Source organism: Rhopalosiphum maidis, chromosome 2 (assembly GCF_003676215.2).
Source record: "Rhopalosiphum maidis isolate BTI-1 chromosome 2, ASM367621v3, whole genome shotgun sequence".
Lineage (NCBI taxonomy): Eukaryota > Metazoa > Arthropoda > Insecta > Hemiptera > Aphididae > Rhopalosiphum > Rhopalosiphum maidis.
This window is the reverse complement of record NC_040878.1, coordinates 4424951-4569129: the sequence shown is the minus strand read 5'-3', so window position 1 is coordinate 4569129 and position 144179 is coordinate 4424951. Positions and strand designations below refer to the sequence as shown.

Here is a 144179-nt window from a genome sequence, read left to right as displayed (position 1 = left end):
TCCCGACAACAATAATATCGAGTTGATTTCGTATGCTATATAAGCGGTTTTATTACTCGCATTTACGCGTGTACCTCATAAGATGAGGTGTTTATTAATATCGTACATTTATTATGTATAGTTTCACCTTATTTTTTTCTATATTATTATATAGGTATAGTACCTGAGCCTGATACAAAAGACGCGCTAGCGTTCTATATATTATTACGTTGGTTATTACTGTCTTATGTTACACGACTATATTATTATATCTATAGGTACTATTGGTATTATATATGCTCATTGCTCCGTCGTTGTTTTTATACACTCGTTAAAATATTATATCATTTAATACACCACAATAATAATGGTTTGAAAGAATTTTTTTTTCATATAGTGTATAATGCAGCCGATGCAGGTGTATTTACAATACATATTAAATGTATAATAATAATATATTGTATATAGTATGTGATATGTGGTTTCTTCATTTGTCACCTATTACTTAGACGACAGAAGTTGAATAATCATAGGTTGTTTTGTACAAAAGTTACAGAAACTTTAACGAGAGACTTGGAATACTGAATAATATTGTGAAACATGTAATAATATATATCTAGTTATTAATATTATTGAGTATGTTTAAACTTATATATAAACGTTCGTTATTATATTTTATTATCATTATATTGATAAGTAGAGAAGATGAGCGAGCATAGATCATTCACACAATATTATATTGTAGTTCATAAGCTGTACAATACGTATTATTTATTATAGGTTTATTTGTATAATATTTTGTAATAATTTATAATTTAGTACAAGTTTGGTGCTTAATTCTAAAGCCGAACGTAAGATCTTATACGATATAGCAGTTATGTGTTAACTCAATAATTTGGTAAAATTGAAATTATACTAGTACATCTAGTCGGTGGGAAAAATGAGTTATGTATGTTGATTCTTACATAGTGATAACATTTAAATGTTGCGTAGTAAAAATATATTATTCAGTCTTAGGACTAGCGACATGTGTAGTTTATGTGGTTAAAATCATCCGTTTGTTTTTGTAATAAGTATTCGATTTTTATTTTATATTAGTATCTTTAAATTAAAAAATATATTCATATATATATTAATCTATACGGTATTTATACTTATGTATGTTATTAAAAATAAAATACCCAATAAGTTTACATATTATACATATTATATAAAAATGAATTATGATTAGAATACAATTTGAAAAAAAATTTTGTGGTTTATTTCTAAAGCTTATAAATGTTGTTTTCTTTTGATTTTTTGTGGTTGGTTACAATTTTACGTTCTCATTTTTATGTAGTAATAATCACAATTAACTCGTAGTGTGAAGAAATAAACATATCTCATTTTTGTCACCATGTAGGAACTTATAGGTACTTAAATATATATATATTTTGACATGTACTAAACTCATCATAAAACTCATAATAACTTCATAATTATTCTAAGATATAGTTAAGATAATATCATAATTACTGATGTTATTGGAATGCAATAAATTGCATGTGCTTATAAATCTAAAGATCCTTAATCTTATAAATATTCTTTATAGACAATATTATAATTCAGTATATTATATTATTATCGTAGTTCAATTACAATATACATATAGGATTCTAAACAGCATAATACAATACATAAAAAATTATAATGTACATTAATATTTTAATGAGCTTGAAAACGAGTTAATTAGATTAATATGGTATATTATTAAATATAAGTAAGTATTCAGATTTTCAGATTTAACTAGCATAATGTTAAGTAAATATTTAAAGTTGCGTTTTAAAATTATGTAAAAGGATATAATTATCAATATTTTTTTCTTTTAAACATAGTTTTAGATAATAGTAATGTAATTATTAATGAGATTTGATTATACTGTAAATAACGACCACCAAGTCTTATTACATTACAAATAATGTGTACCTATTATTATAATTTTTTTTAAAGTTTTAAAATAATATGTTACGTTACATAATAAAAATAATTTTAAAACAATACATTACTAATAATGAAATATTAGGGTAAATAATCATTATAATCTAAAAATAGAATACAATTGATGCTTTAGGCTCTCACATTTATACATTGTCAATTGATATCATTGTAGCTTGTAGAATATACTTTTAGTTATAGTTATTTATATTCTATTATATTATTATTCTATTTATTTGGAAATGTCTGAAGTTCTTAAACTAAGTATATTAAAAATTTTAATGTGGAGTTTATCATAAATTATGTTATTTTATAGTCAGTTTTTGTTCATGTTAATTTATAATATTTTAAATATATAACTGTAGCATGCATTTTTTTGGTGATTATTATTAAATTAAATATTTTATTTTTACTTCAATTATAATTGTACCATAAATGTTAAGAAATATAAATTGAATGTAAAATACATTAGTATATTATATTATTTAAGAAACTTTTGGATTTTGGATAGTTTGCTTTCAATAATTTTAATCAAGTTTAGTTATGTTTTCATATCAATAATATAATTCTTAAAATTATTTAAACACTAATATTTAAAACAACAGTTTCGAACATAATAGAATATCTTTAAACTATCCTTTATTTATTTATTTAAGAATTAGAAAATGTTGTAATTTTTATTAATTTATATATATATTATATATAAATAAAATATACTCACTTTTGATTTAGTTTTATAAATAAAATACACAATATAGATAATTGCATTTTGAGGAATTTAGGGATCACATATTTTCGCTAAAAATCTTTTCGTATTCAATGATTTATTATTAAGTTAAAATTTAACACGTACATTTTAGTGTGATTTACTATTCAATAGGTTCATTCGACACCTCTTACTTTACAACAGAGTGGTTACCTAATTGATAATTCCTCCCTTTTTGCTTTTTATTAATACATTTTAGTTAAAAATTAAAATACATTTATAATTTATAATATGGTCATTGTTCATATTATATTGTTCACTTAAATTTAGTTTAACTGCCAATTATCTCAATTAATAAAATTTAGTTACATATGTTTTGCGTCTAATCAGTAATTACTGTTGACACTGTTGACATATTAACTCATCTAAGCACAGTAATAATAATTTATTATAATAACAAATATTATAGAGTATGATTATTACCCAACGAATATGATTATTACCCCGGAGTTGACCTGCCGAATGACTATTAACACCAATATAATAAGGTTTTGTCTGTAGACTGATCACAACCGACAAATTGTTCTGTATATTTGTATATCTGTCGATATTATCGGTAAATCATTTTAGACCTTCACTATGTTGATCGTCTTATATTGTACGGTATTGAGCTTTGAGAGTTTGAAAACTTGTAACAAGAAACGTTTACAGCAGTGGAAGGCTGCCCGACATTGGATACACAAAACCAGTTAATTACAAAACGAGAAAAACGTATTTTTATTTTTTTAATTCCGATTTTGATCTCGCCTGAATGCCTTTTAGGCTTATTGCTGTCGAGTAGATGCTATATATTTTTATTTTTTTTTATCGGTAGCGTATCGAGATTTTATAAATAAGCTTAAAAACCCATCGATTCAACCACCCTTATTACAACATTTTTTACTTGACAATTTTAAACTGAAAATAGGACCACAAATCTGTGACACGTTATTTAGGTATAATAATGTTAAGTGGTGACAAACAAATGAAATTACCGAAAAAATAGAACTAAAATATAGCTTGGCGATAATTTTATTGGAAATCACAACAAAGTCAATGGACATAAAACTATTCAAACTTAACACGGTATCACTAAATAAAAATAACATCAACACGCCACTTATTTCAATTGGGTATTGATTTTTAAATACTTATAGATTGTATCATATAATGATTTATAGACTAAAATGCACCAGATTTTATCCAAACGAATTTATACACCATTAATTAATATCGCTATTTGTTTGTTGCTAAGACTATAATTATGTAATTACAAACACAATAAATTATAAAAACACAAGTTTTAATGCCTGCCAAGAAGATACATGTAGATTATTGATGTATAACTATATATAGTAGGTGTATATATAAACCACACCTGTGTCTAGTGTACCTTGTAGTTAAATATTTGAATTAAAAGTACCTATGAAATTTAAATGACCTCAATAATTATAATTTTTAATAGTAAAATATGTGAGTATTTAAAAATTATTAAATTAATATTATTTATTTGTTATTTATATAGGTATATATTGCTATTAATAAACTTGTAAAATTGTAAACATGTACTGCATTTTTAATTATATTATCAATATAAATAATATAATATAATAAATAAAGGAGCATTAATGAAATTCAAAAAAAAAAAAATTAATAATTTATAACGTTATACTAAGGAATTTATTGTTAATAATTTAATATTACAATTTACTGTGAGAAATAATATGCGATAGTTGAATTTAAAAAATATCTTTTAAATATCACAACTAAAATATACCTAATTAAAAGATTAAATATAAGTTCTGATTGTTTTTATACGTTAATATGAATCCTTATGCAATAATACTTCTGACTTCAACAGGTAGTTTAAAATTGTTGTATTTTTTTATTTAGGAAATAAAACAGCAAAAAAATTTATATTTTTTTTGTTCGATTCAGAGAAAATTGGTTTAAATATAAACTGTTTAAGTTTTAAATGAATTTAAACAGTTTAGAATAACGCTTAATTCAGATTTTTAGTAGAGTGGTAATTATCTTGTAATGATGGGTGGCTTATTTTTTGTTTGACGTCATTTTTAGGAGCAAAAATGAAAATTCAATTTTCAACTTTGTGGGTGGTTTTTGATAAAAAAAAATTGGATCTAGTTGGTATTTTGAAAAGTTTTCAGTATTTACCAGTTATCAAAATAATAATGAAAATCAACAATTTTTTTTAAGCCAAAAAGTTAGAAATTCGCTATGTGGTATACCTACCGTTATAAGTTCATAACAATAATTTGGTAGGTAGTAGTGTTACCTACAGAATAAATAATAAGATATATTTATAATAATCATTATATAATATAAGCACGTATTTAATATTATAGTATTACTATTAATTAATTATATTATTATTAGATATTAAAATATTGGTTTTACTTCGTCCTAAGTAAAAATCGTGAAAATTATATGAATAATGTACATACGAATACCTGTCATACCTATATTAAATTAAAAACGTAACATATGAAATTAAAACAAATATAATAAATAATAACTATATAATAAGTACACTATATTTTTTCATCACATAATTAAATTAAAGTTGTATATTTCTATAAATATAAACCTTTTAACCATAGATAAAAAAAACAAACAATTATCATTAATTTAATTGTAATTTAAAATAGTTTTTTTTTACATATCTATCATATATATTTGGGTTGAAGTCAATTTAAGTTAATTTTTTTCCACAACAAAATTATCTATGAATTTTTTTCTAATGAATATTTATAGTTTTAGATCATTATTTCCAATATTATCGGTCATTGACGTGTGTGACTAACCTTAAAGAGTGCGACATTTGGGAAATAAATACATAGTATCGGTACATCAAGTATATAGTAGTGTTCTAGTCTTTCTGCAGGACCGTAGAAAATAGCTTTCCAATATGCGTCAATATAAACTTTGATAACCTTTATGTCGACAAGTTTATGTGCGTATCACGACGAACAGCAGGCTTTAAATGAAAATCGCGATTACGTTTAAATAACCTTTTAAACCTTTCTGTAGTTCATGTAATTCACGTAATATACATCCAATGTCGTTTATATTTTGATAACGTAACAGGTCTTTTATCTATATATCGCTCTCCTACTCCTTGACAAAGTTTGTCTTATTGCATGCGACTACAAAATATGAATAAAAAATTGTCATTTGTTTTTATTTTTACTGGATAGTATAACGTGTGCACACGTATGTGTTTTTTGTAATTTTTAAAATCGTTCTGCTTTTCCGGCATGGATACGTTTTTTGATGACTGGACTAACGTGAGTAATATATCATTACTGTTTAATATATTATAAGTAAACCATATTTAATGCATGATCAACGATGAATAAATGCCTTAATGGAAAAAAAATTCTATAAAAAACACTGAAATAAAATTAGTAACTGAATCATTTTTATAACTTTATAAGTCCTCTCTACGGGTCGATAACACAATGTAGGTAAATTATTTCTTCTATGTATTTTTGGCACGCGAAAAAGATACCTCCTAGTATGTTCTACTCTAATGTTTTACATTATATACTACTAAACTGTACTTGTTTATTTATTAATTTTTTCTTGTAATAAAACCTAATGTAATTTTAAAAGGAGCAAGAACAATTTCTCAATTATTTAATATATTTAAGTCCAAGTTATTGGAAAGGAAATTGCAATAAATCGACGAGTTTGCGCATGATTAGACACAAATAAGTGAATTTATTCTCAGTTTTTTATAATTTATTAAAAATCGTATAAATCTGTAAAATGATTATAATATATCAATAATTTTAAATTGTGTGTTTTTATTTTTATCACAAGTAGTTTCATTTTTTGTAAAATAATTTTATAATTATATAAATCAGACCTAAGTACAAATTACAAATACTTAAATAAATTCAAATTTAAAAATGAAAAAAATCCACAAGGTACCTTCTATTTGTATACAACATAACCGAAGCTTTTATACTATTTAAAAACATTATTTCCATTTATGTTTTATGATATTCTTATAAAATATCATATTGGAAATACGAAAATCTTGTTATTCTACAAAGTTATAAAACCATTTTAATAAAAATGTTTAAAATTATTTGATGTTTGTTGATTTCAAAAATACTTGATTGAGGACAAATTACATTTTTTTTAAATTGTAAATTGATATAGGTACCTTTGGGTACATAATTGTATTATTAATTAACACATTTAACAATCATTATTAGTGAGAATCGAGTACACTGAAATAATAATTAATAAATTATTTAGTTAATCATCGTAGGGATGTATTATTACACACAATAATCTGAATAATGATTATTGTATTGTAACGTTGTATATGTATGATTAAAATAAGTAATTTATATTTATAATATATGCACTTAAGTATTTCTTTGTTTTGTCAATAAATGTAAAAACAATTAAAATATTTGTACACTATATTCTTGTAATTTATTTTTTCGATTGTTGCAATAAAATATTTATTATGTTTTTGATTTTAATTAAGCTCTTTGAGACATTTAATTATTTATAAACAACTTGAATACGAATAAATAGAATACCAATATACAATTTGCTACAATTATACATTTATTTTATTTGGTTTGATGATAATCACAAATCATAATTTGTTCAATAGTGTATAATTTTAAATATAACTTTTTATTCCTTAACGTTTAAATAAAATAAAATGTCGAAATACCATTATAATAATTAATTTTTGTAAATTATGTAAATTTTAATCTCTGGTTCATAGTTCATAAATCTAACATAGTAAAATCTGCATTCAAATCTACTCCATCGATCATCATTTTTACCCATAACGCCGTTAAGCATTGGAATTAATTATTTTTATATTACGTTTTATTTATTACTCGTAATCTTCATAATATAATATAAATAATACGAATTTACTTGTTTTTTTTCTTGTAATGTAAATTATTGTCCTTAATATGAACGACTTGTAGTTATATATTTAATAATGATATAAAATCTGACGTTTGTAATTATATCAGTTGTTTTCAAATTTTTTGTAATTATAATACGCTCTACTTTCCATAAAATATTCACCGAATAAATATTTTTCCACAAATATAATTTTTTTAATTTTATTTAATTATATATTTTACTGTGGATTTTAGCTGTTTTTTTTACTAATTAATTTGACTTTACTATTAGCTAGGTAGCATTTTAATTTTGGTGATAAAGTCATCAATAGAAATAGATATGCTTTAAAGATTCATCGTACCATTACTCAGTCATCAGATTTTAAAGCCATAATAGTTATTATTTGGATAATATTTATTCATTTTAACTTCAAAGTTCAAACATTGTGTAGAATTGATTATTAAAAGAACAAAATAATGTTATTAGGGCTGGATCAAGTGTTTAAACACACACCTAGGTAAACTAAAGATTTGCTACTTCTTACATGTAAATACTATATCAAATCTATAATACAACAATTTTAAATGTTGCCACTGAAAAATGCCGCCCTAGGCGTGGGTCTATGTATGTATATGAGCCGGGTCTAAATGTTATTCATAGTTGTAAATTCAGTAGTACGTGGAAGTATTGTTGTAGGTGAATTCTACTTCTACATAGATTAAATTTTTGATAAAAGCCATAATTTTGTCTAATGGCATTAGGATATACTATATATAGCATACTTGAATTTTATTATTTAAGATGTCTTAACAAAACAATTATTATGAAGTTTAATATGGTCCATCAGACCTTATTCTAAAGAAAAATTTCAGGATTCAAATTCAGATTCTTTTACGGATAAAAATACAAGACAAAACTTTTCTTTTAAATTGTAAGATATAGAGTTATTGGATATGCTCCATCAATAGATATTTCAAAAACCTTCTTCTGTATTAATTTGTTTAATTTTAAATGTTTGTTTAACAACTTAAAACTATCTTCGCTTTTCTTTGTTTCGGCTATTTATTCACTACAAAGAAACTTTTTGCCAAAATGTAGGACCATAATAATAATATGTAATATATGTATACATTTCGGTAAATCATGAACATTGAGTAAATAGTGATTATCCCTATGGATATTAAATATCGCTGTAAATTACTTGAATAGTTTATTGTACATATTGATAATCTCTAGTAATTGTTATCATCGATATACCCAATAAAATTAATAATATATTATAATAAATAAAATAATTTCACCTAATATTTTATAAAACGACCAGTATACCAGTAGATTCGTCCACTTTTAAACCAAGCTTGAATGAATCATGATTTGTGTAATTTGTTTAATATGTGCTGTTATGGATATCGTAAGATGTGTGGACTATGCATCATTAATATGTTTGATCATTGATCAAGTTACGAGGAATTTTTGATTCTATTATTTTTCACGATTTCACGGAAAGTAAGTAAAATCAATTGTTTTTCTATTGTGTGTAGTCTCTTTCATAGTAACTATAGGCGGTTATTCACTTGATTGATAATAGCTGTGAAGGGAAGAAGGGGAATTATTGTGATTAAAATCATACGCGAGAAGATTCAAGATGCACCTATTTATGCTTATGTAATAATATAATATTGTATTAATTTATTAGATTTTATATTGTATATTTTTGATATTTATATACAAATAAATAATTCTATCTTATTTTTTTTTTACAAAAGCATCAAACTTATTGATTAAATTGAATGTAAAAAAATCGATACAAATATGACTGCTTAATTTTAGGTGATTATTTGTGATGATTAGTGTTGAATATCGTGTGTCATGCATTTTCGAAAAACGAAAACGAAAGATATATACATTTCATAACTCATTGCAATCAATATGTTTATAGTCATAAGATATTATTTAGACTATTGTCGGATAATAATTTTTAAATTAATAACATTTTTTTAATAATTTAAATACTTATTAGTTATTATTGTTATTACTTTTTAGTTTTTACGTTTTTTCGAGTGTATATGAAATTTATCTAGTATTAGTATGATGAGTATAATTTATTATACATTCTAGAGTTATAAATACATATATAAACAATAAACGTAAATATTAGCCATCAGCCCTAATAATATTATAAGTTATAACTAATTTAAAAGTGAAAAAAAAATTATGAAATTATAATCGCTGTAGCTAAATTACTGCGCGTTCTCTCAGTCGTTTCCGAAGCGATGTGCATATAATATATTATACAAAACGCTTATTCTTTTCTGTCGATTGGGTTAGTGACCCCCTGACGGTGACATAACACAAATAACACCCGCGACTGCGTGCATATAGCGGCTCACCCGGCGGCGGCGGTTCCGGATTAAACCATGGGCACGTTATAGGCGTACTGGGCGTGGGTGCCCGACCGCGGACGACGGATATAAAGTTAGAAAATACGGAACTCGTGTACACATATATATGTATAGTAAAACAGTATCGGCGGCAATCAAATTGGAGGTAAAAAAAAAAAGAAATCAGAGCGTGCGAGTTATGTGGCGATGAATAAAACGAGTGACCGGGTAGGATAGGAACCGTTTGTCTTCGTCGTCAAAGTCGCCCTGCGCCGGTGTTCAATGGCCCGTGGCGAGCTGGAACTCGTACGGGAGAATAAGGAGAGACAGCTAGAGAAAATATAAAGAAATAAGATCAAACAAATTATATTATGGCAAAATACGTAACAAATATATATTGTATGATACCTTAATATATATTATATTTGATATTTGTATTGGCCGATAGAATGTGGCTAATAAAGTCGGGGAGACTTTACTAACTGCCAATTATCGATCAGATTTTAAACTTATTTAATTTACACATTTTTTTTATTATTAATTTTCTCGAGGGATACTAAATTATATTTTTCATTTACGTATAATAAGCGTATAATCATTGAAATATTTTATTTATCATCACAAGCTCCATTTATTTTCTAAAATATTTTAACAAAATTTCAAATATTTATTATACATTTAAATGCTTCAATAATTATAAATTCATATGATTAAGTTATGACGTTTTTAGACACTTGATTGTGTCTTATGATTTATCATAATATATAGACAATAACTCATTGAAAAAATAAAACCATATTAATAAAAGATTTTAATTCTAACTCTCTATATAACATCATATATAAAAAATAAATATTAATTATAATATTGACTGTTGGAAAATTATTGTTTAGGCGTTTCCGATCATTTTGTATAGCACCAACCATTTTGTTATATTATACCTATTAAATGTACATGATGTTATTGTACTTATAACATATTAATGTTTATCCGTTAATTTGATGCGGTCCTGTTAAACAATTTAAATTTCGTTTATATTTGGAACTAATAGGTCATACTTACTGAAGTTTTGCGTGTTGCAGCTATCAATCTTTGAATGCATCGCATGTTAAACACAAATGTAGATACATAATATTATTCTAAATTTTAGTCATGGTTTAATAGCGTCAACGTGTAATTATGATAGAACAGTATACCTACCCTTGAAAGCAAAATATTTGAGTATTAGGTAGTTCAACACTATCCTGCAATCCTGCATAGGTACCATACAAGTGAATTAATAATAATGTTAACGCTTCATCATCAGTACTAATGATGTTGAAATCAAACGTTACACTTCAACGAGTCTACTCTCAATGATGCATTTAAATCGCGATATAATTAGTTAATTACTATATTATTTAGTTTTAAATAAAAAACAATAAACGTTATGTGCGTAAAACGTAACTATATATATATATATGTAATATTATAATGTATTTTTTATTATTATTTTATTATTTATTATTTCAAACTTTAATACATAGGTATGTATATTTTACAAACAAGAAACAAAATTAAATTTTGGTTTGCGTTTGTACAACAGTTCTAAAATTTGTATTGTTAAAATATGATTGAAGGCGGTTTTTCAGTAGTTCGGTAGATGAGTGGACGCAATTTTAATTGATTCTGGTGTTATTACTTGTTATGATTAGTGTTTTCCAACCTATGGGGGGGGAGAGTTGTACACATTGCTGGAACAATCTATCATCACGAAGTCAAATTTGTATATATTTAACAACATATTATATATATTTTATATATTATATTCAAATTTTTCAATTTATAACTTCAAGGGCGCGCGGGTCTTTTAAATATTGTCCAAAAGGGTAGAATAGAAAATGTTAGGACCCATTAATTTAAGTAGTTGATTTTGCGTTAGCTAGTTTTGTTTATTTATTACTTAGAGTAGGTATAAGATAATTAGATTTAACATCTATGTTAGTTTTCTAACTCCTATTTCAATTTTTAAACCAACGTATTTCAATATGTTATGGTGACATTTTCATTTTACATGAACGATTTTCATAGGATTAAGAAATTATAGGCACCTACCTATAATTGTTAATTTGTGAATAAAGATCGAGATTGTTTTTATTTTTAAATAATGCGTGATGTATCCAAGACTATATTCAAATTCTAAAATAATATGAGGTAATTTCAATTTTTAAATAATTATTATACTGAATAAAATTAAGTTTTACTTTATAGATAAAAATGAAAAAGAAGAAATAAGAGTACACATTATGTCGATTAAATTGAATATTTTCGTCGATCTCTTTGTATAAATGGAAAACGCTACTGCAAGTTTACGTATGTCGAATACGCTATAATATTATTATCTATTATTATCTCAATAATGGGCACGAGGGGATTCAATTTATCAGAGATCACCCTCAATGCGATTGGTAGATGAACATGTAGGTATTAGTAGCAGATTAAAGAAAAAATTATTTGTCCTCAAACATTACAAAGGGCCCAATAAAATAATTACCCGGGGCTATGACAATATTTTCGTTTTTTTTGGAAATGTTTTGAGTTATATTAACTTAATTATAATTGAATTATATAAAAATGAATTTCCTATAAATTAATAAGGTATTTACGAAAAATCAAAATTAAAATTATAACTATATGACGTTTTATTTTAACCAAAGAGTGTTCATATTGAAGAGCACTTTTGGAAAATAATCTTCAAAGATAATCAAAAATATGTTCAAATATTTGGTAGTTGGTTAAGCTGGTAAAACTTTTCTGTTTGATTTGTGTTCTTGTTATAAATTATTTTTCATTTGTAATATTTACAACCATAGACAATATATTATTTTATTATACATTACATAATACATTACGCATAATAAATAGATAGTCAATACAAGCGTGTGTGCATTTGTAAAGTTATTAGTTATTTACCACAGTCCGCATTCGATGCATCATGCACAGTGCACACATGCATACATTACATATTATTCCTGGAATAATTAAATCGAACAATTTTATTCCGTTCTGTTTTTGACGTAGATAAAAAAAAATTGAGAGACCGAACCTGAGGGCTTACGTGGCATAGTCAGCGAATGTATATACTTGCTCCATTAAATCCGTCACTAATATATAGTTACAAGTGTTACAACACATATATGTACAGTTTTTCTGTTTTGAAATTCCGCGTGTAAGATCACACGATATAATAATAGGTAATATAAACGTCTAATATTTTCACGTGCTTCCGCAACGTCAACTCTACCGTAGCAATTTCATACAATACTTACAATATGCATTCATTGACCATCTCGTGACGTAGTTTTCAAAAATTGCGCCGCGTACGATACGACTATACGCTGGACCGTGACGGTCGTGGCGGTAAAACGCGTGTATGATTAATTTTTTATACTTACTCCTCCGCCGTTACCGTCGTTGTCGTCGCGCGCGCATGGGCATCATCGATACGATGATAATATTTTATAATGGTACTTTAGTGAAGTTATATGGTCATAATAATAATAATAACAACAACAACGACAATAATAACTGTTGGTGGAACGACGGTGTGTAGATGACGCGATGACCAAAAAGCAAACAACAGTATTTTATATTATAATGCGCGTATATATAAAATAATAATAATATGTATATATAGTGAGGTAATTGACTAAAACACACAAACATAGACAAGAATTTGATCATCCATGACTTATTGTCGATGTCCGGTCGCCGCCGCAAGATAATCGGAAGGAAACAATAAAAAATAAAAAACCATAAGTATCATATTGAATAAAATAACCACTCGGAAAAATAACTTAATGTAGCATCGTTTATCGTATACGTAAGCTACGTAGTGCATTTATTTCGATAAATATCATATTATAATTCTCATATAACGCTATTCATTATACCTACGACGGCATGATCTGTCTAATCTTATATAATATAACATAATATAGTAGTTCGGTATTTTTACGTAGACTCTACTCTTATATATTATTCTATTTTGTTATACCAAATAATAACACGATTTATGTGATTGACATAGTTTGTTTTAAAATTAAATTTTCCAGTATAATTTTCAAATTATTTATGTATAAAAAAATGTAGATCAAATTATTCTAGAGCTGATACCATTTTTAATTATATAATCGTCAGTGGCGATGGATTACTATAGTAATATACCTAATATAGTTATTTTCCGTGACTTTTTTCATTTCAAATGTTTATTTGTTAGTCGATAGTATAAGTAAAACACATGCAGAGATAATATTACGTGCATTGATATATTATACATTTTACTGTAAAATACTAATTTAAATATATCTAGATATTCTATTCTTATGGAATTTCCAGACTTATAGACAACAGCCCACTACATTAAATTAACTCTTATTACTATTAATTCATTATTAAACACATATTTATAAATGAAGAATACTTCTATTACATATTTGGCGTTAGTTTCTGGTTTTCACTTTACCAACAAGTAATAATGATATGCGTTATATTATGATTATACCTAGTTAAAATAAATTTATAATAGATACTCTATTTACTCATCTTTATTGGTTATCGTCAATGAAAATTGTGTTGTTATTTTTATTTTTTTATTTTATTTATTAATTGTACCTATGGGCTTTTAATGATATTTTTTTTATCTACATATCTCTCATACCTGTTTATTTATATTTTTGAATTTTCGTCTAATTACTATAACGAAAATATATGATAACCTTATCATTAGGTTTCGTCCTTCGATTAGGCAATGACAGACGGCCGAAATTGATTATGATATCAAATAATACAATAACAACGGCCAACGATATATGATTTGATAGTATTTGGTGAAAATCTATAATATATTATAAAAAATATATACATTCGAACATGTTTATATATGTATATATTTGTGTAAAGAATGAGAAATACAAATAGTATATTGTTTGGTATTGCCAAGAATATCGGAAACGTCCTTGTTGGGCAAAAGTTTTTGGCTCCGGCCAGACGACCTCGGTGTCAACGACGACGGTATAGTCTTATGACGGGCGCGAAAACATTTTATTGAACTATATTATTTTTACCTCCGTGTAATATTATTTTATTATTATTCGACACAATTAAATCATTCTCCTTGTTCGTGCTACACATTCGGCAAGGTTTACACAGTTGTTTCTTGAAACATTAGTCTCGGCCGCCGGCATAGCGATTGAGACGTATACTACGTGTTCGTAAGGTATTAAAAATTCCGTAACATAATAACATTATATTATATTGTTTTCAAAAATATTATATTGAATGTAGAAAAAAAATTATAAATGTTAACTAAGGAATACGATATGCGTGAGTTGTGAAATTCACTTATTGTCGCCATCGTCACCTATATGACCATATCACAACATTCACAACCTTGGCCCAAAATAATTGAATCGAAACTACATCCATCTTACATGTCTATAAATTACTGTATGTTAAGATATTTTTCAAATAATTTATTGATCGAGTTTTGGTAGTGCTATTAAACTAAATATTATACTATACTTTTTGTAATGATTTAGATAATAAATAGTTTGATGTATAAATACATATCATATTGTATATTATGTGCCTAAATAAGTACTTTTCAGTTGTTTTATTATATTATATTTTATTTCTGCAAACATTTAAAAGACGCGTCTTATAAGGTATATTTGTAAATCTTAAGTTAAATGAACGACACGTCGTTAAATTTCACCCTTGGGCTCCGATTATATAGATATTAACCTGATATAAATCTAAGTCAGCCATTGGTTGCTAGTCGTGGTATAGTTTTAGCAACGCCTACTCTTTTATGCGTATTTCATATAATAGTCTATTGACTGGGATGTCGTGGCGAACGCTCGCACACATACACATTTATACGTTATACCACGGTCACTGGTTAGCCAGCCAGGTGTGATGACAGCTTGGTCAGGACGTGACCGGCCATACCTATATATTCGTATTCTTTTCTTTTTCTTTTCTTTTTGCAATTTTCATCTGCACCTGAAAAGTGTTGTAAGGAAAAAAATAGGTATTCGGAGAAAAACAATATCAGTAGACGATTCGACGGCTGCAAAGTGGAGAGATTTTTAGAAAAAAAAGCTAGGAAAAACACAAGTGGTTTCATAATTCCATATTGCCATTTATGTGACAACTCTTATACATTTATGATGATAATGTGTTATTAAATAATCTTTGTAATTTTTTTATAATCTTCTTTTATTCTATGTCACACATTACATTGCGTGTGTTATAATAGGAGGTGTTCAATCCTTGTTTGACGAACAGAATATAATTTTAAGTACCAGATGTTAATGATCATATGTTTACAATAAATTATATAGATGCAGTTTTTTAATTACCACGTCTTACGCATATTTAATTTGCATTTATATTTTTATGAAAACAAATGTATTTTTTTTTATAAATGTATAACCTCATTCATTAATACTTTATGCAAGTAAAAGTATTAATATTTTTATTTTTTATGTTAATATAATATTTACTCATATTGTATGAAATTAATTTTTTTTAATTGCATATATTTTGTATCTTATAATTATCAGTATATTTTTATATTATTATGAAAATTGAATGATTTTATTAAACAATTAAAGATTTTTATCATTGAGCAGTAAAAAAATATTATCAATGATCATATTATTCATTTTCATAGCACGAAATAATGTCTTTAATAATTGCATATTTATGTATGATATAATATATGATAATAAATCAAAATAATTTAAGTTTTTTCCTTTTTTTGTGGTATAGAAATGAATGTTTATATAAAGTAATGATTTATAAATATGTAATACCTAATTGTTTTAAATTAAATCATTGGTATTCTATTTAAAGGTATCTATTAAATTCAAAAAATATACTAATACACTATATTGAATATATTAAAATGTTAAGCTTTATACGTTTGCTTGGGAATAAAACAAATATTTGTGGTTAGGAAGTTAGGACATTAGCTAGATAGGGTTCAACCCATGTCTATCAATCAAAACAATAAATTACCTAATGTACCTAATGCTATGTATATTAAATATAACTAAATTATATAATATTTAATTTTTATAACTATTCATTTAATTATATTACACAAACTTAAATTATTATGACATTATATTATAAATTAAAGTATTCAAATTTAGATTGAAATTAATTGTATGTAATTTTTTAGATTGTATACTAATTATGTTTATTTTTCAGGTGAGTTATTGTTTATGTATTATTTGTGTTACAAATTCCATATTATGGTAAGTCTATTTAAATATTTATATGTCACGGGGAAAGGCCATTCATCAATAAAAATAAAAATAAAATCATTTAAATCAATTAATTATTTATCACAAAGCAAATAAAAAATTATATATTTTATATTCGGATGAAATATAATATTTTTAATATTAAATATATTTTATTTATTGGTCGGCGTTCATCAAAGCTTTAGCCGATTAAGTCTGCGTGAAAACATAGTGTGAAATTAAATATATTTTATTCTTCCTCTGTGTTGTGTGCGTGTCCTTCACTAACTATTAAGTGTGTAACATATAATATAATCATAACGAAAACAGAAGCTGTATACGAGTAGCTACCGATACGATCTGTCAATCTACATTAGGTCTGGTCATGACGTCTCTGCAAATCTGAAGATATGTGTTTTATTAATAAGTAATATTTTACTATTGGAACAAATTGAGTAAGACCTCCATTATATTATATAAACTCAAAGGTATTTTATTTAGTTGAAAAACTTAACCTAATGTTTTAATAATTTAAATAATTCGAGGTAAATTGATTGGTAAACGATCAATTATTCGTTTACGAGTATAACAAAAGATTTTATAATATAGGTAATTTTATTAATTTATATTTGAAACCTCCATATTAATCTCTTATTTCATATATTATGTAGTAATTAGTAAACTAGTACTATATATCATATTTGTTTCAAAATTGTCTTAGTTAACATAATAAATTCTTAAGAAAAAATAAATAGAAACACACGATTTCATCGAAAGTATAGTACGTAGATATGCACTATAATTTATCCATCTCGATGTACAATATTTAAATATAATTAATAGTTATGAATAAAAAATACTAAATACTCTTATACTGCGCTTATGATACATTATAAATACCTTTTTTTTAAATCAAAAGTAAAGGATTTTTCTCCCGTCTTTTAAACTCCACTTAAATTAATACACCTGTATTAAACTGACGAAGTTAACTTATAATTAGGGTTGATTTTAATTTTTAAATATATATATATATTTGTTTTTAGTACATAAAATATTCACGCAAAATGTACAACATATCAATTAGAGTAACTATAATTATAGTTATACTTAATAATACCGTAAAGACATTTTTATTATTTTTTATTTTGATATAATACCTACTATAAATAGTATATACATATTTCTATAAAAACTTGGTATCTATAGCAAGGAAAAATATAATACTAATTCATAGCATTAAGAGTTAATGATAATGCCTGTACTATTATAATAGCTATACCGTTGATAATGATAATTACGTTTTCAAATTTCAATATAATTTAGTCGCGCATTTCATATTTTCGATGTAGATACCTACACGTGAATTCGAAATTCGGCACACTTGCATTATAATAAGGGTCTCTAATATACTGTGCTACACAGTACACACCTGTGTGCTACGTGTGATTTCTTACTATTTTCTTGATCGATCTCTATCGTAGTGCTTAACTGCTAAGTATGTATAGATATCTATAAAATTTAGATCCGCGCGGAAATCGATGAAAATCTCTATGAATAATAATCACCTATTATATTATAAAATGTATAATACTCGCTGCTCTATAATGTTTTTATAACTACTAGTGCAACACACTCGTTAAATATGTGTGCACACGATGGATAAAATGCATTGTATGACCAAGGCCGGGTGCACGTGGATCCGTACGCGAATCGATTTTTACACGCCGCGCCGGTGGCGGAAGACGTCCCCGACCAACCTCCATCGTTGCACTTCGACACGGCGCGCTTATATACGTTGGTTAAGTCGTGTTTCCTACCTATACAATTTATTACCGTGTGTGTGTGTGTGTGTGTGATAGGTACAATGGAACATTTACATATACATATTTATATATACATAATAATATATGTATAATATTATACGCGTTTACGACAATGAAAATATTATTATATGTAAAGTCATCGAGGTTGATGGATATAAGTGGTTTCGTACGCCGCCGTTTCGGTAATCATAGTAATTTGACGGCTGATGCTGCGCCGGACCGGTCAAAGAAGACGGTGACGGCGGCGGAAATGGTAACCAAGACGAACGGACATTCCATTCATAAAAATCTGCAGTGCTGCAGTGGCGACGAAGTGTGCGTGTTATATATATGTGGTGTGTGTGTACGATTATAATAATAATAGTAATAATATTATTATGTAGGTGCACCACTCGTAGGTTGTACAACACGACAAGAGGAAGACGCGTACGGGTCGGTCGGTGCGCTCTCCGATCACGTTATATCATATTCTTAACCGTCAGCTGATTCTCGTGTAACTTCCGAACGATTTTTTTCATGTAAACGATTTAACTAAAAACATATTTTATTCGACATGATATTATCATTATTAAAAAAACGTATCGTTAATGTGAGACTTTTTTATAGGTAGGTAATTTTAGCAAGCATTAGTTGTGATCTTTTATAATATTTTATATTGAATATTCAAGTACGGATATAAATTAAATTAGTAATTAACAGGTGGCCAGCATATTATACGCGTATGTAGGTTGTTTTGCAATTAAGCAATCATACAGAATATGTATTGAAACATGTTGACATAGATTTAGAATGTGGTGGATAAAATATTATTTAAGTAAACAGAGCTAGAACACGTATTAGAAAAAAATATTAACAACATTTTTAAACATATATCGGTTTTTCACAAGTTAGGTAAATATTTCTTTTTATTTAATTTACTAAATTAATAGATGAGAATATACAAATTAAAATAATAATATATATCTATAATTGTATTTTATTGTTTAAATAATATTTAAAAAATAAAAATTGAATTTATAATAATTTAAAAATATTATGAGATTCCTTCCAAAATGTTATTATCTTTAATTTTCAAAGTAAGTGTATTATCTTTATAATTGTCACAAACACAGTTTATTAGTCTATTTACGTCAACGTGTTTATCTACCAACAGTACCAACAATAACTGTCGATGAATCGTCCTCTTAAAAACCTACAACAATAAATTAGAATATTAACGATCCAATCCGATGTGGTAGTGATTAAATTTTGGTTCTGATTTTCATGGTCACACATTGGTTAACCTTCTAAATATTATAAGAACATTCATATATATTATAATACATTAATATTTTACACTATTTATAAAGTGTCTATCATCATCGATTAATTATTATATTGACATAATATATTATATCAAAAATATTTACCTTAGATATCTTAAAACCAAATAAGTACTGAGTAGGTATATAATAACTTAACATTTTAAATTAAAATACATATTAGAGAAATCATAAATAAATTATTTTTAAATTCATAAACTAATGATAACATTTTGAATTTATTATATTTTTGATACAAAGTGAATCAAGTCGAATGGTTTATATGTAACGTGTAAAAGAAAAACTGTATATGTGTAGGCCCACTATAAACAAAGTATTAACTCCCTAAGGACAGGTCTCGTTTTCGAGGCAGCAATGATGATGATGATGAGTCTCGTACTTGACCTCCTCGCCTCGTCTACGTCTAACATTCGCTCTATCTTTCCCTCCTTTACCCTTGTTTCGTCCTCGGCTCCGGATGATTAATCGTCTTGCACCACCATTGTTTCAGGGCTAATCACTCGGACTTTTAACTTTGGCAGTAGATACGATTAGCTGGTTTTTGTGCTTGTGTTTTACCCCGATGAAGATGTATGAACTTGTCAAACCATTGTCCATCCACCCTCTATACATATACTTTTCTAAGTCGACACTTTAACAGGATTATATTTCCTGTTTCGAATCGGCCATGACCATTTTGTATTATAGTCAATAACGTTTTTTGTTTTGCTAATTGTATTAGGCAAATTAGGAATATCATACTAGCTATATTTAGTTTTTAATGAAGCACAAATAACAGAAATTATTAAACATTGTATTCAACCTTGAATTTATTATAATATAGTGTTTAAGCTGTACTCTATTAGTACTTTATTATACTTTAACAAATAATTTAAAATATTTATTGCAAATTTAATATGTTTTTGGTTTTGTGTAATACACTGATACTGTATATCATGGGTACCTACTACATTAAATATTAAATTTTACTATAGTAAATGTATTGAAAATAACGATTTAACAATACATTTAACATTGAGCTTACCAATTTTCCAACTGGTTATAGATACATATTATATTATTGTAATATTTGATTTAACGATCGAATTGATATTATTTTTTTATTTGATTATGATCACAATAAACTTGCAAAGTTGACATAATATTATAAGATTACAATTTATTAACATATCATAAATAATAATTGCGAAAGATACCTATTAAATTTTAGCAGTTATTTTACACAAGATTATAATTATTATGTGTAGTTTTGTTATTTATCTTCTATAAGTCTTTTATTAACATTATAATCGTCAATACATCATTATATTACATTGTATAATGTTAATAAGTAAAGTATAAATTAATATATTATCACTGTGACTTTGAAGTGCACAAGATTATTATAATTGTTATCTATTTTTTGATTATATAACACAGTTTATTAATCTACTCGATAATATTATACAGGACATACGTAATGTATGAAGAATACATTTATACAAATCATATTATTATATTTTTGATTATAACGTGAAATTTCTTAGTTGATAGTCTACATTTACACAAAATAAATGGATAAGGATATAATATCCAATATCCAAATGAAACATTCTTATTTTTGTAAATATTTTTTTACAAATACTAATAATATTTTATAGTTTGAACTAACATGATCAATAATATCAATATATTTATTATTATAAATCATTGTTATCCATTTTCAATGATAAATTGTATTAAACCGTATTTTCTTCGATATCGTGTTTATGTTCAAAATGTTCAAATAACGTTTGTGTGTGTAAAACCGTATACATTGTGTATTATGTAAAGTATCTCGCCTTATGCGAAAATCAATTATCTAATTCTAAAATAATATATATTAAAAAATAGTTAATTCCTTTTATTTGAAAAATCTTATTTATACTGACGTATAATATGCATCAAAATATGAATGTATCAACATATTTTACAATTTCCAATATAATATTATTATTGTACAGCGCACTCGTTTTGACCTCTAACGTATTATAATCCAAATTCTAGTGTATGATTCTGCTACGAGATGGCGCAATACATCTATAGAACCATCACTTTACTAGTGGTCGGGTCTGTCATTTCATAAATAATTCTATTTGAATTAATTATTACTTTGATTCTAAACTTGTTATAATTATATTATGCAAAATTAAATTAAGAATTATTACTAAAACAATTAAAACATTGATTTTTTTCTTTTATGTATCTACATTCTACATACATAAAATCTGAATAATAATGGGATTTATTTTGTAACATGAGTTATTTAAAATAATAAAAACGATTCATTGAACACGTAATATTTTAAAAAAAAAACTAGAAAATACTATTCTATCATAATATGAATTGATTAAATTAAATATATTGCACAATTATATAGTAATAGGCGTTCGTAGTATTATATTTTTTATGTTATTGTTATTTTTTATTTCCGACATTTTATAGTTTTAGTGATTTTAGCTTCAATTTATTTAATGATTGAGATAATACATATACTTTAACGTAAAAAAAATTGTATTTAAGTAATGATATATAATTATATGTATTTAATTTTTTTTTATAAATTGTAATAATAGATATGAGAATGGAAATTTTTAGAAATTAGTCTACAATGGTTAATTATATGTATTGTTTTCGTAAAATAAATGCAATGAAATCGTTTTAAATATTGAATACTTTTATATTCTCACAGATTGGAAATTGATGAACTCATACATCTTTACATGTATAAAAGTTAAGTTTTTATAAATATAGTAACAATTTTTTGGTGAATAGAATAACAAGATTTATATCATTTTTTGAATGTAATGCAATTTTAAGACAACTTTCCACGCACATCATTTACCTTGCTTTTATTTATAAAAAAAATTAAACTATGTTTTCACTTTTGCTTTTATTTATTGACAATATTTACAAGATATTTGAATTCATATTTGTGAACTTATATATTTATAAGTGAGCTCTTTGAAATACGTCATATTTTCTATGACTGTAAATACAAACAAATGTTCGTATTCTAAAATATAAATTGTTTTTATAATGTAACAATAATACAATATCAAAGTTTATTGTTAAAATAACATTTCTCTACACAAATATAAAATCGGTTGTAAGCTTATAAATTATTTACAAAGTTTTAGAAAAATATAATTTACTAAGATTTATTTGTTGGGATGTTTAAAATAAATTTATCAAGTTTATAAAAGTTGACACATTAAAAAGTAATTTAATATACTTATAACAAATTTGGGACACTTATGCCTTGTAATTTACAAGTTTCATGAGGCGCATTAATAAATAAATAGTTCGTTCTAAAATCTTGATGATAGTTTTAAAGGTCAATTTTATGATTTCCTCTGCAGTTTCTTTAAAAGTATGGTATACTACAAACGCAATCCTTTAACAATGTTTAACAAATTTTCATTAAGCGATGTCTTTCTTTGACTCAAAATTTTTTTTTGAATTTAGAACCATTTATTTTTGTTTTAAAGTTTAAAATCTCCACCACTACTGTTTCACATCTAGTTGAGTGAGGAAATCTGTATCCTATCCTACTTTATTTTAACTTTTAGTTTGGTTTAACTAATCATTTGTTGGATTTTTTTTTTCTTTAGAATTGTAGTGGTCTGAAATTTTATTCGATTGTGTAATTTAAACAAAGTTTTAATGTCGATAAAATGATTGGATCCCATTTTCTTTGAGAAAAATAACACCGATAACAGTTAATAATAATATAACTATTTGACACTTACAATCATATAATTGTACTTATATATTTTGTGAATGTTATGTAATAATAAATGCATTAGTATTGTTTTTTCATTGTATAATATTAGTATATACTTTGCTAAGTGAATGTTTTATATACTTATTGGATTTATTTTTTTATTTCAAACCAATGAATTCTGTTTGTTTAATTTTTTTAAAAATCGTGTGAAAATATTTATACTATAAATTAAATAAATAAAAATAATAATATATATTTTTTTTAAGTTTTGACTAATATTAGTCCCACATAACTAATTAAATTAATATTAACTATCAATAAATATACATGATTTTTTAATTTTTTTACATAGGTACCTATTAGGAAACTGGTTATATAAAATGAGTAGAGTTATATATTTACTTAATCAAATAACTTTCTACATACTTTTCCCACGAAAATAAATATATTTAAATGGATATTATTGAACAAACTCATATAACATTTTATTAGTATTGAATTTACTTATTAAAATAAGATAGAAAATCAATGTTGTCGAATCTAAGTACATACTACACATACCTAATAATAACAAAATATTTAGTATCTATAATTGTAATTGTATATAATATCATATTTTTCCTTAAACGTTTATATATGCCTACTATAACAATGATGATGGATCATTCGTCATAAAAAATATGAGGTGAATGCCACACCGAGAATGAAAAGACATCTGTAAGACAGTAAAATATTATTATACCTATATTCTATACATAAACTTTATCCCTTTTAGTAGATTGTATAAACGTTATAATATAATATTTTTTTACCGTCCAAACAAAAAATTATTCTACGTGAGACATGTATTACTACACTATTGCATTACACACACATTTTGTAATACATAAAAATAAATCGATATCCACGTATAAATTGTTTGTATTGTAATACGATACATAACAATTTGTGTAATATACATTATATTACCGTTTAATAATCTGTGATTCGTATAACTATTGTTTGGAAAATCATATAGGCAATAATCATCACCTTTTCGTTGCGGACATGTTTGTTATTTTAGATTATTATATTTTAATAGAAACTGCATACTAAATATACAATTTTCAAGTATTGTTTACCGTGGGTTTAAAATATGTATATGTGATAACCATCCACTTACTGCAAACCTCGGTGCTTTGTGCTATCATTATAGGATACTAGCAACTGAAGTCCGGGCACTTAACGGCATCCCGTACTGCTGCAGTTCTGTGAGTATGGGTATACCTATGTGTGGAATGTTTCAGGACGATGCGATCGTGATGCTGCTGCAGAACCGTCGCCGTGCTGCAGCAGTGGTGGCGGTGATGCATGGTCGGGGTAAGGTGAGAGGCAGGTTGCATTTAAACCACTGCTGCCGTCCGTGGCAACCTATAGTGCCGGGGGGTAGCACGCGGGGGTGTTTCGAATTAACTGGTACCCACCCGGTGCCCTCCCCCATACAATCCGCCGCCGTGACGATATACCCATCCACGCGCTATGTATATATACGTGCGCGACCCTCCTCTAGTTCTGTCGGGCTTTCTGCCACCACCACCAGTCCTTACCGTCCACCCCATTTGGATTTGGTGAAAAAAACGCGCAGGAATTTTTTTATCGATTCCACCGGGAAGCTTATTTTTCACTTTTTTTAACCCCCCCTCCCATCACCGCCGCAGACCCGACGCTTCCCACAACCACCCGATCCGGCGGCGGATGGGTTTTTTCTCTACCCCTAACCACTCTTCGTCCACCATATCGTGTCCAGACACCGCGATTTTTTTCCACACGGGACAGTCGGCCGCGTTGGCTCGTGGAGGGGCGGGACCAGGGTAAAAAGCCGGCGAGTAGAGCGCGCCCCGGCGGCCAGTCGGCCAATCACCTATCAAAACAAGACCGGCTTTTTTAGTTTATTTTTATTTTGTTTTATTTTATATATTTTTTTTTTTGTATTGCCCAAGTCAGTGAGCTTTTTTTTATTAGTATTTTGACGGCCACATTTTTCGTCTGTTTACCGTTCGTAACGCGCTTATAAGCGTCAAGTATTTTTAAATATAATTTTTATTAATTTGTACCTATTATGTTTCACTAAAGCAAAGGTCCATTTTCCAATGGTTTTCTCGTAAAGTTTATAGATTAGATACATTGTGATCGGAATAAAATGTGTTTTAATATACCAACAGTGATAATGGTCTGTTGTGTTTTATTTTTAAATGTTCTTGTTTACAATTTTAATATTTAAACGAACCAGTTATAATATTTGCAATTGCAAACCATTCATTGAGAAATATTGTAAGTATCTTATGATAAAAATGTAAAAATAATCAAATGGCACCTATCAAATTGTATGATCTTTAAAAATATATAGGCATACGAACACGTGTACCTATATTATACTGTTATACACTTACGACTTACTTTAAGTTAATAGTATTAATTTTATGAACACAAAGCAACTTTTATAGTATATTATAATATTATATTAATAATAGGCTTTATTGAATAATTATTGTAAAATAATATCGATAATGTTCATATATATTTAAAATATTATTCTTAAATTTGTTTTAATTTTAAATACTACATGGTTTAACAAATTCTACTTTAAAAATAATTTTCATATAATGGAATTTAACTTGTATGCGTTAATAATATAAATAAATTAATGCTGGTTAGATAGTCTGTTTCTATATTTGACTAAATGCAATATCAACATTTAAAATGTATTTTGTAAAAAATATAACAACGACAATAATAATATTGGTACAAAATTTTTGTCATTTTGTATAGTAGGTAAGGATAACAAAAATCCTGTATAGCTCAGATTCATGTACTAACTAGGACTGCTAGTTGAGATTTTTTTAACGACAAATCTATAAAAATATATATAAAAAATATAAAAAAAAATAATTAATAAAATAGCTCAGAAACGTGAAAAATTTAAATTGTCATTTTATTTTTATAGATATTATCTTACAAAATATCAATGTAGTTATAACGACTTTAAATTTAATTGCATACACAATCATAAATTATAGTTGATTAAAAATTCTGTTCTGACGATTTTGTCTGACAATTTTTAAATTCACAAGCATGTAAAATGTGCATCCTTTTGTATAGATAGTACTATCTAATTATTTTCTAAATAAAATGTTACTAGATATGTTGATTTTAACGTGCTTTTTACAAAATGATTTAAACTGTAAATACATATTTTATTAAATAATTAAAATTAAAATATTATTTGTATTAAACTAACCAGTCTTATGTTAAAAATTGGTTTAAAATAAATATTTTGTTTTGCTTATCTTCATATACCTCATAAACCTTTTGAAATGTTTGTTTGATTTTTGTTTTTTAAGTGATTGAACACATTTATTGATTATTTCAGTATACTCAAAAAAATAATACATTATCAACAGAATATAAAACGCTAATACTCTCATTAGAACTCATAATATGTGTCTATGTTTACTGACATTTTACCAAATTGGGAATTGATGTCTGCACAATTTAAATAGTCATCAAGATAATGACTGATTTTAAAAACAACGTAATTGTTTACATTAAAAGAAAATGTAATTATTAAGAACGAAAATGAATAATTATATACAATTGAAAATATTTACGTAAACAAATTCGAATTTTGTAAAGATATAGGTATAGTTATTTTAGCTATACTTATATTATTTCTTAATATTTTATTTTCTATGATTTTTTCATAGAATACAACAATGACTACAATAGTTTTTTTTTTTACTTTATTGTTTATTTAAAAAAAAAAAAAAATTACAATTCTTTATATGTAACTATACTTACTCCGCAATAATCACTATATGATTATTATTTTGGTTGGTTGAAATTACGTAGGTACCTATATTATATACTCATAGGTCTAAATATTATATTATTTTATATTTTTTTAGGTTTAAGTGTTTACAATTATTAATATGAAGTTTATTTTTTTTTTTTACATAATTTAATGCCATTACAAGTTATATTTATTTTGAAAAACTATATTTTTTTATCATAATCATGTTTTCAGTTTTTTTTCTTTTAAATTCATATTAATATAATATATTAGCATACATATTAATTTAATATTCCGAAGCTAAGTATTTTTCCAATTATTTTGGTACATAAGAATTTAACTTTGAACAAATAACAATTAGTTATAAGTTTTAACCTATATAAAGCTTAAATGAGTAAAATAGAGTGCTGAGTGACACACCAAAAGTATCTTACAATACGATAGTCCACTACTCCAATAATCAAAAATATTAATTACCTACTTTTAAGTTATAATTTATAACTAATTGAGTTTGTAATTATTTTTTTATGTATCCGTGTGTCAAATACTATGAAAAAAATATTCTACTTTGAATTATGATGTTTAAAATGTACATACTACATTACAATTATAGAAATTATTTGTAGGAAATATATTTTTTTTTTCAAAAATGTTATTTTTAATGATATAAATTTATGTAAAGATAATATTTTATAAAAGTAAAAACAATTCGAAATGTACTGAGTATAGATAATTTAAATTAATCACTTAGTATACCTATACACTAATTGTACTCGTAATAATATTTTATACAAAAAATTGTTTTATGGATAAAGATGTTTACGAATATGTTAAATGTTTAAAACTTATAACTTACGTAAATAAACTGGGATAGATTATACTGTGAAGATTTTAAATACAACACATAATTTGTTACCTAGTTAAATTTATTGGTCATAATGATTAATAAGTAAGACAATTCCACTTTACAAACAGTCTTATTTTCGACTGGTTTCATATATATTTTATAACACGTCTAAAATTAAAGAAATATTAATTTATATTATTTTGCGTTAATTCTAGTGCAATATAAATAATAAATTAAAATTATTTTAAATAAATTGTGATAAATACTATGAACGATTAGATAATTATTATAATATTATACCTGAATAGTATCAATATGATAATTTCCTAATGATATGTTAAATAAATTAAGTTTCATGTATAGTTAAAAAATGTAGCGTTGAACACATTTCATAAACTTTAATATGTTATTAAAGTAATAAAATAAAATATGAATAACTATAGTTAAGTGTCTGTTAGTGATTATTTCTCTAGAATATATATAATATTAACTGAATAATGAATAATTTATTTTTTCTTTCATTAAAATTATTTTTACATTATCAGTTTGGTTTTTATTTTTAAAAGTATATATTTGTTCTAAATATACTTTTATAGATATTATATTTTGTACGATGTTTTAAATTTTCCACCAAAATACAATTTATATTATTTCATAAGAAAATTCGACCAAATCTTTTGGACAATTCAAATGTACGTTGTGTGTATAAACTAGAATTGACATAAACTCTGGGTACATACATGTATACATATACACATTTATAAAAATACAGCAATTCTTGTTCAATGCGATTTCTATGCAATAAAAGTAAACAGAGAGGAAACTGAACTGGCGCCTTTCTGGTGCATTCGAGACACCGACGGGCGTCTTCTAGGAATGCATGTGAAAAAGGGTGGTGGTCGTTAAAACACGCCCTTGCAACCGGACGCTGCAAGTGACCTAGATCTCATTGAAGCCAAGTGCATCAATATATTAGTTTAATGGGCATGAAAAAAATGAAATAATTTAATGTTAATTAGTTTTCAAATAGAACTTTTTAAAAATGCATCAAATCACCTTCATTCACTTATAATAAGGCTATTAAACTCTACACATTATAAATAACTTTTATTATATTTTTTTCTATTCCAATATAGCATGAACATTATAAATTAAATGATAATTTATTGTACTGCTAAACTTTTAAATCATATTTTAGAATATCATACATTTTTTTTTTTTAAAGGGGGCTAAATAGTAAATATATTGAAACAAATATTTCGTATAATTTTCAGAAAATTATTGTGAAAAGAGGACTTTAATTTTCTCAAAAAATTGGGGTATTTGTATTCAGTAAGCATATACTTAGTCTATAGCAATAAGACATGCCACATCTCGATATAAATCAGTTCTTTTGTGCATATTTGTGCGCAAATGAAACGAGCTGACAAATTATACGGTACTAGTATTGCGTATTTAAAATTATAAATTTTACAAGTTGCAATCGCGAACAAATTATCATATATAATTCTTTATTAAAAATATTAAACATAAGTACTTTTGAGGATATTTTAAAGATGATGTAATATTAAATCCAAAGTAACTCCTCGTTTTTGTTTAAATCCTAACTTTATGGTATATTAGGTCTTTTTTCTATGATTTCACCTGTGAATAGTATATATTATCTATTATAAAATCGTAAAGCTAAAACGTTCAAGATAAAAACTTAGGGAATTTTACTGTAAACACCTGCTGCTCGAGAACGTTATTCCATTTCTGTTTAAAGTACTTTAAGATTGAAAGTCGGAGGAGAGGGTACACGCAGTTTCAATTTTTCTTTTTTCATGCCACCGACATAACACGTATGTTATGTTGTTCTTAAATTTCGTATAGTTCACCATTTGTAATATGCCACAGCGTGGCTTTTGTTTTGTTTTTGTGCTTGGTGCTGGGAAATACTGGTGGCATTACCGTTTGGGGTAAAATGAAAACAATTCCACTACCACTACCAACGAGTGTTTTGTTTTCTGTTTTCCTCGACGACTTCCAATCGTGTTCCAAAGCATTCACAATATGACGAAATAAAATGAAAAAACAATATTTTTCCGAATACAAAATAATAATATTCTGATAAAAAAAAATAAAGAAAATGGAACGAACTTCACTTTTTTCAGGAAAAAACACCTCACAGAGTGAACAATTTATGTACGTAAATAACATTTCTATAAGTACATGAATGAGGTTGTTTTATACAATACAATATAATATCTAGTTTACTCCTTCAAAATGTATTCCAAGTTCAAACAATTTATTTATACTTCATACTCATATAATTACAATAGAATAAAGTAACTTATATAATTTAGGTTTAACATGTATTTGTTACGGATCAGTCATTATTTGAGTAATGCTTTTTGAAAAATCAAATACAACGAGTAGGTAATAAACTAATAACTGCACCTGTCTTTATATTATTTTTTCATATTTAGAATGGAATGATGTATGCATTGGTTTTATAGTTATTTGTGTGTAATTAATGGTTTTTTTTTTTTAAAAAAAAGTTCCGTTTTATGACAGAACGTTTGATAATTTACATAGAACGTCATTGAAAATTGAACACTATTTATTTTTTACTGGTGATTTTTAGAATTGTATTATATTTTTAGAGTATACTTCAAATTAATTTGTAATTATGAAAATGTTTTTTGAAAAATCTCGGGCGTTTACAATCTAAATGAAACTCAATTCAAAATTGTTTTTCGAATATTATGATTTATTAATGAGAGCATATAGATATATAATATAAAACAAAGTTCCACTATGCCACTCAACGTTAGAATCTTGATATCTTTGTAAATAACTATTATTGAATGTTTTTGTAGGCATGAGAAAAAGGTGAAATTAAAATTTTTGATTTTTAGTTTTATTGACGTTAAATTGCCATCGAAAAGACTTAACTTATTGATAAATTAGTATTTAAGAAATAATAATTGAATGCATACAATTTGAATAAATTCTGGCCAATTTGACGAAATGCATTTCAGGAAACTACAGATGTAATATCAGAGAATGAATATTTGAGCACCTATATTATCTGCTAGCTGGTTTATACTGTATAATTATTACTAATTTTATAAAATATTTATATTAATTAATACAAACTAATTTTTTCATTAATATTATACGCTTTTAAATATTTAATACATTTTTAATTACAGGTTGTTACATTAAGTCGTATTTTTAACATTCGATAATGATTAAATATTTAAGATTTATTCTTTATTTAAAAAAAAATATATTACAGTATCTTATAAAATATAAATAAACTATGTTTTAATGTTTATTATTTTTGCATCTTAAAACCTAACCAGTCAAAGTAATACATAACAGTTTATAAATATATATAATATTATAAATTATTGTATATTGTATCAATTAAAATAATTTCTGAGTGATTATTTTAAATATTGTATTTATCAACTTAACAAAATTTTACTTAAATATTTAACAATTTAAAAAAAAAGATTATCTTTTTACGGTGACTGTTCAAGGAAAATTATTTTCTATTTTTATTTTGCTAATAGGACCCTTCATAAAAAGTGAAATGACATATTTATGTGTTTTTTTTAACTTCCTGCTATGACCCGTTTTTATACCTTCTTTTTAAATGAATTCCACGACAGGAATCTACTGCGACACCTTTGCGTGTGATTTGGGCGGAATAAATTGGCACCTCAGGCCCCAAATTAGCATAGCCCGCCTTCAATGTTTGTTTGTGTTATTGGAAACCCCCGGTATTTTTCGTACAAACAAGCCGTTTATATTTATGATTAGGCGTATGTTTTTTGTTTGTAATTTAAAATCATTTATTATTATTATGATAATCCCAAAAAGGGGTAACATAAAAAAACCGTCTGTAAAAAAACTCTCTCTCCAAGATACTTAATGTGTTTAGGAAAATGAAATAAAATTGAGAGGGGATCTGTGAGCGACGGATAGAATGGGAAAAAAAACTGAAGAGTTTTTCTTACACGCCTTCAGAAAAAAAAAGATGAAATAACAAGGCGGATGTGTTGGTCCCAAAGGGTGAATATTATACGAGTCAAACGATATTAAAATTTAAAGCTCTTTTTTTACCGTCACAAATCTAAAAAATACATGATCATACTTATAAATGTGAGCTCTTGTATTTTTATTATTATTATTTTACTTTTCACCGGCTCTTGCGGTTGGGTTTATACTACCTACTTAAGTTTGTTAACAATAGTTGAATACATGCAATATGTTTTCCACTAGCTCGTAAACCAATGAGTGACGGTACTTGGCCGATATTTAAAAGGTGATATTCTATTCAGTAATTCTTATTATATGCACATTTTTTTATATTCTACTTATTAGATGTTCTCGACTTAACTACACTTTTAGTTAATTTCTTTCTTTTTTTTATTTAATTAAATTAGTATACATCTGGGTAATTATTTATGGATACATGCATATCCATTATGCGTACATGATTATATAAAATCAGTAATTAACCAAAAAATGCTTGTATATTTTACTAATAATATATTTTTAAATAACATGTTTAATGATAATTAATTAAATTCATTATCAAAGATTAAATTATTTATTTATTTTTACCATTTTAATATCGATTGTAGTTTTTAGCTACAAATGCACAACAACATACTTAATGCAAATTTGATACAAAATATTTTTAGACTTGATTACTTTATCATAATTAATAAGATAATATCTTTACGATATATATAAATATACATTTTTTTTTATATATAAAATGCAGGTTATTAGGTTTTAATTAGTTGTTAGACATAACCATAATAATTATAATAATATAAGCTTATATTATATTTTCACAACATGCTATTTTTTTCACTATATTTAACTATATTATATTATGTAATACACTAATACTTATAGAGCGTCTTGTTTTTTATATTAATTGATAATTATTAAATATATATAATTTATTATTTTATTATACAGGTAATATAAAAATTATCTACTTAATGTACAATTTATATTAAATTTAAATGTATTATATAACATTATAAATTTAATTTAATTGACTTTAAATGTTCTTCAAGTATTAAATAAAATATTATTTTAATTATTAAATTATCTATATTTTTAGAATATTTAAAAAAATTGTAAATTTTAATATTATAAATGTAATTTAAATGAAACACGTAACCAATGTTATCAGAATAATGTTAATATTACTTTTAGTTAAAATATAATTATCACATTTTAATTTGGTAAAAACTTTAATATTATTAAACAAATTAAATTTAAACATCGAGAAAATATTTTGATTTTTATATTACATTTTAAACTTTGTAAAATGATAAGCCAACTTTATAATTCTAATGCTTAAATTGTAATTTTGTTTTAAAGTTATTTTAGTATTGATATTAACTAATAAATTGCTATCTATAGGTATTAGATCACCAAAAAGTATTTGTAACAATATACCTATTTAATCTCTTACAAAAATATCATATCTATGGTTTTCTTTTAGTTGGTACTTATGTTGGTAATTCAATGATTTTTCATAATTTATTGGTAATTTATATACAGCTGGTGTTAAACCAGGCAATAAATAATTTAATAATACATGAAATATTGTCAATTAAAATCTTATTTTGTATTTATGTACCTATATGGAAAATGTAGCATAATAAATAAATGTTAGGCATTAAATAGATATCAGTGCATTATTGGTTTTCTTTCTCTGACCCAAGAGTGACATAGTAAATTTGCGTTCAGTAAAACCAGTCGTATGTTGTTAGCTTTAATATTTGAATGAATTGACAAGATCAGACTTACAGTTAAGAACATTAATTATGTCTGTACGTTTATATTTCTTCTGAAATTTCAAATTTATAAACACAGATAATGTTATTAACTTGAACTTTATTAATAAGTCAATTCACTCGGATATTAAAGCTAATAACACAAGATTGATTCTGCTGAACGCGCAAATTTGCTACGTCTCGCGTGGTTCCAAGAGAGAAAACAAATAAAACGCCAAGTGATCCTTTTAAGTCGATATATTTCCCAAATTAAAATATTATCTATTTTGAAAGAATTTAGCATAAACTATTTTAACCCTAGTTTATAAATTATAGTTTAGACTTTTTAAAAATGTTAAATATTACCGATATTTGCCAATAAGTGAAAACTAAAATAAATTATATAAATTAAATATACTACTTCCTTTATCTATTATTATATATAAGAACTTACATAAATTTATTATTTTAATAAATGTTTTCTAAAAATAAATTATTTTTCAGTGATTTTAATAATTTGTAGAGTTGGTTTGGGCTCTTTAGTTTTAATAATTACTTGTGTAAATTGTACTTGAGATAATAAATCTAAATGCAATCTTGAGCTATTATGATGCGGAGAATTCAGAGGGTGTTATTAAGTATTATATAAATAGTGATTTAATATGCATTAAAGTTTAAGTTGTTGGATTTTATACTTTTTTTTAAATTTATTTATTCAAGAAGTAATAAAACGGTTTTTTCAAAAATAATCTTATGACCACTTCAATTAGAAACGTGCTCATTACCACCTCTCCCGCCTCTATCACTACGTCCTACTCACCGACCGTCATCGTCAACGACTGAAGCGGTAAAACGGTTCGGCATCGGTTCATTGCGTGCTTGACTTTGCGCGTTCTTTTGTGTCTACCCTGACTCTTTAGTTGTATTTGTTTTTTTCGTGTCTGTATATGTCGTTTAATATTCATAGTCAAATTATTATTGCGTATACATAATATATATTATATATATCTCCCACACATACACGGAGCTGGTGGGATGCACAACCCGAAAAAGGAAAAAAATACACCCCTGACAAAAATAAAAAATAAAAACAAAATAAAAATGGGATAAAAAAATAAAAATAAAAAGGAAACGAGAAAAAAGAACAGAAAGAACGCGTCCTCGGAAAAAAGGGAAAATACAATAAGTGTACAAGGGCGAAAAAAAAAATATATATAATAAAAAGTTGAGGGGGTACGATGGGGTGTGCGTGCGAGGGTGGGTGGATGGCGGGTAGACGTTATGTACCCCTTCCACTGCGTCCTAAACTCGTACGATGTTTCCATTTTCCTTTGCCTTCCCCTCTCTCCACGACCCACCTTTATTCAATACTCCCCCTCTCTCTCACACACCCTCTCACTCGCTCTCTCTCTGTCCCTCTGGCTCACTCTGTTTTCCTCTTATTCACTCACTCTGCCGTCTAGCGCTCGCTCTCATATTGCACCTCCCCGACGTCGTCGCGACGATGCCCACCCTGTTCCTTTTCTTCGTCCCGAGGTTTTTTTTTCTTTTTGTCTTGCATGTATCTCATGTGTGTGTGTGTGCGCTCGCCGCGGACGATTTTTTTCCCCTTCTCAGTTTTCCGGCATCGTTCGTTCTGTACGGTTTTCCCGAGCGCGAGACATTTTCCACACATATAAAAAAACTCAACACACACAAAAAAACGTTCACAACTTCAAACAATATACGAACAATCGCTGTGATTGTACTGTTCGTGCACGCGCCGATACGTCGTTGTGGCTCGCAAGCCACCGCCGTCACATCAGCACACACACACACACATATACATAATATACATTGTTTCCGTGGTCACCACGCTGACAGCAACTGCAATGACGACACGGCAGCGAAACGAACAGCGACCGGACGACGACGACGACGGCGGCGGCGGTGACGGTGACGATGACGATGCGGTTTCGCGGTCGCCGCCGCCGCCGCCACCACCGCCGCCGCCGCCGCCACTGTCACCAGATCCACCGCCACCACCGCTGCCACCACCGTTACTACAACCACCACCACCGCCACCGCCGCCGCGATCTCCACCTTCGCCGACTACACCGTCTCCGCCACCGACCGTACGTCCGGCACCCGAAGATGTGGCCGGCGGATCGGTCGCATCCGCAGCTGTGGCCGCCGCTGCAGCCAAGCTACGGCCGGCCGAATCGCTGATGTTAAGCCCGTCGCTGTACTACAAACGGCTATTGGCCGCAAACGTGGCCGCCACTTTCGGCAAAGCCGTCAAAGCGCACCACCAACAGCAGCAGCAGCACCACCAACAGCTGCACCAGCAACAGCTACAACTGCACCCCCATCACCACGGCGTCGTCGGCGGTCATCACCACGTGGCCGCGCTGCACAACGCGCACGGCTTGCATTTGCAGGCGGCCGGTCACCATCATCAAAACCAACTCATGGGTCATCACCAGCAGCAGCAACAACCGTCCATCGCGGGCAACAGATCAGCGGCGGGTGCTTGCACGTCCGGCGACGACGACGAAGATGACGGTGACGACGACGACGACGACGACGATGACGACGACGATTGCGACGACGAAGACGACGACGCGGACAGCGGAGGACACCATCACAAGATCGGCGGCGTGGAGGTGACGAGCGCGCGCGACGTGCAGTTCCGCGACAGGGCGCATGTGGGTGACCAGTCGTAATTACTTGCGCGCGGGCCGCGGGAAGGCGGCTGTTTTGGCGCGATTCTCAAACCACCACCACCGCCGCCGCCGCAGACAGCGCGCACGTGTTATTTAACTTTTCATTACCAACGGCGCCGCCACCCCCGCACGTCCTGCACTACCACGGACGACGTTAGGGCGAAACGCTGATGCTTGTATACGTCTGTACAGCCGAGACCTCCGGCCGCGTGCGCGTAATCATTACACGGTTATCTTCATCATCCCTTATTTTAAGTCTCGCAACACCCTCTCACCACTAATACGTAACTACTTAATAAAAAAACCGCTGCACTTATCGCAGTTCGTACATCGGCGATCCTTCCTCTCACCATCGCTCCCTCAAAACTTTTTCCCTCCAATTTTAAAGGTATACATCGCAATACACCATTTTAAGTAGGTTTTATATTTATACACCGTTGAATTCCACAAGTATCGTCTCTCTCGATATTGGACATGTGCAACAGAAACGACTTATGGCGTTCCGATAAATAATATTATATAATAAGCGTACCGATTGCATCTCCTTGCATAGTTTTATAAAATAACGTGGCTTATAATATATTATTATCATTATTATTATTTTACACATTAATACACGGAATAAACGGGTATCGATTTTTAAATCATATAGGTCAGTCTTAGAAAATATTAGCAATTTCGGTCGACCGCAAATTTTTTATAATGGCGTACCTATAATAATAATTGTATTTTATAGTGATATCGCTCTCGATAGTTTTGAAAAGTTAAAAACGCATTTTTATGGAACAATATTTTGTTAGTTTTGTTAGACTTGTTTATGTTTTAAAAGATACCAACCTTCAGCTACTGCGCCACAGCCACGTCCCGCACTAGTTTTTAATCTTGTAGTTCATCTGCTTTTCTATCTTAAGCTCGGACAAGATTGCAACATTCGTCCATTGGCACCGAATAATCGCTAGCTCGTGTGAATGCGCTATATTATATTTATGTAAACATTCGTAAGACGAAATTAAGATATTTATTATTTATATTAAGTTTTAATAAGAGTATTTTATACGTATTACTTTTTAAAATAAAAAAAGGTCACTTTGGGCCTCGTTGGACCTAACCGTCAGCCTCAATAAAAAATATGTCATTCATCATAATCTATAAACGATATTGAAACGTTATCGTTTTTTTTTTTTTTTTTAATTGTCATTCGTGTTCATCTGGAGTCCTAGAGAGCGAAATAAATTAAATATTATTCAAATATTCAAACGTCAACAAGGGACAAATGTTGCTTCTAACGTACACAAAATGATGGTTTTTTTTTTTAATTAGGATCATTTTAAAATCACGAGTTAAATGTTTTTTTTTTAATATTATAAACCGCAAAACTCGTTCTCGATCTCGATCGATACCTACAACATGTAAGGCATATATTACACATGTAGTACCCTGTCTGGCTTATTTTCAATTATTTTCTACGCTAGTGAGAAACAAATTTTTGTTTTTCACAGTGATTAAAAAAAAAAATCCCCATTTACCAAACATAACTTTACAATAAATATTTCAGATTGCTTTATTAAATCGATTATATTAGACACATTATTTAATAGATATCTAATATTATTTCAACTGATAGGTACATTTTTTAATTTAAAAATTACTAAAACTTAATATAGTAACAACTTTATTATTTTATATATCAAATAAAAATTTTAACCAACATTTTTGAAGAATAGATTTTGGGTCAATATATTTGGTTTTTATTTTTTTATGTTTATTTAAATTGTATCCTTAAAACGCATGGAAACTAATCGTGACATCATTTAAATAATAGCGATGAGTATTACACCGAAATTATAACAACATAAAAAATGTATAACCGTGCAACTACGCAGTAAATATACTAGAAAATGCATTTTGAAAATGTAATCACTAATAATTAATAATAAAAACAAAAAACAGTCTATATTACTAATTATATTGCATTTTATTTAACCATACAAATTATCGATTTTCATTAAATATAATTTAGGTATTATTTTAAACTGTTTATTTATATTTTAACTGGTATCATATTATTTATTTAATAAAGTATTGAATGTTTAAAAATATTAATAAATCATAAAGTTGTTTGATTTTAGTGTCAGTTTTTCCTCGAATTTCATTTCATATACATTGCAAACTAATAAAAAAAAATCACGAACTATTTATATCAATATATATATATATATATATACTGAAAATTTAAAAATATTGGTCTTTATTACAATAATATGATATTTATCAATAATTTATGATAAGCTCCACAAAAGAAATATATTTTGATAATTTACTATTTAAATTTTGATGTCTTTTTAATTTTTTTTGGAACTTTTATAGTAAATATTTATTCAAATTGTATAACTAAACTGTAACTATAACAAAATATCTAAACCTTTGTTAGAAAAAAAAACCATCAAACAAAATTACGAAATGCATCAAATAACATTTTAATAAAATAATTTTTTTTTTGTTATGTTTATTGTACGCTATGTATTTCTATATACTCATAAATATCTCTTACGCATAATAAATAATAATTTAATATATATAAAACATTATAATTTATTTATACAAGTCTAAGCTAAAATTACTGATTACAAAACCTAACAGGTTAATGGTTTTTTTTTATAATTTATGGTAACAAACATATATATATATATATAAACAGACTAAATCGTATAGATTTTTTGAGTGGTTATATTTACTCGAGATTCTTAATAATAATAATAATACTTAAAAAATTGTTTTCAAGTGTAACGATTTGACATTATTTGGCAGATCCAAAAATTCACTATTACCTATTGGACACTAAATTCCTGTATCACAATAATTTTGATTTTAATCGAAACAATGTAAGAACCTAACACGTTCCGTGATTATACGTTGTACCTACGTCATTTAAAGGGACGAAACGTGAGAACTATACATCCTACTTCATATTACTCGTAAGTCAATTTTGTCAGCCCTTTTACCCCCCTAATTTTATCAAACAATGTTTCGTTCGGCCTCGTTTCTCTGTTTCAACGAATTTCCATTGTCCTCGTTTGACAAATAATAATTAGTCCCTACTGTTTGTTTATATATTCATCATCATAATAATATAATAATTATCACGCGAGTTCTAAGGTTCAACCTAGTTTTAATGTCAGCTACAAATGTCTGTTCTGGTACAATGTCGTTAATTGATTTCTAAAGTAGGTGGAAAAAAAATTATTATAAAATAAAAATTAACCGTGAAACTGGTTGATATGTGCTCCACGTGCAGCTCTTACGCGTATAATATTATGTGTTCGCACTGTGCACAACGTATTATAGTTTTCATTTCCAAGGTCGGTAATATTATAACATTATCGTGGAAAAAAAATGATAAGAAGAGCACACGAGCGTCTGTTCGGTACGCGTGTGGATCGTCGCGTTTGTTCCCATAATCGCAGTGTGGCTCCTTTTTTTGACGGGATCACCACATATTATTATTATGTCGTACCATATTAAACGATATTATTAAGACAGTCGGCTCTTTATTTACATATATCATTTCACTCTCAGAAAGTCATTGACCCGTGCATATATACAAGATCGTGTTCAAAATAATATTATATCTTTCGTATAATTCTGTCGCGTATGAAAATTCTTTGATCGTGTGACATCTATTAAGAAATTCGTTTGACCGACGTTTTGTTTTTATTATTCAAATATCCAGTCGAAAACTTGATCGATGTTAGAAACACAATAAAATACACAGTTTATTATAACATATTAATATAATTAATGTCTAGAATAGTGGTATTATGTTGATTTTAATTCACTATTATTCATTAATAACAGTATATAACAAAGATAAATTCAAACAATCGTAGGCTATTCACAAAACGATCACGAGATAATATTTATTTACGTAATAGATTATATTATATATGTAATGTAGAGAACTCGATAACTTAGTTACATTTTTTTTTTTTTTAATATTTTTAATATTGCTATTGTGATAAACAAAATAAAACACAATTTAAATATACGTAAGATATGGACCTCTAAAAAATTCGCAACTTCATATAAATTATATACGACAATAGTAAATATTATAATGATCTGTATACGTATGTAGCACTTTACACAGTAAAATTTAACGTAGGTATCACTAGTTATTAATAAATTACTCAATTCGACACATATAATTATATATTTAATTCGTATTATTATTTTTGGGTTTTTGAGGGTTAGGCACAATAATTTTGAACATTCGATCGTGTAATAGATACGATTTAAAAATACTTTTTATGCTAGAGACTTTTTTTTAAAAAATGTTTTCATTTTGCTTACTATACTTACACTACCAAATGTTTGTACTATATTGTACCTATCTGATTACAACAACATATTATGTCATTATTTCTTTGAAAATGAATTCCTAATCAACTGCATAGTCAATTCACGTCATATAAGTCGGTACCTCCTACTCCTATAATATTAAACATATTTATAAAGTTATAAAAAATTATATACAATTCAAAGATATATAATAATATATTATGTATCCGTTATGCGTGCACACTAAATTACTACTATCTTCATTCAAAAGAATTGGTGCAGTGTTATTAGATGATCAGATGAAAACTTTGTCCGACCCTTTATAGAAGTTTTGTGTCGACTGGTTACAGAAACAACCAAAAGTCATAACTTACAAACTAGGTCAAAGTCCTTAACGCTAAACCCGTTTTATTCGAAACTTTTGTAGGAAATGGCCATGTGTCGCTTATTATTTTTAAGAAATACGAAAATCAAACCTTCAGCCAATATATTCGGATAACATTTTTATATTATATTATTTATTATAGGTATTAGGTGTATAATATAAGTACGAATTATATAAAAATTCAGACAATCAAAAGAATGATTATAAAGTATTTTGAGGAAAAAATTATTACATATTACTTAAAATATAGGCGTTTAAATACAATTTTACGATCAATTTTATTTTTTACCCTATACTTATATAATATTACTATGTTTACCTTTAAAATTTACACAATCACAATATTAAGTGCGGGACCCGTATATTATGTGATAACAATATTAAATAATTGTTTTTTACGATCAACTTTTACCTTTTTTTCTTTGACATAATAATATGTATTGTATAGTACTTATAATTTAATACGGCTGCGTTTTAATTTTCATAATCCTCTTTAAGAAACTGAAATTTCACAAAATGCAGTTATTACGCAATGTTATCAATTGTGTTATTGTATTGTATTGTGTTAAGTATTTAGTATTATTCAAAACCGAGACAGATGATATATTTAAGTATACAAGAATATAAATTTGCTTCGAAAGTAAAATTATTGTATTAAACGATGCTAACTCGACGTTTCAGCATCTACACGTGTTGAACAACATAAATAAGCTGTTTTTTTTCCAAACATAAGCTTATATATATATATTTAACTAGACATACGCGCGTGTCCATTTGACATGAGAAATAAATATTCAATAATAATGTTGTGTCAAGTAATCAACGAATTCCTTAAATGAATGTGAATACAATTTTAAGAACATTAGAATCTAATTGTTCCAACTATTGAAACATTAAACTACAATATATATATAATTATTATACAAAAGATTAAAGTATTTATATTTTTAAATATGTAACACATAATATGCCTTCATTATAAAGAAGATTTGTTATTAGTTTTATAAAATGTCAAAATATTTATGTAGTGTTATTTGAAAAATAACGATTGAAAGTTTAAATTGTAAAATACGCTGTTGTTCCAATACACTCTTTGTGTTTACAAAATAAAATAATATAAGTAAAAAGTTTTAAAAGTTGTATAGTGTTTATCGTATTAACGTATTTATTGATATTATATTATTCAAATTATTTCGATTAGTGTATATTTCGAAATCAATTCGTACTACGTATTTAAATACTTAAGTACTGAGATATATTTATAACTAACAATAAAGCTGTACATTTAGGGCTTCACTATTTGCTTAATTTAAACAGCCAATGAATTTATGTATACCTTTATTTATAAATTGAATATTATTTATTAGTCATCGGAGATCGTAACTATATTATTAAAATATATGTATATATACATTTATTTTTTATTAATTGCTGAAATTTATCTTTAATATTAATTAAACTATTACGCATATTGTGTATTATTTTTAATTATTTCTCTTATTATACGTGTACCACATATGGTAATGACGTGATACTTGCCAATAAATTAATGATTTCTGTCACAAGTAAAATGTTTTTTTTTGTTCGGTAAAAAAATCATTTTAATTAATATTATAAATACCATAATAATTTTAGTTTATATAAATTAATTTACACAGGTTCTGCAAAACTCAACACCCGTAGGTATATTTAACTAAACAATAACAATAAATCTTATTATAATAACGAATCGATTTTATACTTATTTCAGTTAGCTAATTACAGGTAAAGGTACTCGTTTTTCCACACTTTATTGACGTTGACGAAAATACTAGTATGTATAAACCGTACGTGGATGATAGATATTTATTATTTTTTTATCACAAATAAGCAATACCATTATTTGCTAATGTAGGAATAAATTATAAACGAAAAACGGACGACTTATTGGTCAAGTACGAAAGCAGCATTTCACTTATCTATTATCTATACATATTATATTAAATCTATTACAATACAAAGTTAAAGTGGCTCATAAACTGTAATATTATATATAGGTAGTTGCATTTAAAATAATAACATTGTGCTTGTGAGAAGCAAAAGGTCGGGGTGTATATATCGAAAATGAAAAACGTCAACGTTGTAACGCGCGATTTATATAGTGAAACAGGTAAATGGTATGCGCGCCGGAGCAAAAATAACTCGTCTACGTTATTGTATATATTTTTTATAAATTTTTCCACAAAGGACATCGTAGGAAGAAAAAGTAACCTTACGATATTAGAAATGTAATAGCGGCGGCGTTTATGTGCGATTTAAAGCACCTATACCCTTGCAAAGTGCACTTGAACACACGCGCACACACACAAAATAGGTAACGCGAATGGAATTCACATTTGTTTCAAAAATGAAAGTTTGCCGTCAACGGCTAAAAAATATCTCATTCGTCTTGAACTCTGTTCACTCTGCGTTTTTGGCGATTAGAATATAGCGCACAACGATCGCCAAGCCGACTACTTGTATATACTATGATGATAATATTCTTGCCGCTCACGTTGTTATTATGAACTGTGTTCTTGATGGATTTTTTCCGTTTTTTGTTTGGTTTCCGACAGAAGGCGGCTTTCCTGTGGCCGTCACCGGAGCAACAGGCACAGCAGCAACAGCAGCAGCAGCAGCAGCAGCAACAACAGCAACAGCAGCAACAACAGCAACAGCAGCAACAACAGCAACAGCAGCAGCAACAGCAGCAGCAGCAACAACAGCAGCAGCAAAATAACCTTGCCGTGGCCGGTGGTCAGACGTTGGGCCCCGGAGCCGGTAGCCTAAACAACAACAACAACAACAGTAGCAGCAACAACAACAACAGCAGCAGCCACCTGAACGGCAACAAGTGTGGCGTCGGCGGTATCGGGTCGGCCGTCCACCCGCAACACCTACAGCAGCAAGGTGGCGCGGCCACCGGGGCGGGCGGCACCGGACTGGTGCACTGGATGTCCATGATGGCCGAGCACATGAACAACGCCGCGGCCACACATCACCATCACCATCACCCACATCACCATCATCACCCTGCCGATCCGGCCAACGCCATGCACTACATGTGGAATACGCCGGCCGTAGACGTGGTGAGTACCTTATTTGCTTTGACGGTGGTTAATATTATATTACACGTTATTATTCTTAAGCACTAGTGGGCATATACTATATTGATATACTCATAAACAAGTTCATTTTCATACAACTTTTTTTTTACCCGACTGCGGTTGGTTTCCTAAAAAATAATAATAAATACTTAATGGCTTAAAAGCAGCTGTCTCGAGTTACGATATAAATCGCAACGAGTTATTAGAATTCGACTTTAACGGGAGGTTATTTATTTAAGTCTAATTATGATATTGTTTTGTCTAAAAAATAATTATCTACAATACGCGCAAAGGGTGTTGGGTTGATCGGTGAAGAGGTTTTTCGCTAATTCGAAAGCACTTTGGCGGATATTTCCGGTTAATTTGAAAAATAACTCGTCGAGTTAAAAGCAAATCGTTAATAAAAACAGATGTATAGGCGTATAGCTAGGTACAGTGTGAATGTTCTTTAATAAACGGTTTATGAACATTTAAAAAAAGTTAAAGTTGCACAATCGCCACAGAGTTCTGATAAGGTAATTAAAAAGAATTATATTACATTTTTATGACTTGGTATTTTTTCTCCGTTTCAAAGTTTACGCTTTCAGTTGAATGTATATTGTTCATTATCTATTTACTTGAAACCCATCGTTGTAAACGATAAAATCCAAATACGATACCCGAATAACCATAATACAATATATTATGATGTATACATAAATTATATGTAAAGTCGTTATTATCGATATATCTATTGTAAATGTTATACGAATTATACACGAGTCGACTTAAATGTTATAAGTTTTATTTAAATCGACTACACAATTCGTTTCATTACACACTTAATTGTGAATCATCGTAGAGACTTTACAGTAAGCTCGCCACACATCATAACTCCAACGTGTAAATTATCACAGATCTCGATTATATAATATATCATTATAATAATAATAATAATAATATTGTTCATTTATAGATTTTGTATTTGTTAAAAATAATCTTTTAATTTCTCATTCCACGGAGAGTGAAAAAAAATACATCCTGCGCACATTACCGGTGGACCTTTATAACGTTTAAAAAACACCGTAGTCCCGGACGAAAATAAAATCTCAAGTCCTTTTGATATTATATTATATATATAGATGATTTATACCGTGGTTACGTGCTCGTGGTAGCCAACAATCGTGAGAACCACATTACCGCGGCTATCTTTCCAAAATTAAGAAACCACTGACGCCAATATAATAACACGAATGAAAAACCGTATATTGTGATATTAAAATATACACACCGTAATAGTGACGACTCATTGTATTAAAATATGGTGAGTCGGTAACTATATTGCGTTGTTTATACAATTCGTATACACATTATCGTATCGTATTCGTATCGCGTTATTATTATTATTATTTTTTTTTCGTCAAAGATTATTAAACCGTGAACAGAAATATAATCATACATAACTAATTTTTGACTGAAATTAATCGAATCGGTATTTTTTCTTATGAACCAGATATATACCTATATTATATTATTGTGATTGTCGACTGATTGAAACCATCTGCAGTAAAACGAATTATTATCGTCATAATAATAATTATAAACCGTCGTAGAAACGAAATTAATACGCATTATTTTTTAATAAATCAAAATTAATTTTAATATTTTATACTAGTCATATACAAGAATCGATTTTAAATACGAGTAGATCCGAGTACGTACACAATGTGATCCACTATAATGTCAGAAAATTATAATAAGTACGTTTGAAGTTCTATACTATAGATTATAATATTAACAGCCTTACAGCCTAAACTTTGTTCTTGAAGTTAAACAGTGATAAGTGTTTATAGTGTTTGTGATATTATTTTAATGACATCAAATACACTTTCATATTTTTGATTAAAATTTAAGTAAAAATTCATAATTAACAAATAATATTTATAAAATTAATTAGTTACATTTGTTATTTTTAAATTATATAGCAGTGTCTTTACTATAATAATATTTAAGAGCTTTTGACAGAAAAATTTTCGTTTTATTAGCAATAGATTTAATGGGTCAAATAAAAATTGTAAACAATTCAATTTTGGTAACGTCCAAACTTGAAGAATTTTAGTAATTTTTAAAAAAAATTACAAAACCTGGAAAATTAGTAAAATTATTATTTAATTATTGATATATAATTCGTATAATTTACGAAACCCCCATCGAATGTGAGAATTGTTATGTACAAATTTGAAATATTATTATTATCTTGGGAGGGTGAGTTAGCAATTGCCCGACATAAAATCGATTGAGGTATTGTTCTTATTTTTTGTTAAGTTTAGGTTTATTGTGTATTAAAATAAATATTGTTTGAATAAAGTTTACATAATATGAGAAAAATAGCTATTTAAGTACCATTATATTAAATATAAAAAAAAAAAATAACACGGTAGTTGTAATAATAAAACGATACAAGAGTTAAGTAATTTTTTCATATCAACACAGTACTAACACTAAAATGATAAGAATTTTAAGTATTTGTTTATTTGAATAATCATCCAAGAATTAAGACGTTGTTTAGAATGACTTTGAAGAGGTTATTCCGAGTTCTTATTTTCATGGTTAATAAAACATAGTATATTAGTATTGGTAGTATGTTGATTTTTGCGTACAAAAAATGATATGTAATACAGCCAGGTAATAATGTGGTATAAATAACAACACTAATTAAAATATGTTTAAATCAGTTAGATTGTTAGTCACTTAACCAAATATTTCTATTCGATAATTAATTAAATTATTGAACAATTTTGAAAAATTACTGCGTATAATATTGCGTCAATATATAATATATATATATATATATATAACATTTTTTTATCCAGAATGTATAACGTATTAGCTAGGTTGTTAATTAAGATTTATTACATATGTTTTTTTTTTTATTAAAAACGTTTAATATTGATAGTAATTTCCTATTTTTAGATTATTATATCGTATTCAAAATGTACTTCGAATTAATTTAAATATATTTTTTGATAAATATTCATTTCGAACCTTAATTAATCAATATATAGATTTCCTTTTTAAAAACATTCATACGTATATAGATTCTTATTGGTTATCGAGTTTTTTCTTTGATTTTATATTCATGACGATGACGTGGCCACTTTCGTGATAAATTTCAATTTTTTTCAATTAATTTTCAGAATACATATATTATATACTATAGTTATATTTATTCCACCTTCGAAAATACTGGACAAACAAGTTGTATTCTTTATGAATAAAATAAAAATTACATAAAAGGCACAAAGTCGCGACCGATTTCTCGATATTTCAAACATAATTTGAATTAAAAGATATTATATATGGTATTATGTACGGAATTTATAGTATGTTCTCGTCTTCTCTTGTATTTTTGTTTTGTTTTTTTTTTTATTTTCCAAATCCGTTATTCGTGATCGAAATGAAAAAAAAATCATCTCCGTACCCTTTCGTTTAACCGACTTCCGAATAACGGATGAAAAAAATTTGGAAATAAAAAAAAACGTCGTGCATAATAGCATGATAATAATAATAATAATCATGATATAAATAAAAACGCGTCATTACTCGTCAGCGTGTGTACGTCGTATACATTCATCATATCATAATATAATCCGCGGCAACGTCGGTTGTTCGTACAATACTCGACGTGTCATTATGTAAGTACATATTATACACATAGTTAGTGTAAGTATACGATGTCGTACACGCCGCAGCAGAAGCCGTTAAGACAAAAACGTAAAAAAAAAAAAAAAAAAACGGGACCCGGCGGGCACCGTATACAGTGGTTGGTGCGTGGAGCACATCTTAATAATTCGAGTCCGTGAGATTTTAGTGTAACGGACTCGCGATGAATAAAAACAAAAAATAAATATACAAATAAATAGGAATAAAAAAAAAACTATCCGGCTCATCCCCGCTCGTCGTCGTACGCACGTAATAATTACAAACCCCTGTGGAGATGCGCGGCCATGAAAGAGAAACGCGTATTTAATATGCAAGAGATGTGACTATATAGGTACACGTAGATGATGTGCACCCAAAGCCGGTGGTAGGAAGGGGTAAGGTGGCTTGCTTTTTTTTTAACTTTTTTTTTACTTCCCATTCCGTCTTATCCGACCCCGCGCATATTACAATACACACACATAATAATAATATTATACAGTACGCACGTAATATGCACATTGCAACGCGCATAGAACAATAATCATCGTCGTCGTAATGCGCGTGGTAGTACCGCCGCACCCTCTTCTATGAATCTTTTTTATTTTTTTTATTATTATTATTTAGCGTCGCCAGATAGTTGTATCTGGTCGTAAAAAATGAGATTTTTCGGTCCACTCGCGGCGTACATACCCGCACATATACCTACTACAGTCACGTACGCGCACCGCTGGTATACGTAGGTAGTATAATGCGTGTGCGCGCGTATTACCGGGTGCAAAAAAAAAATAATAATAATAAAAAAATATATTATAATGCACACACACACACACACACACACACACACACACACATCGGGCATTTGAATAATGTGTAAAAAACAATCGCGCAACCGGTTGGCCGCGCCCGGAGGCTTATGCAAATGCCGAGCCGCCGCACACAAGTGCCGAGCGATGGGAACACGCCGAGCTCGCGACTCGAGAGGGTTAACTATGCAAATTACTCCGTAGTCGGCCCCCGTCGCCTAAACAAAAGGATGCCTTTGCGTGTGTGTATGTTTTTTTTACTAATGGTCATGGGCCATGGGAGTATTTTTTTATTTATATATATATATACATATATACACATCATTTTTTTTGTCTTTACTTTCTATTATATTTGTACACACCTTGTGGCTCTTTTTTTTTAATTTTTTTTCGAGCTCCATATACCCTTCCGAGGGGATGAGTATTACACAACACGTTTTTTTTGTCTTAGAATGAATCCAACGCATAAATTTCAGGGAATTTTTTTTAACTTGTTTTTTTTCTGGACGAAAAAAATTACCAAGACCGTTAGACGTAACTGATTTTTTTTCGGTTTTTTTTTCGTTTTTGATTTAATTTCAACCCCGTCATTGTACATCGTAATGTATAGGTATACCATTACACATGTGTTGACTTTGAACAGCTGAACTTGAACGGTGTGTTCAAAAAACGGATTCATACCGTATCTAAATTAATTTTTAATTCGGTTCACCGCCGTGTATTGTCGTATTGATTTCAATATAAAAAAACACAGCCTAATCAATTTTACAATTTTTTCCTAATATACAAAAGTAAAACATTTTATACAAATATAAATGAATAAAGCCTATTCTAATACCAATTGAATGTCCAATATTATGAGTTCTTCCAAAATATAATACGATTCAAACAATAGTTTAATAAAATTATGAATATTTTTTGCTAACTTTCTACTGTCGAGTTTCATTTAGATTTTATTCTTTTACATTCATTTTCCTGGAATACTTAATCGGTAAATTATACATTTTTACAAAAACTGTCTATCTAGCGTAACTCGGAACAAACAAAAAAAAATTATGTTTGACTACTTAAGCAAAATTATCAGTTTCCTCAAATTATTATTGTACCGGTGAGCTTGTGTGTTTTGTAATCTGATCCTCCTTTAAATTTCAACCTGATCCATAGTCAGCAATTTTGACATTTTACAGTGCTGTGCATTTAGTTTTTTTTTTATTATAATTACCCATGATCGACTATAATTAAGTTAAATAAAAAATTCTATGTCATATTTATTGTTATTTTGTATGTTCATTATTGTGTTTTGCATATAATAGGTGGTAATATTTTTCATATTCTATTCACTGAATACATCTTAAATGACACATTTATTTTTCCTTAATTTACTATTCTGACAGCAATATATTTTTTTATCTAATAAAATATATTTCTGTTTCTATTACATAACAAGTATTAAACATGTACAAAATAAATATATTTTTTTTATATTTTAAGTATTTATATCTATACAAAAGAAGACCTCACACTTATGGGTCAATTTTGTATTACGGTAGTCGTTCCGTGTACAGTACTATACAATTTGTTTTTTTTGTTATTATTTATTTATTTGTGTTGTTCAATTCGCACTAACCACCAGCCCATTGAACATTATTTAATCGAAATCATGAATGAACCAATTGTATGCGATCTGTGGACCCTCGATCAACTTGTAGGCCAATATCGATAACGTGTATTCAGTAAATATTTTTATACACAGATCCTGTGTACACCCCGTGACGACGGCGTTTACAACATGATTACAGAGACGATTTTTATATATATTTTTTTTACATTCAATTCGCCTTTCTTTTCTTCCGATATAAAACCCAAAAGACCACCCCAATATATAAACGTAATGTGTATTACCTCGTTAAATGCCGTCCTGTAGAGTGGTTTATGGTTTCCGATACGCAATTTTTGACCCGAAGAAACAATGCGCACTACCGACATTGAATGGAACAAAGTGAGTATGATCCCTTTTTAGAAGCCAACATTTTTTTACTCGGTCCTTTCCGGCTTTGCTGTGCCCGCTGCGAACTTGTCGACGGACATACACGGACTAGTTGTGTCGTCGAAATATTTCAGTCGGGTTTGAAAAGGGTCTCTTTAGGTGTCTAATATGAATACATATTTGTATGTGTTTTTTATGTATACGTATTATAAGTAAAATACAAACGTAACAAAAAAATTCCTAAAAGTGAAAAAAAAGCTTATTGTATAACATCTGCAAGAATTATTTTTTTTTGCATCGAAAAAAATAACACTCCGATCGTCCAACGCAATTGTTGCTATGTGTGTTGGAGAGTTTTGATAGGTCTGTCCCGGGGGACAGAAAAAAATCTGAAGTGAAATCAACACATTATTATTTTTATACTGTAGAATTATGATTTACCCTACCATAAAATAAGATTTGAAAAAAAAACTTTCCTTAGCAAATATTTACTGATCAAATTAAACATGTAATTTTATTATTATAATATATTATAAAGTCATAAAATTTTAATGTAAAAAGCATGTTTCCTTAATTCTAATATATTTTAAAATATCTCGATCATTATCTGTATATCGTTTATATTTCACCTTTTTTTTCAGACCCTAATAATTATTAATAAAATAATTTACACTTAAGTTGTTGCTAATATTTTATTTTTTGATTAATTACATAAAAACCTAACATCTATGCTTTTATTTCTCAATAAAAAACATTGAACTTAATAAATCATTTTGAACAATTATTTGTAAAAATAATTCCAATGAAATGAATTGGATACTCGAGTATAATGTTTTATTTATAAAATATTATTACATACTTTCATTCAAAGAATTGTTCAACAGTTTAATATTAAACAATCTTATGGATTTATAAACTATTCGCAAAGTAAAAAATAATATCAGCATGCCCTTGAAAAAACCCAAATGTCATATTAATTTCTACCAACTTTAGTTATTGTGATAGTTAGCTAAGATATTTTTCTTTTTTTAGCCTTTATGTGAACTTCATTTTTCTTGTTATTATGATTGTGTTCTATTATCATAATCGTACATAATTATGATCTCGGCGTATTTTCGTTACTTGACAAATGTTGTCATCGATATCCGTCACATTAGCAGTGTTCGGTTACAATATAATAAATAAAAAAAAAAATTGAAAATAATACGTATGAAAGGGTTTCTGGGGCGATCAACCCTTCGGGCACGGTGTGCCTGTTAATCGATTGATTAGAATATCAAAACATAACCGCAGGGTGCGAAAATTTCGTATAAACACAAAGCCCGTGCATATGTTTAAGTGCCGGCCGCGGCTTGTACTCGGCATGCAAATATTGATGGTAAATATTGAGTGCTATTAATATTGTCAAAGAGAGTTTCGGGTTCCCACAATGTGTATGTTTGGCTATATTAGGCAGAGAGAGGAGAGACGGTGACGAGTGTAATGCGTCGCAGATCGTTTTGCATAAAAATGGCCTAAGAAAACAACGGGCCGGATTATTAATTCCGGGTTATATGACAATGGTGGGATGATTTAATTTCTTTTGATTCTAGTCAGTAAAGATATATTATATGGGGATGCGAGCAGGGATGCGAGCGAGAGCAAAAGAATTCGTCAATGACCAAAAGTGCTTCCCGCAGGGCATATATTATTTCTGCTGCAAGAACAATGTAAAATTAACAACTCGAGTATAGCAAACAGCCGAGTCCTTACTAGTGTTCCTTTTATTTTACACACGGGGTGTAGGTATTGGCCCCCTTTGATTCTTTACTACTGCATACTTTCAATCTGTGAAAAATCGTTAGATACAATTCATAATTATTCATGATGTATATAAATGAAATAAGATACTTAGATAGTTAGATGTATTATATTTTATTCCGTAAACACGTCTATATTCTCGCTGAAAAAAGATTTATGCACATTACATTAGTCCATAATCTTTTCAAAATATCCAATCGATAATTTAATGTATTAAATAGGTTTATTAGTGATCTACTTTACTACACTTTGTTTTGTGAAAATTGTATGTTATCAGTCAAATACAATGATTAATAAAAAAAAATGGTTGAATTTTTAAGAAGTATTCTTTGCACAGTTCACGGAAAAAAATTATTAATTAATTTTCATAATTTAATATACTTTCTATGTTTATTTATTTTTAAATATACGAGTAAACCTAATTATATTAATTAATAATAATTACATTAGTAAGTATAATGATCATTCGTTGTAGGATGTGTAGACATTCGTTTATATATTTACTATGACTAAATACTTTACATCGTCTATTTGAAAATCAAACTATTTATGTATTAAATGTTTCATTCGAGTACATATTATATTTAATTAATATAGCCATTCATTTAAAGAGTAAAAAAAATAAAATAAATTTCTCAGAGTCTAAATTAAAAAAAAATATGTTATTTTATTACGTACTTATGGCTTATTTGCGATCCTATTTTCATCTCATAATCCTATTTCTCAACCACTGTTTTAATAATTTTAAGTTACATTTTTCACTTGACATCCAAAATAATATTTTGTATTATTACATTCAAATAATGATTATGACATGACTAGGTTAACCCTAAAATATCAAAGCTATATGGTTGATAATTTGTGATTGCTTCTATTTCTTTAATGGTTTTTACGATGTACTCAAAAGCTATAGACAATTTTAAAGTATAATAGCATCGGTTAAAATTATTGTAACTACGTTCAATTCCTTTGTCATAATAATGTAGATACAAGCTCTAATAACTGTATTTTTTAATACGTTAATTATTTCTTCAGTTACTTTTATTTATTTAAATTAATTATGTTCATTGATTATTAAAAGAACATTGTAATTATTAAATTGTGAATTTTAAATTAAATTAATTATTTTTATTAAATGTAACGAATAAATAAATAATATTTTCAAATCTATCATTCATTTGGTCAAAATCTACTAATTTTAAATTATGATATAAATAGATAAACTTTGTAATATACAACTAGTTATTTTCAATTAGTTAATAATACGTCATATTATACTTTTAGAATACCTATATTTTACAAAATTATACAACAATATTACATATACAATATACTCGTTGTTTACAAGTTGACTCAACAAATTAACATAATTAAGTAAAAAGAGTGGTTATTTTATTACATAAAATATATTATCAAAGTTCCAAATATTATTTAATTTGAATTTATAAAAAATCACTATAATATTAACTTTTGATTTCTAAAATTTATAGTTTTATAGTTTTTTATTTTATGTTTTAATAGTTTTCGTTGTCATGCACATTATAAATTCAATACAAAAGTCTAAACCGTTGCTGTTTGGTGATACTGATATAAATTTATTATCTGTTAAATATTTAATTAATTCATAAAATATAATATTGATTTAATATTTTTTAAGATGTATAAAATATCTTTGTTCGGATAATTTAGAAAGAATAATTTGTTTAAAATTAATATCTTATATTGTGTCTAATACTTCACTAATTATACCTATATTTCAGATTAAAAATAACTCATTAAATACATTTTTGACAAGATAAAATCTCTAATGAGAAAAATAACATATAGCTATATAGTTTATAATAATATTTTTACTATTCACATAGGCATTAATAATGATATAATTGTATGATAGTAACTATTATTTATTACATACAAATTCATCACAAGCCAATAGAAAATTTGTATACTTTGCGATATGCATCTTGACATAATACAATTATTTTGGAACAATCATCTGATGTCCTTACTTTTATAATCAACTGGTAATTTTAGGTACCTATCAATGTTTGTACTTGACCCGATTTATAACAAAATACTTATTGATAAATATCGATCTTTATTAGAATACAATTAAAATTTAAAGTCATAATATTATGCTTTTAACGATTGCCGTTTTTTATTATGTCTCTCCTATTACATTTACGTATATATATTATTACTGGAAATAAATTAATACAAATTAATCTACATGCACTTCAAAAACATATTTTCATCGTTTGCCTATATCATACCAATATTTTAAAATTCCATGATACATAATATCATCATACATAAATTTATAATTTTTTGACATTTTTTTTATTATTTATTTTCGGTAGGTACCATTAAATTTATTGAAAATTAACGTCGTGTTTGTAATAGTTTAACATTAATTAAATTGTAATATCATTAGATGAGTTACAGTTTTTTTTTTTTTTTTTTTAATCAAAATATAATATAAGGTCATGTTTTTTATTACATCGTTATTCGTATACGAATAATAAATTTACTAAGTAGTAATTAGAACGTAGGTACCTAACTATAAATATTATCTTAAAATTAAATGTCACGTAGAAAACCGATTGATTTTTATTTATTTCCATCAATTATCTTTTTTAAGGTTAATTATAATTCATAATAAAAAAACAACCACGTTTTTAGACAAGAAATTCTGGTTGACAATATCTGAAATCAAAAATGTTTGTCTTGCACCTATATAACCGTAGATGTTAGGTAACAGACATCAAATCTACATAATTATACCAAAATAATAACGATAATATTTTATAAATTTTAACTTCTAGTAGAAGTTGTTGGCTATAATTACAAATAACATTTTTTTTTTTATAATTTCATTGTTTTATACAAATCAGTTAAAAAAACGTTATTTATATTTTTAAACCAGTTTGTTGAGAAATTGTACAAACGTTATACATCCCTTAAAGCTCAAAGTAATATATCAATTAAAAATAACACAACCATGTATCCATATAATATTTAAAATAGTATTGAATTCATTTATAGTAAAATTTTATAAGAATATTGTCTTATCAAATTATTATAAGCCAAAAGATAAATTTTACGTAGGATTATGATTACTCAGCTAATAAATTTGTAAACATAGTTAATAGTTTTAACTTAAGAACAATGTTATTAAACAAATTAAATACATGAATTATATTGTTCCGAACAGAGAAATATACTGCTGAGACATTGTTCTTTTCCTACAAGTACAATACATATAGCTACATAGGACAATTGTCAAGATTAAAATCCATTCTATAATACTCGGAGAATTAATGGCATTGTTTTTATAAAACTTTAAATACTAATATTAATAATGTTTTTCCATAGATAATGGGAGTTTATGCGTATTAGAAACAGACATTATTCTGTTAAAATATACGATAATATAATAGTCACAATTATTGTCGGTATTGCAATTGAGTCGAATAGTTGTAGTTTTATTTATTTTATTTTTAAAATATACACACACAATTGTGTCGAGTTTCCGATATCGACAGTCGACACCATCTCCTCCGTGACGATTAGTGTTATATACGAATAATAATATAGGTCCGGAGACCTAATATTTTAACGTACATACCTGTTATACGTTTATTTCTTACCTTTGTCGTCATGAGTAACTTCCTAAATTAAATTTCTAGTACCCTAATAAAATTTTCGCATTTGAAAATTATAGCGTCAACACAAACATTAAACTAGGTATTTGTTATTTTCTTAAAAATATATTTTTTTTTATATTAAATTAGTTCTATTACCTTTGGCCCGGCCGTTGGTCGTAGTACGTATCTTATTAAAATTAAAAATGTATTATATTTTCGATTTTTAGTAGTTGCAGAAAATATTATGTTCGATTAATATTAACCTGTAATATTTATATGTATTGTTATTCGTTGCTTAAAATATTGCCGATAGAGACACGTAAATACACGAATTCGTAAACGCCTCCGACTAAAAATTCTACTTAATATTCGCCTACGATTGTCGTTTCACATTGACAGAAATATCGTTGGAAGTTTGCGGTACGGCAAGATAAACACATCACGATCGTATTATTATTATATTTGACTACCGGCGCGGGCGTTGGGTCGTAGTCGAGCTCCTCGGGTGCGTGCTTTGTGAGTTTGTGACGTATTGTCACACGGTTGGAATTTATCGCATGCCGTTGTCGTGTATATAATAATATAATATATTGTAGTGTGTACGTATATTATGTTTTACTATTATTGTAGACGACGACGGTGTTGGACTTAGACGACGGCTACGACGACGGCGCGTCCCGTACGCCCGAGCGCACCCACCGTTGTTTAGTGCATCGGAGTTCCATTGTCGTCAGAGAAAGAAGGAATAATAAAATAATAAAAGCGAAAGGGTCGTGTCCGGACAATATTACCGCATCTACTCGTGTAGTGTGCGTATATTATATTGTACAGAGGTACCTTACGCGTGTGCACATCACTATTATAATGTTATATCGTCTATATAGGTATATCATACATTATTATATGCGTGTGCTGCGTCGCGCATTTTTGATCGTATGCAAAAGACGAGTTGTGTTTTCGTTTGATCGGCTAATGGGTCACATAGATTACGACGGAGGGTTAGCAATACAATCTACCCGCCGCGCTACGTGTCCCGCGTACCCGCGTATTTATATTACGGTTTAAGTATTTCGTTGTTTAAAAGAATCGAAAAATCGCCGCAGGACGTCTTCGTGTACAGATGATATTATGCATGCACAGGATAAACGGATACTGCGTACAGTATAGTATTATAGGACGACAAGGAGAGAAATAAAAGAACGCGGGTAGGTACGTGATTGGAAACACTGAATGATCGATCGATCGACGGCGGCAGCGGCGGCGGCAGCCGTGTGAAAATCAAGACACGTTATCATCCCTTTTATGAATATCGTATACGAATTTAAATGCCGATAACGTAATAATAACTGTCAACGCACTACCGAACGACAATATCATTCGCAACGCTCTTCGAAACAGTCGTCGAGTCTTATATAATATTATTATTATCTTTTTTTATTTATTTGTTTTACCGAGGCTGCAGATTGATGACTTTCGTTTAACGCTTTGAATTTGTACTGGGTCGATTAATAATTAATCGATCGACATTTTCTCTAACCACATTATTGTTGCTTGCTCAATAACCGTGTAATTCACATTAAATATCGCGTTCGTTTAACTAGAACAGTTAAAATGTGTCGACCGAAATTAAACTTTTCTTGTCGTACACAACATGTATATAAGTATATTTAATTTCATTAGTATTTATACCTATATTTATTTGTTTATGTGCGTTGAATAGAATTTTTTTTTCTTTTAACTAATATACTTAATCCATACCGGATGCGGGAAATGAGGGTAGTCAACCATGCGCACCACTCATATACAGACTCCGGAGTAATTTATGAATATTAACATCAGAACGCTGAAATGTATAATATGCACTTTATATCTATAAAACTGTATTTACTTAATAATATAAATACAAACTAAAATGCAAAAATATTTTAATTAAAATAGGTGGGTGATGGTACCTAAATATATATATCGATTTAATATATATATATATATAAAAAAACTTAACTAAACAAACTAAATAACTAAATAATTAATTTACTTTTATGATATAATTAAATTTGTAAATTTATTTTATTTACAAGAATTAATTAAATAAGTGTTGTACAAGTAAATATTTATTTTATTTTATTTTGAACCGCTAATGATATTATACATATTTATTAACGATTATACGTTGATATATTATAATTTAATTCTTGATCTCGTTCTGTTTATTTTATTAAAATTCTATAATTTCACAAAATAAAAAACTAATAATTATGTTGGTATAAATCCTTATTATGCATAAATTTAAAACATGTACGTAGAGTTTTATTAGATTTAAATTAATGGATAAAAATAAAAAATAATTATATATATATATAGAACAAACGAGCATGTTAATATTTAATCATAAGTCTTTTAAACATTTGATATTATTTTTTACTTGAAAAATCCTAAATTAAAAAAATGTATGTTAAAAGAAACTTTCTATTCATTTTTAATACGCTTGAAAGAAAATAAAAATGTACAAAAACAAATTATGAGTAGGTATAAGTATACAAATAAATTGATCATCTAAAACTCTAAGCCGTTTTATTTTAGAATGTGTTTTAATGAAAAAAACGTTGTTATTGATAACATTAAAAAAAATAGACTCCAAAGTCTAAATGACTAATAATTGTAGTATTATTGGTGCCAATAACTACATTACGAAAGATATTTATGTATATTTATGAGTTAGGAAGTATTTGTATAAGCGATAGATTTTAGGGGTGAAAATAGCTTCATTTAGGGTTGCATTGAGTGTACGTTTTGAATGATTTTTTTTTTGTGATGAAGTATACGTTTATCGGAGCTGCTGCGTTCTTCGGCGTAAATTGTACGTGTCTCCTTGTACTGGGTACATTGAGTGACGACCGAAGCCGAAAAGAAGAAGACGAGGAAGAGAATAAAAAAAACAAGATGACGTATATATAATGTATAAATGTGTGTGTATATGTGTGTGTGTGTGTGTGTGTGTAAAATACTGGAGGAAAAAGGCGAAAATCGAACAAAGTAAGCCGAAAATTTTATACACATACGACACACTCTTCGGGGGCCCCATTGTGTTCCGCCACGACCGGAACCAAACGGATCACACGAGAGACGGCAGCTATTCCAACGTCAAGGATTTCCATGTTAATAGAATATAAATAATATATCGATGGACAAAAAGAATAAAAGAAGCCGACAAACAAGTCAACCGAGACCAGCTCTGATGCATTGTCTGTGGACCGCAATGGACCGCCACTCGAAGCGGGAAAACACTGGGAAATCCTCAAGACACGTATGGGAAAATGCACGCCGACGGCAGCGACAGTTTTCAAAAATATGGAATTACATTTTTCTTGTTTTCAGAGTTCATCTATATTATGTATTATGTAGGTACCTATTATATGTATATATTTAGGTTTTAAAAAAATAACAATAATATAAATATAAATATATATATATATGTTTGGGCTTTTCTCTACGGATAACTAATAATAAAATAATACTACGTTTGCGTTTCACTGTATTTTAATTTTAAACAATACGCAACAATACCATTTAATAATAAAGATGAACCAAAAAAAAAAAAAAAAATACTAATGAATTATTATAAATTAATATTCTTAAAATGTTTTCATAATTTGCCCAGGCGAATTTTATTATTAAGGTCTAAACGGGTTGCAATTTTTATTGTGTCCAAACACACTTTGCCCTTCGAATATATAATTTTGTTCTGAAATCATCCATGGAAGTCAATTTTCAAGGTGATATAAACTATGACAAAAGTACTTACTTTTAATAAATATTAATACTATGTTGATAAGTTCACACTTAATTATTTTAATTTATTAATCCTACCTATATTATATAATATTCTGGTTAAAATTACTCAGTTTTATTCAATAAAAGAACTGTAAGCAGCCAGCACTAGTTTATAAAAATCTATGATTACTGAATGACTGGTGCAAAAACCTCTGGCAAAAAGTACTTAAAACGTAAACTGTAAGTTGTAAGTGACTAAGTTATATTATATTCATCAAAACGTATAAGATCCATTTAAGTATTTCACTAGATTAAATTAAGCGATTTTAGTCGAATCGTCGCTGTTATAAAGTTATCCATTAAAAAGATCTTAATTTAAATTCTTTTAAATTTAGGAAAAATAATTAATTAATATTTAATGTTTGAATATATTTTTCAACGTTATTTACTCTCGTCGTTCACGAATGTCTTAATTAATTTGATAAATATTATAGGTTTAATTGAACTATATAACGTGTTGCATATAGTCTGTAATACAGTACATAAATACGTAAATGCAATGCTTTCGCGTTAGCGGTATAGATAATTTTACTGTTGTTTAATGTTTTTATAACTGTTTTAAAAAGGTTGCAGATTTAATCACACGACATATGCGTTGAAACCAAACCGAAGTATTGAAGTGAAAATTAATTAATTCGAAATTATTTATTTTTGTTTTTAATCTACATAATTATTGTATATTCCGATGAACACACAACGGTGGCTGACATTGGTATATGCACCTAAGCGAGTAGGTAGCTATGTAATACGGCTGGTAAGCGTTGTTAAAAAAAAAGAACCAAAAAACAAAAAGAATTTCTATTATTCTGTTGGTCGGTGATAAATGAAATTACATTGGTTTTGGCGCGAGGAATCGCGGTGAATATTCAAGGCGAACAGTGCAACGTATTATATAATTTTTATCGATGTAATATTTACCTACATTTTTAATTTTATAAAAAAGTCGTAATTCTCGTTGAGTTCAAAGGTACACATACGAACGTTTTATTATTATTATTATTATTATCATAACACGTTCAAACACACGAACTGAAATTTCTAAAAACGACGTCAAACGCATAATATTATTATTATACGATCCGTGGCAAACAAGTGATAATATAATGTAGGTATAACGTACAACCATAAAGGCTGTACAATACCATTATCGTTGTGTGTGCATTCTACACATATATATGTCGTATTTCTTTTTTAAAAGTTCGCCCTCTCTTACACCTTGTACATATGTGGTCTCGGATCACGGTGGTCGATGCACCCCGACAACGAATGGTTAATGGGTTTTTTATTTATCTGTCCGTGTTTGTATTCGTTGTTTGTGTCGTCTTCGCCCGAACATACGACACGTAGACCAACGAACGAAACTCACCGATATACCGTAAACAGGACGTTTGTTGATGGGAACCCGTTATCCACTATCGCATCGATCGCGTCCTCCGTGGAAACTAGGCCAAAGGGCCGGCCGTGTGCACTATACGTGGGAGTCAAGTACATACAGAAATCACCTAAACCCGTTGCGGGGTCGTCGTCGCCGGTAGCCAGGTGCGTGAATAATTTGGGTCAGATGGTACGTGTGTGTGCTGCTGCTGCTGCATACGTATATAAATATGTGTGCTGTGTCCTAGATATATATGAGATTTTTTCTACCCTGCCTCGGCCGTGGGAGTTTGTACAGTACACATAATATGGTATTTTTTTTTTATTTTTTTGGTCAGCCGTATATAGAACGCCCATCGTAATGGGTAATAATAATATATACATATAACGATCGCGGGAGGAAAAAAGTAAATTAATAACAAAATCAATATTTATATTAATGGGAAAAAACGTGAATAACAAACACGGTGGCATTATGTAAACCGAATAGCTTTTTTAACATCAACAAAAAAATTCCAAACCTGGAACAAATACATTTTTGATGGACGAAACAAAATGAAAAAAAACGGGCATTACGAGGGTGGGTTTTATAATATGCATGTGTGTTTACGAAGACAACACGATGAACACCTGAACCTGCAGTGCAGTGTGTGGGAAATATCAATTAATTCCTCTTGATTAATTTGTGTCACCCCCGTCCCCTCACCGTGATTATCGCTCGACTCATCCGCCGGGGCATTTGAACTGAATAGGATCGTCGCGGAACTCACAAAACTCGGGGGCATAATATTCTAACCTGCCTTTGTGCCGTCCTATTGAAAATTATCTGAAATCATCAAAACCGATAATCTCTTTCAGCATCGAGGTTTTATGGTTGCAACAAGAGCGCAGCGTGACTCCTCGTGGTCCGTCAGACACACGCATACACTCGTACAACGCATAAATGTCGATGCAAAGGGTTGCCGAGTTATTTGAAACGATCACGTCATCCGTGAGTTTATAGATGGGTTCGTGCTATAACGCGATTATGTCTTAATAACGTGCGCTTCTTTTTCTTCTATCATTATTCATATATAAGGAATAAAATAAAAGGAAAACTGCCAGACAGCTGCTGTAAGTGTTTTTTAGTTTTAATATTAAAAAAAAATCCAGTTAGCAAAGAGAACTATACGGAAAATATTGTATGAACGAAGTCGTTGATAGTACCTAATGCAGGGGTCCCCATTTAATATTTTTGAAGGACACAATTAGGGATCTGAAAATTTTTCACGGGTCATCAAAATTCTAAATACATATTTACATTATTTAAAAACTAATAATATTTAACAAAATAATAATTTACAATAATAACACGTATAATGTTGTCGTAATATGTGTTATTTATTATTTGTCTGCGGGCCGCCATTTGGTGACCCATGACCTTGTGTATATTATTATGCTATAGAAAATATAATATATAAATATAGAAGACGAACGTATTTCTATATTATCAAGTGACTAGAAATAGTAATTCAGCCGGGTCGCATTATGAATTATGTTTAATGTAAAACTAATTAAATTTCTTTCAGTTTTGATATTATAATATATTATAGGTAGTTATGAATTTGTCAAAACTTCAAAGCACAATTTATACTATATAATTTATTATCGTTTTACACAACTTACAAATAATAAGTATTATACCAGTTCAAGTGTTTACGACAGTTTTTTTTATAAGGATTGAAAAATATTTTTATATTTCCATAGTCCATAGCAAATATTTAGAGTTGTGTATGTACCTACATAGTATTTTTGGGATTTTTTGAATATTTGTGAGCATAAATTTATTTATAGGACGGACCACGACCAATTTATAAAAGGACTCCGTTGAACATTGCAGGAAGTAAGTAGGATATAGATATCAAATGTATGGACAGTCACAAAACTGCACTGTAAAACGTTATAGCTTTCTTCGTCGGTCGTAATATTTGTACAAACACAGATACACAATGCCGTGTATTGAGTGTACGCTGCAACGGAATAGCACATACGAGGGAATATTAAAATTATAACCCAACGTTAGGTACATAATATTATTTATTTTATATTTTTAGACTGTGTCGACCGATTGAATAAACCGCCGCGCTTTACATAGGGCATATGGGGATCGCATGTTAATGAATGAATGTATAATATTATAATACCCGCAAGGTATAGATAATGCGACATTACGTGCGCGTACGTGCGATCACGAAAGAAACCGCGTTAAATTAATGATTCTTTGGTGGGGAGGGGGCGACTGCGTCCTCGTCGTCGTCGGGATGTTCTATACCTATTTGCATGATCATGGGAATAAAAGTATTGAAAAAAAAAAAACTGTAATATAACCGCCATTGTTTCTGCCCGATTTATATATAGAGAGAGAAAAAGAGAGAGAGAGAGAGAGAGAGTATAGAAAGAGAAACACTTTTTTTCGATACTCCTGTCCCGCGGTAATTAGTTACACTTATAATGTATTTATTATATTATTTTTTTTTCGTTCATCATTATTTCGCGGACGCGCCTTTGCCGTATCCGTGCAGTGCGCATAACACTGTATGGGTAGGGGCCGTGTTTGAATAAATTCGCTAATGAACGGGACGATAATATATAATAATATATTATATAGGTAGGTGTTAATTTCGTCGATTAGCCACCGCATGCGAACAAACCCGGCCGATATACGTGCGTGACGCTAAAAACGGCTGTTATATGCGGCGATATAACATTGTATGTATCATATCTGTACAATAGTGGCGTATGTATAATTATATTATGTATGTATATATAGTTTATATTACGGTTGTTCTCCCGGTGCGATGATAATGATGATGATGATGATGTTGTCATATTATTCGCGGTTGACATCGTGGCTGTATGGCAGACTCTGCTGCGCAAATTTAGGATTCGCATCCTCGTCGACCCCCTCTCTCCGTGCCGTTTCGTCGTGCGAATAGGGGAAAATATAAATAAATAATGAATTCATCCTTTCGCTTTTTTTTCCATTTTGGACCACCCAAATAATATTATAACGACGTAGACATCTTTATTTCGTGATATCATCGTACAATTTGATCGTCTCAAAATCAATGTGTAGTATATTAGTATAACGTGTGTACAATATCATACGAGTATATAATGTTACGAGTATGTTATTATAACGGGCAAAATTAAAATAATAATAGTTTTAGAAATCCAGTATTTCCAATATATTGTATTATTATTTATTACAAAAAGTATTGGTGTATACACTATATATATCTATTATATTATATAATATGTATTATTTTAACCGTTATGAAATACGAGTATATAATCACTATTCCATTTTAATGAATTAAGTTATCTGGTATAATAATATACGATGTAAGGCTAATAAATAACAAATAACCAATTTCTAAAATAAAAGAGTTTTTAATATGTCTTTCAAATCTGAAATCATAAATGCAGAATAATAATTTTAGCATGTCAATTATTGTATCCATAACACTTTATTATATTTATATATACCGAAATCAATGATGAACAAATAACATATAATAATTGTTAAGGTAGTAAATACTAATGAAGGTCGTAAAAATTTTAAATCTGTATTATTTCAGTAGTGTAGAAATAACCAGTAAGCAATTTTAAAAGTACCTACTGCAGACATTAAATTATATTTTATCATATATTTCTTGAATGTTGAAGTTTTTTTTCAGACGATAATTTTTTATCTTTATATGGATTATATAATAAATTTAAAGAAAAAACAGAATTAAAATTCCAAATTATGTCATAAAATCAATTAACATACTATAAATAAACTATAATTTATACTACAATCCCATGTGAATTTAAATATTCTTATGATTTGCTGTTGTATTAAAAATATTTTAACTTACTTTCTAACGCCATTATAATATATAAACAGTATCAAAATCTTTAATCAGATATTCTACGTTGATGTACCAATATATTTTATTATGAGTTTCAAGATGCGATAGTGTTGGATATTATTTTAATTTAAGCGTAGTAAAGAATATCATCAACTGACCTCCGGGTAGATATAGTTTTATGTCAACTTATAAAACTTAAACAATCCCGCGACATTTTAACTTGGGAAATCAGTGGCATTTAGAATTATTCCTCGGGTCGCAAAGAAATTCTATAAAAAAATTAAATAAAAAATAAAAATTGTGAAAATATCATTAAAGCTCGTAACTTTATTTAACCACGTCAACCACGAGATATTTCTAAGAACTAAATAGATATTCCATGCTAGTTGTTGGTTTTAAGTGTAAAAATACGCAGCTAGTATAAATGATAAAATTTCAAAATGTAGGTGATGGTCGGTGATAAAAATCATAATCAAAACGTAGCATCAAATAGCTTACAATCCACAATAGTACAATAAAAGTGCCTAATAAATAATAATGCATAAATACCCCTATAGGTACCTACATTCTAGACTTCTTAATTATTTGTATAGAAATTATTGTTCATCCGGCAAAACGACGGCACGTTTAAACGGCGGAAAGATGACATTTTTTATTCAATGACGGTTATCAGACCAAAACGGTCGTAATCGAAAAATTATAGATTGGAATGGATGGTGTGCGCGCAACTGCCATGATATTAATTATTGTTTGTGTGTCTGTTTGTCTGGAAATTTTTATACACAACGATGAAGGCGTGTTTGAAATATATTAAGTCTAAGTACATCGACGTGCAACGTGTTTGATACATATACATGGAATCCACGCCGGTGGTGTGTTACCACTAGGTTATGATTACCTAACAATTATAGTTATTGAATTTTGACCGATTGAACTTTTTTATCTAATCAGTTCCACTGCATTATTATTCTTATACTTACTAGCATGTGTTTATAAATGTTATGTGTACATTAACATAATTAGTATTTATGCATATAAATATAGTCCAATTCGTTCTACATTTAATTCTAGTTTTTTTTTCATATAATTTTTACTACTTACCCAATATAATAATTAGTTATAATTATCATATATTTTCATGTATATAATATATTTGTAATATTTACTAAATACTATTTTCATGTATGATTTGTTGCTAGTATTTTGTTTATCTCTTCCATTTTGTTGCGCTGTGTATTATAATTTATATAACATTGTACTTAGCAAATATTACCCCTTGAAGTATAACATTTTTCAGAGAAATTTGATCTTTAAAAATCAGAAATGTGTTAGTTGTCTAATAGTTAATTATTCATAACATTATATATGTATCTAAAAAAAATATATTTTTAAATTTACAGAAGAGCTCTTGTATTATAAAGAAAAAATAGCAGAAAAAAATGTATCCTGTTTACTTTGCCTCTTTATTTCTCTTATATAAATAAGTATATACTATATACCTATATAGGTGCTAATATAATATAACATTTTTTTTATTACAACGTCTATAAAGTTATAAATAATTATCTGTAATTGATTTACTATATGTCTACAGAAGTTTCTTTTTAAATTATTCCATTAAAAAATATATAAAATTTAAAAAATGTATGTATACTTATTTAACATATAGCTATAATAGGTAGGTATATATATTATTAAATAATATTAAAAAAAAAATTATTTATTAAAAATAAGTAAAATTAATTTTTTTATAGAACGAGGTAATCAGTGTAATATACCTAACTATATTAAAAGAACCACTCCGTATACACCATAGTAAATAACGATAAGACAGACAGACAGACTGCAGACATGCAGATAGGCGCAACCTAAATATTATATTTGTATATTATTGTACATCGCTCGTAATTAATTAATTTAATTAAATACATAAATAATAAAAATATTCGTTAAGTTATATTATTATTTAATGTCCAATTAATCTGAAACAATTTTCTTGCGATATTTTAACGTGATTTTAATACGTTACGCGCAGATTGTCACCAAATAAGTATATGTAATATTTTATTTTAATTAAGTAAAAACTTTTGAATATTATTCACGCCTATATATATAATTTGGGTAGAAGATATTCGCCAAACGAACTTTGATAAATTAAATAAACATTAAAAGTAATTTGCTGTATAAAAAAATAACACTCAATATTGTACACCTAAATAGTTTATTATAAACGGCGTTAATTAAATTTCCTCCAGCTGTAGTTTAAAATATGCCGGAACACTGATTGTTATCGATTAATAATTAAATTGGCTCATAATCTTAATATTACCCGTAATTTTAATATAAATTTAAAGTTATTTAGTAGCCTGCCGGCTGCCATATAGGTGCCCCGTACTCCGGACTCCAATGATGTGTATTGCAGTCAATTAAAATCGAATAAAATTTATTCATATCTGCACGCGTCTTATTATCCATTTTGATTTTTCCATCTGCGGTGTTACATTATATTACGAAAATCATAGTTTCAGACACGGCCGTGTCAGTATATTATAATATTATAGAGTTTTGATTAGGCGTAGGTGCCGGCGAAATCGGTAATCTAATATAGGTACACTGTATACCTACATCACGTTTACAGATAATAATGCTTTCTCGCTGCAGAATAATATGCTGACAACTGTACGTTAAAATTTATCGTATGATATAATATATTATAGTACTTCTACATATTATTATTATTATTATTATAACATTAGTATTATTTATGCTACTCGGGCATTAGTGAAATTATTACAACGAGTGTCGCCGCGCCGATTATACCGTTTAAGAAACTGGGTTTTTATCGCTCCTCGTATATTTTCGTTTACCCGCCGAAAAGGGTTTAAACTATTTATTATTATTATTACCATCGCCGCGTGTCCGTGTTTATGGTGCGATAGTATTATTATTATTATTATTATTATTATTATTATCCATAGTTCGAGCCCGGGGGGATATCTGCTGCAGTTCGACGCCCATATATATATATATATATATATATGCACCGCGCCATCGCGGTTTCGACGAGTCGTAAATCGCTTGGACAATAAAATCGCCTTCCCGCGGTGAACATATTTGAAAAAAAAAAAAAAAAAACCAAAAAACTGCCCAGGAGTTGGAATAATATGCGAGCATATTAATACTATATACAGCCGTGTGTTGATGCACATGTATGATTTGTAAAACAAGACCGGCTCGCGCGCGTGCACCGTGATATATTTTGTATTTATATATAGATGCGTGTGTCCAGCGCGGATCGTCGGGCGGTCGGTAACTACGCCTTTTATATAAACGAACGGTGAATTGAAAACAATACATCGGAAGCCGATTAGGACTTTCAACCCAACACCTTTCGTAGTCAACCGATTTTCAGTAGTATTTAGTATACATCACATATATACCTATATATGTTATACGTATATATCATATACGATACACGATATGTACGATTGGCTTGTGTTCAACGCGCGTTTTATGTACTTACAGTGACTCAATATCGGGTCTTCTTGTTATCAACATACATTATGATATTATGATATTAAATATTTGAGATGTAAACGAGTAACTAGGGAACTTAACCCCCTTCTTTCCCACCTTCCGAAAAAATTGAATATGAAATTGGTTTTTTTTTTATTAAATATTCTCATATTGCAAGTTAATACATTTTTATGAGTAATTCAAGTTCAAAATAAAAATCCCGGTTAGATATAATAGTGATAAATGCATTGTATAGAATTTTGGGTAGACTATTTCTATGATCGGCTTACTTGGTTTACGATAGTGCCATTTGTATGAAAAAATAAACACTGTCGTAGAACCAATACATTCATCGCTTTTCGGTTATAATCTAAAATGTCTGATGGAATATTTATAAGAGTAGACTCTCTCCACAGATTATTTTGAGTTAAAATATAATCTTGATGAGAAGTGAGCATTACATTTCCCTTTTCCCAAAAATGTAAGCCCTTGTTGTGCCTATATGAGTACCTACGGGTCTTATATTCGTACCAATTACTATGCTACACCTACTTAGTAAAAATATTTTTGTTTGTATTCACGCAAGTCAAACAATAATCCACTCATGATGCAGTTATAAATAGGAACACATCATACACTACGTGCACAAATTATTTTGTTTAACTTGAACGATTTATTTCGATGAGTTTATACTATTTTATTCAAAAATAAAGGTATTATATTTATAAATATATATACTTGACCTACATAATTAATCTGCGTAGACTATGATTACAATATTAACATAATTTGCATTTTTCCAATGTAGACGATTGATCAAATCCGGGAATAATTATTATCTTAACAACTTGTTGAAATAATGTTGGCTAGCAATAACGATCGATTCCCATTAAAATGTACACATGTTGTTATAAATATTGACCTAAAATGTCGTGTCAATAGCCTGCCGTGTGAAAAAACTGAACGAAAGGTCAAATGTCGTAACACTCATAACCTAACGCAGTTTGACACATGATATGGCGTTTGAAATCTCAAAGTTTCTTAACACGGAAATCGACGGAAAACACACAACAATAACATTATACGTTATACCATTTATACCTACTAAATGTATACATGTATAATCGCCAATACAGTTAATAATTGGTCTAAAAATTAATTTTATTCGTTTTTATTTAAATGAAATAAACACGTATGTTCTTTGATATTAGGTATGATGTATACAAAATATAATTAAAGATAACAGTTTAATTTGATAATCAAAACAAAAATTAGTTGAATGTTGAATGTATCTCGTTGTTAAATTCTTTGCAGTAATATATTATTTAAAAATTATTCATCTACACGATTATGCAGATTATTATTATTACGTTTGATGTATGATATTAATGAATAATATACCTATTACTACGACTATGATAGTCTGTTTGAAATACGATCAATATTATAATATTATAGTATCTATTTATTTTTTTTCTAATCAAAAACCCAACGTTTTACTCTTTATTTTTCTTACTATACTCATTCTTCTTATTATACTCATAATGGCAAAATCCAATTCAAAACTTTCATGGAACTTTAAACATTTCAATAATAATTCATGTTGTTCACTTTGGACACAGTTTTTTTTTTGTATACGTTTTACAAAATTAAAAATTATATCTGTACCACAATATTCTTTCGTGAAAAAAAGAATATTTACCTCTTTGATTTTTTTTTTTATTATTAATATTATTATATCGTTAAATAATTATATTTGTTCTTTCGATTACATTTCCCTATTTACGCCTGCTTGAAATTCTAACTATATCTATAAACGATGTTCATTAAACGGCAGTGTAGGTTTTAGTTGTGTGGATAAAAAATGGGTACGTTTAGATAAAAGAAAAGTTGTTAACCACGTCAATATAAATGAATAGCTTTAAAAAAAGGAACAAATAGTTTCTGTATAGTGACAGTTCAAATGCAATTTAGGAACACGACCGCATTCTGAGAAAACTTCGGTTCCAATACAATGTTAATTTGTTTTACCGTGTAGATTTTCGATAAAAAAAAAAGAAATAATTAATTAATTAAATGAATTATAGACCCAGTAAGCACAAAAAAACCAAATATGGTCACGATACTACATTTAGGTACCAACATACTCAAGGTTCATGAGACATGAATACTATTATGTAAATTTATGAATATTATAGGCTGCAAGGTCATTCTCTTAACAGTTTAACACTCAGCTTATCTTTACCTGGCGGACCAATATTTATCCGGATATACCTCAGTTGTGTCACTTCACTACACGCATCTAAGCTTAAAGTACTTATTGGTTATAAACTAATTAACTAGATTTAAAAAGTATTTATATATTTGCGTGAAATTCTATTTCTATAAATCAAAATTCTTCAAAAAATATTTTTTAAATGTAACCTGCTGCTACCTATCGCATTTAAAAAAATAAAAAATTTACCATGGTATAAACGTTGTAAAATAGTAAACAAAAACATTTTGAAAAAATGTTGTTATATTGTGATTATTAAATATGCAAGAACATTTTTCAAAAACGTTAATAATTTTTGAGATAATAAGTATTTAATATAAAAAGAATCACTCTGTATAGGAATGAAAAAATGAAAATAATTTAATAATCATCATTACATACGCATACACATTAATATTGGATTAATAATAGTAATCGATCATATTTATATCTATTAGTTTCGGCGGCGGTGAACGTCCGGGTTTCACCTGGGACGCATTTTGAAACGCGCGTAATCTCGAGGGATAATTGATTCCGAATGGCCAAATACCATTATTGTTATATCTTATATAATATATATATATATATATATAGATAGAAAGATAAAAGATGCATTATAACATTATATATCCCTTAGTCAGGTAATTCAACGTAAGTAAACCGCCGCTGTCGATTACGATGCTTCCTTACTAGTTCTAAGTGAATCAAATAAATCGTATAGTCCGTTCTATGAAATAAATTAAACATAATGGATATACTTTTGTAATACATTATTTTCCTATGTATACTGCAGTTTATCGCTAAATAGTATATCTTATAACACCTCTCTGAAGTATTTTTACACGTTTAAATATAGTCCAACAAACAATATGCTTATTTTAACTATATTTTAATATTTGCTACAACTTTTTTTTTTTTATAATTTATAATATTATGTATCACAAGAGTTACGCAGTTTTACGCATTAAAAATTAAACAAAAAGTACATCTCGTATAGTTATATTGTGATTATATAACAATTCAATATCAATCAGTAAAAAAAAAAATATATTAAAATTCGCAGCTAAAATCTTTCATTACTACTTAATTTATAATCTTATCAAAATTATTATTGACAATCTATAATATAGGTATATAATAACCTACCTATACGATATATCAACATTCACAGCAATATTGCTTTTGAATTGCTTTATTTAATTTATTTAAATTAACACCATGCAAGAAAAATCTTACTGAAATTACATATAAATAAAACAATCTATTCGATCTTAAAAGTAAATTGAGTTGAAAACATACATTTTTTTTTTAAAACATTAAAATCAACTGTTTCGATTAGACTTAATTTTGTTTTATTTGGCGTACACTATCTTCTAAAGTGCTAACCGTGAACAGTGTCTATAGTTAGTACATATAAATTCAATATGTAAACAAGAATAATAAATAAAATATGGCAAAGTGACAAATTGGAGATATCTTTTATCTATGTAATGTATCGTTAGATATTTCAAACCGTTTGGTAAGTATATACAATATTATTGTTTATCAATGTTTTTAAAACTATAAAATGTAAATGCACACACGAAAATATTATACTAAACACATGAGACATGGCGATTAATGAAATATAGCGTAAAACTGTTTTTAGATATATTATTAATTTATTCACACATGACTATATGGTATTTTCAGACGAATAAAATAATGATAGTATATTATTTCATCTAGTTTCAGTTAGTCTCAAATTAAAGTTGCTCGTCAGTATAAAGTTTATGGTGAGTGTATTCTTATTAATATAATATGCTGTCGGTTACTATAGGTGTATTATACGATTACGATAATACGATTAGAAACACAAACAAAACTCAGCTCAAAAGATTTTTATTTGTTTTTTACTTCAAATACGTCCATATGAGTAAATTTTGATTCATATTTTAGTGACATATTTCGAACAGTTAACAATCTATCGAATATATATTGCGGTGATAATTGTAATAAGTTTTCGTAATACACGAGTAAATATAATGCATTGTACGATGGCGGTGAAGGATTTTTGATCTCAATTAATTTCGACATTAATTATAGGTGTCAGTTCTTCGGAGAAATTCTGTTTCCCCTTATTTTACAACTATACAAATATCTCTTTTGAAATACACGCGTTGAACCCTTTCCTCCGAAGCGTCTTCTTGATGTGTTAAAAAGTTTGACCTTTAGTCGCTCTTGAGCTCGTATACTTTACGTGATATTTTTCACACACACACACACATACACTCGATTAAGTGTTGCTTTTTTATGCTTTTTTTCTCTACATTTTCACATCACGAAACTTTTTTAACAAGGGTTATACAGGCAGTGGGCGAAAAAAAAGTTCACCAGCTTTTTACCCTCCGTTTGCGTTGATGAGCATGCGCTTTCCACCTCCACCACTAACCCCCCGTCCATCATCCCCGGGGAAAAAAACCCCGGTTTTTTTACAGCACTTATTGATTTTTTTATAACGTTTTACGCCCACTACTTCCCTTCTCCCGTATGTATGCATGTATATATATATATATATGTGTGTGTGTATACACGCGACCCCTTTTTTTCTGGTCCGGGACTTTTTTCAACCCTCCCCGCCACTGCTTTCCGCCGGTCGTCTTCCGCCAGCCAAGTCTCGGCGCTTTCCCCACCACCCGACTCACCCCTCTGAGCTTCATTAGCGCACAATGCGTCCTAAAGTCTTCTTTAATTCGCCCACGACGGCAGAATTGTGTTCTCTAAATTCCGTCACATGTCGGTGCCTTTTTTCTTTTTTTTTTTTTTTACTCTACTTGACAATATATATAACAACAACAATGGTTTAATAGTATTTTTAGGTTATCCTCTTTGCGTCGTCGAATTTCTTCTATAGATAGCATTAAATCTATCGAAGCAGACACTAGCAGTGATTAAAACCGTTTATTATTTTTAAAAGATATTAAATACAAATATATCAATACAGTTATTACAAACACGTTCGATTTAAACATAGGCATACAATTTATTAGGTATGCTTATTGTATGCCCGTTATGTGGTGTTTCTTTTCTAACTATTTTTTCAATTGAATTATACGAACCACTGAACGCTGTTAAAACCTATAACCGAATTGTCACTATATACACTATTCAGTTGATAATTTATAAAAATTAAATTATATTTTATTAATTTAAGGGCTACATAATTATGGTATAAATATGCTTTATAAAGAATTATAAATGTATGTAAAACTTACAACAATATTATTTTGTTTAACATGTAGGATTTTATAATTTATAATATTATGTATTATATATGCACTTTATTATTAAATCATTTCGTTTTTATTATTAAACATAAAATATTTAATATTACCATAAAAGTAAGAATTCGACCTAGTAAATTACTGATGATCATATTTTCGATAACTGTAGTTAAAGAGCAGCTGATCAAATATGTCAATCTTTTTATAAACATAGGTACTCAAATATAATATATCTATAATACCGTATACTTAGAACACATCTGTCTAGAACGGTTTAATACTTTCAAGTATAATTTATACAGATTCGTATTATTAACAAAAAAATTTCGTAATAAAACTCGCCATTTGATATGGAAAATTTTTTCGGTCTTACTATATTTTCTTCATAATAATATCATTATAATTAACTAAATAATTTAATATATAAATATAAAGTATTGCGACTAACTATACATTTTTTTTCGAATTTTAAATACAAATTATAACATAATAATTAAATTGTTTTCTACACCAATGAAATTTGAAAAAAAAATTATCGGTTGAGTTTATTATAATATTTTTATTATGAGCGCTTATATGATCTTTGACATCGCATAATTTCATAGAAAGAAACATTGAGTGATATATATAGAAATATACATTAAACACAATATTACAATAACAAATTGTATTTGAATATTTTGAAGCTTAGAATTATTATGCAATTACAACTAAAATTGAACTTGTAAATTGTTACTTTACAATATAAAATTTGTTTATTTTTTTAAAACGAAATAGTCAGACGACAGGTTGCAAACATAGATAATCATTTCGTTTAGACTTTTTAAATTGTTAACAAACGCTTAAATAGTTAACCTAGCTACATAGGTATATTTTTAAAGATATTAAAATATCTTTAATGTCTATATTTTCTATCTTTCAGTCAAAGGACTGTAGCTATATTGAATAAACAATATACATATTTCCAAAAATACTCGATAAAAAACAATCGTAAAAAAATTGTTCACATTATATTATACAGTATAAGATGTGATAGGTAAAACCTTATGTTTTATCAATGAAAAATAACCCAATATCGTTTAGCGCGTTAAGTGTGGTAAGTACCACACAACATTATACCGTCTGTACTGCAGTCTGTACCTATACGTCACATTAGCTGCTTACGCGTCGCACCCTTTTCACAAGATCTGGTTTTGATTTTTGTTCCCAAGACCTATTTAACATTCTGACGCGATCCGGAACAACGCGGATTTGTCAAGGTATACGGTTTACAGGTACCCATTCCTATATATTCGAGATCGAACACCTTGTGGCTCCTATCATTTATCATATTTTCCATTTTACGACTGACGAAAAACATTAATCTTCACCGTGATTCGTACACGCCTCGGTGGGATTTTTATTCAAATCACGTAGTTACGGTTCATTACGCATTTTATTTTATTAATACAACAATTTTCGGCGACGAGCAAGGAATAGGCCGAAAACAGCCCCCGAAGGTAAACAAACTGTGTATATACATTATAACTATAATATATGTATATATTAGAAAATAAAACCTTAAGAAACGTTTTCACACCGCTTTTGTCGTCTTAGCCTATTTTACGACATGCCCTCGATAACAATGCCGAATTTCTGTGTACACTGCGCGGGTTGAGGGTGCAAGTATTCTCAATATTATACGCGATAATAAAATCTAGACGTAAATTTTGCATGAAATTTCAGTACTTATCGGTGGTTGAAAATTCAGGAAAATGCTTAAAATTCAAAATACGTTAGGAATAGGCTATATTTTAAGCTCTAAATACGTATATTCAGTCCGTTGGTAATTTCAGTTTCAGAAATATTAATATTCGTTAAGAGACGGACCCAAAACTCATGATATACAAATAAAATTACAATATTATATAATGGAGTAATGTAATTTATTATTAAAGCTTATACAATATGACAAACTCGTTGTCCAGAAATGTAGGAAAAACATTTTTTTTCAAACTAAACTCCTACACAACGACATCTTTAGGCTACCTAATGATATGATATATATATATATATATATCATATTATATCGATATTATAGTAGTTATTTTGACTACATTCAGTTGTTAATTTACACAATACCATCTTTTTTTTCATATGTCTATGTTTTCGAGTTAATTATAAATAGTTGTGATACTCACGTGAAAACTGTTATGAAATTTATATGCAATTATACAATACTGTCGTTATTCGTCTCATTAATAATATTATGCGATTTAACCGTCGTTGGAAACTTATGGAGTCATCACCTGTAAGCTTTTACGTCAACACATCGTTTATAATACTCTGTGGGGTTATATAGTCACGCGATCGGGTTTTCGGTCTAACTTCGACGAATTGAAAAAAAAACATACACGTTCCCGAATAGCAGAACATAAAATATTATTCCCGTGTACCTATAAAATTATAGTCGACGAGCGTTGAGTGTAATCATACGACAGACACAATTGTGTACGAAGTTTATGTACCATATATATATACAAAAATAACCAAATTCGTAGTCTGTTTTTCGATAATTTGTGACGATATCATATCTCAACACGCATCTAACGGGGTAGGTAGACGGGTACTATAGACAGGTACTAACTAAGGTACACCTGCAGCGAGATGAACACTTTAAACAACTTAAAATAATATACGTACATGGTGATATTATAGGGTATGCGGATACTTTTTAGATTCTATACATATGTTTTATGGACCGGTGTTGCGACAAGATCATGATGATTTGACGTACATTGAACAGAATATTATACTCTACTCTTTACATAATTAACCACATAATAGCCATACGTCATATGCCATATAAATTGTGCATAGCACATCATTGGAATTTTGATTGTTATTCGACGGCTAAATATTATATGATTGCAATTTAGTATGAAATTAGGGTCGTAAACACGCGAGGAATACCAATCCAATATTGGTAATCTGCGTTCCAATAATATAGCCGGTATACCGTGTGCGCATAACCTGATGATATTTTTAGTTTTAAAATAACTATAATAAGAGTAAAAATTACGTTATCCCCCGTGTAGATAACATTGATTATTCTCAACGTTTCGCCGCAATGCTGTGCATTCGCGAAGCAGTTTATTCGAATTCGATTGTTTCTCAAACCGTCTGGGTAGATGACCGTTATGTCGAGTTGTATATATATATATATATACCTATTCTGTGTATAATAGTGGTTTCGAACGAGGACCGGATAATAAATCGACAGAGAATTCGGGTACCCGGGACAGTCGTCCACCGTTTCGGTAGCTTGGGTGGGGTCGGGGGGGTAACATTGCGTCTGTAAAGTTTTGCCAAACAATAAAAACGCCGAAAAGGAAAACATAATAAAACATGTTTATATCCAGATGAATTGGAGATTGTAAAATAAATAACGGTGTTTTTTTTTTTTTTAAGTTAATCGAACGTACGTATTGTAAAGGTATTTAAAAAAAAATATTCAATAACCCTAATTTTTTTTGAGATACGGTAGGTTCAGATACAAATGGAAAATTAATAAATATTTACTCTAATAGAAGCTATATATATATGCACGTATTATGCTCCAAATAAATATATATCAATAAAACGTCTTCTGTGTAAAGTTTTATCGAGAAAAAGTATAAAGCTAAAAAAATAATGTCATTGTTTTATGACAACCGTTTGTGCTTAAATAGTGAAGCTGAGTAAACACTTTTATAATTAAACGATTTTGAAGAAAGTTTCTATGTAGTAAAAATTCGATAAGGCCACGTAAACAACAAAACAGATACAAATAACTAATACAATACGTTTTTACAATGTTTTCTTTGAATTTCATTAAACCTATACATTTCAATATATTATTATATTCAGTGGTTAGATAGGTATTGTATAACTCGTTACACTTATCGTTATCATTGTGGAAATGTTGAAACGTCTACCGGATAGTTCCCCTCGTCGTAATCACATATACATCGATTTTACATTGATCATTATTAAAAAAAAAAAATTAATATTAATTTATCAATAATTATTGTATAATAAATGTAGACATGATTGTAGACAATCATAATATAATACTCGTATATTACATAAGTACCTACCAATATCGACGCGTATGTTAAAATTCAATCGTATGTAATTCACGCATTAATATATCGATTGCAAATTGATATTTAGTATAAATGTTTATTAATTATTGTCAATAGTATAATATAAATTATATAATGATATATTATTCGTTTATGGTTGTGTTAAAATTGTGCATTCTCGAATCACGTGAGCTGTGCACTCCGGCAGGTCCGGATTATCATTGATTGTTGCGTTTTATTCTGATTGGTCAGTTTTGTTTGTGTGTTTACAGCAATGTGGTGGACATGGCAAAGAAGTGGACTATAGTTGGACTAGACAGACAGCCATGAAACAAGGCTATGAGGTAAAATTCTAAATAAAAAAAACATAAACGATAAAGAAAAAAGCAAACGCGTTTGCCAATATTATACGCTTTACTCACTATAAGTATGTAACTACTACACAGCACTTATATACAATACTATTACTACTATTACTACTACTACTACTACTACTACTACTACTACTACTTCTACTACTACTACTACTACTACTACTACTACTACTACTACTACTACTACTACTACTACTTCTACTACTTCTACTACTACTACTACTACTACTACTACTACTACTACTACACGTCATTATGATTTCTACACGTATTTACTACTTTAGATGGCCATTAAAAACACTGTGTGGTTCGTATATTAATATGTATAATATGGATATACATATATTATATCCAGTTTTAGGCGTCTGGATTAAACTGGTTTATATTTTATAAGCCCTATCTCTTACTGGCTTGATTCCTTTTGGGCCCCGTTGCTGAGTATTCAAAATAATGATTCAAAATATTATTGATAAGAAAAAAATAAATATTATTGATAGTACAACATTAATTTATTTGGACATAATCCTGTATTATATATATATATATGATACAGGAGTAGTTCGATGAAATAACACCAAAATACAGTGTACATTTTTAACTTTCTATAAGTAACTTAATTTAACTTATACAGATATAATATCTAGTTAAAATTATGATAGATTTACGCATTATTTTTTTCACCACCTATTTTCTATGTAAATATAATATAATATATCCCTCGCTTTTAGAGATTATAAATTTGTGCCTATTAATTACGTGGTTGTCAATACGTGCTTCTTTTTTACCAAAACGACATAATATATCCACAATTTACAAGACACTTATGGATGTTAAACTATAAAACTATAATTCAAAAAGCAACATTACCTTTGAATCCATGAATTTGTATAAAGCATAAATATCCGATAATAACTAATATCATTTTTTTTTTATTTTAGGCGAAAATGAACAACAACGATCATATTCAACAACTTTCAAAAGGTACGTATGATCTATATATCCAACCCTAACATGTATTTATTGAAAAATAGTTGCAATCACTGATATTATATTTATACGGCCAATATTTCCACGTATTGGTACTTGCATAGGATATATGTGTACAATATATTATATAGGTATGCACTATATATGCATTTATGCAGATCAGGTATGATAAGTAGTAGCTGTAGTACTCGTTAGTAAATTTACAATATTATTATATGTATATAGAATTCCGTTTAATGTAATGCTTTTATCGAAATCTCCCCCGCAGTGACATGGGTATACCCTTATTTAGCAAATATGGCAAACTGGCCGTCAAGCAGAACCACTATCGAACGGAGTGATTTGTTTGTTCTCTTGTAAGTCCTACGGATGGCTCGTGGGCATAGAATATGCAGCAATTCCAATACGCATAATAATTAACTTTTTTTTTCTCTCCAAAGATATCGATAGTTTCCATGGATACGACACGCAGGGTCGTAATCGTAGTCGACAGTCATAACGATGGTTGTAGAGTACGTGTCCGAGTTGACAAGGCGAGGCTGTTTATGTAATGTACATTTTCACGTACACACATACAGACCTACACACACATACGCAATACACACACATATATATACTGACATACTGTTAGTATGATCGCCTATGCTTACCGATGCTCACCTTGAATACCTTTCCGAGTCTGACAACGTTATACGGCTCATTACACCCTTTCCCCTGCAGTGAACCGTCACCCGCTCCTCCAGTGTGTACCCGGAACGTAGTCAGTCTAGTCTTCGGGCCGCCTGTCTTCGGTACAGTAATAATACATATTATTATACTCTTCCGATATCATTACGACGTGTACACATAATATACCCTACATATAATATGACGCGAATGGACATCCGCCCGAGGCCAGAATATAAGAGAAAGGGATTCTCAGAGAACCATCAGGGGGCAGTTTCCGTAGTTCTGATTTATCAAATTGCATGGCGAATGGTTAAATATTTAATTTTTATAATGTTAAATTATACACGTAATTCGGGCTGTATGTGTCCGTTACCCTTTGATTACATAGATATAATATACAGTATGATCTAAGGCGTTACCCGCGAGTGTCATCTTGTTTACGGGTAAGGTCGAATACCACTTGTTTTTTAAAAATTGTACTCGTTTTCATGATTACATGTAAGTGATATAACCTATATACTAACGAGTATCATTCAGTTGATGGTCCGGAGAATAATTTGTATAGTTTTAATATTTAAAAACTAGTATTTTTATTATAATAATTACATAATATATAAATACAATTTTGAAAATATTATATAAAAACATATTATTAAAAAATTAACAAATAATTGCAATTTAGATATTACATAGATATAATTTAAACATTAAAATCATAAAAAAATACATTTACTTCTAATTTAGTTAAAATACGATGTTGACAGTTTCAATACTAAATCACTGACACTCACGTACAATACTCTAAAATGAACTTTTATAAGTTCTACGAAATTACCGGACCGAATCCAATTCGAACATTGGCTTAGGTAAGGAATGCAGTTCGACAGCTGCCATATTTATGTTCTATTTGACACTTACGCATTTTCGTGATAATGTGTGTACTTCGATAAAATTTTTATGCTTTTCAATGCCACCCGTTTAATTTGAGTGCTTTAAAATATCAAAATGCAAATAACATGAAAATCTTGACACACAATATGTATATACGCATATGGAAGTACACTCTGTTTATTTTTCACGAAAGGACATCGAGGTGTGAAAGTTTACGTACCCCTACATCTGATGGTAAATATTATGCTAACAAACGCTTGAAATTCGTATAAATATACATGTATACATAATATATTATAACAAACTCGATCGAATTTACATGGGATCAAACGTGTTTCGCGAGACCTTTGTACGCCAATATTATTTATTTAGTTTAACGAAACCAGTTTTGAAACACATAATTTGATCGTTTATTTCATAAACCACTATTATATATTTTAGCTAATATCAATTAAATACAGATAATATATTACCTATATTATATCATTTTAATAACTTGAAAATAGTAGCAGTTGTGAAATATTTTTAAATTATTATCAACCAAAAAAATACAACGTTGTTATAAGCATGCCACGCTTAAATATGTAATACATATTCTGTTTGATTTTCTGATTTTCTGCATTAATCAAGTAGTTGTGAATTTGGGAAAGGTTCATGTTTTAAGAATACCATATTATTATGAGCTATTGTGTAACGAAAACATTAATATAACAGATTTAATACTGTTTTATGGTCACGACAAATTCAGAACGGGTTTTAAATCGATATCAACATATTATTATAGTTGTTTTCAAAGAATAATGACACAGCCGGAACCCTTTGAAACGCCGAATTTCGCATACATTTCGACTCATAGGGACGATACACTGATACCTACATATATAATCTGTTATAATTTATCGAAAATATACAGAAAATGTTAATTTTGGTTGCAAAAATAAAAATTCTTTACATAACTTGCGGTTTTTTTTTTACCATAAATTATTCAATAAACTGTATAATATACATATGCTCATGCAACTGATATGTAATATTTATTATTCTATACCTAATAATAATATATACCATAGTCCATAATATATTTCTATTGTTCAAAATACTCGAGCAGGTATCATTTAGATTTGTATATGAATGTATTCAACTATTTGTAGTCTCTAAATACCAGCAATACTTTCGTAACAAACAACTTTGGATTTTCTTTCGGTGTTTTACTAATTCAAAATAAATAAACCATAAAATTTGATCGTAAACCGGTTTTAGCATTGAACCAATCATTTATATTTTTATAATAAAAACATTGCGATTAGAGTGCTTATAACCCGTTTAATCCGCATATACCTATATGGTATCTAAATAAATTATTTTTAATTTAGGTAAACTTGGCTAATTTGAAATATATAATACTGAAACAATTGTCACCATATTCTGCAAACATATTCCTTGAGACTCGGGGAGTGTTCATAGTTTTATTTTTAATCCCTATAGGTTGCCATAGGGTAACTCATAAATTAATTGCGTGTTTAACTAGTTTAATTATAATAACATCTTTACATTATTTTATCATATATGTAGATATAATCAATTATATTTTCGAAATTCACGATAATTATTCAAATTTTATTTACAGGTGGTATGGAGGATGGATCTGGTATGTACCAGCAACACGGGGGTGGTACGCCAAGGTCACATAGTACAGCAAGTACGGCTAGCAGCATTTCACCCACTGGTAACTCAGCGACGCCCATGTTAATCGTACCACATCCGATAAATGCCGCCAAAATCACCGACGCACATCACGTGGTTACGCATCAAAACGGTGGTGGCCGAAAATATACTTGCAAAATGTGCCCATCGGTAAGTCATTTTTGTGTAAATAAGCTATTTATGATACAACGCTTGAGCACGACTATGTTGTAATGATTGTATTTTCATAGAGTACCGTTTATTATTACAATCTGGCCAAATAATTAAAAATTATTGTTTTAATAATTTCATTAAAAATTAGAGTTTACAGATATATTATGATGTTAAGTTATATTAAAAAGTATTGTGTATCAATACTTTATTTAATCCGTCCAAATTGATTACGTTTGGATATTGTTATTTAATCGTGATCTGGAAAGCTATTCAGTTAAGTCCATTAACACATATTGTGTATACTCATATGGCATAATAATATTTTTATGATTTTCAATTTTTACATTTATTCACTAAATATTTAAATATTTAATCGGGTCTATATTTTATGTATATTATAAAAATGTTACTAGATTCGAAATGTAAATACCTACAAATATTTGAGTATATTACTTTGATTAACTAGATAATAATTAGTTACACATACTAGTAATTTAATTCCATGTTTGAATTTTAAATAATTTAATTTTGAAGTAATTTATGCATTTTTATGAATGTAGTTAAATTAAATGTAACCTGTTTTTATCATAAGTAACTAATTATTATTTTTGTCCTGTTGGCTGTTGACCTTACGCGTATTGATATATTTATGTGGAAACTGATTAGTAAGACATGAAAACATAAAATATTGGTCACTGTCTGTATACTGATATGAAATAAAATGTTGCTAATTAGTTTAAAAACGTCTAAACGGAATAGGTAGACGATAATAATTTAATCAGAACATTCAATTTATTTTATAATCATAATTGACTTGTACTATTTAAGGACAGAATAAATAATTACATCCTACGTTTGCAATATATTTTCGGTGCGGACGAACTGCTTCGTAAATAGGTAGGTGACCTTTTTTTACTTAAACTGCCTCCCATATCAACACTATTGGTTATTTTATTGATTTTCACATTTTTCGTGGTACGTTAAAAATATATTTATTTTTTTTTTACTTCCAAAGTTCCAAATAATATATTATTGTTAATAACTGATAATTCTTGAAGATTAGTTTAGCATTGCATAATTAATTCCGTTTGTGCATTTGTTACGTTATTAGCAAGCAAGTTTTTGTTTTTATAAAAATATTACATAAACATTATTATCAAACCATTTTAATTTGAAACAATAGTTTAAAATTGGTATAATAAATATACAATGGACGTTTTAATTGATTGAAATAAATTTAGGGTAACAATTTTTCTTCGATTCAATGATTAAAGTGAAATAATCTTCTATCTGAGACAACATGAAAACTTAATATTCAACTACATAATATGGGAAGCATTTGAGTAAATGATAGTTTTGAAATTAGAAAACGATTCGAGTCACCTTTAAAAAAAATAAGGACAACAATTTGAGGATCAGGCCGGAGAAAGTTCTTTTCTAGCGTCCCTTATAGTTTGTGCTTTAGTACCAGTTATCAAAATAGTATATGTAAATCACTCAATACTCGATATAGTGTAAAATAATAAAAAAAATTAATCGACAATTTATATTAAATATCTTAATTAATACTGTTATTGTAAACTTGTTTATGTTGGTTCATAATCTCTTATATATTTTTTGATATTTCTAAAATAGCTATTTACAAACTATATAATATTTATTTTACTGTATTAAAACCAATAAATTGATTTATATATATTAATGGATTCTAGACACATATTGACAGATTTATATCGATGAAATCAACACACATTGTAGTTAGTAATCACTTTTAATTTTAGAATAAGTTGTAAAGCCATTCCATGTAAACTGATTTGAAACTCTTTTCTATTCAATTTCGTTCCGATCGCTCAAATTTGAAATATTTAAATGTATTGCATTGCCTAATAGCAAATAATTTAGATTGTAACATAATATGTATGGTTATTTATTTACTTCCTATTTTTTCAAATCAGTGTATACCCATGTATAAATTTAATATAATAACATGTTCACACTTGTGATCTTTGAAAAAAAAATCGTTATTAACGTACAGAAAAAAATTAGTAACAATTTGTGTACAGAAAGTAAAATAGGTATAGGTATCTATATGCACGCTGCACCTACTTAGATAGGTAACGGATGTGTTTGATGTATAAATATCAATGTAACTGAGAAGTGAAAAGAACAGTAAATCACGTTAGAGTACGTTATTAATATTTTTTTTTACTAAAAATATTCGTATATTATCGTTAACTAAACACCAACGTCAAACGTCATAACTGGTATACCTATACAACAACAAAAAATACCATATTTTCTCGCTCTGCTCGTTTCCTACGACCTGTTGTAATCATTTGGATTAGCGTGATCAACCTGTATTGCATGGTCATAATATAATATATATTATCCACTAATATGCGTTCAGGCTCATTTGACGGTATAAGCTTATGTTTTCATTTATTATACTTTATTTATTTATTTTTTTTTACGGCCATGCAATGATCTTGAATTAAATGAGACGAAACCACGACGCAAGGGGAGAAATAACACTTTGATTGATTTTTTTTATTTTCATTCGTTCTGTCCTACGAGTTTTTCTTTAAGGACAAACTGGGAATAGGGAGGAATACCCGACCCTAAGTTTTTTTTTCTCGGCACATTTCGTGTTTTATTTTACACCGTGCGTTGGTAGTAGCTTGCACGAGATTCAAAAAAAGAGCGAGTGCAAAAAACAAAAAAATTACTTCAATTATTCCATTCCCATTAGACATTTATATAGTATTTTCTTTCCCGGAATGTTAGTTTTTAAAAAATCATTATAACAACCCTGTTTTAGTATTATACGGTTCGAGTACGTTCTTTTAAACTGTGGTTTTCAGTGCGTTCAAAAGCTTTTTAAATACATCACGGACATTACTGATACATTATATTATATAGCTTGCGTTATACAAAATAATACTTATCAAAAATTTTATATTTCTACTATTCTAAATAAAATACATTTTAGACTTCCCTAATAAATTATATACCTTTTATGTAATTTTTTATTTACAAAAACACTATAAACTTTTTTTAACAAAAATCTAAAATTTAAAACAGAAATATGTACGCAATATGTTGACAAGCATAATGGTATGTGTACACCATCGTATTTATCATATTTATCAATAATATTTAAAAAAAAATGTCAAATTGAATCTTCAATTTATAATATATAATATAATGTGATAATATTTTATGTTTTAATATTTCTTATTAATCTGTTATTTTGAAAAACAATGAAATGTATTTTAAATAATAAGCATTCCCAAATCAACACCTTCTCTTTACTCCTTTTACCGTTTTTGAAATATATAATTTTTGTTAAATTTTCATATCAACCCGTCGACATATTGTCAATTTTTTTTTCTTTTGCAAAAGTTTATCTCTGTAAAATCACAAATTTATTGTTTTTTTTTTTTTTTGGAATACCAATGATTATAAATACGATGTGTTTACGTTCATAATCAATGATAGTATAAACAACTTTTTAATTTAATTTTTTTCATAAAAATCTACCCTACAGTTAGGTAGTGTTTACCATGTTACCTACCATGATTAGCTTACAAATATCCTGTCTCTATATCTTATTATTTGTTCTTACAATATTGCAACGTATTTCTACCTGGCAGACAACAGTTCGGTCTATATATTATATATATACGCTAGGTCATGTACAGTTTTCAGAGTATACGTATAAGCGCTAGACGAAGAACCTGCAGTATAGACCAACAAAAACCTTTCCTGACCATGATAGTAACGAATATTTGTGTAATTTGCGATCCAGCTGGGATAGTATACGTAGAGATATAATCACATATTACAAATTATATTCGTGTAGGGTATATCATGAATATACCTATATAGGTGTAGTGGGCGAGTCAGTTTGTTCGTAAGAGTAGGGAGGAAGGGTGTAATTGCAGGTGGTCTGCGGCGGACGATGGAGTTGTCTGTGTGTGTATACCTGGAATGCAGGTGGGCCAAGTTGAGCGACGATCATCCTAATAAACCACCGACAATCTACCAAAGCATTGGTCTTTTAAAATGTACTCATCGCTGTAATAACAACGATATATTACAATGGATATTGTTATTTTGTATTATTTTCTTTAAATTTGACGTAGACTCTAATGTATGACAATGATCCTTATTAACTAGGACATGTCGTATTATAAGTGTGTTCACCAGACATGGATCAGAAATAATAAGTTCATTTTTCATTCAAGGTAGGCATATGATTTATTTAAATAAGTTTGGATAAGTATTTTTTTCATTTAAAAAAACAACATTTTTTAAACCAGATAATTTGTCTCCTATAACGCTTTCATGCATTATGTTATATCATGTCCAGTAGCGGATATATAATAATAATTAATATTCAATTGTATGTATAGGTACGTTTTTAGACCGCTTACTGTATGTATCGCAGGTAATAACGTATTAATTATTATATCTATAAGACTTAAAATACAATTTGTATAAACTTACTATAAATGTAGGTAACAACTTAAGCACCACATAAACATTACTATCTCTATCAAATGATTATAATGCGTTCACTATTGTACCATAATAGATTATAAAAACTATAGTTGAAAAGATTTTTAATCACATTTTTATATTATTATGATCGTTAATGAATTAATCAAGATCAATGATCGATTACATTCATCCTTTCAGTGGCTGATGCGGTGTTGTGAACAAAACTAAATTTACGTACATCTTTTCTTTACGGTTGACTTTCGTGTTTATAATATTATGTTTAGGTAAGCACAGCTACTTCAACACATTGGCGTTATAAGAGTAGGTTTTTGACACTGACGCGAGTGGTTTGTACAGTGGTTCGCGTCGATAACGTTAATAAGAGCAAAATGGAGGGAAAAATCGGTTAACACATAGTTACACATATGGCAAAAACAGGACGAAGGACGAAATAAAAACTGTTCTATTGATTTTTAAAAAAAAAACCAAAGGGATGGCGGCGTATCATACACCTATATAGTATCAAAATCGTTTTATTTTTTTATTATTCCCGACGACGGACTATATGGTTACGCGGAAAAACAAAATAGCATAGGTATTCGTGATATCTATATGCACTCAACACTCATACATAACATTCATTGTGGATATTGTAAAAACTCATATTTCCTTATCATTAAAATTATTAAGCGATTTGCATATTATATGTTTTTATAATTTCATTTAATATTCTACAATATTGATACAGTTGCAATTTAATATATTTATTTTTTTTTTTGATCTTTTATTAAACTTAAGACTATATAATGTAACGTATATAATATTATAAGTTTGTTAGTCTGATAATGTACCTGAACGATATCATTTAAAATAATGTTTCTGTACATAATATTATGTGTTAATGTTAACATCAACCGGTAGCTCAAATATAAAAATAATTTAAACTAATCGTATGTCGTTTCTCGGAATATATTTTATTAATTACTAGCATACTATATCTATGCGCGATTTCATTCGTATAACTTTGATGCTGATGAATGAACTTTACATACCTTTAACGCTTTCTTTACAACGTATAACTTTCAACAACTTTTCGATCTGTATCGTTATACAACTAGTATACCGAGATAAAGTTTCAAATATTCCATAGATAGAAATTTAAACGATAGTACTAAATGATTTTAAATCATATTGATAAAATGAAAGCTTAAAAAAAACTTATCGTATACATTTATATTTTGTTAACTTGCAAATTAATTCAAGCAGGTGGTTAATCATTGATTATTATTTTTTTTTTGACCTCAGCACATTATGTCCGTCTTTTTGCAACGTAGAACATCGGCACATCGTGTATGATCACATTGTACATACTACACACGTTTTATGCAAGAGTTACACAAAACTCATATCTCTGTGACACGTGTTAAGCGCGTATGTTCGTGTGAATTTTATGTGATAAATATTTAGTGAATTATTTATACACAACTTTACTATTAATAATTACTATAATTATTATTTAACTTATAATATTAAAATAATCAGATTGCATTGGACTTTTGTAGGCCACTCGTTTGATAACGCCAAAACTGTAGCTTGTAATTTAATACTACCCTAACAGACAGGTGTATAGTTATAAAAGAAATCACTGTAGAGTATTTGGTGAAATGGAGTACAAACAATTATAATTTATTAACGCTACAGAAAATAACGAATTAAAAATATTTTTTAGCTTTAGATACTATTTAAATATTCAATACTACCATAAACATTCGTAAGGATTTTAAATTGCATATCGAGTAAAAAAATAAAGAATTATTTTATATTTTTACAGTATAATAATGTTTATTAAGTTTTAAATATCAGCACTCGTTATATGCAGTATTTATAATACTACTGTATTTTATTTTTTTTTTTATTCATACGCTTATTCGAGTATATATAAACTTTTATTTATACTTATACTTCGACGATGGATGGGTCAGCTCAATCACCAAATGTCAGTGTTTATATAAAGCTATTTCGAATCTATATGCATTTTTCATGACTAAACAGTATAAAAAACAAAAAAACAAAAAAACTAAAATAACAAGAATTTATTATGCATCGAATATAGAAACAGTTTCATCGTAATTTCGTTAAATCTTAAATACACAAATATGCCGCAGAGAAACTATATTAATTATTGATCACAAATAGCTCTGTGAAATAAATTTGAAAAAAAGCATTTATCTTGGTTCCGTACTATATAATTGATATTATTCTGTTTACGAACACTATAATATAATAAAATAAGTCGTGTTTTATCTGAATCATTAGAAAACAATAATTATGATACCATATCCAATTACCTATGATGCGACTACAAGTAAACTTTAAAGTATAATATTATAATATAGAAATCTAGTATAGAAATGTACTATTTCACTGAAAACGTTATAATATTAAACTAAGTATTTTATTGCTAAAACGTATACAAACTACGAGCCAGTCGATCGCATGATTTCAATACTCGTGCGTCCGGACCCAAAGTGATGGTTCGTGATTTCGAAATGCCGACGACATTATGCACGTCTAGGAGCAAAAAAAAAACGAAACTGTTTAAGGGGCAGGCAGTGCACCGCACAAAGGAATGAGACGATTCGGCGGCAACGTGTTGTGTTATAAATATATATTTATGTATATAAGTATATTATAATAGGTATAAGAGTGTAGGTATATAGACGTACATATTATGTGTACCGACAAAGGGACACGCCGTTTTGTAGAGGCCATTCGTGACAAATTCGGTGTAATAGAAACTCCTCGTGTATGAGTGTGTGTGTGTATGTGTATAACAAAAAGGAACAAAAAAATAAACATTTTAAAATTTACGATCAACCCTTTTTCTAGTTTATACACACATACGCATATTATTGTATATTTACGCATGTTATTTTGACTGCGATTCGGAAACACGAGAAACCCTCTCTCAGAGTCGGCGGCGGCGGCGACGGCGGCGGAACCCTTTCTTCCCAGCCAAGAGTGAAAAGAAAAAACAACACACGCGGCAGCGGCGGCACACTCGTGACACGTCGCCGACAAGACCCAATATCATCATCCCTTGCGTATTGGAACTCTCCCCCCCCTCTCGGGTGATCGGTTGAGTTTATTACCCGTAGAGATATTCGTCGTGTGTATACACAATATAATATATATGTATATGCGACCCGGAATCGATACAAACGGAAAAGGATATATAATACTGCGAGAAGAATGAGGTGAAAAAAAAACGAAAGGGAACGAAAAAAAAATATATATAGGTGCCTAAAGAATAGCATATACACACATATACAATGTTTAATGCGACCGATACGCGTGTTCGTGTGTGTGTTTGTCGCCTCTTTTACATAATATTATAATGCACAACAAATGGGGACGACGACAACGATAGTTTGCCGATACGTATCGGACGTTTACAGTCGATCCCCGATAAAGGGTTGGTCCTTTCACCGATAAGTAAACACACCGAATTGACTCTCCCCACGGCTTATATATAATAAATAATAATAATGTAATAATTGTCATTTCGCAATGAAAACACTGGAGGAATAGCCTAGGGTTACGTATACTTACGTGTACACTGTACATATATATTGTATAATATATACCTGTATAATTGTATGTGTGCCGTTGCATAGACGTTTTTAAATGAACCTTTTATTTGCTCGTTGTATGTACGTCGTATGAGTGCGTACGATAAATGCAAATTATGTTACTATTTATTTTATAAACCGACGGATGTGTTTTTAATATCTTAACCGATTTTATCTGGTCAATGGATAAGGGTTTTTTTAAGGAAAATTGTATACGTTAGTACTACGACGATATGTTGTCAGAACATCAATACGTACTCAAATTACCTAATAAAATGCAATGTGCGTTTGCATTGATTCACTATATCATTAAATAGGTATAGAAATATTCAAACTTTAAATTTAAAACACGTATTTAGAATTCTTTTACAATATAACGCAGGTACACTATAATATCAGTATACATTTATTACTATATGCGTGTATATGTTATATATGAATTAACTATTAGAGATAGGTAATTAAACATTATTATTTAGTTTTTGATAGTACAATAATATTATTTTTAGTGGTTAATTGCCGATTACAACTATAATAAAGTTCAAAGGATTGTAGGCACTATATTATCATAGTAAAACTATTGACTGTAAATAAAATTTCAATATATCATTGTATAACCACTATAATGGTATAACCTTTTACGTCTGAGCATATCTAGAACTATTGTTTAATACGTTTAATTCCGAATAAAAACAATGACCCGCAATTAAATTATGTAATAAGTAATAACGATGGTTAACTATTTATTGAGCTGAACCGTTTATGTGTTGAGGGTATTGTGGGAAATGAATTGTGATTTATGCGTCTCTTAAATATGTATTTAATCATATATCATTTGCCGTTTGCGTACCTGTTAAGTAACGATATTTCAAATATTATCTTATTATTAAAGTTATGAGATACAACGAATAATTTGAAACGCCGTCACACTAAATAAACATTACATTTTATTCATGTTTTAAATTGGTATTAAACAATTTGCCTCTTTAACAATATAATGATATTATTACATTGATTTGAATATATTTATTTCATAGATATTTGCTTATTTAGTTACACGATGTGTATAATTAATAAAATTGTATACATAATATTGTGTATTTATATATATATATATATATATATATATATATATATATATATATATTAGATTATAATAAAAATTTATTTTATGTTATAAATTTCCATCAATTTATTTTAATTTACGGCCCCTGAAATGTAATTACGGAAACACACTGAATGTTTTCCCTCATATCGGGGTAACTTAATTATTTTTACTGAGTAAATAATTAAACATACAAGTGTATTATCCGTAAAAATTGAAATAACAATGAATCATTCAAGTTTTAATAATCTATTTAATTTGGACACTTTGACTTTAAATAATTTCACTTGAACTGTGGTCATTGGAATTTTCACAAATTTCACGATTATTCTATAATATAATTGGTACATAATACATAATAATATATTTATATTCATACCACTTTAGTATTTTAACGTACATATTTTTAAACATTCAGATTTCCAATATTATACCCTAACGCTGGAAAAATAAGATATTTATTTTTGTAAAAATATCCAGTGACGAAATCTTTAAATACGTATATACTTACTATAGGTAAGTAAAGGACTGACTGTTTGAAAAAAATATTATTGAAATATCGTAATAACATTAGATTTTTTTTCCATTGTAAAGTATTTTATAAAACTTTTGAATTGTTAGCACGTCACACACGAAAGTATTCATATTTTAAAATTCTTCCACAACCACGCGCTAAATACGTAGGTACACATTGTTCATGCAATTAACAGTTGATTTACAACGTTTTTGTCCATAAATATTGAATTGCCCAGGATGAACTGTCTTACACTCATTTTGTCTTATCAAATCGTTTATTGTGTCTTAATTATTTCATTATTTTAATAAGGATTATAACTATAGTTATGCATATGAATATAATTACTCGTCTGTATCGTCCTTATTCGATTATACACTGATTGTTTTTTGATAAAAAATAGTTTATAACATTTAAATATTTTGTTGTGTTGAACAAATTGCACCAATCAATATGGTTTTCAAAATAGATTCAAAAACTTTATTACGTTTATAAGATTTAGGTTAATATTAGAATTGAATATTCATTTCTTAACACGAGTACACATTTTATATATTTTCAGTTGACTCAATTTTTTTTTCCACTGATTTATGAATATAGTTTGGTATGGATTGCCATTGCTTTGTGGCCATATACACGTGTCATATACTTAATATATGGCTTTTTTCTTTTAGGGCTTATATTTTTTGCTCTTGTAGAAATGAACTAAATTATATTCGACATTTCAGAAATGAGTGGCAAAAAATGGTGAAGATACTTTGGAAAACGAAAGGAACCGTGAAATTGTCTTGTCCGTCTTTTTTTGTTTTCATTTTGTCCGTCAAAAAAAAATAAAAATACGCGCGTGCACGCATACAAAATGCTCAATAAAACTTAAAGGGTTTTAAAAAGGGTTGTAAACACTCCATTGATAAGTCATAAATTACGGTCAAAAGATGCGAGGGGGTGGTTTATTGAGGGCAAAAAAAAAGTGAATATTTCCTGGTTCGACGCACTCGGAACATTTACATATAAGCGGTCGGCCACACCGTACCAGCCCTTTTTTCTTTTCACGTGTCCCTGTTGTTTGTTTGTTTTTTTCTCCTTCTTATGGTCAATTGTGTATACACACATTGAATTCGAAACGCTATTTTTTTTCTCTTTCCTTATTACGCCCAACAACACGTACCTATATATTATATGCACGCTGTTCAAAGGACATAATATCTCTATCGTTTTTTTTTTTCTTTTTCTTCTTATACTTAGCTCCCTCCTTAGGAAAACAAACACGTCTTGTAAGACGTACGAAATATAGTCTTCCTGGTTCTCACACACCCGCCGAGCTTATTCTTGGGGTCACTTCAATGTAGGTATTTTTATATAGGATGGGGCTATAAATTTAATTTTGAAAACATCCGTGTAAGAATACAATCATTTCCAATGTAACTCGTCCACTCTTATATTATAATAAAATTATAGTACGGTTTGTTATCGCAGTTGACGCCATGTCAATGATGGAATAATAACACGAACATCTTTTCCAGACGATTATAGTTCGATTCGTTTATACTTTTTAGCTAGGTTTATATTTGGTTATGAGTAATAAACTACATACGATAAAATATTATAAAACAGTCGTCTAGTATCTAACTATTTATCGTAGGATAATATATAATCGTGCTTGTTGCAAAATGTTTATACGCATTGGTCCTAGCATCTGTTATCTGGCAATCATTTGACATTTTACATTTTTTGTTTACATTTTAAACGATCGGCAAATGGCAAGATTGGAGGTATTTAAGTCCGAAAATGAACCTTAGGCCGTATTTATTATTCCATGTCCGAATACATAAAAATAACAATATTAATCACACGGTTGCCAAGTATACGCATTAGTCGCGTTAACCGTTTATCGACCCAAAACCTGCGACAACAGTTCGTCAACCATCAGATGGATTTATTAGGGTATTATTTTAAATACTGTCAACAAGTTTAATTTCTTGCATATTGTACATATTTATCTATAGTGTATCGAAATCGATTAAAATAATTATGTAGAGGCCTCTGGGTATCATTAAAAATTACAGAAACATCGTAAGTATACATTATTAAACCTATAAAACTTCGACGTCTTAATATTATTCGTAGCCTAAATTTTATCGTCATACAACGTTGTGGTCCTTGACATTAACTTTGTTCCACAAGCGTATTTGTTTTTTGTTTAAAATTATATTTCCATAACCCTAGACGCTAAACTTGTTGAACGGATGAGCAAACATTAGAAAGAGGGTGTCGATTTGTTTTCTCTAGAATAACACTTGAAATTATAATTTTCCACGCAGTTTATTCTTTGATAACTTCCTCTTGAAACACACTTGGATCAACAATGCCATTACTCGTAGAAAGCTTAGTAAGCTCTTACAAATTATTATTATTTTAACAATGCAGATAGTAGTCGGATACTTTTCATGTTGTTAACATGCCAGATTTTAAGTTACATCATTTTGTATTTATCTACAAGACACACGTCTAAAATCAATATTATTATACACATCGTTGTATAATGCGTACGTATAATGTTGTTAAGTGGTACCGATAAAATGCATTTTTAATTATATTTTTGGTAAAATCGTTTGAATTCGAGACATTCAAACGATCCTATTACTGAGGAGCTGTTCCCACGGTCGTTTAATTAGCGAAACACGATTGAGAGACTGGTCCGTCGAACGGGTATCAGCAATAGTCGATTCTTATCAACTCTGGTTAACACGACTTCCTTGGACCAGTAATTAAAAAAAGAAATAAACAAATAAAAAAGTCACAATCTCACGACCAAAACTCGTTTAATACCTACGTAGTACGTGTGACAGAAAAGTTTTTCCAAACAATTTTTACTATAATATTATTATTGGAGAGCAGTAAAAAACGTAGGAAAAAACTTATGTTAATGTTTTGCAAAAACTATTTACAGTATTGAAAAGTTATTTTTTCATTTATAAACTTAGCTATATTATTATTTATTTTTTAATTAAAAATAAAAAATTAAACCGTCAGAAATGCCAATAATTATATACCTATTGTTGAAATTTAAATAAATATTATTAATGAACATTCTTTGATTATAGTTTTCTCAAATTTGCATTAACTTTTCGATCCGTGACCAAAACAAAAAATATCTAAAATACGTTTTTTCAATTGTATAATATATAATTAATATGTAAACACGAAATGCATTGATACAATATATTATCCACACATAGTTTTATACGAAAATATTTTATATGAAATAATATATAATGCGTGAACATTATAGTTTTCACCGTAAAAAAAAATTCGTTCGGGTCATTTGAGTGTTCTTAATTTTTATTCTCTACGCTGCAATTGGAGTGGTCATTGGCGGATGACAGCGGGGTAATTGGGCCACTGCGGGAGGAGGAAGTAATAAAAATAAACCATTATTGACTCGTGTTTGGGTAAGCACGTCGGGAAAACTTGACGTACCGTTTCCGATTTGAAACTCATTAAAAATAAACAAATAAATAGGATATGGCGTGTATAACTGCCGAAGAAACGGTCGCTCGCATGTCTCTATAGATATCAGACTTACCTATATACCTATATCTGCAGTGCATATACCTACTACAGGACTCTGGCGATTTATTATTATTATTATTATTTTTTGTCTCGGTTATTATTCCGACAAAAACTACCGGTTTAAGCTGTGCCGGCCTCGAACATTCTACATTAAATTGCATTTTGTATTCATCGCGCTTGCTCTCCGCACCGGTGACGGCTCACAACGTCGCGTAGCCTGTAGGTATCTGACCGACACCTAGCTATTATATAGGACCAATATTATCACTGTATCGCATGATATTAAAATGCCGCAGTTTCCTAGCTGATTTGCAGTCGTGGCGAATTATAAATGCCCGGGTGTATTGTTTCGCGCGTGATTCGGAAAACCTGATCGGATTAAAAATATATATGACCACAAATCAAAACGCGATTCATCCAAAGTGTACCGAATCCGACGCGAATCGTTGTCGACTCCGAATCGATATTAAACTATAAATTATAGTAATTTTTTTTTAAGCGTCCGGACAGATTGCTGAAATATGTTATAGGTACGTAGTAGGTTTATTGCTCGTCATTTCATCAGTTTGGTCACACTTCGACGGCTTAAGGATTGTACTCTACTTGTATATTATGTTACTATAGTATTATTATTTTGCCCGAATTTTGCCACCCACGCCGCAATGGATAAACCTTGCTACACTTTCTCGTATTGTAAAGATGCAAATTGCCATCATTATATTTTTATACTTATAAAGTAAGAGAATCGCGCGAAAATTGGTACGTAAATGGCTCAAAAGTATTTTATCTAGCTGGTTTTTAAATTTTAACTTAGACGATTTTTTAGTCACTCAGTTTAGTTGGAATACTATTTTATACTATAATTTTCAATATTTTGTGTCTAGAATATATATATAATTTAATTACTATTTATTTTACTGTTCTTAAACAGTATGCCATCAAATTTTATATTTTTGTTTAAATTCATCCCTGGAAATAGATAAAATAATTTAAACTTAAAATTGAAGTATGAAACTGATCAGAGTGATATCACGTTATTATAAAAACATATAAATTTGTTAAAGTTGTACAGTAATATATGACATAACGAAAGCATACCAATGTTTGAGTGTTTGACTAATATTAGTAATATTAATACATTTTAAAATAATTAGAAACATGAAATGCTTAAATACCACAATAAAATAAAGCACGTTTTCGTACCTACATGAATAAAAAATTGTTCATTTTTTAAAGTTCAGTTTAAAATAGTATTGCTTCGATATTAAATAATTTTTCATTAAGCTCTAAAAATACGTAATTCAGAAAGAAAACTTTACGAACAATATACGAGTATTTATATAAGTATTCAATAAAAATGCACTATGTACACTAAGTGCAGTAGATAATTTAATTTTAAGTTGTAACTATTATTATAGTTCAATAAAAATAAAATACTTTGTTTGAAATTTATATACTACTGCTACTACCTTTTAAGTTGACATACATTTTTACTAGATTTAATTAATTTTTCATATGTATTATAAATCGTGTTTTATAAATCAATTGTTAATTGAAACTTGAAAGCAAATGACATAAGTACTTGAAATGATTTTGTTAAGTTTGAAAAAACATAAATGCATTTCCCGAGAAAATTTCAAAAAAATATGAGGTGCCTATTTGAAAATATATGTCAGAGTTCCGTGTAAAATCATTTTTTAAATGTAATTATTAACGCATTTAATTTAATATAATATTAATGTGCCACTTTAAAGTGTTAAATATACAACGCCGGGCGAGCGAACCAAGCGGGAATCGCTGACCCGCGGACAACTTTTATATTATATAATTGCTTTGACGCCCACACAAAACGCTGCAAAAACTGCAGAAAACATTTTTAACAAGTCTTTCTTCAAAGGTACTTAATTCGTAATTTGTTTTAAATTAATAAACCCTAACTGATCATTAAAACATTGAATTAAAATAAAAAATAAGCGCGTTTAAATGTTTGTGCATGCAAGTAAACCAACGAGAAACAAAAAAATATTATTATATTTGACTTTTGCGATACTTGTGAAATAACTAGCATAACATTTTAAAATATTATTTCGAATTTTTGTTGTGATAAAAAAAAAAAAAAAAACAGGGAAAAATTTATTTAGCCGATATTATAACGTACTAACGGTTAATGCATTTTTTATAAATACTCGTAACAAAATATAGTACTGCTGTATGAGTACTTACAACGACTAAACTCACGAGATATTTTGTCATTCGTCTCACCGAGACGGTGTAGGTATAGGTATTTATAATACAAATATATGTGATTTTATATATTGTTATTAAATTATATATTATAATGCCGTCGCGTTTCACCGGAATTCCTAGTGCACTCAAGTCCTCTGCAGCAATACACAGCGCGCTGTGATTTTCCGCCTCATTACCGACAGGGAGAGGGAGGATATCAAATAAATAGAGATTTTTTTTTTTTTTAACAGGTGACCCGTCCGCCCCCGTATAGGTACACGAAATATTTAATTATTTTTTCCGGAATAATAGCCTGAGCGGCGGCGGCTGTAGGGTGGTGTATAGGTGGTGGTGTATAGGAATACGCAATAATATGACTGTACACATGACCCTAAGTTCCCACGGACATCGTGGCGGTTTCTTCTCTCCCCCGCGCTCGTTGTTATTATTATTATTATTATTATTATTATATATTGTGCGCGTTTTCCACCACACGGACCGTCTGGCCACTACTCGTCTACTGCCTGCCTCACCGCCGCCGCAGCCGATCGAAACAGGTGGTTCCTTCAGACACACGATTGCGTGGAATAAGAGACGACGGTCTTTCTTTATTTTATATTATTATTATTTTTTTTTTATTCTCATTTTATCCCGCACCAGGGGAGAGATTGCGCAAAAATATATATTATGCCAGACAAGTGTATATACATATATAGTGCCTATATAGTATATATGTATACACCTACTGTACGTATTTATATACTATATATACCTACCTACAAATACGATGACGGGCGTGTGTATGGGTACGTCGTCGTCGTCGTCGTCATCGAACGGCACTCGGACAAAACAGATGCCCCCCGACCTATTACCCGCGGTGTATGTATGCGTGTATCTGTGTGTATACGCGTGCATATATGTGTAATAAGACCTGTGAGAACAGAGCAGCACGGTACGCCGATAACTACACTGTTTTTTTTTATGATCCTGTGCGATTATTATTAAAAAATATACATGCAAAATCCGCGAATCGAAATCGAAAGCCATTTTAATTTTTTAGCATTTCTAAACATTTTAATTTTCATAATATATTAATAGATATACTTACCTGAATTTATACTTGGACGTCAAAGAAAACATAAGTTATGCACATTTATTAAGTTATAGGTCTTTAGACAGCAAAGACAATAAATAGTGTCACTTATATTTCCAAATATATTTTTTGGTACATAGGTATTTTAAATATTGTTCGACGTTCAAATGTAAACGGTTTTGTACCGTTTTGGGATAAACTATTTTTCCTGATACAATACATTTAAATACAATACACAAATTAATTGCATTTAGTATGAGTGTCTTCCTCTGTAAACGCATATCTTTATTAACCAATAATATTCAATTTTACAAATAATAAAATTATTAAAATAAATGTTATGAGGATCGTTGAAATTTTAAAAAGTTGCATATAATAGTTTATTTAAATTTTAAAAAGCTATTTGTAAACAATAAACATCAAATTGTAAAAATAAAATAAATATCATACCCATTAATTGGATAAAAACAATATTTCTAATTTAATTTTTAAATATTATTATTACAATACAATTATGTTTAACATTGAATAATTCCCATATCGTAGTATATTTTAAGTCAACAAAAACACGTTTTAGATTGCATACAAAATTTTAACGAAAACGTATGCCCTATTTATGTCTAATATAATTTAATAATCGTAAAAAAACATCTAATAAAACTATTTTTAATTACATTTTTATTTAGAATTATTTATTTGAATATTTACAATTAATGCTTCAGGGAACAATAATATAATTAACATATAGTTTAGATATCTATACAATTTGTATTTTTATAATATTTGCATGATGAGGGAAACCATCAAGGGATAATAATATGTATCTATTTTTATGTTTTATTTCCTATTTGCTGATGATAAATCCATATAATATATTGGTAATGCCTTTATATTTTTAAACGGCAGCAATTGACAGGATATTATCATTTAAGATTTATCCTATATGACTATGTCATAATGAAAATGAAAGAATCGAAATACATATTATTATGTAAATCATTTCTAAATTCTCACTGTTATTTGATAAGCCTTTTATCTTATACGTAAATAATAAACTGTTACCCTAATTAACATTATACAACTGAAAACACGTTTGTATTAAAAATTACACGTTACATTTTAGGTATAAATAATATAGGTATATACATTAATCTTAAATAACTATTGTGAGTTTTACATTTTGAAATGTGAATGAAAACAAATATTTTGTTTGTTATTAAACGCATATAAATATTAATACATTTAAAATATCTAATATTGATTTATAAGCTTGTCAGTTGTTATTAAAAGTGATTATGAAGTTTTCTATACAATTCTTGAACGGTCTTTAAGCAAACAAAAATTTGCATTAATAAAGTAGTCATATTCATTTAACTAAATAAACGCCACTGCTCTTATATATGCATTGCTTTTTTTTAGAGAAAAAAGATATTCTAACTTTAAAATAAAACTTTGTACTCCCGGCGCATTTTAATTTTTTTTTTTTTTTTTGGAGTTTAATAATGAATAAATTATACTGAAAGACGAAAATAATACAGTCAAGTGATGGCTTATTATTAATTATTATTTATCAAAAAATATTGTCAGTAGAATATAAATTGTACTAATTTCAAATTCATTAATTATTTGAAATTTCCGTGAAAGATGGTTTTGTTTTACAGCAAGCTTAAAAAAATATAAATTTATATTTTTAAATTATTTAAAAGTATATTCAATAAGAATATTGTAAAAATGCGCGAACTATAATAACAGATAGTTATTATATTAGATTCACAAATTTAAATATTGTTTTATATAATTAACAAATGGGAAATAATATTGATTCCAGCCTATAAGTAATTGAATGGTAGATAAACTGTACTTTCCCAGTGAATTTAAACTGAATATTTATTTTCATATACTTTGGTTTTTGATTTTTTACATGTATTTTATTTTTTATTTTTACGTGAAACTATAATATTTGTAATTTGTATATGAATAATACTCAAATTTAATATTATACAAGAAATTTAAATGTTTATTTAAAATTTTTATTTTGCGAATTGAATAATACGTATTTTGGTATTGTATGTCCGACTCCAAAATAATATACGTTTGCTCATTTTATACAACAGTAAAAAAAAATAAGTCCGGAATTTTTTACTGGTTGCCACCTGAGGTATTCGATATATTTTATATTATATTGATACAACTATTTAAAATTGCTTAAGAATAATCTGCTATAATAGAAGCAGCTGCCGTTTGGTGGTAGAAGAAAAATCGGTATTTATTTTATACAATAACAACTATTGCGAAGTTTAACGTTGGTGGATTTTTCTGTAGCACGTTACCATTATAGGTACGTGTTTTTATACACAAATAATACAGTACAACAATAATACGTAACTTTAATAAAAAATAATATAATATAATAAAAATATTTTATATGATATAAATAATTATATTATAAACTATTATGAAAGAGAAGCGCGTGTTTTCTTTCAACTGTGCATGAAACGGAAAAGAAAATAGCTCAATTTAATAAAACCATAATATACTCGAAATATAGTTTTTCGGCAAAACGAAGGGACTTGCCTGTGGCGGCTATAGACCAGATACGTCAATGGGTATTGAAGAATAATATTATAACATTACCTAGCGCATACCTATCGGACGCGCTACATAATGTATATAATAAGTTTATATTACGGTTTACGGTTTTCTCATATTATTATACACGTGGTGCATAAAAATGTATAATAGTATGAGATATTTTTTTCATCTCCATCAATATCATTCGCCAAAAATACATCATTCTTGCCGGTCATACATTTTCCTGGGGCCGGAAGACCGCCGCGCGGCTTACTACACAGATATACTGTGGCGGCGGTCATCTGGCAATTGGACACGGCTGGACGAACGTGTACACAGCGCGATCGCGTTAAACCGTGGCCGAGCGATTTCGCGTCCAAGGTCCCCCGTTTGATGGAGAAGACGACGACGGACAACATGGACGAAGAAAAAAAAATATAATTTCCAGATTCCTCGTGTATACGTGTCCGACCGTTTGTCTATTATATATTTATCACCATTATACGCGTGTGTGCTGGTCGCCGGTTCGTGTTGTTTAAAAGAATAATAAAAAAATAAATAAATAAATAAATAAAAATCGATAACCGGAAGCGTAACCGCCCCCCGTCGAGTCGATCGGAAGTGACAATACAGCGAATTGCGACCCTGCCTATTCTACTGTGCAACCGTACTATACCGTACTGTACGGTCAAAAATGCGACTGCGTCATAAACGATTTATAATGTACCTACCTACCTGTGAATTTTTTTTTTTGTTTGTTCTTCAATCGACACCCCGTCGACCTACCGACCGACCACCCGCTCTGGAATACCGTATTTGGGTTATAGGTATATATGGTTAAAAGCAATAGTTGTAACTGGAGTGCGTGACGCCGGATGAAAATAATAATAAATATAAGCAATCTCGTCGCAGCCGCCGTATGTATCTATGCGAGAAGAATTATTTTTATCGCGCCGTCATGTGATCGATCGGTTTTAAATATTGTGTTTTCTTTCACGAATATCGACAAGCGCACAGTCGAATCAATGAATTAATGTAATTATATAATACAAACTAAATCACTATTGCAAAGTTCTCTCGAACTTCACGTTAACGGCACCATCTTACATTATTAAAATATAAAATAGTGCCTAATAAAATATGCTTGTATTATGGATGTATGTACCATGTTAATAACTGCAGTTACTGTTGTATTCAGCCCGTGGCCGTGCCGGTTATTGTAGTAACTATATGGCCATATATTATACACACAAAGAAACCCGATACTTGTCTTTTATGAGTATCGCGTTTTTAAAAAATTTTCAGTAGGCCACACATTCGTGAAATTCAATAGCTTTGCGTTTTTCGGGTTCTCTCGTATATCTGCTCATAGAAGACTGCACAAACTGCGCCGACAGATCTCTCGTCTCTCCGCGTCACGTCATCACACATTCTTCCACAATTCCACCCGTTACCTAAAAACCGTCATGTGGGACGGTGGGTATTATATTATATATGTATGTAAAAGTATAATGTATATACACACGCGCGAGCGCAAAAACCCCATTAAAACCCGTACAGATTTCTTAAGGGTAATGACTGCACACGCTGCAGCAGCGCGACGGCAAGAGTCTTCGCCACCAGTGCCGCAACAACATCTGTTGTTGATCAACCGACGGATAACTCTCGTCTGTCAATGACTGGGAAACCGTATTTTTCTCTTAACGAACTGACAAAACTTTTTTAACACGCGCGCTTCCGACGTCCACGTTTTTGGTATACCTATATATAGGTACGAAGAAATCATTGTTTACCCGAGTAGCGCGCGGGTACGATGACCCTAAACATAGTAAAAATAATATTACGTTAACGATTTGGACCGGTTGTAAGTTTGGCGGCCTCAGACAGTTAAACTCTCGGGACACGTATAGTAAACATCAAAAAAGTGTAGTGATTAAAGGTCTGTTGTAGATCTCAAAAGCTAATATTGGATATTTTTATAATGATATGAATCGCACTATAGACCTAAATGATACTAATCCGTCGGACATGTTATCCCCTCCGAATTATACTCATCTTTATCTGTGGCGAGATGATTAGTATACAATGAATCGTATAAAATAAAAATTGAATATCAACTATATAACCTCGTGCACGTTCTTTGTTGATTTTCATTGGTTCTTTCTTTCTGGTCGGATTCTTATAGGACGTTATCGACTGAAAGATTTTTTATTTTAACAACAAATATAATTTATTGGTTTATCATTGCACTAAACTCACTGAGCATCCGCTTTGACGTGTTGCAATTGTTACCTACCGAACTCTGTTATATTCGTTTCATAAATGCATTCGAAATTATATTACGGTCTGCTCAATGTTCAACACTAAATAATGTACAAACTTCGTGGCGATGTACATTATACGTTGTACAGACGACAAACATACTTATTATATGTATAACATTGTAACACGCATAATATATATTATAACATAATAGGTATAACGCATTTGCATTGTGTTCGCACAGCGTAATCCCCTTCGCTGCAATTGTAGTATGGAGACACGAACGAACCGGACCGACAAGGCTTGCTGCAATCGAAGACACGATGACACGCATTTATTTAAATTCAAATTTCCGATTTTTCTAATCGTCACGCAGCCTGGTTATATTATTTTCTCTATTTGAAAACTGTGGTTATATATTGCCTGTTGCACGAGGAATTTATTAATATATTGATATGGAAGAATTTGTTCACTTCGGTTACCTTTGGCGAAGGACTTCTTTCGAATTCGATATTATTAAGTTATCATTCTACAAATACACTACACGTGATCAATTAAATATACTGTGCATAATTATACATATTATCGTCAATAGATTTAACGTGTTAGCTGTCGATTGTCGAAATGAGCCAAGTATTATATTTTTATATTATGACGTAAGAGCTTCACAAATTGTTCGATGAGCTTATTATTGAAATATTACCCAATACTCATATTTATAGTTGAAAATATTTTTCAGGAACGTGTAACACATTTTTCATTTAATGAACTATTTGCTATGATTTCGAAGTTTTTTTTAAAATTAATTAATACGTTCATAAACTCGAAATAACATAAATCAATAATAGCCAATAGGTATTAATATTATTAACAGTTGTATAGAATAATAAAAAAAAGACTTATAACCGCTTAACTTTAAGTGTGTAAAACTCATACAGTTAGCTACTAATTACTATACAGTAGTAGGTATATTATTGTTAATAATAAACATCATAATATGGCACGAACTTATTCGAATATATAATAAAATGACAAAAATATGCAACAAATAATAGATACAATAATTATTGATAAACACACTTGCCGCATTATCGACCACTGTTATAAAATCGAACGCAATAATACACCCATTTAATATTATTATTTTACCAAGACGCCAGACGGTGAGAAAAAAATCTAAAATATTATAATATGTATGTATACATACAGTAATATTATGTTTTGTGGGTATATAGACACACAAGCTGTACACTGTATACACAGATTTGAATTCCGAATCGTTTATGTTCGGTCGATAAACATGCACGCACGCACGCGCAATAATTTTATAATAATATATTATCGAAATTAAAACTCGTTTCATATTATAATATAATATGTTATAATATAGTCCGACGTGTTTTTTCTCCTCTCGGCTGCGGCGCGCGTCGTCGTCTCGTCGTTAATAACTATAATATACGTGTAACGTGTACATAACTATATAGTAAATATATTTATATGTATATATATATATATATACACCTACCTATAACCTATAACCAATACGCATAATATATTACATAGTTAACCGATTTGGGTATAATAATAATAATAATAATAACACAATATTATCGACGGCGCGGTGGACGGTTATTGTATCGTGGTGTTTGCAAGTCCAATTTTTTATCTCCTCCGCGTATGGCTGCATCCTTCGGCTGCATGTATTATTATAATATATGCTATACATGTATTATAGGTAGGTACTTACACGACGCACACGCGGATGAAGACACAAATCAAACCGCGGAACACGTTCGCGTCCGCCCCGGTCCTCGGGCGACAAAACGGTCATATTTTAACGCGGCGACGTCACGATCGACAGCCCACCGCCGCCGATATACCTGCAGACTGTGCTCATTGCTCTCTATCGCCGAGCACTTGCTCTGCGGCAAATAAATCAATTTCGCGTGTTCGCGCGCGCGCGCGTGTGTGTGTGCGTGTGTGTGAATGTGTGCTTGTAGTTATAATAATGGCGTTTTATAATGTACTTTTATCTGTTTTAATTGGCAAATAATAGTCGTTGTCGTCATCGTCATCGTCGTCATTGGGTCGTTCATACATACAGAGCGATACTGTTTGACATTATGTCATAAACTCTCCTCACGTGGGTTTTATTTTAACGACCCAATTCTTTTTTCTATTAGTTATATTCTAGTTTTTAAACTGCCGCTTTCGAAGAGCGCAGAAATAACTCGCTTTTAATAATCTTTATAGCTACAATGAATATCATTATCGTTCTTGTAATATTATAACATGCTACGTATAGCGTCGATACTGAATTTATACTGTACTTAGTCGGCGAACCAACTCGTGTACGTGTGAGCTAGAATGACTAGTTCGATTACACTTGAAACACCTATTAAACTAGATCACTCTCTCAGTCGGGACTCCTATACTAGCTATTAGGACAATTGCATTGTATGAGTTTGTTAGTATAACGAGTAGCTAGTTAATGTATCTAATGTAATTGATGTTTTTATAATATATACTACTTTACATAATTTTAGACGAGAGTTTGATTTAAAAAAATCCATTAGACCATCTTATGGATTCTAATTAATAAAAGTTCACAATTTATTTATCAATCATTACAAGATCAAGGTCAATATTATAAATCAAATGATAACGCGTTCTGTGAAAATAACCATTTTTTTTTTTTATTTTGTATTGAAATTAACATTGTAATATTTGGTATTTGATTTGTTTTGTAAATAAAACACAGTTTTAATTTATTATTCTGGATCTGGATATCCTGAATATTGATATAACATATTTAAAAGCAGAGATGTTATAATTCAGACAATTTGCATACTGAAGTACTGAATATAAATTTCGATTTTTATATTACTACTTATTGGATTAAAAACCCTTTTCATCACTTTTTCTTAACGAAAGAAAATGTTTTTTAAAATTCATATAAAAATTATACTCATTCGATTAAAAGCAGCTATACATACGAATCTATATAATGATTTCTTATGAAACAATTGTATTGCATTCTTCTACAATTTTAATAATATCGTAGTGGTTTGGCAATCAATATTAGTTGTGATGTGTTGGTACCATACACAAATAAATTATAATTAAATGTCTATAAGAGTTTTGTAAGATATAAGTTATATATCATTGAAGATATATTGGTATATTGGTGATAGCAAGGCCCCACTGATTATTTTATCATAAATCTAGCACCCCCTCCAAAAATTGACGCAAATTACAACCATGCCAATATGGCTGCTTTTAGTTAGTTATAAGTACGTATATAATATAATACAATATAATATATAGGTACCTACAGAGCACTCTTATAATATAATAAATGACGTTTATAGTAGTGTACAGTACTATAGCTCCTTGATGTAGAAAACATAATTATTGAGCTATCGAGTAGGGTGTAGAAATACTGTTAAGTACGAATTGAGTAATAATATAAATAAAAAAAATATATCAATGAGTTTTCCTTTTTGTATTTCCCTTGACGTCAAAAATCGCAATAATTGTCTAAAATTTTGGAAACACATAACATTTATATGAAAAGGCGTAATCCACATCTTACACTGTATACAAACTGTTTAATTTCCGCAGTTGAGAAGTAAGAGCGTTTTGCGCTGTTTTCGAGTATGTAGTTAGTGGTCTGGTAATGCATAGTAGGGTAAAGAAAGGTACCTATGTTCGTGATATTTCTTTTGACGTTTATAATGAATAAATTAATTTATTACTTATTTATCGGTAAACATTTAAATAGTGTCAAATTATACTAGTTATCATCTAGATATGATTTACATGGTTGTAAATGAAAATTTATTTTTATTTTTTTATTTATTCATATATTTTAAACTTTTTCTACTCTTTTTTAAATAAGTATCTCGCAATAATATATAAAAATAAATGACAAATGAATTTATTGTAAATAATGATAATTATGAATAAAATTACAAGGTGGCCAGAGGCTAATGTTAGCCTAATTATCTAATTTTAATTTTAGATCTAACCTAAAGTTTGAAAATAATCTAGTATTTAATCTAGTAATCATTATTACCTTTGTAGTTGATAGTGAATCAAAAATATGAGAATTGTTATCGAATTCATTCCCATCTTATTATACCTTGATAAATCGGTCAGGCAGTTGTATTGGTAATTTAGTTCCATATTGGTTATTTTAGTAAACACAAAATATGGCAATATTTATTTAAGTTCATATTGCCCTTGGAAAATTGGCTACTCTGTACAATGCCCGGGCATTCTATTAAAATGCCCAGACAATATAAAAAATTCTTGAATAATTTTCAAATTTCCCAAAAATGTGGGCCATTATATACAAATCCCGAGCAATATATTATATAATGTCCATATTTTCTATATTTCTCGTAACATATATATTATATAATACACCTAATTTTCATAGCATCCATCGTATGCATACAATTTTAATGTGATTTCTATAATTATATAGTATTTGTATCATAAAGAAATTAAATAAATAAGTGATGCGGTGACGTGTTTTAGTAGTTGTATCTACGTTATTTAGATTTTTTAGTAGGACGAAAAAATATTAATATGTAGATTACTATTTATAACTGTAAGTGTCAACTATCTAGCGTCCAAGTGTCCAACTAACAAACTGAAATAAAACAACTCATGATTTTCATTTTTAACTCTATGTTAAATATTAATATTCAAAAATGATATATAATAATGGTACTACTATTACTATACGATATTGTATGGTTCATCGGAGATGATGATAAAAACGAAGTACGCGAAAAACAAAAAATGTTTCTCTTATTATAATAATATGAATATCAAACAGAATTTTACGATTCAATGTGCTTTTATAAGACGTACGTCATTTAATATACAATTCGAAACTAATATACCTCCACTATAGTACAATTATGCAAGTATTCTGAACATGTGTACGACACAATATGTGTTGGTTCTCAAATTTTGCTGAGCGTCGTTTTTTTATACGCGCGTATTATATTATAATACTGCTGACTAATATAATACCAGTCAGGGTATACGGTGTTTTACAACAATATTATGGCCTATTTAAGAAACCACCGTTGGATTTTCACTAATAAACCGTAGAAAATAAAAAACATTTTTAATTTTGTTTTTGTCCGCTTTTAAAATATATTGCTTTTGCGTTTAATTAATCTGATCTCGAAAGAACTCTTCACGGATAAAACCAAGACCATTATTGATAATGTTGAAAATCAAAATTATTCGAAAAATTATATTCCAATGCTAAGTTTCGTCAGTTTCTATCGTTATTCATTCGTCCCCAATATATCATCATATAATATATTTTGTGATAACTATAATAATATATGCAACAGAATAGTGTATATTGTTATCCATACGATATACCTATACAGAGTACTTATATAGGCAGACGTGATATATGTATATTGCATTTCATGGAGTAGCACAATGGAAAAAACATTTAAATAAATAACATACAAACATATTACATTTTATGTATTGAAATAAAGTGGAAAATGCTTAACGCATTAAAAAAAAATACAAACATAATAGGATGCTCGTCGAAAAGAATGAATCGGACAAAAACAATGTAAGCGCATGTGAAACAGAATCATTTATTGTTTGATCGTGATTTTTCGATAATATATAATATAATATAATATGGGTACCTAATATTATTCTGTGAACAAATATGTAACTAAAATCATTGAATGTTCCGAAAAGAAAAACGCGCTTTTTTTTTTTCACTGAATAGTAATAATACTATATACTGAACAATTTTCTTCGTATTTCTGTGTGCACGCTGCATATTAATAAGAATAATAATTTTCGGTTGAAAAACCTCCGCATCGACCTATAACCATACAACCAGGTTGTCAAAAAAAAAAATCCCCCGAGGACTTAAACGGTCCCCGGTTAATCCACAATAAGCCTCGAGGCGAGGAATCCTATGGAAATATAATAAGCTTTTTAAATTTGATAAGCCTGTTAGCACAGCAAAAGAGTGCAAAATTGCGTCCGATTTTACACTCGATTTAGTAACTAGCAAGTCGGCAGAGAGACCCATTCCTTTTCTCTGTTTGATTTTTATTCGTCACATTATACATATTCTATTATAGTGCTATTATTGCTCGACGCCCTTAAGGCGATTTTCGGTCTTAAAAACCGAACACAATGGTTTCATAATACACGCTAAACGATATACGTTTCCGATGTGGATGGCCGAGCATTATTCGTGACTAACGATCGGGAAATAATAAATAAATCGCGAGCAAACAACATGATAATATAATGTTAAATCGTCCGCTGCGAACGAAATAATAATACACTGCGCGACACATTATTAAATTGTAAACTGACCACCAATATAGGTATAGTAGGCACTGCACGTGTACATAATTTGTACCTATTCGCAGAGAAATAAAATATAATATACCTACATGATGTCGATTTTATGTGCGTTGTTGTTCGACCATTGTCGCGAGTTCCGTGCGTATACGCGTAAATTCTATTGAGTGCACATAACAAGAGAAAAAAAAATCGTCTTTGAAACATCCTTTGGACGTGACGAAATTACAGGGTAGTTCAAAATCCTCATGAACGATACTATCCCAACCAGCCATCGCTTGCTCCAGACTTACATAACGTAACATATGACGCGATAATGTCACGTTTGGTAAAATGTACTATTATTTTGTTCTATTATATAATATTATTAATATAGTATAGAGTTGAGTTGAGTACACCCAAGGCCATGGCGAAATTTTTTACTTTTAACTATTACAGCTAAGTTGTGGGTAAATCGTTTTTTATAAAAATACAGAGGCTTTTTATATTCAAAACGTACACCACCTCCTCGCTATCATTTACATAATACACAATATAATTACGAATCTTATTTTGAGTTTAATTTATACGTTTTTTTTTTTTTTTTACATTAAACATTATATAATTAGTATAATATACAGCAAATTTTCATTGCTGCGAAAATATCAGTCGTGATTAATTGTATCCCACCCTCCAAATACACACTGTCGCCATTTCGTTTTCAGTATAATTCTCTAGCCGCTGGTTCCCAAGGAATGCTAATCAACAAATATAAATATAATATACAAATAATATTATAATATGTAGTATAATACACGTAATTACGTAAATACATACAGATATTTAAGTATTTCTGTAATGATTGGTACACATTATTATGTCGATACAAATTACAAATACACATATCATTACTTTAAGGCCAATTATTTATGATTCCGCAGATAACGAGTTAACTTTTATTTTGAATTTAAATTTTAAACATAGTTTTTTTTTATGTACATTTACGAGCAGTGCGCGGTATTTATATGAGTACTTATAATATATAAACACGCATAATACGTATATTTATTCATTTTAGTATTCCTAAAAAAAAGGTATTGCAACAGATTTAAGTGCAAATAATAATAAAACATAATATCTTACAACGTTTTTTAATGGGGTAGAATTTATTATGATTATTATTATTTAATTTACTTCCACGCGTTAAATATATCTCAGTATTGTTATACATAATATCAATCAAATTTAAATTCAATACAATTCCCAGAATTCACTATAAGGTTTGCTTTAAGAGTTATTTTTACATTGGCTGTCTTATTTTTTTTGTAAATTATATATAAAATGAATCATCGGTTTTTTTTTTATTCAGATACCGTTGAACATCCCATCAAACAAAATGTTTAATTTTCTATTTAATTAATATTCGTCAAAAACAAGAGGAATATATTTTTCTTTTTAAAGTTAGAATTTTTTGCTCAATTGCAACCAATGTTAGTTTCAAAGAAAACCCATGGCAAAACAAAATTAACTTGCCAGACGTGTTTTTTTTCATTCTAACCCCCGTAACATAAAGGTTCGTAAAAAAAGGCACGAGCCTCATCCGAGCACGAGTCAAAAATAATAAACGTAACAAAAAAAATTGTGTATAATCTAGCAAATAGGGGCTGCTAGTGAATTGCAACACGCGTCAATTTTATTCGTTTTTTTTTTGCTATTAAAAAAAAAAAAAAACGGTTTTCTCTTCTTTCCCAAAAAGTATATTTTTTCCCTTCTTTTTACACAATATGAATCGAACAATATCCATTATAATGGATTTTTTTCCATGTGCACTACTGTAACCGGTTTCGCACATGCATATCGCATCCCATGGGAACGTGTTTTTTCCCCAATTTTTATCCATCCTCCCCCCGTCACCCCGCTAAAAACGTCCCCTCAGACCGGACACGTTTCCGTTGATTTTATACGTACCTATACACCTATACAATACATATATATATATATAGTGTGTTATGTGTATTCAAATTTTTACGCACCCGATTTGCATTGTGTATGTGTGTGTGTGTGTGTGTGTGTGTTTTTTCTATTCGTCGCAACAGGTATTGGACGTGGCAGGCAAACAACGGACGTAATTTCTATAAAAAGACGACACCCTAATATGCGAGCGAGAAAAAACACGGAACGTCGTCGTATGCTTTTTGAGGACAAAAACCGTTTTTTTCCTTTACCCCAAAAAGCATAAAAATCCCCCAAGACAAATCTTCATTTCCGGGTTGACTCTTAACGGTTTTTTTTCCTAGCCATCGGATAACGGTTCCTCATAGCGACACATTTTATATACACTGCTTTTTTTTTAGAGCTATTTCTTACGAATATTTTTAGTCATCTTTTTTCCCGTATTCATAGTACCTATACCATATGTCCATACTGTATATACTAAATAATAATGTTCTAATAAGGATTTACTATAATCGTGTAACGATGTAATATTAAACAATAAAGTGTATTTTTTTTATATTCAAAATGTCTACTTATTTTATTTATACAAAAAATCAGTTACCCTGCAACTCACAGTCCTATATATTTTGGCACGATTCTTTCGTGCGAAATTCGATCGAATCAACAGGTTTCTTCCGTTTGATATTAATTAAGTGACTTAAATAATACACTTTCCTATGTTTTCGAGAAATATTAATAATGCATATTCAAACAAAAATGTAAACAAGTAAATGTGTATTAATTATGTAAATTTTAATTTAATTTAAGTACGTGGCCTTATACTGCGACTTCCGCCAAAGGAAATCTAAGGTGAGCTGTATTTTATTATATTATGTTTGTATAAATTCTACGATTGCATTGATTATATTATAATATAGTTCGTTATTCATGTTTTCTACGCATAGTCTAGTGACACGCGTTAATGGTATATAAAACTAAAAAAAACTGAACATGTTCGAATAATGCATCGTTCCATCAAGTGCATCGTATCTGAACGCGAGTTTCCAGTCTAATTTACTCAAGGGTGTTCGTTATTTTTTGTATTTTTTTATGAACATTAATTTTCACGCGGTAGCCATTTGTTTCCCGAGTGTTCCGTGCACTGCAGGGCCATTGCCGGAGTCTTATTTTTAGCGAAAAAAAAAAGAAAGAAATGGGGGAATGCAAATGAACGGCTTGTGTATATATATATATATATATATATACATTATATTTCTTTTTCTCAACCCCCGCAACTTCTTTTTTACCATCTCTGCGTAGTAATTCTCGTCTTCGAGAGGGTGCAGCCTCCGTCGGTCTTTTGCCTCGCGACCAACCATCTGGTTTCCACCCTTCGTCGACGTTCGCGAGGGCTAAAAATTCGTCAGCAAATATATATATATATACAAAAACGCAAGCGACTCGTTCTTTTTTACGCCAAAATATAGACGGAAAAAACTACCGCGCTACGTGTATAAATATATAAATGTGTGAAACACGTTCCGGTCGCCGCGTTGCTATACTACCACTGCAGCCGCTGAGGTGTTTTAAAAAAAAGTGTATAATAATAATATAATACCTACACCAATATAATGAACTATAATACCTACCCTTCGTATATAAACACATACATGTACATACATAATATATTATGTTCGTATACAAAAATACCTGCAACGGCGACTATTATGTTCGACGGGGCTATTCTTCGATGGTCAACGCTCGCAATACCTATACGTCTTATACCCACTGTCCCCCGAGGTTTTCATGACAGTCATTGTTAATGTTGGACACACTCGTCGGCTTAATAGAAATATAATATTTGTATCTTTTTATTTATTTTTTAACAATAAATGACGTTAAAAATCGTTTTTTAAAATTGTATAGGTAGGTCGAAGGTATCCGTGTGTGTGTGCGTAATATTTTTTCAATAATAATAATAATATCATATATTCATATACTCTGCAATATTTCATTAAGAAGATGTTGTATCCACATGTGTTGTCTCTGTTTACTCATGTATAATATATATCAACATTTACTTTCAGCAGTTTCAATTTTGTATTTTTAGCTTAAATGTAGAGTAAATTGACTTATTATAAAACTTAAGAGTAAGAACATTATAAGTGTTCTCTGGTTACTTTTACAATATTTTAATAATTTATAAGTGAGTTATAAGTATGATTAGTTATTATATTAAAAAATGTTTATAACTCACTTAAAAATTAAAATATTAAAAAGGTCAACGAGAAAACATAGATAATTTTCTTACCTTTAAGTTTTTAATAATTAATCAATTAATTAATTATTATTAAATTAGCTAAGTAAATAAAATAAAATTGTTAAACGTATATTTTGATATGTTATAGGTATCTAGTCACGTCCTCTTCACGATTGATTTTTGTAAATAAACAATATAATCTAATTATTAAAAACTTCAAATTATAAGCACTAATATAGTACATATTATAAATATAACATAATATTATATTATTATGTATTCGTGGAAAATAAAATTTCACTTCTATAATTGTAGTTTTTTGTCATATATCTAAGCTTCAAATGTCTACCATAGTGCGTTCATTGATAGATTTTTATTCTCTTGACACTTTGACATTCCCCAATACTTTATTACGTTTAACTATATTGGAAATAAAAAATGAATCTATAAAGGTATAGGTACAATGTATAAATATCCCACCTTGAATTATAGTTGTCGGTTCGGCAGCCATTGTAAATGATTTCATTCAATACTGAAATAAAAAAATCACGGCGATAACAATAATCGACGAGTGTGTATGTATTTACACACAAACAATCATTAAAAAATATAGATCATCGATCCGGCCACGCGACCCCTTTGGCCATTGATTCCGATAGAATAATAATGTATATACTAAACCTCTGCGTGTACCTATATATATAGTAATAACAATATTGTAATATATCAATCGGTAAATGTATTGCCCTACTCGCTGGCACGCGAATTAAACTCAATGGGTTTATGATATAATTTTTTTTTCCGACGGTGGCGTTGAAGGTGGGGCAGGGAAGACAACACGACGAACGAACGGGGAAAAAAAAGCAAAGACAAAAAATAATAAAAGAAATAAAAACAACACTGGTCGCCGTACGCGCGCGCCACAACAACACGAGCGACGGAAAAAATGTGTCATTCATTAAATTACCCCTTGAACGGTGTGCAGGAGAGTGAGTAGTAGAGGTACTTTGGGAACATTTTTTTTTCGTCATTGGTGGAAAAAAATATGTATTTTTTTCCTTCTGTGTTTTTTTTTTATATATATATTTTTACGGAGGAACAAACTATTAAATCGTTTACTCGACTTTTTTATTTCTTTTTTTTTTTTATATAACAGACACGCGACTTACACCCCACTTTGTGGACACGCGCGATTTGACGCCCACTGAACAATATACACATCATATTTAAGCTGTACCTACAGAAAAAAATTGTAAAAAAAAAATGTCTTTTTTCTCCGTTGTGCACACAAACACATTACATTATAACATTATACTGGTTTGTGATATTCCATATTAACGTAATTACACAGACCGTCCGACCGCGTGCTCGTGTTATAGCGACCAGTGCAGCGCAACGCGATTTACGACCTATACAAACATAATATGTTACAATAATAATATTATTACATTAATCGTTGGTGTGTGTGTGTGTGTGTGTGTGGTGTTTTTTCATGTGCGCACTTATTACAGTATGCGCCGCGCACGTACATTAATTAAAATTATATAGGTAGATATTAATGTTTTAATAGGTCTTTTTTTTTTTTTTTAAATGCCAAATGTATTGTATGAAATCTCTGTAAACAATATGTTATCATATTAAATATATTGCCGGCATAAAATATATTATTATATTTTTGTGTACATCATATCCACATTATAACTTTATCTGTTTATCATCCTATATTATAAACATCACGGAAACATTTTGCTCTGCAGTGTTCAGTGTAAACGGTTAGTTTTGCATTTAGGCATAATAGGTATATATATATATGTATAATATATTTTGTTTTGTCTTCAATCTTATTACAATATTTATTTATATACCATGTGTAATATTATTTGTTTTATACGACCTTATTATACAATATAATGGATCTGTTTCCCTAACCTAACCTAACGCGTATGGTATTATGTATATATAACGTATACAAGCAGAAATCTGATAAAGTAGGTACTTGAATTATAATAATAATATAAAAAAGATACTATTGTGGAAATTATATTGTTTTTTCTTCGACACAGTTCGTTGGTAAACTGCATACGCGTATATACATGTGATGTAATATTATGTATCGTCTGTACTTGCATTATTGGAAATTCATGTAAGTCCTCCCTGCGTAATAATACTATAGGTATTAGATATTATTAATGTCTGTTATGGTCTTTGCACTCTGCATTGGATCCTCGTACAATCTCATACCGTATTTATTTATTATATACTATGTAAATCGAGTTTTTACTCGGAAGTAGGAACTGATGAAAGTATATATCTTCATCGTTTCCTAATTCAATTGAGTCACGGAAAGATGTTTTTTTATTGGAAACTGTCGATTATAATTTCAGAGATGACGTTCCCTTCTCGGAATGCGCACCGAAAGATGTTATGCGATATTACAGGACATATAGGTACTATTTGCATGTAACAAATATTTATTGTTCTATAGTGATAGATCACAATTTAATGTATGTCATATACGTAGCTACAAATATAAAAATACGAATACTGCGAAATAATATAAAAATTAAATCGGTTTTCTATGTATTTTATTTAGCCGAAAATACACGATTGTCTGAGTATAATATGATCTACCTAAAACTCGAGAAATATCTGGCGCGTATATTCCGTTGGGAGTTGAGTTTTGTCATTAATATTCTGTCTTTTTTTAAGTTTGTTAATTATATACACCTCCTGTTGACTGAGTGCAAGTCTTTACGATCGTTTTTTTTTCCAGAGTTGATACGTACATTTCTCTGTTGCAGTTTATATTTGTTTTCGGGCGGGAAGATGTTTGTGACTGCTCACCTACATATAATTATATATATATATATATAAAAAAATAAATAAATAAAAAAACAACTTCGTAATGCTCCATCTCGGCAGCGACGGCGGTGACGTCGATAAATTATAATGATATAAAAAAAGAGACCAACGGCGGTGCCGTTGCAGTCTGTCGCTCATGCCGTACCGGTCGTGTCACTCGTGAATTTCGAATTCGATCAACATTCAACTCTTTACAAATATAATAATAATATATTATATTCATAACACCGTGGTTTACTTCTGCTGTGGTAATATTCGAGTTTGGTTTTTTTCAGGGGAAATTAAGTCCGTTGTGCGCTTGTGTGAGATGATGTAACAGTACGACTAAACATGCAAAATCGCTTACGATGTTTTGTAACACCGAAAAACGCGATTCGGGCGTATATTTTACTGTAAAGTACATGTATATAGGTAGTGATGTTTTTAATTTGTTGTATTATTATTTATTTTTTTTTAATGCTTGCTGCGCGTTCCAGATTTAATTTGGCACTACTGTTTGCCGCGCTCTTGTGCATATTATGCAAATCATTCGATTCTTTTGCTCCCCACGGCGAGAAAAAAAACGCTTTTCACAAGAGGGGTGACCGGGCAAGCATGCGGGCAATTATTATACACAGACATAGGCAGTATGCATAGTATAGTATAGTTATAATATATTAAATATAAGTCCAAGCTGACAACAACAATATGACGACGACCGTTGTTCGTTAAAACTCAAATGGTATTGATCTACATTATTATTATATTACTTCGCAGGAGTATATTAATTATAAAATATTGTAACACGTTTATAAAAACGGTACATCCTCTCGTCAGGTCCAAGTCGAGATAAAAACAGTCCGTTTATTATATTATTATTCTTTCGTCAAACTATTATGTGATTTTTTTTTTACTTTTTGTTTTCGTGAGTTTGTGTCGTAAAACAATCGAACCCTATATTTTTGTCTATATACATAAAGGTAATATAGAAATAATAGCCAACTTCACATAATAATGTTTATATATATATATATTACGATACACCTATAACGACCCTCGTATTTTTTATTAAACGATCAACAAAGTGTGTTTACTCTAACTTGTCGTAATTCGCTTACGATTTTTTTTTCTGAATCGCTCCCTTATTATACACTTCACAGTTCTCCTTGTATGTTACAATTTCAACTGTATTTTTTTTTTTATTATTACACATTTAATATAATCAAATAATAAGCGCCCGCTGGTTTAACATTTTTGTTTTCCTAGACACAGCAACTAATAAGCCAAAACTTCCCTTAAATCGCAATAAAAAAAAAAAAAAATGTTTTTTATATTACGTTATATAATTGTTAGTTTACAATAAATATATAACATGTAGTATATAAACCCACACACGCTGTATATAAAAGAATAAAGACCATGACCAATACGCGATCTATAGAGTAATGGGGATTTTTTTTTCGGTTTTGTTATCATTATGGAGTTCATACATAATAGATATTATACATTATTTGTTATATTATTGTATATTTTATGGAATCCCGAAGCGGAAATGTCCTTGGACACATCAAGGCTAATATACGCAATATATATATATATTATTCATAACTTAGTTCTGGTGTTTCAGATTTCAGGGCAATTCCTAAGGCTTTCTTATTTGACACGAGTTTTCTGCCCAAACGCAAAAAAAATAAGTGGCACATATTATATAATATCTTATTTTACAAGGTTTTAGACTTAATAGTAAACATGCGGGTTTCGGAAAATCGCAAAAATGTTATTAGACCATTAGTCGTCAGACCCATTAAAATAATAATGATTAAAAATATTGCAGAACCAATAACGTAAATTTCTAACGGCTACCTAAAAATCTTGGTAAGGTCAAGGTTTTAATGATTCCATTTTAAATCATTGTAATGTAGGTAACTTTATAATAAATAATAACAGTATTATAAGTAGTAAGCGGGAGTTCGCGATTGCTTACTTATGAAACAAGTTTTCTTATCGTTATAATATGTTATAACTTAATATAACGTTTATTATCATAATTTAAAATTATTAAATTAATTATCAACGCGGTGTTCCAGACGTTCCTGTAGTGTACCAGTAGTATAATATTATGCTCATGTATTATTGCATATGTATAGCCACATTGGACATGGTGATGGCGCATAGGATATTCATAGGATATTAAGCTACGTAATATATATGATTTCGCATTTTATTCGACAAGCTACTGGGTGATTTATCTAACGACTTATACACATCGACATTGAATTTTTTACTTTTACGTCTCCCCGACGATATAAACAGTAGTTTGGATCCGCACGCCAACGACACATGTCAACATTATTATTATATTATATATCGTGTGTAAATGTAAATCATATAAATCTTTTTTGATTCACTTATCATCGGTCTATTCGGTCTAATACCTTGCATGAAATAGTTTATGATATCCCGTGCATATTTATGTAGGAGATACCTACTTAATATATAATAATATACATTATATACGATGGCACTTAATTCACAATTCGAATGCATACGAATTAAAAAAATACATTTGATCATAATTATTTTATTATGTACGTTTATTATAATTATTACTCGTTTTAGATTAGGAATTGTATTTTAATTTTTGTGATTGGATTGAAGTGGTCTACCTATTAACATTTTATGAATATGGTGGTTAAGTACCTACACCTATTTGAAAATCTATATTGGTATAATATTATAATCATCTAATTGAAATTATATAGGTAGTCTGGTACTGTAAGTCAATAACGGTAAAGTCAAATGGAGTGGTAATTTCGATTAAATTAATTGGAAAAACGCGTTAAGATGTTATATTTCCATCGTATAAATTAGAAACTATACACATAATATTAAAATATTGCATAAAATGTCTAGATTGAGTATACTAATGAATATATACTAACATTAGAGTTAAATGTTACACGTATAATAACTCTTTAATTAATCAAATTTCCCTCCACCATAAATTTTTTTTTAATACGTTTAAATAAATAATTAGATACTCCATAATTTTCATACTTCTAATTATACAATTAGTTCAATATCCTGATTTCCTCCACGACAATCCCCACCAATAGGAATATTACTGTGTGTATATGGCACAGTTGCCTGCTACGTAAATGACATAAGAGTATAAAACAATATTAAAACTGTCGATTAATTCAAATTTAATCAGAATTGACCAACAACAATACGAATGTATATTATTATATATTTGGCGTGCAGATATTGTACATTTCGTGGAACTTGTCCACCGCGTTCTTCGTTCATTTCCGTACGTCTTATAAATAAATTATAATATTATAAAATAAGACAAGTGCATTGTTCTAGCTCTCGTACAGCGCTACAGCGTTATCGACACACGTCCGTTTGACGGAAAAAAATTACACGGACACACTATTGTCGAAAACTCTTCTCGAGTACAAGTAGCACATTTATTTCAAATAGATATTAATATAATAATGCTCGAAAGTTTTCCCCGATAAAACGATAAATAACCAGCGATAACATTATCCGTGCTATTTCGTCGGTATTTTTTTTCGATATTATAATAACATAATATGATAATGTACAACACCGAAATGCGAGTAAACGTAGCAACACTTCTGTATTACAAATATGATAAAATACTCCTCGTAAACGGCTTCGAGTCTAATAATAATATTTGACGAATGCTGTGCGCGTTTAACGCGCGATCGTATACCTAATAGCCCGCTGCACTTCGAACTAATACAATTATTTACTATGAAGTTTTTGAAAACATTGCAATAATAAATAGTATTACGCGTAAACAAAAAACAACGATGATGTTTTTTTATAGAATAACGACGATATCATAATATGTGTTGGGTCCGCGGTCGGATGTCATCGCGCGCACAACCTGTTCGGACCGATTATTATTATTATTGTTATTATTATTATTATTATTATTATAGTAATAACAACAACAATAATAATAACATCACGTCGGAGGAAACGCCGCGGACGGGTCGGGGGAAAAAAAAAAGCCGACAGCGAAAAAAAAAGACTTAGCGCTCGCGCGCGTACACACGACGTTAAGCGAGTCGTAGTGTAGTAATGTATCGATGAAAAAAAAAAGTTATGAATGAATTTATGTTGGCAAATAAACACACACACACACACGGTCTCGCGCGTATAATAATATAATATGAGTGCGAGTTGTGGTGTGCGTGTAGAGTATATTTTTTTCCTTCTTTTACCGATCGTTTCAGCTGCCGCCGCCTGAGTTGCCGGTGCACACACACGCACACGTACGGCTGGCTGGCCGGCCGGCCGGCAGTTCTATTTTTTAACAACGCGCGCGGACGAAAAAATAAAAAGCCCACCGGCCCCCTCCTCCACGCCCGATCAACCACCTCCTCCATCACCGACACTACCGCCACCACCACCACCACCACCACCACCAACTCCTCCACCGCCATCGCCGCCGCGAGTCCCTCCGCCGCCGCCGCCGCTCGCCATTGCCCCCACCTCTTGTATATGGGATTTTTTTAATGGATCCCAAACTACGGGCGGCGGCGTCGCGCCGGACGACGAAGTGGCGGCGGGGGGTCCGGCTCGCTGCTCATTGTGACACCCTACCATCATCGCCGCCGGTTTTTTTATTCTCTTTTTTTTTCATATATATTTTTTACCCGAGCTCGTGTAGACACGGCGCGGGACGGGCGGCGGGGGGCCCTTCGCCGCGCGCGCCGTTCGTCCGTCGCGGCGGCGTGGTGGCGGGGCGAGTTTGGTCGTCGTCGTCGTCGTCGTCGGCGGCGACGGCGGCAGCGGCGGTGGCGGTGGGGGGACCCGACGGAGAGTTCTCGTCGTCGTCGGCCGCCCAAACCGCACACTCGCCGAAACGAACCGCTCACGTACGGACCGGTGTCTGCGTGCGCGCTCCACACACACACACACACCGCAAAGTAATTGTTGTGTCGTCGTCTTCTCCAACGAACAGTGTGTGTTAACATAAATAGTTTTTTATTTATTTATTTATTGTTTTTTTTTTTTTTTTTTTTTTTTTTTTTTAACAATAATTATACGTAAATTTTTTTAATCCGCTCCGACCGCGGTCGTAGAAGTTGTAGTAATAACCCCCGGCCGGGACCAGTGTTATTGTGTGCGTGTGCGTCCGTCCCGCGTTTATTTTTTTATACTCGCCACCGGCTACTATTAAATATATATTTATTTGGTTATTGGATTGATACAGTTTTCATTATTTTTTCGACCGCCGTCCGTGAACCCGGTGCGTTTACATGCGTTTGGGCTGTGCGCTTTATCGTCGAGAAATTATTGTAAACCCAAAAACCGCACCCGCATACGAGCACGATCATCCCTCGCGCGCCGCCGGTCATTTGAATTTTATGTGAACATCGACGACCGTGTGCGCGTTACGCCGGTGCTACCGCGCATAGCCATCGGTGCTGTAATAGTCCGTACGCCGTCGGCATGAAGTACGATTTCGCAATGGAGAACTGCTTAGGGACCGATTATCCGAACCTGCACGAACTTAACAAGAACTGTTATGGGTTCTCGCCGGCCAGCGTGCAGAACGGACCACAGGCCGCCGCGGCCGCGGCCGCTGCCGACGAACAGACCATGTACAAGGTAACGATCACGATGACCAATATTATGATTATCAATATTATTATTTTAATGAAAACATATCGCCGATCCGACAGAAATGCTCGAGAGTCGGGATTTACCCGCAACTGTACCCGGCGTGCAGGGGAATATTAGGCAAACTACAACCATCGCGGCTCTTTTGGCTGTGCATTTCTTTTAAATGCCGATTTTCCCCGATTTGAGAGTCTTGACCGACCGTCAATTAACGCTTAAGTATAATATGACATTGTGGCGTATATTTAAAACGATTATTATCGCCACGGCTCCCTGTTCGCCACTTTCTATTACTTTCGTCCGCGGCTGAATAGTCTATTGAGTCTGGTATTGTAGGAACACTAAAAAAAAAATCAACCTATATGCGTGCGTATATGCGTACCCGAATAATCCGGAGATCACGGCACGGTTACTAATGCGACCAGAACATGTCAGATAATCAATTATACTTGCTTTTTTCTTTATTATTATTATTATTATTATTATTATGTTTTATATACATTTCGTTGGTCGAGTCGTCCGAGAGTTTTCCCTCTTGTTGTCTGCCGGTTAACGAAAAAGAAAAAAAACCAATACACATCACGACGACCGTTATCATTGTGCAGGGTATTATGCTGTGTGCGAGTGTTGTTTGTTTGGGAGCTATATCATTTTTAAGGCGAATTTGTCGCAGGTAGATATATAGTCCCGTTCCCCGGAATCGGTCGTCTGACGTCCAAATCCCAACTTCACGATACCTTGCGTTATAGAAACACAGGGAATATAATACACTTCATAATCATGGTACATATTATACAGGTGATGCGCCTTCGACTCTTTCTAATGTGCTGTTATGTATAAAGATTTCGAATCCGAAATTCTGGCAATCGATTCACTAGCTGTCCCGATGGTGCACAGCGCACACGCTATTTGTTATCTATTGGCTTATTAAAAGAAAGCCATCTGCCCATCTCCCTCACGTGCGTGTGCGCAAACTGCTGTGTCTGAAAGACCAACACGGCTAAGATTATACAAACCAAAGCATTTAATTTTTATGCGACAACTGCAAAAAAACTAATTTTATTTTTTTATATTAACTTCCAAACGACCTACATTACACTCGTCTGTAACACTCGCACACATGAAATGTCATTACATAGGATAAAACTTAATTCCAGCATAAGCCACTTATCACTGCACACCGAAGCTGTTTTCGCTGTTATATAGAAATATGATGAACCGCACGTTCGAATACTCTTCCACTAACCATGTATGTATAATATGTGCCAACTAAATAACGCCGTACTCATCCTTCTTTTGTATAGTACGTAACGTTTTAACAACTGTCACACGCGCTCACGAAAAAAAAATCAATATTGACGTTTTACGAAACGTGTTTGATATGCGGTAAAAAAAAATATAAAGCACCCGCAGGATAATGTGTTCGTCTGTGTGTATGCGTGTGTGTGTGTGGTGTGTCGGAACACTGAGCGTAAGTAAGTATATAAATCGCGGCGGCGGCAGCGTTGCCAAGTCGAACCGCCGTCGCGGCGTGCAGCGGGGTGTCCGCTACGGACAGATAATAATAACGTCATCGCAGCCGTCGTTATCACCGGTGGTCGGCCCGGTAGAATGATATTATTGTATAGTTATAATTAATATCACATTATAATAATTATTAATATTGTTCCATTATTATTATTACATATTATAACATTTAAGCGCGCCGCACACTCCGGGCGCGCAGAGTGTACTTACCTCCAAACGTAACGCCCCAAAACGTTTCGTATTATAATCTCTCTTACATACGTGCACTCGAGATAGTATACCTGACACGATATTATTATAACAAAATATTATCTAAATTTTTTTAATTTTTTTTAAATCCGTTCTACTGTACATCGTCGCCCTCGAGTGTATGTGTACGTGTGTTTGTTTTCTGTGAGTTTTCTCACACGACGAAAACGACAGCAGCGCATACAATATGTAACTATATAGCCGTAGTATATGCACACGCGCGACACACACACACACACTAATGAAGAGTTCATTAGCCTTGAAACGTGTGCTGGCCAAGTGTTTAGTAGGATCGGAATCGTCGGAAACACGAAATGGCACTACAAAATTTTGGGATTAACGATTACAGACAAGTGTCGCTGAAATTCGAGCTGTGCAGTGCGGCTTTCGTTTGGCCGCGCGTAAATATCTTTAGCAGCTACATAAATACGCGCCAGTTCGTTCCGCGTAGACGTCGTTATCGGCGACGTGCGGAAAGAGATAAAATTCGTACGAAATCCGCGCCGGCAGTGTTATCACGCTCGCAGTTATTAATATTAAATATGTATATTATAGCATTATAATAATATTTTACTCTTAAAGTCCAAAAGTCGCCACTGCGTTACACGCCAGCTTTATAAATATATATATATATTATAAAAAAATGAATTTCACGACAATGTCTGTTATTATTACCATTATTATAATGTTATCGCCATGAAACTGGCAATTAAAAAATATAACATTATTATCTATTCTATACCCCGTCCGTCCGCGGTGGTTACGATTCGGACTACTTTAGCAAATGTTATTATAATAAAGACAGTGTAATTGTGTACGCAATAGGATATAGGAGGAGAAGGCGAGATAAAATATATTTCATCTCGTAGTCGGTTCTTTTTTTCGTCGTCGTCGTCGTTGTTGTCTCGTTAGCCGATTTCGAATTTAATAGGTTTCAGGAAATGGAGTATTGTCATTCGTCGTAACCTTGTAAAGCGACCACGTGCGGCCGTGCGGGTGTTAAACTATTGCGTTCGCCGCCACATCGTAATCCTTCTTTTTTACGCCACAGCGTCCTTAAATATCTCTGGAAAATGTTCGTTTATACCTATAATTATAATATTATTATTCGCATTCCGTTTTGCGTTCCTGAAACCACGCAGTTTCGGCACTTTGTTATACGTAGTCTAATTGCCGGTATATGCAGCTCCGCGGCGCGCAGGCGCTACTCCAAAACTTATTATCATCATTAGGTATATCCAGTAGTCTAGAAAAGAGTAAAAAATATACTTTAACATTATTATGGTTGTTGTTTTATCATTTGGCGCCACTGCCGCCACCGCCGCTGCCGGTGTGCGGTAATAAATTCACGACGTACGAACGAAGACAAAAAGGATGGTCGGAACGTGTGGCGACGGTGGCGGCGATATTGGGAGAGGGAAAACGATAATTATACGTGTTCGTAATATACGACCATAAAAAAACAGACTCCTCTCACGCACAAAATATAGAAAAAAAAAATATATATAAAATATATATACCAACCATATGGGCTAACAATGACAGTGCACACGGTCTCGTGGACGCGCATAAATGTTTTGAAACATGTTAAAACTGTTGCACGCAATACAAGAGGCCCGCTATGCAATATGTGTATGTGTGTGCTTGTTTGCGTGTGTTTGTGTGCGCATATTATATACGTAGGTATATGTATGTATAATAATAATGTGCGTGTGTGTGTATGTGTGTGTACAGTGTATATACGTATATATGCAAATTAGGCTATAGTCGCCCACCTAAAAGTTATTAGAGAAACGCACGCACGCGCGCCCGCGCCAAATGAATGGTAACTGGGAAGTATATATACATCTGCCGGGCGACACCTCAATACATACCTCGTACGATAATATACAAAAAGCGGCGACAGTCGTTCATCCATATGTAACATAATCATATAACAGCCGCTGCCGTCGTTGTCGGCAGAAGCTTTTTAGTACTACCGTGTAATATGTATACTATAGTTAAAAGGTGAGTGGTGACACATCGTTCGTAGGTATGATAATATAATATAATATATAATAAGTGTGAGGAGCCCATCAAAACTTTAACCGATTATTTTAATAATTAATGATTTATTATTCACCTTGTAATTAATAAAACCATGTATGATTACATAACGCATCATTATTTATCAGCTATTATAGGTATACTTACTCATATATTATAAGTACCCCATAATATAATACTATTTAACGATGTAGGTAGGTGTTTGGTTAAAGTTTAGTTTCCCGCTCATTACTGGACCATCTGATGCGTTATAACAGCTGTAACCATCCACTGCTGCAGATATATAAATAGTAGGTATTTATAAATTTATAATATTTGTATATATGTGGGTACTCTTCGCTGAACACTGTCACTCGTGTACTTATCGACTTATCGACGGGTTATTATTTTATTATTATTGTCAATAAAACCGGTACCTATCTGCCATAACTGTTGGTAGAAATTAACAGAATGTCGTAGCTAGGTATATAAAAAAACTCGTTTGTATAAGTCTTCAATATCAATACACACATACACATACATTATAATACTCGTTATGTGTTCGATTATGCGTATGATATTGTATTTGTGTATACTTTTTTTTTCGGAAGGCTTGCGCGGGAACCGGTTTTTTACGTCAAATGCACACGCGTTCACTTCGCTCGCGCGACGACGGTGATCGATATGGTTCCGATCGTGGGCGGCGTGGGCTTCCCCCAGAACGGCACGGCGTACCTACGCTATCCTAAAAAAATAACTAAAAATACACAAACTACTGCAAATAGTCAGAAAACGAACGCGGACAAGAACGACACATAACACAAACTAAAAAAAAAAAAATGTTATCTCTATAGTCTTATATAATAATGTATCCGCCGACACGCAGCTTCCATTTCGTGAGAACGAGGCCGCCTTCGTCGGGGTCGCATTGACGGTTCTGGCGGCGGGGGCGGAATCGTTGGATGTCGAGTATATTATATTACCCCATCAACCGGCACACACACTCTCGGGATTTATTACGCCGCGCGGCTGCAAGATCTATCGTATCTAGTCGGAAGTTCGTCGTCGTCGCCTTATACGCGCGCGAGCTCGCACGGGAAACACGGTGGCAAATTTTCAAAATTAGTTCCGTCGACTGATCGCGGGGGAAATAGGCACAGCGAGCGAGCGAGAGAGAGAGAGATACACCATATGTGATGTCTACTGCGGCGTATATATTAATATTATAATATACGCGTAATATTATGTGTCATGTGTAATATAACCGACAGGGTTCATCGGGTCACACCGTAAATCCTGCACAGTGAAATGCTCCTGCCGCCGCCGCCGACGATTTAGCTTGTAAAATGTGCATTCTTCGAGTTTGTTAAATTGTACACGCACGTCGTCGCTGCCAAGACGAATCAGTCACGGCCGCCTCTTCCTCGTCGTCACATCACGAGCTTCGTCGGGTTCTCCGCTCCGTATAATAATAATAATATAATATTATAATAATTATCATATACACGCGGTGTGCACACACATCAGCATAATATATTAATATACGGTTTGTGACGTGACATCCTCCGACGTGCACTATACCCCCCTCCTCCGCCCCCAAAAAAACAAATAGTCTACAAAAACGCGTCGACAATTTTTTTTCCGGTCGTCTCGTAAACCTACCTAACCTACCTGTACAATAACATACGATATTATAATATGCCTACCTAATGTGCCTGCACGTGTGTGCGACACACCTGACAAGTGTCGCTGTCGTCCACGCGCGCGCGTTTTTAATACCGTGTTTGTCCGCCGTAAATATTTGTTTTATCGTCGTCATCAAGGGGGGGGTCCCGCGCGTTCATCGACGATCGCCGTCGTCGTCGCCTGCATGTCTCTGCAGTAATATAATATAATAAACACACGCACGCACATATATAGACCGACTTTCATAGGCTCGCCGTGTATTATTGCGTAGGTAGGTACTCGTCAAAAGTATATACGCGATTGGCGTGAAAAAAAAACACACTAATCGTCTATTCGAACGAACTCCATCGAAAATATTGTAATAACAATGGTATATACATAACGACGACTTGAATAAAAAATATTTGTGTTTATCGTTGCTTACGATTCTTTTTTTTTATTATTATTATTACTCCGCTGCCGTGGTGTATAGTCGAAACGTATACTTATAACCAAGTCTATACGTCAAACAACTAATTATATAATAAGCGCTCCATTGCATAATTTGTGGTTATTTTTTTTCCTCGCCAATGATAAATACATACGCACTTGGTATTATAATGACGGATTTATTGACATTGGCGGTTTCACATCGCGGCTCGTCAATGATGACGGTTAGTCTTTTCCTGCGCGACAATCTAAAATCGTTATCAAATGATAAATGCATTCGTAATTATTAGATTATTAAAAATGTAACCGGTAAATTCGGTCTAGGGTTGCGGCTGCAGTAGTTTTCCATTTCCCCCCTCGCTCGTTACATAGACACTCACACACACAAACGCACGCGTTGCGATATGCTACGAGGAGTGACCAAACACCTCGGTCGTCTCGCGGTCGACGTTCTCTACTCGGCAACGGGTCCCTCTCTCTGGGGGCGATTTTTCTAACGGACAAAAAAGGGTGACGGCCACAGCAGTAGTCCTCCGGGTTATTTTTTCCACCCTTTTTTTTTCGGTGGCGAGCGTCTCGCGCGCGCGCTTTGGCTCGATCGCTAGAGAGGGCGGCGGCGGGTTAATGAAACACAAAAAACCCGATTGTATGAGTGTTTGTGTGTGCAGTGTATACTGTATACCCCCTTTGGTTAGGTTCCATTTTTACTTGCATTATATGTGTGTGTATGTTGCACGCAACCGCTGCCGCCGTCGATTGTGCAATAATCCGAAAAGAGGGTCCCGTGCGATGGGAGTAATGAACGTGCAGGGAATACACACACGCGCACACACTGCAGCATACAATACCTATATACTCACGTATATATCGACAAATTGGTCGACTTAATTGAACTGTGGATACTGGGGAGAGGTGAGTCATTAAAAAATAAACGACGTAATTTTTTGTATAGGTACCTACGTATAGTATATATATATTATATTTATATTTTTGAGGATACGCGCACAGCTACGCCACGGCGCGCGGCCGATGCCAAAATATTAGCCTCCGTCGGCCAAAAAAAACCGTATAAATAGACGAAGAATTAATGTTCCTAAAACGCCGTCGTCGTAGTTGTCGTTGTTGTCATGTACATTATACTTATATTATATTATATATTCTGCTCGGTCGTTTCATAAAGAAATAAAAAAATAAAATACGTACACCGATCGCGCGCGAATTCGATTATTACTCGCGCGCGCGTGTAGGTCAAGTTTTTTTCGTTTATATAGGCACTGTATATAAAAAAGGGGTGACTCGTATTTTGATTCTTTCTTCTCGGGGGTTTTTTTTTATCGTAAGAAATAAAAACAAGTGTTTCCGCTCGACCGGTGTAGGTCGGTGCTGTAGTGGCGGAGGGAAAACAACAGTTATCTATAATAAAATTCAATCGCGAGACGCGATGCTTATGAATTATATATAAGAGCGGACGGAAAAAAAAAACCATACACAATTTGTTTTGCTAATGTACGCAGTGTATGGAAATCGATATATTAACTAGAGCGGGGCGTTTGTAAACGAGTATATAGGTAGGTTTTTTTTTGTCAACAGTTAGTTAAATTTAGTTTATGTATTGAGTGTCAACTAAAACTCAAATCTTCCGGAAATGCACATTCGTTGGAAAATTTATCGGTCGTCGAAAATCGTAATGTTTGTTACCTACTTTAAACTTATTGCGCTAATTGGTTTCTATTTTGTACATATAGCTACAGTGGGTGACTGATCAGAGATCTATGTAACAAAACTGTTGTGGAATTTAAATGAATCGTATAATACTCCTACCATTTTGTAATACGAACTGCTGATCAACCCGTATATATAGGTATATGTTATGCTCATGGCACGTATTGTTGTTACAGGGTCGCGGTAGGAAGCGGGGCGTGAACAAAGGTAGAGACGGTCTCGGATGGTCGAGTGTGGACCACGGAAACCCAGAGGTAAGTTTCGATTGTTTATTAGTAATATATATATATATATGGCTTATTAAGGCGTCATGTATAATATATGAATTATCGCTGTTGTTTCGTCTTCCGATTTGAAAAATCATAATCTGAAAATAATATGCGTAGTGCTTTTTGAAATAATATCGATTGTATCCGCCCTCGACGTCGATTTTAAGAATCACCGGAAAAAATAACCATGGTATACGATTGTTAATATAATATATTACTATTTACTACTATGTAGTATACTATTATACATATAAATATATAATATACAAACGAGTTTTGTTTGGGTGCATTGAAACGTTTCAGTATAATATATTATATTATAATATAGTATATACATTATATACACTTTAGTATTATAGTACATGGGTACATATTATTATATACGATAATAGACATCACTTGTAATTAGTAATTACTTCCTAACGTGTATTATGCGGCGATAAAACACGATTAGACCGGTTTTATTATAATATTATTATAATATATATTTTAGTTCACCAATGGTTACGAAAAACCTACTATTATATCCGATGCCGCCACGTTATTGAACGTCCAAAGTCGTTGGTAGGTTCGGAGCTGAAAATAGTTTTGGTTGGGTTATATGATATTCGCTTACTGTTAGTTTTTATTATTCTTTTTAGATGTTGGTAATTTTTTAAGTACGACATCACTTTTAATAAACTCACGGGCGATAACCCTCATCGCGCTGAAAATCAAACTCTGAGAAATAAGTCTATTAAAAATCTCAACAAATTATACACCTGTGACTGTGTGATAACACTTATAATAATAATTACCGTTGAAAAAATTATATATATAACTTGCATGTCATTAGTGCGGTGCGAAAACGATAACAGGCGTATAATATGTATATCATTGCAGCTTTACATCTATTATATAGGTAACTGTTAGGCTGTATATTTATATATATATATATATATTATAAATTATGCTGCACGCGTTCACCTCCGTTGTTATGTTTTATCAGTAAATTTAATTAATTACCAATAGATAGTGCATGGGAGTACGAATCGCGGGAATATGCTTTCTTTTAAATCGGCAGACTGCAAGTATTACATATAGAGGTATACACTAGTACGTGAACCAATTGTTTTTTTCTTATGCTTCAAATAAAAATCAATTTCTACTGACGTTTATATAAACCGAGTAATAGTGGGTATACTTAAACATATTATATTGAACATTGTACTTTAGTATTGTAGTATTCGTCGACGGAATTCTTCTTTAAATTTATTATTACTATTAACACACGGTCGTTGCGAAAACGCGTTTCGCGTGTTTCGGCTATTTTCGTTACATTTGCGGTGTCTATGGAATAAAATGCGTTTAATTTTGAAAATAAAAGCATACAAATTAAATCAGCGACGGACGTTAGTTATAATCCTCAGAACTAGAAATTCGTTTTTACGCCATTCGCCGCCGACGAGTGTCTTTTTACCTATCACTGGGCATCTATATCGTTTGTTACATATGTTTCAATTAGCCGACGCCGGTTATCGCAGAGAATTGCACCAGGGAGAAAAAAAGATAAAACCAGGTATATATATATATATATATATATACACGAGAAGTGTTTTAATTTCAATTGAAAAAATGTGAGCGCCTCGTGTTCACCACGCCTCATCTATTTATAATATGTTACAGTATATAAGCCTAAACGGCTAAATAGATTTATGTATATTATAGTCGCGTCATTATTTTGTATGTTTTGCAACGGTGCACTCAACAATTTAAATTATACATTAGTATAGTTATCGAGGATAAAAATAATGATAATAATAATACAAAATAATAATCGGAGATTGCGGTCGACACCTACGACGTGTCTCGTAGATATGTATATAGCTTTATCCGGTTTAGTTCTGGTTTTGTTTTTGGTTTTTTAAATTTTTAACGATGAGCGACCAAATATACGCTATGAATCGTGGTTTCATGTTACATAATCGATGTTGGTCGCTAGTGGTATGGGGACGAAAAATGATTATTATTATATATACTTTTTTTTAGCACAGCCGGACAAACCGGTGTGTTGGTGTGCTCGCGTACGATTGTCATCGTGCATTATTTACGAACCGTTGATTTTTTTTCGCTTTTTGTAACCCCTCAAATCGAGAACGGGTCGAATTTAATTGAATTAGAAATATAAAAAACCTGAAGCCTTTTCGTTCTACCATGCATATATATATATATATAAATACCTATCCGTATATTTATGTTTATTATGTATATACTAAATACACATATATTTTATATACCATCACACATATACATATTTAGGTATATAGAAGTGTAGAACCCCTTTTTTTATCTACCTGCTTCCTATACCCCATGCACGTGTACACACGTGACCGCTAAATTGGAGGAATTATCGGTCTGTCGTTTTTTTTATTATTATTATTTAATTATAAAAGAATGGTCAGTGGGTACGCATGTGAAATTCGATTTTTCCAATGTTGTAATTTGCATAATATTATATTTATAATTCAATACGTCGGTCACCCATCATCCGTTGCACGTCCCGGAAAAAAATATTCGATAATCCCGTGTCTTGGGCAGGCAATGCACAATTATATAGTTTTATGTCGTAATGCCGCGACATCAATTATTGCTGTGACCACGCGAGTTTTTATTTTTTTACGAATTGTCTATGTGTTTTTGAGCTCGAATTTTGCGGTCGACTAGGTCGCTGCTCCCGATTATTACAGCAGAGTAATACCTATATAACTTCAACTTTCGTGTAAATAACAATATAGGACATGTGTAACGCACATATTATAAGTGTTTGGCGACACAGAGTATATTATAATGTCATGTATGATATATAATAATCCTTAATAATATCGTTAGTATCGGTATTTTATACACTATTTGTATACACATTATGATTCACCAAACATGTTTACGTCTATTTTAAAGTTGATTAATTTATTCAAATTTTAATTTTTGGAATTTTTTTTTTTATTATTTTTGAGTGTGATGTGGTGTTTCGAACTTCTGTTTTTTCAAATAAAATACCCCCTTTTTTACTATACCATATCTTCCAAACCCATTACCAAAAAATTTAACGAACAGAGTTACAACTTATCGTCTGCGTTATGAAATTATGGTCTTTAAGATGTATTAAAAAATTCCAAAAATGAGATTATGATAAACGACAGATAAACTGTATTGTCGAAGAAGAATAAAATGGTGAGCATCAAAATAGTAAATCACCAGTATACTGTATAATATAATAATATAATATATATATATATATATAGATGTATAGTAAAGTTACTTATAGATCAACTGCAGTATACATGTTCCGGTTGAATCACGAATTCACAATAGGTATCCAATGTAGATGCTATTACTATCAGAAAAGATATTTAAGGAAAAAAAAATGTAAATAAAATCACTATCAGCCGCTGACTTAAACCGTCGTCGCAGACCACCGCCGGTGCAGCAGTAGCCCGTCCGCGCCACGGCGTTTTTATTCGTTTCGCTTTTTTTAACAGACGTTTTTAATAAACGTACGCGCACACAGGTAGCTTGTCGTCGTTTAATATCGAATGTATGTGTGTGTGTGTGTGCCCGCGGCAGCAACGGACTCGCGCCGGGTGCGCACATATACAGCGTGTGTCGTGCTACAGCCGCCCGAATGGTCGGAATTCGTTTCGTACAGCCGTCCCCTCCCTCCGCGTTTCCATTGCAGTCGAACTCTCTGCCGCGGAGAGGAGGCCTCGCGCGTTTACGTTTTGTTTTTTTTTTTTAAACGTACACACCGTACAGAACGATTGCCGCCGCTACCGCGATTCGGTTGCCCGCGCGTGTACACGATGACGGTTTTAAAGTTTGGCACGTTTCGACTTTTGCGTATTTCTTCGTTTCCAGTCGCCCGGTGCGCGCACCGCTGTTGCGTCGGAGATTCGCACGCGCGATCTACGATCGTCCGATATTTCCGATTTACCGAAAAAACGTTTATCCAACACACTGCGGCTTTCCCCCCGGATCGTCGTTTGCTTTTATCGGCTCTAATCGCCCCAAATATAATGCATATACACTATACACGTGGTATGGATTTAAAAAGCGATCGGAGTCGACTTTACCGCCGCGTATGGATTACGACCATTAGTATATACTGTTATATACTCAGCACATATTATATACTGCTGTACACGGTGCACTCGAATTGGGCGTGTTTCAGATTTGACGACTTTTTAACAATATTATAATATAACGTGAGCGCGCGTATGATATATTATTATTAGTCATTACTAAAATATTATAGTGCGGCGGCGGCGGCGGCGGTGAGACAAAACGCGTTCGACGGCGACGAGCGTGTCGGCGGCGTACCTATTTTGTACGGCACGCCGCGACCGACCTTGGACATGACATCAGTGCGCGCGCGCCGCCGTGCAGTACGTAATATAATGTTGTATTTATATTGTTGAAAACGCGGTACAGACAGCCCGTCCGCCACGTGAACCTCTCCGTATACGCGCGACGGACGATCGCTACACGACTCGATTGGACGGACGTGCGTCTTTTTTAAATGTTTGTCTTAAACGGGCTCACGATAGGCTTTGCGGATAATCCTAGACGGCGGGCAACTGCACGCGTGTAAAATACAATAATAATAATAATTATTATTACCGTCGTATTATCGTCGAGATGCCGTTTCGCCGCAGACGATCGATCGCGTCATTTCAATATTAATTCACGGAATACTGTACGCTGTAATAATATGATGTTATGCGATTATATATAGGCGTCTTTCTACGCATACGCGTCAATATTGTGTTATTATTACGCTGTAGTGGAATATTGAGTGCTCAAGTCAAATCGATTGCTCGCCGCGTAATCGCGCGTCATACTTTTATTTACTGCGGCGTGTCTGGGAAACGCTCGTGTGATGTTCAATGTGCACTCGACGGTTTGTGTAGTTGCAATACGACCACGACGACCACGTGATTCGCAATAGGTTTACAACGTTGTTCTCGAAAAAACAGTTTTTAGAGAAGACTATACGAATAATTTACATTATTTGCGATTAATTTAGTGATTTGCTCGTAATTGGCAGCGAAACCAGATAAAACATTTACACGGATAAAGGCGCGTTAGGTGTATAAGTGACTTAGGATTTGGAAAAAATTACATAACTTTGTTTGAAATTTAAATTTTTTCACTGTTCCTATAGTATGGCGAAATACGCAAATATCAAAACACGCAGTGTTGCGAACCAACGATATATACATACATAATATTATTATGCGCAAAAAGTAGTGTGAATGTATAAAATATTGTATTTTAAATGACGGTGATGGTGACTTCTTTGTCGGATGGTTTAAAATCTTTTTTATTTTAAAAACGAGTTTTCCCTTTCGATATTTTCACAAAATGCAAGTGACTAAACTGATATTATAATTTATACTATAATATCGTTACTCTACTCCACATCGTCGCAGAGCAATAGCCGCAGTGATGTGTGGGACGTTGATCAACGGCGGCGTGGCGGTACATTTGAATCGTTTCAATAGAAAGTCACGATGATTCGTCTCTTATATTATATTTCCTGCGGCGACTTATTTACGAAAAAAAGCGAACGCCAAACCCGTTACGAAATTCGACGACACTTTTTATTTTTTATTGCGATTTCGTTTTTTAATTCGTTTGCATTGAATAAAAAAACCGGTAAACTATACACCGCAGCAAGTAGTCACCACACAATGTATGTTACATTATTTTAAATACATTTATATAAAAATGTATGTATGCATACATATGGGATTTATGCACTGGTTTTCCGAATGTCCTAGAAACTATTGCGTGGTAGATTAACTGGTCTTACTCCACTTATTTTAGATCAATATTGCACTCTGCTTTAAAAAGGTTATGTTTGAATTATTTCACTTTGGTCAAAAAAAAAGTGTGATTTTTGTATTCAGTCGGATCAATCAGTCGACATTGGTCTAGGGATTTAAAACAATTTATACTTATTTAATATTCTTAAGTACACATATTCAAGTATACACACGTTTTTTTTTTTGAATTTACAGTCTTTTAACACTCGTTTAAGTTGCAAAATATCATTGTTTAAAATAAGGGTTTTTGTTGATAATAAGCATTTTAAAACTTAACGATGATTGATTGACTACATACTAAACATACTAAAAGAATTTGTATGTATTCACGAGATAAATGGATTTTATAGTGTTATAATTATTACGTAGGTACTAAATTTAAAAAAAAAATCAATCTTGTATCGACCGAGAATCGTTAAATCGACGACTAGTATACCATCGTTTTCAAACCTGTTTTTAATCCTAGTGCTATTCGATTATTTCTATTTATCGTTGATGTAATACCTAAATGCAATTTTATTAACCCTGCGCTATTGCATTGCATGTATAGCTGTCGTCATATTCGAATGGTATACTGTGTATTTATCGTATACGTATAGAAATGCATTATGATGTACTCGTAGTCGGTGAGTAATAATTACCAAATCATAATAATGATATATTTGAAGGAAACTCGTAAAATCACTCATAAGCTACACTCGATGACTACGAATTATTTCTGATCGCCTCTAATCAAAATGCTTCTCGTGTTAAAATCTCGTCGTGTTTAGTCCCGGAGTCGTCGAGGTCTCAAGTCAATATGTTGTAGTGTATTATATAATAGGTCGTCAAGTTTTCGCTCATGTAAATTAATTGCAAATTAATGAACGCGTGTGTCGAGAAACGCGCACGTGGACTTAATAAGAGTAATTCCGAAACGGAACAATAATTATTAAGTATATTATTATTATTTCACCGTCGACCGCGACGGGTTCTGTATCTCTTTTGTTTGTTCGAGTTATGTTTGAAAATTACAACCACGCTGTACATCATAATATGCGTATTATAAAATAGCTATGCCGACCAATGTATTATTATTATTGTTATTATCATAAAAAACGATCGGATTTTCGAAAAATAAACTCTTTTTACTACGTATTATTATGATTATTATTATTACTACTATTATAATGTACTGCACTTGGCCGCCGTCGATGTTTATCGCGTCCACTTCGATCGATGGCAGCAACAGCAGCAGCAGCAGCAGCAGCGGCAGCAGCAGCTGAAAACCCGGTTTTTTAGTCGCACGCACCAGTCTCTCTTTTAACCCTAACGCGTCGTCGGGCGCACGTTTTTAAAAAAAATTCACGTCTACTTATATGCCGCTCTAGCACACACACACACACACACACACACACACACTAATCGGCCGAGCAGGACCCTCTTCCATATTATATATTATATAGTTATGTACGATGTTACGTATTATAGAGGTATATAATATTACGGTGTGCATACGCGTCTCGCGTGTGTGTTGCGCCGAAACCGGTCCACACTCGACCCGTCGACGATTGTGTGTGCGGCGTATGCGCCTCTCTCGGACCCCCCGAAAAAAAAAACGAAAAAAAGAAAACGGACAGACAGACAAGCGAATAAATCCGATGGTCGGCGGCGGGTGCGGAGATAATCATCGGCGGCGGCGTCGGAGCGACCCGCGTGTGTGTGTTTTACACCGCCATGTTAGCTACGGTCGTCGGCGATCCGTTTCTTTGTCGAGATTTCGATTTTTTTTTACCATCGTCATAATTATATTCATAACGCACTATACTCGCGTACAAAACGTTATACATTTTCGAGAGATTTTTCACCATTTCACACGCACACCGCACAGATTCGGACGGCCTTGAATTTTACGTTCCGGCCAAGGTCGGACCGGCGGCTCTAGTGATAACGCATGGCACTGTCGTCGTCGTCGTCGGATGATAACAACACACATAATAAACGACGCGGTCTTACGTATTATTATTATTTTATTCTCATCGACGCCGTACGGTCGGCCTTGGTCTCGAACGACGTAGGTACTTATGTGTTGCGCGCCAGTGGGTCACGATATGACCCGGAATCGTTTTCGTTTTGTCGGTGTATTAATATATCTATAAATGTATATTAATGTATTTTATCACGCTCTTACTGATACGTTTAATAGGCAATAGGAATAATAATAATAATAAAACAACAATAATTCCGCGTACAGGTCTACCGCGGGTGTTCGGTAGTGACGGTAGTGGCAATAATCGTCGTTGTGTAGTAGTCGTCGTACATATCGTAAATAGTTGGACTACCCAAGTATATTATAATAACTACATGATATATTATTATTATGATTAAATCGCCACCACCGCCGGCGGTTTTTATAGATTATCATTATAACGTGACTGTCCTCGAGCGAGTGAAAAATATAATATGCAAATTATTATTTACAAAGTAGGTATTTCATCGGTGCGAGATGACGTTTTTTAGTCAAAACCGGAAATCAATCATACGATTTATACGGCGGATTTCATCGATTCGGACAGACCTTTTTTTATTATTATTATTGTTATTAAATAGTCACCACCAATATACGATAATAATAATAATTTATAGCTTATCGTGTGACCGTTGTTCACGTCAGATGTTTATTGACAAGAGAATACCGGACGTCGTTGCGGGGGCTATGGTGGGCAACATGCGATTATTTATGACCGGGTTGTGTGTGCGTGTTTGTTTGTGTGTGTGTAAACACCCGTGTCATACAACCCCCCGTTAGGTACGTCTCCACGGGACCTGGTCCCAACGCGACGAATAATAATATAAACGGGTTGTGATTGTTATGGAATTTTTATCGCCTTGCGACGACGACGTGTACGTGTGACATTTGTTGGACGCGGTGACGTACGTGCAGCTAGACCCTTTTACGCGCTTTTGGACCCCGTCCAATAGACCTCTATCCGAAAATCCTTCGAGGTCCGTGTAGTCTATATTCGGACGCCTTGACCTTAGCTGTGAAAATTCTATCCCATTTAATTTATATATATATATATATTTATTTTCGATGCGAGCACCGCGACGATGACGGATTTTTTGGATACTTGCCCGACGTAACCCGTTGCGTATTGTGTCTGGTCCGGAGAGGCCGAGAGGGGTGGCAACACAAACCAGTATAATATTAGGCATACGAATAAACGCCCACGGCTGCAGGTAGTATATAATAAATAGTGGTGGCCAACCTGTGCATTTGCGGTAACCGGTATAACGCACGCAGACACACCGTGATCATTTAAACAATTTTAATTTAGTACATAATAAATACGATCGGAGGACGAAACAATATCATGTATCGTACATTATTATACTGTATCAATATCATAATGCACACGCAGCAAATATAACTGGTGGGGGAGGGAAGGTAAACTAAACGACTGTATTTATTAGACCAAGAAAAATTAATCTTAAAAACTTTAAACAAAAATATATACATATACATTTATTTTTCAGTTAAAAAATAACATATTATTTTTATTACTATTGCGTTAATTATTCCTTTAAACGATTTCAATAGCAAAAAACTTGTCAATTATATATATATATATATTTTTTTTTAATTATAGGTATTTTAATTTAAAAAGTATAAAGCAATTTAATAATGAAACAAATATTACATTTATTACTCTCCGTAAATTATAATTTCTACATTGTATTATACTTAGTAACGTAAAGTAACACTGTTATTTAAATAAACGGGTGGGTAATTGTAATTGCACAAGTGAGCTTAATAATTGTATCCTGCAACGTAGAAAAAAAAATTTGAACCGTTCAGCAGTACTATTAGTACAATTACAAATTACAACTTATCCAGCCTTGATAATATAATATTATAATATATGCTGCACACTGGTGTTAACAGACATTTTTTTCTTTTCTTTTTCCAGCAGATATTTGCGTCCAAGTCGGAATTGCAATTGCACTCGCAGCTGCACGTCAAAGACGTGAAACCGTACAAATGCCATCAGTGCAACAAAACATTCGCCAACAGCTCGTACCTGAGCCAGCATACGCGCATCCATCTGGGCATCAAACCGTACCGGTGCGACATCTGCCAGCGGAGGTTCACGCAGCTCAGCCACCTGCAGCAGCACATTCGCACGCACACCGGCGACAAGCCGTACAAGTGCAGGCATCCAGGCTGCACCAAGGCGTTCTCGCAGCTCAGCAACCTGCAGTCGCACTCCCGGTGCCACCAGACGGACAAACCGTTCAAGTGCAACTCGTGCTACAAGTGCTTCCAGGACGAGCAGTCGCTGCTCGAGCACATACCCAAGCACAAGGAGTCCAAACACCTCAAGACGCACATATGCCAGTACTGCGGCAAGTCGTACACGCAGGAGACGTACCTGTCCAAGCACATGCAGAAGCACGCCGAGCGGATGGACAAGCGGCCGCCGATCATCGGCATACCGCGCGTGGCCCTGGAGAACGGCGCGTACTGGGGCAAGATGTCACCGGACACGGCCAACAACCTAGTGGAGGCCATCAATCAGCAACAGCAACAGCAGGAGTGCATGCAGGGAGGAGGCGGCGGCGGCGGTTCCAACGGCGGTGGCGGCGTCGCGACTGCCGGCGACTTGAACGCCGGTGGACCGTCCAGCACCGCGGCGTCCGTGGCCGCCGACGACCAGCCGTCCAACAGGCACGGCACCCACCTACCCACAGCACCTTCCGAGTACCTGTCGGACGCGTCGTCCGTGCCCAAGACCAGCACGTCCGCGTTCACGCCCATCCAGTCGTTCGGACTGCCGACGCACCCGCCGCCGCCGCCACCGTCGCACCACCCGCACCATCCGCACCACCAGCAGCACCACCAGCAGACCATGTACATGCCGTACAACCACTTGTCGTTCCCGAGCGCCAAGCAGCTGGGCGCGCACGGCCACCAACTGTCGCCGATGGCCGGGCCCATGGACATGAAGCCGCCGTCCGTCGGGTCCGTGCCCAACGGGTTCCCCAACCAGCTGATCTCGCTGCACCACATACGCAACTACTCGCACCAGCCGAGTCCCTCGTCCATCATGTCCGAACACCTGTTGCACGGCATGAAGGACAAAGTGCAGTAGTAGTGGGTGACGAGCTGCGGGGCACACACAGCGGCGTCGTACGACTGCGTTTTTTATTACGTTATTATAACGTGGCACGCCACCGCGACTCGCGGCTCCGTACCGCGTGTCGTAATAATATCTGTATTTATGTATAGTGTAATATTATGCATAATGTCATAATAATATTATCGTATGTGTATTGGTACGCGGAAAACCGTATTAATAATAATATTTATGAAACGCCCGCGCACGGTGTTCCCCATCGTATTATTTATTAATATCGTCGTCGTCGTCGTGTCGTCTGTGTCGCGTGTGATTATGTTAGATATATATATATATATACATACCAGGTTAGGTATATACCGGCTGTGGTTATCATATATCTATATATATTATATTTACCTACCTTGCAACGCGAGCCAACTGTGATGACGCACACAGCAGTGAATATAGTCGACGACCACTATAATTTTCTCGCCAATTTATGCCGTTTAAAATCATTATTATTATTATTATTATTATTATTATTATTATTTTTATTATTATTATTATTATTATTATTATTATAAATGTGTTTTTATACGTTTTTTTGTCCAATGTCAACGTGTATGTGTCTCATCGTCGTCTCG

The 144179-nt window shown here is 30.7% G+C and overlaps 1 protein-coding gene across 3 annotated transcripts; it reads left to right on the top strand.

Moving 5' to 3' along the window:
• Positions 1-36276: 36276 nt before the first annotated feature.
• Positions 36277-143700, top strand: LOC113551517 (zinc finger protein rotund-like). 3 transcript variants are annotated; one of them, XM_026953791.1, is made up of 7 exons: positions 36277-37288; positions 44669-45178; positions 79627-79698; positions 80667-80709; positions 83903-84129; positions 132480-132557; positions 142387-143700. In XM_026953791.1, the coding sequence occupies exons 1-7, from the start codon at positions 36515-36517 to the stop codon at positions 143566-143568; spliced, it is 2886 nt and encodes a 961-aa protein (XP_026809592.1). In that variant the 5' UTR covers positions 36277-36514; the 3' UTR covers positions 143569-143700. The 3 variants fall into 3 exon arrangements, with proteins under 3 accessions (XP_026809592.1, XP_026809593.1, XP_026809591.1); XM_026953792.1 differs by having other exon boundaries at positions 44666-45178; positions 142390-143700; XM_026953790.1 differs by having other exon boundaries at positions 44666-45178.
• Positions 143701-144179: the final 479 nt, after the last annotated feature.

What these genes read in the sequence shown, in the direction of transcription:
- LOC113551517 (XM_026953790.1), top strand. Translation starts at nt 36,515, where the DNA reads ATGACGACACGGCAGCGAAACGAACAGCGACCGGACGACGACGACGAC. An exon ending in ATACGCCGGCCGTAGACGTG is followed by an intron (nt 45,179 to 79,626) that starts GTGAGTACCTTA and finishes GTGTGTTTACAG; the next exon opens with CAATGTGGTGGACATGGCAA. An exon ending in CCATGAAACAAGGCTATGAG is followed by an intron (nt 79,699 to 80,666) that starts GTAAAATTCTAA and finishes TTTTTATTTTAG; the next exon opens with GCGAAAATGAACAACAACGA.